General features: G+C 39.9%; 2 protein-coding genes and 1 long non-coding RNA gene across 7 annotated transcripts; 2 read left to right on the top strand and 1 right to left on the bottom strand.

Moving 5' to 3' along the window:
- Nucleotides 1-66,560: 66,560 nt before the first annotated feature.
- Nucleotides 66,561-82,429, top strand: API5 (apoptosis inhibitor 5). 2 transcript variants are annotated; one of them, XM_017809644.1, is made up of 14 exons: nucleotides 66,561-66,578; nucleotides 70,422-70,583; nucleotides 71,375-71,468; nucleotides 72,447-72,512; nucleotides 72,901-73,052; nucleotides 73,780-73,986; nucleotides 74,520-74,624; nucleotides 75,320-75,409; nucleotides 76,000-76,181; nucleotides 77,270-77,363; nucleotides 77,871-77,927; nucleotides 80,268-80,344; nucleotides 80,672-80,808; nucleotides 81,556-82,429. In XM_017809644.1, exons 1-14 carry the CDS (start codon nucleotides 66,576-66,578, stop codon nucleotides 81,633-81,635), a joined length of 1,506 nt encoding a protein of 501 aa, XP_017665133.1. In that variant the 5' UTR covers nucleotides 66,561-66,575; the 3' UTR covers nucleotides 81,636-82,429. The 2 variants fall into 2 exon arrangements, with proteins under 2 accessions (XP_017665133.1, XP_017665125.1); XM_017809636.1 differs by lacking the exon at nucleotides 66,561-66,578 and adding an exon at nucleotides 66,727-66,924.
- A 579-nt stretch (nucleotides 82,430-83,008) lies between these two features.
- LOC108494788 lies at nucleotides 83,009-85,016 on the bottom strand. Its single transcript, XR_001873959.1, has 2 exons — nucleotides 84,600-85,016; nucleotides 83,009-84,476 (listed from the first exon to the last, which is right to left on the bottom strand). It is a non-coding gene; the product is annotated as an uncharacterized LOC108494788 (long non-coding RNA).
- Nucleotides 84,344-141,387, top strand: TTC17 (tetratricopeptide repeat domain 17). 4 transcript variants are annotated; one of them, XM_017809606.1, is made up of 26 exons: nucleotides 85,087-85,258; nucleotides 99,177-99,266; nucleotides 100,717-100,886; nucleotides 101,873-101,984; nucleotides 103,066-103,197; nucleotides 103,881-103,990; nucleotides 104,269-104,413; nucleotides 104,790-104,929; nucleotides 105,163-105,323; nucleotides 105,641-105,753; nucleotides 106,666-106,806; nucleotides 107,235-107,350; nucleotides 107,572-107,746; nucleotides 108,309-108,386; nucleotides 110,578-110,802; nucleotides 112,834-113,020; nucleotides 129,989-130,159; nucleotides 130,513-130,763; nucleotides 131,360-131,525; nucleotides 133,874-133,994; nucleotides 134,323-134,482; nucleotides 134,970-135,053; nucleotides 136,695-136,814; nucleotides 138,842-138,985; nucleotides 140,312-140,337; nucleotides 141,164-141,387. In XM_017809606.1, exons 1-26 carry the CDS (start codon nucleotides 85,100-85,102, stop codon nucleotides 141,261-141,263), a joined length of 3,597 nt encoding a protein of 1,198 aa, XP_017665095.1. In that variant the 5' UTR covers nucleotides 85,087-85,099; the 3' UTR covers nucleotides 141,264-141,387. The 4 variants fall into 4 exon arrangements, with proteins under 4 accessions (XP_017665102.1, XP_017665086.1, XP_017665095.1 ...); XM_017809613.1 differs by lacking the exon at nucleotides 85,087-85,258 and adding an exon at nucleotides 84,344-84,362 and having other exon boundaries at nucleotides 140,312-141,387; XM_017809597.1 differs by having other exon boundaries at nucleotides 85,043-85,258; nucleotides 140,312-141,387.
- The last annotated feature ends 2,792 nt before the right edge of the window (nucleotides 141,388-144,179 follow it).

The following is a 144,179-nucleotide window of genomic DNA, read 5'->3' as shown; positions in this document are numbered from 1 at the left end:
AACGGTGGAAGGGAAAGTCTCATGAGCAAATCTGTCCATGGATTGTAATCATGGCCTGCAGTAAGATGAAACAACTTTCAGCTACAAAGCTCCCTTGGCTCCATCACCTATAGGTGTGTAACCGTCCCTTTATTTCATGAGCCTTTTACTGTCATCTTTACAGGAATCCAAAAACTGTACAAACCAAAAAAAATCTTCTGAAATTTGATTTCTGTATTAAAAAAAATTTAAAAACTACATTACTAACATTCAAGCAGAAAGTCTCTAAATTGTCTCAGTGGCAAAACAGGATTCCTTCAAGTGTCATCAGCTTTAGTGCACAGCAGGTCTTACTTAAGTCACAAGAAGGAAATTCAGTCTCTGTGTACATTCAGTTCTTGACTCAAAAGCTGAACCTGGTAAGTACAGTACAATTTTTCTTCATATTAAGAGATGTGAGTGTCCATAAAAATAATTTCAAATGGTACCAAACAGTCATAATACAATAACACAGTTGATCACTATTAGTCTTGGATGAAGCTAAAACAGCATTAATGAGGAGGAACACTGTTTTACTGCACTGTGTTTAAGACACCCAGACACATAATTTTATTCCCTGTAAAAATTGAAGTTTAAGAAAGAAATCTTTATTCCTCTATGTATCATAAATCATTGTGCAGGGTTTTCTGTTCGGAACAACTAGTATTTAAGGCCTTGAACATGTAGAGTGATTTAAAGCTAGTGCTTTCCTTCACATTTTTATATATACTTGAATCTGAACAGGATGAAAAGCACTGGGCATATGCAGATCTTACATTGTCAACATGTTAACACATTGCATACAGGCAATTTGCTGGTGCTGCTATCTCAGGCATCACACTCTTTAGTTCAAACAATTGTTACCAGAGGCAGCCTGAAATGAGAACCAGGCAGGAGGAATGGTCTGTTCCTCTCAAATCTTACGTGCTGCCTAGAACTGTTACAAAGAAGCCATAATTTTAATATATGCACAATTCTGTTTTAAAATACACTATCTCAGGCCAAAGGGGTAAAGCTACAGAGTCTGTCTGAAGGGAGGTCCAAATTTAATGGAAAACCAGAAAACTTCACTCTACTAGAACTGTTTCCTAGCTCAGATAAACTGAATTCTCCTGGTGGAACTGGGAACGTGGAGACAGAGGAGGAGGACCTAGCCCCAGTGGCTGCATATAGCTGTACATATGGATATAATATTTATATCACAGTATTAGACTTAAAATACATTGTCTAGATTATGCTGATATGCTCTAAACCAATCATCCTGTTTAAAAATTAGCTAAATTCTTTAGTAGTTGCAATCACATAAATGCGGCTGTTTGAGTGTCACTCCACGTTGAAAATATAAGCATTTGTATTCATTAGGTTCAGAAAAAATTGCAAAACTCAAAAAATAAGGGACTTCTGCTAGGTGTTGATGTAGCCAAATATGCACCAATCCAGCAAGTCAATACATGCCAGTTTTACTTATCTCTCAGACAGAGATGACCTCCACTTAACTGTGAAAACGTTAAAACCCTTTCTCATTGATTTGTTTGTTTAGTTTGAATTTGTCCTATTAACAGATTCTCTGTCAGTCTCATAATGGAACAAGGCACTCACTAAGAGAACCAGTAGAGAATTTCTCTATGAATTTTCAGGGCAATGCAAAGTGTAGTATTGCATGAAAGCGCTGTTTTTCAATGGTAAGAGAGGACAGCACATGCTTCCTTATGCACAACTCTCATGAGCAAAGGCAATGGTGTTTTGTAAGGAGATCAGTAAAGAAGCTTGCAGCACAGAACAAAGAATGCAATGGAGACCTCATTGTCCATCAGGTTTTGCCCACCTTGAGTGACAGAATGCCACTCCATTCAGATACATTCATGTCAGGGTAACAAGCCAGTGTTACATCTTTGTATCTCGATGGCACATTATTACAAATAAACACGTCATAAATGTGAATACTACAAAGCTGAGGTTCCGCCACTACCATAGAGATGGGGCTAGGAAAATATGGGCATCAGAGTAGAAACCCAGAGATGCATTGTTCACGGCTCAGTGAGTGAATGAATATCCCCATTCTTTGAAGCATCCAGTGTTGGATTTTGCCTGGTACAAGCTTACCTGAAACTGTAGGCTTTACAAAGGTTACTCTCCTATCTGTAAAGAGCTATACAGCAGGTGCTCACATGCTGCATGATGCTCAGCTCTGCAGTCCTCTACTTTAATCAGAAGTCTCTGTGTGTGTTAGGAAGAAAACATGAGGGACAGATGCCTAAATGGACAAGGCATTGTCCTACTTCAACCTCTTTTAGTGCAGAATCTCTTGAATAACTAGTTAGCCCCAATATTTGCCCTTATTATGAAAACTCTAATGAAGATTCTTCAGGAAAATATCTATATACAAGGATAATATTAAAGCTTCAAATCAGTTGTTCTTGTGTACGGGAACAGACTCATGAGGTCTATTTTGCAATCCAAAGGGTTCTACAATTACAAATCTTCTCTAGTCTTATTTGATCTGTATATGGATTTACATTCCTTCCATATTTTCCCCTAGATTAATTCTGTGCAGCTGGAAGCTTATCTATCCAACTGTTTTGGTAAACACAGAATTAACATAATGGCCAGAAAGTGCCAAACACTGCATATTTAGTGCAAAGATAATGGAAGACACACTAATGCTTCCACTGTCCACTCTGGATATTCAACTGCCAAAATTCTTCTATCGTTTGTCATGTTGTCTCCCACATACTTACAATTGTGATGTTCCTACTTGCTGCACGGCAAGAGCTCTGAATCTATCTTTAGCCATTATGGGCATGTCCAGCATAATATTGGTACCTTGGCTGACTTTTTACGTTGCTGTGTTGCAGCACTTTACAGTTCACCACTTCTGCGTATTCAGACAAACAGTCTGTCATATCTCTAGATTCCAGATATTTCTGTACCAGCACTATTTCCTTGTCATCATGGCCAGGCTTCGCGAATTAAGATCTGGGAAGGGCTCTACCCACATTTGTCACAAGTGTGCTGGTGACTAAAAAGGCCAATACGAGATAGGCATGTCCGGTTGCGAAAGGCACAGCAGAAAGACTCCTTAGGTGGTATATTCTGCAAAACACAATTCTTTCTGCGTTGCCTTTTCTCCTCAAGAGTGATCCTGCATGCTTTCTCAAAGGCATTAGCAGCATTATAGATGGTGTGTCTCCAGGCCTTCCAATTGGAGGCCAGAGTAGACCAGTTATGTTGATCAGTATGGCCAAGGCTGAGATGTTGTTTCAGGGAGTCCTTGTGTCTCCTCTTTGGGGCTCCTCTCATGCGGCAGCAGGTGGCAAGTTCACCATAAAGCAAGATCTTAGGGAGGTGGTGGTCCTTCATCCTTGTATCTTCATCCTAATGGTTGGATTGGCATTTTAGAAGAGTGCTGTATGATATCTGTGTCCAGACAATGGACCGTGTTGGAATACACCAAAGAGGCTTCCCAGCTTTTCTGTGTGTTTTCCTGCAAGGAAACAAGAGCCCATGAGTGAGCTGGAGTACCCATGTCCTCTCCTGGCAGACAGGTGCAATGCACACCAGGACCAGATCAGGCCAAGCTGCAGAGAGCATCACAGTGTAGGTAATGTCTTCCTGTACCATTGAGGCACATATTCAACTCGCTGCATGCCTTAGAGGTAGCTCAGTCTTTCCTCGTACCTATGCCTCCTGCTGGACCCTTACAGAGTATCTCTCCAAGATTTTGCTGTCCCTTTTCTATCACAGTCCTCTTACCACGTGTTCGGTCCTGCAAATGCAAACCTAGTTGAGCGGTGAGGACATGCAAGTTGTTCTGATCATCTTTTCAGCCTCACTTCTGTGAAGAGTTGAAGAGCTGAATTTTGTTTGCTTTGTTAGCAGCTTATATTTTTCCAAATATAGGAATCCTTTCATGAATGAAAATTTGTGAAAATCTGCAGAAGCATAAAAAATTATTGTTCTGGGTAACTCACAGAAGATAGAAACCATATCATATAAGTCAGCCAACCAGTCAGGCAAAGGAAATTGTGAGCTCTCTGTGGTGATTACTCTAAGGAATGGTTGTTATGAACAAGCTAAGCAGTCCACTAGCAAAATTATGTCCATTAAGACAACTCCTCCTCAAAAAAAAACCAGCTGGGAAAAAAAAATAAAAAAAAAATAAATAAAAAAAAGCCAATGAATGGAGGGGGAAAAAAAAAAAAAAAACCAACTAGCAGGCTGATCTTCCCTGACTAGAACATTTTGCCAGCCAAGCATGTTCAAAGCACAGATAACAGACTTCATTCCCTGAGCCTTCACTTGCTGATTTGAGCTGCAGTTTGCAGAAAGTATTCATACAATATATGTAAATAAAGAAGCATTACTATAATTATTATTATTATCATTACTATTGGCTTTGGTGGTGTTGTTATAATCATCATCGTTATCATTATTATCACTATTAGCAGCAATATCATTGCTATTCAACAAGCTGCTATTTACTTCTATCTCCATAGTTTTTAAGAACTACAGCCGTGGTTTAAGACTACACAATACTTACTACCTTTATCCAGTCAAGTGATGTCCATAGTGATAACCTCCTTAGTTTATGGTCTTTTTTACACCTGTGCTCAGCTCTGCAAGAGAAGGATGTTAGAGGATGTCTGACTTCCACACTTGGTTCCCTGCAGAAACAATGATTTTGTATTTGACCTAAAAGTCAAAGGGTCTGCAAATATTGGTGAATAGATCAAAAATGATTTTCACATTAAAATCTCACTGTAAATACTTCACAGTGATGAACAGACCAGTATTTTAAAATGTCTGCTCTAAGAACAACCCTTAATAAATTACAAAATAGCTGAACTACCCAAAGCTACCACTACTAATCTGCGCACTTACAGCAGAAGTGTTTTATTGAAAGACAAATGCTTATGTGGTTATATTTATGCAAGAGACCATGACAGTTTGTAAGTAAATCACCATGTCTATACCAGTCCCTTCTCCATCCTCCCTGAAAAGACAGCACCAAGCACAGAGTCAGCCCCTGTCAAACTAAGAAGTGTTTGAGGTTACCCAGCACTAAAGCAGAGTGAGTCACATTATATGAGGAAGCTCTGAAGATGAAGCCTCTTCCAGGAGGTCCTTCCCCTTGTGCCATCAGCTGTATTCTAGGCCCAAGCATGAATCTTTCTCTGGGGTCTAAAGCTTCACTGTGAAACCAGGGCTCTAGTTCACATACCCCTTGGTGGACTATATTTTCACACCTGATGATTGCCCAGCAAACAGACACTGATGAACCTAGGAAGCTATCCTTCAATTTCTTTGTGATTACAGTGGCTTTTCCTGTTGCAAATGCCACGTCCTAGGGATCAACAAATTAAAATATGAGTTTGGTTGTTCATGTGTCCTGAATTTGCCTTAGCTATTCTGCTCAGTTTTACACCAAAGGACATGAGAAAATGAAGCAGTTGGCACACAACACGTTGTGATATAGACCTATGGTTAGTAATACACTAAATGGTAAGCAACTTCAAAGTACTTCACATCTACTTCAAGCTTAGACATACATGTGAATAGTCTGGGAAGAAAGCTTACAAGCTCCTGTAATTGTGAACCTGTGTCATAGAAATATAGACTGATAGGGTAGTTCAGGTTGGAAGGGACCTCTGGAGGCCTCCAGTCCAACCGACTGCTCAAAAGAGGGTTAGCTATAGACTTGGACCAGAGTGCTCAGTCAGGTCTCAAAAAGCTCAAAAATTTTTCCCATATTATATGTCGCTATGCAATTCTGCTACTACCATGAGGCTGCATATTGACAGCATGTGGAAAAGATCTACAGTCAAAGAAATTGAGAGTATCAATCAATAGAGGTAGAACATTATTCTTCTCATCCTGAATCCTGTCACAAAGTGGGATGGTAAATATAAATGGAGGCACACTCAGCATATTCTTATTCAGAGCAAGAAAATTAAAGTAATTGGGAAATTTATGACTGTCGTGAATGAGTGGTTTAGGTCATTTAAAGAATCACCATCAAAGATATTAGCAAAAGCATGTTTAATACAAATTTAAGAAAGTGTGACTTAAAGTTCTGTGGTAAGGTTCACTGGGTTACTATATGAATGAAACATACAAAGGAAAAACAAGAGTACAATCAACTTAGAATGATTTACACAGAGACTACAGATGCAAAGGTAATGATGCAAACAGGTAAGGGAGACCCTTCCTTTGAGACATAAGGTTCAGAATAGATCCCCTTGCTTTCTAAACTCCCACTGGAGATTAGGTGTGACTAGATTTAATTTTAGTCTCAGACTTGGACAGCTGTGTATATCTAAAGGATTTAGCAGCACTTAATCATTGACTAATTTAACATTTCCAAAATTATTCAATAGAATTTACTACAGTTACAACAGTGACTCAATTATAGCTCAAGATAGCAACATACATAGTATACTTTCCATGGGGTATTTAAATTTATTCACACCCAAACACAAAAATACACAAAGATGCACATATGTGAATGTACTAATGTATACCTTGATGGTTCCCCTCAAGTTCAGAGAAGTACTCATACTGAATGCCTTTGAATTTCTCAATGTGCAAGATTTGAGCCTCCAGGAGGGGGGGTGTCAGCCCAGGCCCCAATGTCAGCTTCTGGTGTGTTCTGAGTATTGCCAAACTGAGAGTTTGCAAGCTTTAAGAGGTGTCCCACTGAGAGAGAGAGAGGTTGGTGCAGCCTATTGTGGTCCAGGAGAACACAAAGGGCCTCACTTAGAACCACTGTTTATAGGGTCACAAGATGATTGGTTTTAGTCACCTGTCAATCTCCACCCTGGTCCTAATGCAAAATGGTAATTACTGTAGACTTTTGAAAAGACCAGTAACAATTATATCATTCCACTTGGGCTATGATTCAGGCAAGTAATGTTTCAGGGCTGTCAGGGGATGACTTGTCACTCTCCTTGGTCAGGGAGCTGAAGTTCCTGGTACAGATGATGTCGCCCCCTGCTTAGTCATGCAAGAGTTTCTGATAAGGTTAAGGAGCACTTCAGGAACTATCAGTGCATGGCCCCATGACCACCCTGAGCCTCACTTGCCTCCGATATATCATCATCCTGACACTTTACTACTTCATGTCTTAAGTCATAATAAATGCTTATTGTGTTTGTAGCCTTAAATGCATTACTACTGATAAACTTTGGGGCAAAGACAGATTTCATTATAAAATAATAACACGGCTATAACATCAAGAAAAATCTGAAAGAAAGCAGAGAGAGAAACAGACACATTCTTCTATCTTGGTACGCTGGCCTGTCTTCATTTGCAAGCCACATAAGTTAGCAGGTGTGTACTTGACTCCACTTTATAGAATACACGCTAGCAACAAAATAATTTTCTTTATTAAATGGTAAGAATTTATGTTTCTATACAAAATGCAGCTCAGAGAATATGTGATCAGGATATATAACACCCTTCCCTTTTGTCTTTACAATAACTTTAAGTCTCTCTCCTGCAGCTCTTAATAAAGTAGAAAAAGCCCATATTGTTTTCAACTAATTTCTTTAGCATTTCTCAGTGGGTATTTATTTATGGGAGGCATATTCAAAACATACTAAAGGTTTCCAGCACAAGAGAGAAACAGCCAGTGTATACAGAACAAAAATTTTTCTTTCTCTTTTGTCTGTGTTCAGATTACCAGGCAAGGGGTCAGCCTGATATGCATCTTATATAACCAACTGGGCAGCAGTGAGTAATTCTCAACTAGTGATAAGGTACAGATGTGAAATCACTTACTTTATTCAAGAAAATCTACCCTTGAGAAGACATTTCATTTCATTCTTTTCAGTGTCCTGCTGGACATTTTCATTTATCAGTGTTTTAGTTTTTATGATGTCCTTCATTCCAAAAGATCTTCAAAGGCACATCCAGCTACATAAATACTTTCATCCTGATATGAGGTTCTGCAACTATTACATGTACTAATTACATGACTGCTCGAGGCAGGAAGTGGTATTCTGTAACAATTACTATCAGAATTTGATCAGACAGTTAAATTTTTCTTCAAAAGTTTAGATATTCTCTTTCCGGTGTCTTCAAAACAAGCTTTTGACTGTTGCCTTATTAGTAGAGTAACCTATCAAACTCCTTCTGACTTTAACAGGTTTGAAATAGCCTCTAGAAGGACAGTAAACATGGATGTGAGTCTTTTTACTAATGTATATTTCTTTAACCCAGTTGAACAGATGATCAGACAAAAATGAATCGTGTTCAGTATTTATGAAATCATACAGGCTTCTCTTGTAGGAGAGTACAGTGTCTGTCTGGATCTCAATTCAGGGGCCTCAATGACTCTCCAACCAGGTGGATCAGACAGCTCAGAGTGTCCGAAGGATAGCTAATAAACACTTTCAGCACCTGTGAGATATGTCAACAGCATGTCTTATCATATTATTTGTCTATGTGATCAAGTTTATACTGTCGCTTGTGATGTACCATCTTTTTCTAGTAACTAGGTAATGAAGCATTTTGCCCAGATAATATCTTCTGATTGTATGTACATATGTATTTTATGTGTTTGTTAAAATCATATTTGTTAAAATTGTGGTGATCCTAAAAATCACAGGTAGCCCTCCTGTACATCTTTAGTTGACTAAAGACACTTAAATGGCTGGATACCAGCACACTGAGATACCACAAACAGGTAGAAAGGATCTAACAGTGTTCCTAAAACTTATTCCACATTGCATTTTTAGACTTAAATTTTTATAACGACATTTCCATAATTATTTAAATGCTATGGTGAATATTCATTATGTTCAAATTAAGATAGTCATCATTTGCATTAGAGTTCTACATTTCTGACGTGGATATGCATCATTTTACTGATTTTGCAAACTGAGGCTATTTGTTTCAGTTTATCCTTGATAATCATGCAGGACTTTCAGGTGTGTGAGGAAACTAGCACATAGATCATCAATAATACTGCTGTACTCAAAAAGTCTAATTTTTCTGGTTAGTAGCATGCAGGCAAGCTGCAGCTTCACAGATTTAGGACTTAGTTTTAAAGCAAAATATTTTCTGTATTTGTCAGGTGAGCAGGTTTAATTTGGAAATACACAAAGGCAATAAATACAGAACTCCGGGATATTTTATGACATTTTTTCAGAAATGTACGTTGAAAGAGAATATTTTCCAAGCATCCGATATGTCATTATATTTCTTATTTTACTGACCTAAAGAAACAGCAAACATTTTACTCTTTAGAAAAGTATTAGACCTGATCATCCCTAGCAACTTTTTCTTCATTCAATCTAAACAGACTTTCTACACTCAGAATGTCATGCATAGGTTTTGCAATTCCCAAAACAATAAGAAAAACAGAGCCAGAAATACCAAATGTTACACTGTGAACCCACAGGTCATTGGTTATCATTCAAGGGACTCAAAAGTATAATTTTTCTATTCTGTTAGGGAATATGAGGAAAAGGAATAAGCCTGCAATGGGGGCCAGAAGTCTTTGCAATAGGGTCCCCGAAACACGGATGATTGTGTTAGGAACATAATTATTCTCTTAAAGGTTATAGTAATTACATCTCTAATTCACTCTGCTAAGATCTATGAGAAGAGAGAGATCCCTGGAGTTTGTTAAGAGCTGTTTGAAGAATTTTAATTGCAAAAAGGTTATGTGGAAATGTTTCTTCCTACAGAATAAATAAACTAATGAAATGTTACTAGAAATTTCCATGTATTTAGAAGGATATAAATTGTTTGCCACAAGAGAGTCACTTTGGTGTGTATAAATGAAAAAAAGATACAAGTTTTTCTGAGTAGGTTGTACTGGATTCACGGAAAGCCAAAAATACTAGTTTCAAATAACCTAATAAACAAGATGGACATATTGGGAAAAAAAAAAAAAGAAAGAATATTTTCATTAGAAGCACAACCAAAAAACACATGCTTCAGAAATTAAAATGATAATTCATATTAGGCAGTCCCATCTTTAAATTGACTATAATCCATACTTACCAGTTGTCTCAGTATTTCAGTAAATCAGAATAAATATTTTATCATAGATACATCTCTCTCTATGAATGAAGTCTATAACACTTGACTATGAAAAGTAAAAAGAAAATTTTAAAAAATAATATTTTTTTCCAGCGACACAGTTAACCTCCAGAGTACTTTTTAAGCATTTACACGGAGCCAGAAAATATTGTAAGAAGAAAAAGTTAGTTAGCAAGTCTTTAATTTCCTAAATTAAACAAATGGTTTTCTTTCTTAAATTAATCTGGGAAATCCTCTGAAAGAGAAATCAGACACTTTGAAACAGCACATTTTTAAAGACATGAGCTATTTCAAGACCAGTGTGTTGCAAATAATCAGTACATACAGTACAGGTTGAACAGCAAAATAATTTCCAAACCCGATACAGAATATTGACTTGTGATGGGTGAAGTGAGAGAAATTTTGTCCATTGATTTATTTAGTTAGTTGCTTTTTCCTTGTCCTTTTTTCTAGTGTCCTGTTAGGACAATGATCACACAACATTATTCTTGTTCTGGACAAGGTGAGAATGACAGGTCTTTTCTGTTATATAAAAAGAAAATGGTTTCCCTCTGCAGTGGCAAGTACCTTCCTTCCCTCTTTTAAAAAAATAAAAAGAGTTGACCAGGATACAATTCCTGTATGCATGAGGTTGTATAAAAAAGAAATCACTATTTCTAAAGTGTTTCAAGTAGTTCTGCAGATATCCAAGAAACAAAAAAGATGCTCAATCTGCTCATAACCCCATTCTAATTGGGTATCTAATTTTCAACACTAGAGTTGCACAAAACATGTATAAATAAAACAGCAATTAACCTTTAGTCCTCAGCATTTTTTTCTTCTACCCAACATGGGTCAGTTACCATAGAGATTATACCTACATGATGTGCAGATGTGACTCAAAACCAGCTGGAGTCTTCATCTCAGCCACATCTCAGTATGACACTAGGATAATTAAAAATGTGCTGAAAAAGAAATGAAAGTTCATCTGAAACACCAAAGTAAAAAAAAAAAAGAAACCACAACAAAACATTTAAAAGGAAAATTGCTGGGGGGGAAAGGACTTTGAAACACTGGCAAAAAAAGTGTTTTTTCATCAAGACAAAATATCCTGGCCAGACACCCAGAGTCTCTTCTGGAGGTCAATGAGCTGTAACTTCTGGTGCCTCGTGTGGTTCAGAGCTCAGCACAGAACAGGGCCTGGTCCATTCACCAGCCGAACTCAAAAGATTTCAGTTCTCTACAGCTGAATCCCACACCAAGGCCATAACCTTATTCCATGCAGTAATTGATTCCAACTGCCTCTGTGTAGAGCTCTCTGTCCAAGGAGTACACTGAAACCCTAAATTAACTGTTCTAGTTAATGCTTGGCAGGAATGATCATCCTGTCCTGATGAGATTTTCTCAAGGGCTTTCCTGCAGTTTCCATAAAAGGGTTTTTATAATCCTACTAATTTTAGGTAGGATTGCATTTTGGTTACCCTTCCAAAATTATCTATATAAGCATTCATATGATACACTTGCCAGAGAATTTGTACAAAATCTTCAAATGGAATAGCTTTGTGCACAGTTTCTTTTAAGCATCATCTGAGAGGCTTTGATAAAAGTTCTTTCTGCAATGCATTCAAAAGGAAATTTGGCTGCACAGTGTTCACCTTTATGACATGAGTATTTCACTGAGATAAGAAACGTGGGTTTCAGAAAGAGTGAAGAGTGCACAAAGTGCTTGGAAAACAAACGTGGTCTTTTCCACTGAAAAAGAAAGGAAATGAAAAGTAGTGTCTGTATCCCACAGACTGGATCATATAGTGATCTTTACTGGAATCATCATCATAAACTTCATGTAGCATCATTCATGTTAATGTATCACAAAAAGCTTTATAGACTGAAGAACATCTAGAGAATTAAACAAATTGTGCTTACAATATCAGAAGAAAGTCAATCAAATATGTATGGAGCCATATAGAAGAGCTGTATGAGTGCATAATGGTACTCTGTGTGTACAGTGTCTTTTAGGTGAAAATTGCAACTTTGAATGGTCTGGGAAACTGAGGTAGGGACACCTTAGTCCTTTCATCTCAAAATAACTCAGTCAGAAATACAATCCCCAGTACCTGTTACAGCCAGTGCTTCCAACCAATGTACTGCATAACCTTGAAGTTAAAGCAGAAGAAAGGAGAAAAAAAGACCTGGAGCCATAAAAGTGTAGAAAAAGCAGGGGATTTTTATCTGAAATGTGAACAAAGTTATTGATTGGGTAGAAGCAGAAATCTTGGAGAAAAACACTGATGAATTTTACTTTCTTGAGGAGAGGATATGAAAAGAGTGCACCAGAATCCCAGAACTCCAGAAGTGTTAATTGGTGTCTGGGGGAGCAGGAGTCAGTGGGGTACCCCTGCAACAACCTGGAATTTGGGTGATTTGCTTTGAACAAGTACTTGCAGCCACCTAGAAAGCAGTATGGAAAGGACTGGTTACATGGAGCCTAATGCATCCTTCCTGGGTTTTATTACAAATTATTATGAATTACTGTTTGTACAGTACTTGGGCAATGTAAATTACTGTTTCTTTATAAGTCCCATGCATTATTAATGGTATCATCCTCATGAAACCAAACATCTTTATTTTACTGAGTAAAGTGTGTAGAAATTAATAACCAAAACAGAGCAGCATTTCTGTAACAGAACAATTCCATTCCTCTCCTTGAAATGAGGCCAGGTAGTAATCCCAGATGGAGCTGAAGTACATGACACGGGAGGTTGAATATCGCTTATGCCACCATGCTATGTCTGTGCGCAAGAGAGACAGAAAGTGCCATTACCTCCACTTGTGAATGAAATCATATTCAGAATGTTTCAGTGAAATGGATAGGAAGGGCTAGCCTGCCACCTGGGATGGCTTAATGAACACTGTAATTAGCAGCACCAATTAACTAATTGTTAACCTGACAGGAGATAGTGCAGAAGCAGCCAGCCTCCCTACCTCTCTTGTCCTGAACACTATTTTAAAGCCAGGAATCTTGCAGCATATTAGGACTATTCCTCATGGTTAGAAACTGATGGCTAGGTATTTTGCCTAAATAGAGTGCCACCACTGCCTTGAAATATTTCCAACAGAGCAATCAGAAATTAGCAGTTTGCCAACATTGACAACACTTCTGATCCAGGCAGAATTTTTTCTTTCTATCTCCTCGGGGAAAAATACAAAAATAAACATAAAATAAAATAAAATAACAAAAATACAACAACTTGAAGGAAATTGAGATCCTAAGGGTCAAAGTTTTAGATGAGGAGGCAATTTTAGAAATTGCCTGACCAGGCCAGGCAGAGGTCCAGCATCCTAAAAGTTATTCTGGCTTTTAAGAACAATAGAATGAAAGACAGTTCCAGACCATGAAACCAGCTGGTATGAAATTAGAATCCTGCTCTAAGTTCACAGAAGGAAGTGTTGATCCACAGGTCACCATGGAAAAGCCTGTGGTCTCTGACCCTGCCACTAACAAACTAACTGCAGGATAGCACTGAGCTCCCACTGCTGCCCCATCACTGAGCCCAGCCTGCTTCTGAGAACCTGCTCCTAGGCCCTCTAATCTTTGATGCTTCTTAGACTAAAGTCCAAATTTTATAAACGCATTGTAAATTTAAATGCTTGACAGTATTCTTGCAACAGATGGGTTTACTTTAACTACGGCTAAACACAAGCAAATTTCACAGTAGCAACTGCCATAATATGTAGTAATCTGGACCTTTGTCATAAAGGAATTAAAGGAAACAGCACTTTATGAGAAGATCATTGGGGCTTTCACCTTACTTCCTTCAGATTTTTAGCAAAATTCAGATGTATTTCTGAATTAATAAATCAAAAAATGCTGGTTGAAATAAGGAGGCACAGTAAAATTAACTAGAATTAAATACTTTCTCATTTCTCTTAAGTCCCTAAGCATTTCTTCCTTACATTTTACTCAGGCACACACTAGTCAATCAATGAGCAGAACTGTGCTCCTCCACAACTTGTCTTCTTAGTTCACAGCCACCCTCCACTGTTCTACTAATCTCTTCACAGCAGCCTCCCATGTTCCAAGCACCACATCCCTCCCAGAGTGCTGCCAGCTTTAGCAGTTCGGATGTGTCAGGCTGAAAGTATTGTGTTTCTTAATAAGCCAATAGACCTCATGCACTTCTGTGAGGTATTCCAGTGGTTTTGGAATCCGTGTATTCATGTCACACCAAAAATGCAACTTCTCTCCAAAACCACTCACCAGTAGGAAGATGCATAACATTGAAAAGCAAAGAAAATTCAAAATTCAGTCTGTATAATGTTAATTAACGTCTCTCACCCAGCTTAGATTATTTCTGACTTGCTAACATTATGCAATGGAATCGTCTAACACTAAGTTTAAATTTGGCAGACATTCAGTGGTACGAAGGACTGAAATCGCCATCCCAGAATGTTCAATATATTTTAATATTTTGAATCTAGTTCTAATTACATGACAGGGATTACATGACATTTGTAATCTGCAGAATTCAGTGTAGCATACAAAAACCTGACCTGGATTAAAAAAACTACCCTAGGTACCAAAAATAGCTTAGCTATGGCAACAGAGGTCTCCATTTAGGTTAATTTACACTTTACCCAGGCAATCTTTGCTGCATTAGGATCATTCCTTCTGATGCAGCACTTACAGAAAAACCTTGACATTTGCAGTCCCAGGAAATAGGTCCAGGGAGAGCTAGAACAAAATGCACATTGAAGAGTCCTGACTAGGCAGGATTTTACATCTAAACTGATGGACGCATCAGTGGTAGGGAATTGCTCATTCATCCTCTACAGCAGCCACCACCTACAGCCCAGCTCCCACAGTGGCAGCTGTCTAGGGCTCTTTGCCTTTGCAAAGTAAGGCAATAATGGGACATGGCCTATGCCACAGCCCCTCTTGATCATCTTACCTTCTGATTCCTGATCCACCTCCTGCATCCATTTAAAACCATTCCAGGCTTTTTGTATTACATCACAGTCTGACCATCATGTAGTCTTATCTGTTTGACTTGGTGTGCTTCTTGATTGGTTGATTGGTTGATTCAGGAGCAGATATTCCTGTTCTTGCTGTCAACAAGCCTCATTCTGAACATATATGATATTTGCCTTGAATCATCAAAAAAGCTGACAATAGCCAATTCCCTTGGTGGCAGTTACATTGGACATTTCTGCTTCTGAAGGGCCATATGGCATGAGTAGCCCATGTCTTTCAGCAGAGGCTCTTTAGGCACCCTGGCAGGCTACTTCCTCTGTTTGCTTCGAGCTCCACTGTACCTGAACTGATAAACCGAGAGTCTGAGTCTTCAAGGATATCAAAAAAAGCTAGCACCTTCAACTGACATCAAATTTTCTCAAAGTTCTATAAATAGATGCCTTTTGTTTGACTTGTTCTTAGGGGTAATATAACATCAATGAGTTCTACAGAGTTTAGAATTCTCTTATCTACCCTTCAGTATCACTATATGTCCTATATTAGAAATTTCTATTAGGGAATACACATTGTGATGTTATCTGATTTTTACCCAACAATAACAATAAAACAAAAATCCAGACCACCTAACTGTGCGCCAAGAGCTCATCACTACTTATCTTTTCTATTTTACCGTGTAAGACTGAGATTCTTTCATTGCCTAAAGTACTTTTTACAGCTTATCTAGCTTCAAATGTGCTTTGAAATACAAACCTACAGCTTTGCAATAATGACACTTTCACATCTTCTGATCACTTTGGGGATATCAAAACTGAAAAGCATATTTGAATGACAACTTTAGGTCATGTGCTCATGCAGTGGAATCCTTAGCTAGGTCTTCAGAATGTTAAAAGGCACAACAAAGACAGAGAAACTGCTCAATTTTGTAAGATGTACTTGGAGAAAAAAAAGTTGGAAATGGCATAACACAGTTATTCAAGGATAAATTGTTATATAAGAAAGAGGTTTTAGGAAGTAGAAGCAGCAAAGTTTAATAAAAAAGCTTAGGAAGGGATATAAATTTTTGGAAGTTTTTCTTTGCATTCTGAGCATCTCAGATCAACAGGTCACAAGGTATCTCAGACAATGGAGATTTTTATTATGCATTCATAGTCAGAAAAGGCAAGCAGACACATTTTGTTTGTCCAGGACTGCACAACTAATGACAAAGACAGAAGAAGAACCTATCAAAGAACCTGTAATGTGAGAGAGCTAGGGGTAGATTTTCCTGACTCCAAATCTGGTCTTGCACTTCACTAGGTCTCTCTCCATTTGTTCCAAAAACTTCTGATTTTTTCCAAAACATCACCAGCCGGGCAAGGGATGTGATTGTCCCACTCTACTCTGCACTGGTGCAGTCTCGCCTTGAATATCGTGTGTAGTTTTGGGCACCAAAATATAGGAAAGATATTAAGCTCTTAGCGTCCAAAGGAGGGCAACGAAGATGGTGAAGGGCTTGAGGGGAAGCCGTATGAGGAGCAGCTGAGGTCACTTGGTCTGTTCAACCTGGAGAAGAGGAGACTGAGGGGAGACCTCACTGCAGTCTACAACTTCCTTGTGAGAGGAAGAGAAGGGGCAGGCACTGATCTCTTCTCTGTGGTAACCAGTGACAGGACTCGAGGGAATGGTCAGAAGTTGGGTCAGGGGAGGTTTAGGTTGGATATTAGGAAAAGGTTCTTCACCCAGAGGATGGTTGGGCACTGGAACAGGCTCCCCAGGGAAGTGGTCACAGCACCAAGCCTGATAGAGTTTAAGAAGCATTTGAATGATAATGATACACCATGATACAAGAGTCATAGTGTGACTCTTGGGGATGGTCCTGTGCAGGGCTAAGGGCTGGACTTGATGATCCTTATGGGTCCCTTCCAACTCAGCATATTCTGTGATTCTGTGATTCTGTGATTTAAACCGAGATTCTTCTGAAAGTATTTCCACATGTTCTAAGTGCAAGTTGCCAAATCTAAGACAATAGATGATGAATGTTGGTTAAATTAAATAGATATGTAAATATTGAACAACTTCAGGTAACCAGCCTTTAAACTTCCATTCATGGCTTGAATGCAAAGAAAAAGAAATTGCATTTTTAAGTGGAAAAATGAATGGCACCCTTTGTAACTAACTTCCTCATTAAGTCTTCCTCATTATTCCTTTGGGCTTCCCAGTTCACTAGTTTACACTAAGTTAAGCTTACAGTGCAGCATAGTTCAACAGTCTGTATTTTCATCATCCTCCCTGGGAACTCTCAAGGTCAATCTACTAATCAGTTCATTTTTCTCAGAGATCCACAAGGGTTGATTACCCCAAGGGCATCCCTAATTAATATTCAGGTTTGAAATAGAAGACAGTTAAGTTTGATGCTAATTAAAGCTGGAGACTTCCATACCCAGAAGCCCACAATGAAATCAGTTTTAGTGTTAGAATGTGTTTTGCACCATTTATATTTTTCCCTTTTACCATTTCAGAAATTCCTTCTGGAATCAAATGTGCCAGACTTCTCTGTCCAGTTTAATGGTCTGAGACATATTTGTTTAGCTTTAAAAATCTCTGCTATTATTTCAAAGGTCATCAGACACTTTATACATCTTCATGCAATCTTGAGGGACACTTGTGAACATCAAGTAATTTCCACACCTTAAATCATTCACGACACACACAGTCTGCTTCTTCTTGCAGCTCTGCCCTTCCCAGAAGACGGCATAGTGGGCATGAAGGAGTTTGGAGGATGAGAGACCTTGGTTTTGGCCTCACCCAAGCAAAGCTGTTTATGATATCCCTGATACATATACAAAATTCACTGAAGACCTCTTCTAAACCCCGTAAAATAATTAGAAGACTGCCACCTATTTAAAGGGACTTCAGCTCACATCTTACAAAGAAATGAAACTTGAAGTTTTATGTATTGCTAATGCATATTCGTATTTTTAGATATCTTTACCTTATGGAGTTTCTGCCATTCTTCATTTACCCCCACATACATAGAGTAATTAGTCTTGATACACTTCAGGAAATATCAGTAGCCTATTAACTTGTCATTTCCAGATCTATACACAGGGCACTGCATCACTTGCAGTGTCACTGACATTTGATATCATGTTATTTTCTTTTCTTGACAGGGCCAGGGTCTCTGAGGGACAAAGGATTGGAAGTAATGTGCTGCACCCATTAAAATTAATTGCATGCAAACATTAGAAGCCAGACATCCATTTCAGTCATGAAATATGGATAAGGATTTGCAGAAAGCCATTTATATTAAATTACGTTTATGACAATATTTAACTTTTTGGTATTAAACATTTAGTGCCCTTTTGCTTTCCCAATGTGATGCACCCTTAAGCTTCCGTATTTTTGACAGAATTGCAGAAAGTGGCTCACTATTACCTTTAGTGCTCATCTTTGAACTAGAGACGGACAAAGAAGTCAGAGCTATGATCACCTGTATGATGCAGCATTGGTCTAGGTGACAACCAGTTGTGGCCAAACCTGTGGCCAAATACAGAACATAAAACTTCAGAGACCATCTCCAGCCTCATTTTCATGTTACAGCCAAGAAGAAGCCAAAATAAAGCTTGGTGCCACAATAGAAGCACCATTTATCTCAACTGGGAGCTCTTACAATAATAGAGTCAGAATTGCTCCCTGCCCCATCCCTTACAAAAAAAAAGCCCTTTCCCTTATTGCTTTTTCCCTTTATGTTCCACAGTAATTCAAAGGGGAAAAAAAAAATCCCACATCAAAAGCAACTGTGTATCTTGACTCCGCTTCTCTTTCCGATTCAAGCAAACTTGGTATTGACTTGAACTTCCCGGGCAGTTAACAGGGGATCTCTCTCTGTGAACCAGCTGCCTCTGCTAATATGATGATCAAAACCAATAGCTCAGCTTATGTTTCACTAACAGCACAAGATCTGCTTCAGCTGCTCATAAGAGGAAGACTAGTGTGGGATCAGCATTTATGGTGTTGAAATATTGGCCCCTGAACAGCCTGGAGTGACAATGTGATACATAGTAAAGCACCCAGCTGCTGGTTGTGAACAAAGTCTCAAGTGAAAGACCCTGCAAATAAACCACAGCTTATCACTGGCATTGTCAAAGATTATAGAAAGCACATTCACTGTGCTATACAAAGCTGCTCAGTCCTGGGGATGAAGAGAAGTTAACCACAGAATATTAACTGACCAAGGAAGCTGACAGTCCTTGCTCTCTTGCTAAAGAAGTGTATTTGACCAGGTGGCTGAAAAGTTGGCCAGGGCGGTTTAATCATGCCTGTTTAATCATGCAAATATTTCATATAATTTATAGGCATCTATACTTAGTTCATGTTTAATTTCACTTAAATGTGAAAATACTGTACAGTGTTGAAATACTGAATTTGTTCCTCCCCCATTCACTCACACTGAAATGAGCTGTCAAATTTTTTCCTCTTCTCCAAAGATGAGGAAAAAAAGCTGGGTACAGCTCTAATGAGCACTGCAGTACCTTTTCGGAAGTATCCATCACATTTCATTTGCTCAAGTGCTTCAAGGAGAGTTTAGACTACACATAAAGATCAGTCATCAACAGCAACAATCAGAGGAGCAGCTCTGTTTCTTTTTGCCATATTCAAATAAAGTTCATGGATGAAAAACAGGTGCTTGAAGTGGAATTCAAGCAAGTTAGGCCAACTGGCAGAGTGCACTGCCCATGGAGTTGGCAGTTATGGTGCAGGTACCTTAGGCTACTGATATAGAAGCCCATTTGGTCAATACTGTGCATAGATAGGGTTCCTCAGTCTTCAATGGCAAACTCGTGCACTGTTTCATAGGAAAATCCAGCCAGTGAAGAAAGGTACAGTACATTAGTTCAGCTACAGGGGTTATGGCAAATGCATCTACCAGTCTTCAGCTTTACACATGAGCTTTCCTGAGGATGTGAAATTAAGTTCTCAGTCTTGGTCTCTATCCTCGACATGTTCAATGGCTTGAGGCCAAAATAAGCTAAAAGCTAGGCACCCAGAAAATGAGAAACACACACATGCTGTGTTTGAAAAAAAAATGCTTTAAATTACTTGCCAACTTCCTAGTAGAAATGTCCTACAAAGTTTTTTTCACAATAGATGAAGAAAAGGAGAAGCAAGCATAACATCTACATCTGTAGTATGTCAGGGAGCTGCCAACTCACAAGAGCTTCCTTTTCTTCCTGACGCTTCTTGTCTTATTGGTTGCACATTGTTTAACATCTCCAACACACAACAAAGGCATCTCACATGAAATGATTTCACGCCCTGTGTAAGTCTGACTTAGTCCAAAAGCAGGGCCCACGCCGTGCTGTGAATGAGGCTCCATAAGAAAGGGCGCACCACTGCATCATCAAAGACTATACTGTGAGGCATAAAAGGACAGTTAAGATTTCAAGGACAAGTCTGGTCACACCTACATTTCCTCCTGGGGCTAAGATCCCATTATCCAAGCTGTCTTACTTATATTGCCAGATGGTGTAATGACCTAGAGTGAAAAGGTGAGCAAACACAACACAGCATGGAAATCCACTAGTTCGGGCCTGAGTGCCACCTAGGCCCCTGAGCTAGTATAAAAGCATAACCTTTCTTAATACATCATTTATTGTTCTTTGATTAGGAGAATTTGCACTCTTAGTGTTGTTCTTGTTTTGCGTAAAGCTTTTCTCAAAAGCTGCTACCCAAGAGTGTGAGCTGAAAACCAAATTCTCACTGATTTCTACAGAGGCAAGGCCAGATCTCCTGTGAGACTGATGATCCATCAAGCCAACCTACTCCTTAGGACCTTGACCCAATCCATAAAATCATTACTCTCTTCTCCTGCTTGAAGAAGTAGCTCTTCAAACATCGCTTTGCAAAGCATAGAGTGCTGTAAAAACTCATTTTGACTGAATTGTTTAAGAATTAGCTTTGAGGGTACAAACTCTGAATGCTGCTGCTGGACAGGATCACAGGCCTCTGTTCCTCCTGTCCTCCATTCCCTGTGTTTTCCTTTGTACCCTCTCTGTGGTGTGTCAGTGTGTTCATAAAGCACCGAGCACAAAATGGCCTGGAGGCTTAGAAGTCTACAAATTCTTATCACAGAAATAGCAGGTAATAATTGTACCTCTGAACACATTGGGGCAACTGAGTCCAGGGGTATTTATCCATAGAGGAAAAGGTTAGTACCTTGCCTGGTCATGTAATGAGTTTTGTGTTATACTGACAGCACATTAAAAATAATGAGGAGAGGCTGTTTGTACAAAATTGGAATATATCATGAGCATCTTCTTCCCATCCAGTAGTGTGGATCTAGGTGTTGAGCTACCTTTCAGCCTGCTGCAGGTAAGACACAACAATCCTCATGCCCTAGGCCTCATCCTCAGAACCTTCATGTTATGGCCAGCTGTTCTGACCAGTCTCTGCCAGATCCTAGAAGCTTTTTAACTTTGCTACTGCATATTATTTCCTCACTGGATGAGTGGAAGGGTGCTGCAATTCCCCAGTCCTAGGCTGCTAGTAACCAATGTCAGGCTGAGAGCGAAAAATCCAGTGTATGCCCAGCACCTGCGAAAGCACAACCTGTGCTTGTAAGGTAGCAAGTAACTTTGGCTGTAAGTGGCACATCTTGGCAATGTAAACTCCAGTGATTGGAGGCTGGTGACATTTTGCCTGCTGCTATCTACAGATGCTCACTTATTACGAGTACGTGTTGCACTTGTCTCGCACTTTGTAGCAATCAGCCCTTTTCTTGGATTTAGGTGAAATGGTTTGAAAAGGGATAAAGGTTCATGATGTGGGAGCAGCAGTTTAAGAACTGGTTTTGATGCCTGCCCAAACAGCCATTAGAGGCAGAAGAAATGCCAGTCCAGAGCTGGCAGAGTGTTTCAAGGGTTTGGAGTGCACAAAACTGTGTGATAGATGTGGTAATCAGATGATGCCCCAACCATCTTTTCTCACTGTAGAAAGCTTAAATGCACAGTCATTCTCTAGGACATAAAACTGGTCTAGGAAAAAGGTTTTGTTTGAGGGCTGGACAAGTCAAAACATATTCTAAAGAAATTGTTCATAGCCAGTGTTTGTATAAGAATTTTCCAGGGGAAAATGAAGCACATCAGGAAGGTGGAAGCCATTAAAAGTATAGGCATGACTTTAAATACTGGGAAAATAGAACAAATTTTTGAAGAGTTTCATACCTGACATAATTCCATCTTTTCATGAAAACCAACCCCTAAGTCATTGGTTATCTCAGTCTCCAGAAATGGATGAGAAGGAAATAATTTTAATTCCCAAAATAAAATTATACTTTCTTATCAGCCTACAAAAATTTCAGACCCTAATATTTTGAATATTACCATTTTATTGTTTCTAAAACAACTCATAATTTGACTTTATTATCCTGAAGGACTATTTATTGAGACAGTCTCATCAAACAAGGTCCTTCCAAAACTATTTCTGTTGTTCTGTTGACTCTGGCAAGGTGTTCCTGAAACTGCTGGCTTCTCCACCAAGCTCATCCAGTTTTCACTGTGGGGCCCTCTCCCATGAATGGCAAAGGAATAGATGCCCATACACATCCTTTGTCTATGTTGCTATGGCACAGCTGTGGATGGAGCACACAGCAGGGATGGGCATGTTCTGACTTAATTTAATACTGCATTTTTATGGGCAGAAAAATATCCCAGTGTAAAAATGTCTTTGGCAAAACCTTACTCTGTAATGCCGGTACTCTTTTTCATATCCCAGCATCTCAGACAGCTGTGGTGCTTGCTCCAGAGTTACTTTAATGCCAAAAACCTTTGTTCATATCAGAGAGATTTTAGAGATACAAGTGTGTGCGTGTGTGTGTGTGCGCGCGCGTGTGTGTGTATGCACATAATGATCTCCTCCACTGTCAGTGGAAAGGCACCAACAAGGAAAGGATTCAGAATGTCTGCAACAACTGGTGAATTAAACCACCTTTAAAGAAAAAAGTACCTGCTGGAAATTCTCATCTTTAACATTCCACAGACTTCTCCTTGCCATCCCATGTCACCAAAATATGCTTAATGGATCACACTGAAACTTTGCAGAATAGCAGGTGTGCGTTTTACGGATTTAATTAATTAAAAACCAGATCCAATGGGCTATGGATCTGTTAGTGCCAGATATGAATTGCTGCAAAAGCACATGTTAGATATGGGCTGTTCTGTGATCACTGTTTTCCCAGAATACAGGCCAAGAACTCAAGTTAACTGGCCGACCATGGCAGTAGTGAAATAAGAGTGTGTCAAAATCAGCAGAGATTGAGCTGAGCTCAAGAAAATATATTTCATGGTTCCAAGCAATAGCCCAGTTTAGGGGAAAAATAAGTCTGCATTTATTCAGCAAAGGACTTGTATCATTACTAGTAAATTTAAAAAAAACAAACATCATAGAACTGCTTGAGCCTCTCTAGTTATCCACTGTTGAACTGGGTTCTTAATCATAAATCAAGGCAAAGTATTAATGATCTTGGTCCAAGGAAGCACTCAATCACTTTCCCAACTTTGGTTTTATAACTAGTCCCATTGGAATCTAATCCATAGATCAAATGTTTAAAGGTACACACAGGTCTAAGTACTTTCCTGCCTAAATTTTTCAAATGAGGGGCTAATATTTATAAACAGGAGACAACTCAATAAAAACATAAAGTGATCCAGGCCAGGCAAAAATGGAGACCAGTAAATGCAATTGCAAAATGTTTTTAATTAAGGAAGAAGGTAGAGCAACACTAAAGCGATGCAAGATGAAGCTCTATGTGCAAACATTAGAGATGTTGTACATGAACTGTAATACTGAGCAACAATGCAGCAAAAAGGCAGCTTTCCCCAAAAGCTTGGACACAATATTGCCACTGAGGAAATTAATTTCATTAGATTAAAAAGAATATGAAAGTCCCTTTGCAAACGTAACTATTCACATACACACAAATGCAATTATTTTGTGTTTAATTGACAGGGGAAATTTGCGTGTGAAGTTAGCAAAAAGAACTATTGCAAAGCAAACAAATAGCACGGAAAAGAGCTAACTGCACAGTCAATGCGGCAAAGATCCTGTGTTCTGTCTATGACTCAAGGAATGAAATAAAAAAGTTAAGAGCTCACACCATGAGCTCCCAGCAGCATGACTGTTTATGTGCAACAAAAGGACTAAACAAATACAAGGAAATGGGGAGAAAAAAGTTCCATCAGCAATTTTTAACCATATGTTTTCTAAAGAAATAAACTCTCATGGAGCTTTAGCTCCACTTACTGGCTGTAAATTAAAGTCCTCGTATATTCTCAAAGGACAGCTCTCCAATAATTTTTACTGCCTTCAATCTGATCTCCCTTAACGGCCAACTGAGCTACCCTGACTGACCTTGATGCAGCATAAATCTGAGGCACAACACTCAGTAGAAGTCCGCAAGGTCTGCATGACTGGCCTCACCAGCGTTCACCGCATTCACCATAGGCTGTCTGACTGCTACAAAGTGGGTCCAGACTTGGTAAGGCTAAAGGGGATACCCGGATATGGAACATAGCAAAGGCAAGGCAGAGTGAATGCAACCATGATTCACGAAGCAGACAGATCATGCACAAGTCCTCATACAGTTGCAAGACATGAGCATCTGCATGAAGCAGTGGCTCTGCCACCTCAGCACCACAAATGCTTTTTTAAATGTACTACAAAGGGTGCATGCCTCATATCACAGAGCAATAGAGAGTGCTGTGCTTATCTGGATTGGCTCCTCCTCGGCATCTGGATTTGCAGATTGAGTTACTTTAATCCTCCTCAGTCTTATCATGGAGCGCCTGTGGAGTATGTCAGCACATACACTTAGGAAGAACAAGAAATGCCAAGCGTAAGATAAGCTACAGTGGCCAAATGCGGCTAAGGAAACAACTGGAATTCCTTGAGTTACCCATGCACTAAGGCCAATGTCAGACTTGATAGGAACAGGTACAGAAGTACCTATAGATAGCTGATCAGAGAAGACCAGAGCAACCTGAACTTATACCAGCAACATTCAAGGGATCCCAGCAGTTACCCATTCAGGCATGGGGAATCACATATGATCCAAAGAGCTAAAAAGGACCTCACTAGCAGAAAGTAGAAAAATTCCTTCCAAACTAGGGAGAACAGGATATGCTGTCAGTGGTCCAGGTAAGGGCATTGCAGTACCTCTAATTAAGTCTGAACAGCAAATGGTAAAAATTTACAGAGCCAGAAAGCAACAAAAAGTGGACTCAGAAAGCCATGAGACTACTGTTTGCCCAAAAAAACACACATCCATAACACCTTTAATATCAGACAATACTCAATGTGGTCAGTCAACCCCCTATTCTTTAGTACTTTATACTCTGGACATGTAAATAGTTCGCAGCTGCCGATTTTCACAGACTTTTTATGACCTTCAGCAGGGTGAAACAGGCTGGGAATTTCCCTGTGTATTTCCTAGCCATGCCCCAATTCTCCTGGAAGGAATCCTACAAGTGTGAATTAACCACCTGCTGTTATTCTTGCTCACAGTCACGTTCTTCACCCAAGCGCCTGACACCCATCACAATCTGACAGACTGTGGCAGTACATGCAGTTAGAGGGTAAGGCAGAAGCACAGGTGGTTGAAAACAGTGTTGCTGTGATCACTCTGAGTCTGCAGGGAGTCAAGGCTACCCCCTTGACCTGCTCATTTGAGGCATAAAACGTTGCAGCACAACTATACTAGCAAAGCACTCATCTTTAGGTCAGAGTTAACTGAACCCAACACGACCTTACTTCAGTTCATTTTTCTAGTGTAGAAAAGCCCAAAGGCATAATGCAAAATAACACATGTTAAGAGGGACTACCTTAGAAAGGTTACCTCTTCATTTAATCATACATTTCATTTATTGCTCGATTAACATTCCTCATGCATTTTCATCCATCTATTACAGCTGCAGTATCTCTAGACCTGGAGCTGTACAGTTTTCTATGAGGCATTTACTGTTATCTGCTCAGATAGGTAAATCATTTTCTTTAGTACAGACTGTCAGCATCTATCCTTTCAAAGCAAAGGATGGTTTCTGTGGTCTTTTATAAGTGTGCCAGGTATGTAACACAGTAAAAACACCCTTTTTTCTCTCCTCAGTTCCCTACCTGCACTAAGGTTGGAGATATACCAGGTTGTGTGCAGGTTCAGGACCCAAGATAACAGCACAGATCCCCATCTCTGAAGTCTCCTGCTCATCAAGATCTTTGGTCTTTATATACCAGGTAGCACCTAACTTGTCTGTTACGTCCATGAGTCAGAAATCCAATACACCACTGTAGAAATTCAGAAAGAATGATCAGGAATTTCATAAGCGGACTGTCTCTATAATAGATCAAATCCTCTCTGAGCACAGGGTGAAAAATTTTATTCATTCATACAACATCTTCTTTTCGTGACCGTATTGCACCATACATCATGGTATCTTTGCACATACAAAGAGCTCCCCAGGCAGCACAGTCCAGCTCAGGTCCAGAGACAATTGGCTACAACTTGTACAGAGCTTCTTGCTAAGATGATCGTGCTGCTTTCAGGCCAAAAACTAGTATCTCCGGGGAGAGGTACTGCCCTACCCATATGTAACAGCCTACTTAGTGGGCATGAAGAGACCTCAGTCCCATGTTCCAGTGCAAGGTACTTGAGCCTTCTGCTGCTTATGATTTCAATGAGAAGCATTTGTAAGCATGGCAAGTGAGTCACTGTTTTTGTCCAAAGTGTAACTCTGGAATGTAGACTGGTTTTAGTGCCTCCATCTTTTGCCTCTCCAGATGAAGGCCACCTGTCATTTCACAGTCTTTACTGGTTCACACACAGTACAACTGCTGCCTTCACTGTCACTGCGAGTGTCTGAATCTTAAAAGCAGTGTTGCAGAAAAGATGAACTGGTTTCAAAACAGGAATACTGTGTGTTCATCCATTCAGGACATGAGCTTCTATATATACATATCTGTCATTTCTTTCTTCCATATCTAAGAAACTGCATATTAAGTAATGAATGAACACACAAAAGCTACTTTGCACAAAGAATCATTCCCAAAAACAGCCAGGAGGAAAAACAGTCACAAAAGCCCTTCAAATTGAAACACATTGCCATAAAGAACAAGGAGAAAAAAACTTTGAAACTGAAGAAAATTTTGTTTGCCCAGAAATGTTTATCCATCCAGTATAAAGCCTCTGGAAGGCAATGCAATAATCTACAATATTATCACCAAACTGCTGTACTATCTAAAATATACGTTAAAAAGTCACCTTGTTGTGGGACAAAATATCATTAACTTCCTGATCTTTGGAGCAGCCAAGTCCTTTAAGGGATATTTAATATCAAAGCATGCCATACCTTCTTTCAGCTGAGATGGCTCTGTACAAAATAAAAAATTGAAAAAAAATATAGAAAATTAAAAAAACCTCACCCAGGTCTTCTATTAGGCATGAAAGCCAAAGACTACAAATGAAATTTTTTATCTTTCCATACCTCTGAAATGGAATAATTACACAGAAAGATAAAAACTTCATCAAGAAATTGTCCATCAGTTTTCAGGTGGAGTGTGATTTTTGTTTTTGCTTTTTTCTCTTACTTCTCTATGCATTAATTCTGGTGTTTCAGATAAAGTTAACAGTCATGAAAATGTACCTGCTAGCCAGAAAAGCCTCAGGAATAAATGGATACCCATATCCATTTATTCCCAGAAGAACATGACTGGAATAGACTGTAGGATACATAGTTCACAACTTGTGTGTAATTATTTAGAGTGGGATTTGTCCTGTTCGGAAATTGAACTCGATATATCTTTATTGCTTAAGTCTTAGAAACAGTATTAAAATGGTGGTCTTGTATCAAAGCAATATTAAAGGAAGCCTCAAGCTGACCAAGAGTATAGTTGTTCATTCTAAGTAGTGAGCCTTGTCTAAAACCAAATGACCCATTAGACTTATGCCAAATTCATATGAGATTGGTAAATATTTAGGGATTAAAAATCAATATAACATTTAATTGTGGATTTGAAAATAATTCATCCTAGGGCCCAAATCTGATATGCTTGAAAGACAGTGGGGCAATAGCAGGTAGACTATCAAGAATCACAATCCATTTCTACTGGCTGAGTGTGGAAAGAAAAACGTCTACAGCAAAAAAGTGGCAGCAGTATTGGAATATCTCTTCTAGAACAGGTAAAGATCAAAAGATCATGGGAGAAGACCTACATTTCATCTTTGATCAAAATATATATTCTCCTGCAGTAAAGGTAACAGATTTCTGAGACCACTTTTTTCATGGGATTTATCACCTGCTCCCCCAACACAGCATTATCAATAGCACCACTTCTTTACCCACCACACACACTTTTTCCATGAAACAAGGTGCCACACATAATTAGAAGGGAAGAAAAAGAACTTAGTATGAATTTGGGGGTCACTGTTGCATGAAGATTTCTCAAAAATATAATGATTTATGGAAGTTTCCTGTGTTTGTCTTCATTATTATTTCTAATGTAGAAAAGATAGTGAGATGTAAAGAAAATTACCCAGAACAGGAAAAGAAATCTGGGCATGTATCTGCACTATTCCTTTAAAAAAGGTCTTTAAAAACTCTAGCTATTTAGACAGTTTAGACTTCTGTAAAATTAAATGCCAATATAAGGTGCAGTTGCACGCTGGCCCATTTGAAGTTATAGGTACCTGTAAATGTCCCCTTGTGTATAAGGAAGCTTAACTAACACAATATATAGACACATAAGAGGTCTATAGATCAAAAGCATATAAAATAATCCCATAGCATGGATGTCAGATGGTCCTTGTTATGAACTGACTGAAACTTTAGATCAAATTTGCCAACATACTGTTTTCACAGACTTCTCTTCCCCATCATGATATGGTGATATGCATTAAAGCTGGTGATGCAGTTGAAGTAAAGGGAATAATGCACAGGTAGTTCAAAAGGAGGACTCAAATAGCTCAGAAACTGGCATAAAGCACAAAGGGACTGCCCTTGTATGCCACGTGACAATGCAGTTTGCAGCACTCCTGTCACAGCCATGCTGCAGCACCAGTGCTGTCAACTAAATGTGAAAGCTCTTTTCTTTGTCAATTCTTAGTCATACTTAAAGTTATTGTGTAGCTCTCACTCCTACAGCCAAAGTAGGGCTATTGAATGAATCTCACTTTTCTCTCTGCTTAGGTCTCAGCTAATTCTTCTGCTACGTCAATGGGACTTGAGTGGCTCTCTGCAAAATAAATTACACTCTTTGGTACTGTATACTTTTGCAGTGACTGAATTTACCATTCATCCAAGAAATCTGTAACAGAAATACTAACACTGGAAATAATAATATTGGTATTAATGAGATATGAATGGAAATGTGGGTATATGAAAGCACCGGAAAAAAAAATGTCAGAGCGAGAGTCAAAGGACCAGTGAGCAACAATTGCTATGGAACACCATGTCTCTGTTTTTATACAAATGACCAAAGAAAGGAAGAAAAAACTCAAATATAAGCTGATGGTGGAGAACAGTGTTGGAGCCATAAAATACTCAGATACAGAAAAAGTAAAATTCATGAGTTTCATGGGGACAAGAAAAATATGAGGCAATGGGTACAAATACCCAGAACCTTACCTAAAGGCATGCATATTTCTTAAATTCCTTATTTTTAACTACGATAATCTACCACTGCAGAAAGATTCCAGAATGAGTCTGTATATATTTCCTCCCTTCCTCATAAATAAGTCATTTTGTTCATCCCATTATTATCTGATCTCATCCTAGTTCACCAGCATCCTTTCTTTCTGGGATGTCAAACAGTGAAAGAAATATTTCCAGAGTTCCTTCTGTTCACACCCTCTGCAAAAATTGGACCTTTTGATCCACGTGCATTGTTGCTTCTTGTTGTGTGAGTTTTATAGCAAGCACATAAGCAGTTTGCAGCACATAGAGCAGTGGCCTTTGTTTGCAGGTCTGATATTTCTTTTTAGAAACAGTGTCAAAAGAAGAGTCAATATGTCCTTGCAGCTGCTTAAAGCATATTGTATAGCCTCAGAGGTGATGAGCATTTCTTCACTAGGAATATTTCAACACTAGAGACAGACCTAGGGCCTCTACTGCTCTTTGCAGCATTTGCTCAACAGCAGTAACAGGAGACTTTGTCTCCTGTTCCAGGAGGATTTATGGATGCTATTTCTATCCCTGCCACAACTCACTGTGAGGTTTTAGGTGAGCTGCTGACACAATCAAAGCATGGAGTAGACACCTGTCCTGAGAATTGACTCTGATAACCAGACTGCAGTGCCTGCAATAACCTTGTCAGAATAAAATGTGCAATGTACATCCTCTACCAGTAGGAAGTTTGGAATTACCACTGTTGGTGCAAGGACAGTGAGTCTTCCTTTCATTCACACAGCAGAATATATGGTCTAAATCCAAGTTACAGCCAAGTGAAAGAGGAAGAACTACACACAAAAGGTAGGTGATGTTGACTAGCTGGCAGGGACAGTTTGTTATCACGCTCTTGTGACACTAGTAACAAGAAACAGGTCATTCTCGCTTCAGTCTCATCTCATCAACAGACTAGCAGCCAGCTGCCAAGAAGGTGAAGGCAGGAGAAGCACTCTGTTTCCCAGCCGCATCTTCACTCGGAGAAGAAACAGCTGAAGTACATTTCCCTGGGCAAATGGAGAAGCGCACATAACCCAACAACTGGGAACTGTTCTGTCACCAACTGCACAGGCTAAGGGCACTTGTCCTACCTGACCTTCAAGGCAGAATGGTGGACACTTGTCTGAGAATAAAGGCTGCAGCTCCTGCTAGGGGAGTCTGAACCATGTACCCGTACAGTGACTGATGCCTCCATCCAGACAGAGCTGCTGAAGGCAGAGGCTGCAGTGCAGACCTCAGGCTGCAGGAAGTGCTGAGACCTTTCTTCTCGGGCAGGGGCAGGCAGCGGACCTACCTGCAAAATGTGTGCCCAGGTGGAGGACCTCAGGTGGCAAATGGCTGCGAGAAGGCTGCATAGCATCAGGGAGGCTGAGAAGAAGCTGGATAGGTGGTTCCAAGCACAGTCTGCAGTGGACTCACAGCCTACAGCCAAACAGCCAAAAACTCACCCACCAGCACACACAGAAGGGAGGACACCTAATAATGTCAAAGAATGGAACCTTGCAACAGCAAGGACCTGTAGGAGGAAAAGACTTCTCGCAGTCTGAGGTGCCCTTGCAGAAGCATTTGATGGCTCTGCAGACTGAAAGGGAAAGACCCATCACACTGGAGACACTCTGGAGCTAAATAAGTGCAATCTGCTCCACATGTAACAACCAGCACAACCAAGAAAAGGCAAGGGATGGTAGAAGTGGGCAACTGTCCTCTGAGAGCTATGGAGGCACCCATTTGCTGACCTGACATGCTCCCTAAAGAGGTATGCTGCTTACCAGAGGCTAGCGCTGAGAAACTACAGAGCTTCATACGGTCCAGACTATTAACCACTGCTCTTGTTTCACGTGGGTGCCAGTGCTACAGCCAGGAGCAGTCTGAGGTGTATCAAGATGGATTACAGAGCCCTTGGAATGGTAGTAAATGTCAGGTAGTTTTTTCATCAGTCCCTCCAGTCAAAGGAAAGGAGTTTGAAAGGGTCAGTCAAATCTAGAGATTCGACAGTTATGGGACTGGTGCAACAGCCAGGGATTTGGCTACTGACACCATGGGAATTTCTTTGAGAAACCTGATCTACTGGAGGGGGCTGATGGGGTCCACCTGTCACAGAAAGGGAAAACCATCTTAATTTGTAGGCTTGCCAAGTTGGTTGAAGAGGGCTTTAAACAAATTTTGATGTGAGAGGGGAATCTCAATCCATCACCCTCCTACCAGTTTGATGCCAGGGCCAGCTAGAGACGCCTAGATGCTGGGGAGTCTATGTAGGTCAGCAGGAAAGCACTTGAAGAGCAGCACAAAGGAATTCCAGTGACTCCATCCAGTAAGTTGGCTTCATCAGGAGTCCAACTCAAACGCCTCTATGTAAATGTATGTAGCATGGGCAATAAACAAGAGGAGTGAGAGACATGCACACACCTGCAGGGCTATTATCATATTGGCATCACAGAGACAGGGTGGGATGAATCCTTTGTCTGGAGTGTTGAAATGGAAAGACACGGGTTCTTTAGGAAGGACAGGCAGAGCAGACAAGGAGATGGTGTCACCCTCTATGTCAATGTCCAGCTGCAGTGCATGGAGCTGTGCCTGGGCATGGATGAGGAGCTCACTGAGAGCTTATGGTTCAGGACTAAAGGAGGGCAGGGATAAGGTGATACTATAGCAGGGGTTTGCTACAGGCTGCCTGACCAGCACGACCAGCACAGGAGATGAGGCTCTCTACAGACAGACAGGAGTATCCTCTTGTTCACAAGCCCTGGTCCTCAGGGGGACTTTTCCATGGAGAAAAAAATGCAGACAACACAGCGGGGCATAAACCATAAAGGAAGTTCCTGGAATGTGTTGATGATAACTTCCTTCTCCAAATGATAGAGAATCCAACAACGAGATGTGTTATGCTGGACCTTGTTCTTACCATCAAGGAGGAGCTGGTGGGGAAAGTGAAGCTGAAGGGCAGCCTGGGCTGCAGTGACCATGAAATGGTGGAGTTTGAGATACTTCAGGCAGCAAGGAGGTCATACAGCAAGCTCACTGCCATGGACTTCAGGAAAGCAGATTCTGGCTTCTTCAGCAATCTGCCTGCTGAGTATTATGAGATAAAACCCTGCATGGAAGAGGGGCCCAAGAAACCTGCTGATATTCAAGGATCATCTCCCCCAAGCTCAGGAGTGATGCATCCCAACAAAGAGGAATTTGGGCAAAAATGCCAGGAGGGCTGCGTGGATGAACAAGATGCTCCTGGACAAACTTAAACACAAAAAATGAAACCTACAGAAGGTAGAAGCAAGGACTTGGGAGGAATAGAGAGGCATTTTCTGAACTAGGGATTCGGTTATGAATGATAAAGCTCCGATAGAATTGAATTTGGCCAGGGACATAAAGGGCAAAAACAAAAGCTTCTATAGTTATGTCAGTGATAAAAGAAAGACTAGGAAAAATGTGAGCCCTCTCTGGAAGGTAATTGGAGACCTGGTTACCCAGGACATGGAGGAGGCTGAGGTATGCAGAAAAATTTTTTCCTCAATCTTCTGAGGTGGTACTCAGTGCTCCAGCTACACTGCTGAAGTTGCAGAAGACAAAGGAAGGAACTGAAAGAATGAAGAAATAAGCCACTGTAGGAGAATATAATGTTCAAGAGCATCCAAGAAAGGTGAAGGTGCACAAGTTCGTGGGATGCAACAATATCATCCAGGGGTCCTGTGGGAACGGGTGGAGGAAGTGGTTAAGCCACTATCCATCACATTTAAGAAGTCATGGCAGTCCAGTGAAGTTTCTGTTTACTGAAACATAAGCCCATTTTCAGAAAGGGAAATAAGGAAGACCCAGGGAACTACCTGAGAGAATTACCTGATGACCTGATGATCAGTTTCATATCTGTGCCCAGCAAGATCATGGAGCATATTGTTCTGGAAACTATGCTAAGACAGAGGGAAAATAAGGAAAATTGGTAACAGCCAACATGGTTTCACTAAGGGCAAGCAGGGGCCAGAGAAGCAGATGGGGACAGGCGGCCTGTTCCTCACTAGTCCTGGTACACTCTTCACAACATCATTTCCTGTGCTTTGCCTTATGCTGTTAAAGTTCCTACGGATAAGGGAGAGAGGATGGCTTGTAACATAAGTACAGCATGTGAGCTGTGACTTTTGCCTTTATTTCTAGTCCAGGTCTTTGAATCATAGAATATGCGTTGATTTCCAAAGGAAGAAGATATTCTTCAACTGCTTCAATAGTCACATTTTTAAAAAATAAATCTTCTTTTTCTTCCATCAGCTCACAAAACCATTTTCTCTTTAGATTTTTGTGTATTATTGTCATTATTGTTTAAATCAAGGCAGCAGATTTACTGGCACCATAAACTGGAAGACTGACAGAGAGACTCGCACAGAGTGTGCATTTTATATGTCCAGCCATGCCTGGGCTAGACTGACTGCATTCTCTCAGAAGTAAGAACTGTTTTGCTTTCCTTTGTCAGACCTTTTTCAGTGCAAGGTTATACAAAGTTATACACACCACCTCGCTGGAGCAGCTCTCATGAGGAAAGCCCCTACTGTACCATGGCACACTTTCTGCAGCAATAACCCTGCCAGTGTTGTTTCCACATCTCTGCAGATTTTTGGTGATCATAACAGAAGGGTAAATCAAATAGAACTACCTTCATTTCTGATGCATTAGGAATATGGTCACTGTGCAGCCTAAGCTCCCTCTTTTTTATACACTTGAAGACAGCTTCTTCAATTTTATTCTGGGATATACAACAGAAGGGAGAACACCAGATGAATTGCCAAATGGAGAGGAATTAAACTATGCCAAGTGCTATCTGGAGTTTACTCACAGACACATACGCCCCTATCACAAACTGTCTTGCTGCAATATTTTTCCACTAAAACTAAAAGCAGTGCAAGATACATTATCGTGCATCTCCTCATGAATGACGAGCTTCCTATGTACTCCAGCACCTCTGTATTTGTAATATATGCCCTGCTATTTCTGACATACATGTTGGTATATCTGAACCTGTCTATCTGTCAGCAGTGAAAGTGGTAATGCATTAGATACAATTAAGCTTCATAAAAAATAGTAACCCCATCAACTAAGTCTTATTCCTTAGGAGGCAAATAACATTTTCTTATTGTTTTGACTAAAGTCCTCTGAGTTCTCTTACAGTTCTGCTGATCTTTTACACTTCACCCCAGACCCAGCTGCTCACATGCAGTGGGCATCCCTGTGTCCTGCAAAAGAAGAGCATTTGCAGGTCTGTAAGTATATTAGAAGTAGCTGGGCTTTCAAAGCTGGGCTTGTTGAAATACATAGTCCATCTTGTAATTGACTGTCAGCTTGATTTACAATGGCAGTTGTGATGGGTTTGGAGATTTCAGTCTAGAAGTCTCTCTGAAATAAATGAGGGGAAGAGTCAATCCAGTGAGGCAACTCGATTTGTTAATATCATAAAAGAACAGGGAATGGTTTAGGCAACACAGCAACCCAAAACAAAATGCACTCAGGACAGAAGTAGCCCAGACAGAGGCAGTTTATAAAACAAATCACAACTGCTGTAGAAACTCTAGGAGCAGATAGAGGAATGAAAGTCATCAAGGGGAAATATAAAAATCAGTCAATTCAAAAGAAAAGCAAGGAATGCAAAAGCATATTTAAGTTCAAAATATTTCGACCCATCAGATGCTTTATATAATTGACAGGATAAGCTTCATAAGAATGTAAATCACATGGTTTGGGCCTGAATTGGTGGCACTATGAATCTTCTAGTCAACCATGGTTTGCTTCAGAAACATCGCGCCTGATCGTCTAATTTTTGTAAAATCCTGAAAGTCTGGTTAAACTAGGAAAGCATGTAAAGGGGAAGGAAAGAAGATGCTGACAGAGATACCCATGTTCCTTGGTTGCTCTCTGGAACAACAGACCTCATCTTCACTCCTGAGGCTCTGAACACCTTGCATTTTGCAGGTACTGCCTCTCCATTTTTAAAGTGAATAGAAACACTCCAGACAAAGTACGGCTAACCAGAACTGAGAGGACTGAGGGAAAACCTATTTTTCACCTATTGCAAGAACTTGTTAGCAGGGGGACAATATTAACACCTTGTTTTCTATCCAAAATTTTGTCAAGTTTGACTCTTGTGTTTAAGCTAAATTTCTTTGCTTAGACTAATACACCTGAGTTCTTCACTGAACTAGAATCATTCATTGACTTTGTCTGGATATAATAAACAGCAATAAAAAGCAAAGCAAGGCTGACTACAAAATATATCACATATTTTATACAGAAACTTATATATGAAAATAGAACAGTTTTTGAAAGAGACTCAACAGATTAAGATGTGAGTTATGACCTTGATTCTTCATGTAGACCCAACTGACTGATTTGGATAAGTCATTATTTTGCCACCAGGATCCTTCCATCTCCTACTTTTGATTTCTGTGCGTTGCTGTAAGCAAACAATTTGTTAGTCAAACAGCCATGTCAGCAAGTACCTGTTTGGTAACAATACTTTATCAATGCCAGTATGGAACTTGACATTGCTGTGGTCTGTCTCTAAGTGTACCAAACCTGTTGATCACACAGATTAACCCCTTTGGTAACTAAAGCATGCATAGACATTTGGTTCAAAACCTAAAGTTTCTCCAAAGTGAACTACGGAAAAAGTCTTGATTCATTAGCAATGTAACAAAGTCCCCTCCGTCCTCATGCCACTGATTTTTGAATGCTTGTTTCCAATCAGCAAGGGAGCCAAATACCTATGCCCAACATCCAGTCCAAAGTCCCATTCTTAGTGCTCCAATTCCTTTCTTCCCTAAGGCACTCTGTTTCACTCATTGAGAACGTTTAATAATTTCTGGATTTCAAACCATTTTCCTCTGTTGGGAAATTATATCCATGTTGTTTTTTAGTGACAATGTGTACAAAAAGTTGGTTTTTTTCAGCTAAAAAGGAGTATATTTTTAAAGAATATCATCCTGTTCCAATTTCTGTTGAAAAATATTTTACCTTGGAAAATCTAATGAAAACATAAACTGAAATCTAAGGGAAAATATCTGTTTCAAATAAACCAACATACAAAAAACCCAGATGATTCTTTTCATCAACCTTAATTCTTCTTTACATCAACTTCACCCGTTTCCCTCATCTTCAGACCTTAATGAAAGTTTGTTCAAGACACATCTTCATTCTTCTTCCATTACTTCCTATCTTCTTGACCTCATAATTGAAAAGCCTCTTACCTTTCCATTCACATATATTTCCTAATCTCATATTGACTTTCCTGTTTCCTACTACTGCCAGAATGCCTTTCCATCCAGATGCAAAGCAATGTTCTATCTTTAAGCCTCTACCACAGTTTCTCCACATATATCAGCTATGCTCCATGTTACAAAAAGTCAGATCTATTAATCAGACATTTTCTTATGATTCCCTTGACTTAATTCATTGAATTTTATCTCTGAATATTATCACTTACCTGGATAAAAACCTATGGGAGCTCATTAAAATTGCTTTCTTTTGCCCTTCTCCCAGAAGAGAATGTAGGACAACCATATTAATTAAAATAGAGATATATCCCAAAGTTTCAAGAACATTCCCCATGAGTAACATCCTCACAAAATTCCATCCATTCACATTCCCCAAAATGTGGGTTTATATTTTGGCTGTCTGTAGTCCTCTTGGGATTGTTGGCTTGGGACTCTGTCTGGGGAAAGGAAGAAAGTGCTGCAGCTGCATAATGCTACTGAGATAAATCATTTACCACATTTCCATATGTGAATTGCTTTATTAAAGTCACTTTAATAGGGCCAGACATGTTGAAGTTCAAAATCTCCAGAGAGTTTAAAAATAAAACCAAGATGAATATGGGATTTGACAACAATGGTCTTCAGGGCACTGTTAGAGAAAGGGACAACACAAAGGAGATTCAAATATGGCATTTGGGGATGATAGAGAACCAATAGAAATGAAGTACAAAAGAAAAGAGTAGGAAAGAAGATATGAAAGATATGGCTGAAACATAAGTTTCTCAACATATTGGAGGTCTTTGAAAACAAAATAAAATTACCATAACCAAACATGGTATCACTAGTGTGTTATGATCAGGGAATTGACTTAAACTAGACTAAAACATAAAGAAGTAGATGTTTCCTCCAAAGTAGTTGTACTTTGAAGTAACAAAACAAAACAAAACAAAAGACTGAGAAAGGATAAAACATAAAATACCTAGAGTTCCCTGAAAGATGAGATGCAGCAAGAGGAAGCCTGTCTGGGAGAGCTTTCTTTCCAGATTTCTGAAGAGTCATTGCTTTTCAACACAGAACTCTACTCACCAGGAAACTCCACTCCTCAGGACTGCCAAACCCCCAGCCCAGCAAGTAAAGGACAGTTGCTTGGAAAGTAAGTTTCACTTTGATACTAAAAGAAGAAGCAGCAATTGATTCTACTTTGTCTATGCTCTGTTCAAAAATGCAAAGACAATGTCTTAAACTGAGAAAAGCTCCTGTGAAACAGTGAAGGATTTCAAAGGATGGCAAAGGAATAAAATGTAAGAAGGAAGAGATGACCAAAGCCAGCTTTCTGCAGAATACTGGAAGCCTTTGAAATAAACTTGGAAAGGACATTCACCAAGTTCAGTAACATTCATATGCTGAGATCTATATAGATAAAATCATCCTTTGCATTCTACATCTTCATTGGGTCCATCTGTTTCTCAGCTACTACTTCTAAGTTCTGCTTTGAGTCTGGTATTTTACATGTTAAAAGAAAGATGAAAAGAGACATACAAACTAATGCATACTCTCAGAGAAGATTCCTGTGAACATAAAAGAAGGAGGACAGAGAGATGGAGAACAGAACAAATCCAAAATTATGCCATTGGCATCAGAATTCCTATTCCAGTTTTTGCTGCTGTAACTGAGAGCAGAATCCAGCTTTATTTAGCACTGGTCAAAATTTCTTCATTATAAATGTGTGTGCCTATTCTGTGTGATCGAGCATCTACAGAGAGAGACTCTACCTGCACTGTGGGACTCCTGTTCTTGGGATGCAAAACTAAAAATAATCTGAGGTTTCTGAAGCATCAACATTCATATGCTACCCCTCTACAGTAGTCATTGCTCTCCAGCTGAGGTCAGACTTCCTCTTCTCACAAATAAATGTGAGCCAGCATCCTGTTTTCTCACCTTCTGCTCAACCTTCCCTCTCGTAGTCTGTGTAAAGTACAGTAGAAAATACAAAATGAGAGGGCAATGCTAGAAACAGACTAACAAAGCAAAGTTCCCCCGTGGGGGCTTTGAAAATAAGTAAAAGAAACTGGACAAGTAATAAATATTACAAGGTTCTGTCTTTAGCATGGGAAGGAACATGGCCAGAATGCACTGGATATGCACTGCAGAATGCACTCCAGAGCCTGATTGTCTCTAAAATGCCTGAGAGAATTTGCAGTTGCAGAGCAGCCACAGTGTTCCCCAGACAAATATCCTTTATTAAAGCCCTCACCCAGTCAGTCTGTTTGTGCTGTTCTGCTACCCCATTGTCTACCATGGGACGATTTCTGTAACATATGGGAGCTCCACTACTGCAGCATCTCTCCTGTTGGAGAGAACAGGGGAAAGACGCCTTCATCTGCCACTCAGAAAAAATATACTGGGTGCATGCTTGATTTCAGAGCTACCAGATATTTTTTTTTTTTTCTTTTTTTTTTTTCTTCTTGTTGAAACCTTCCTTTTTCCAAGGGGGGGGGGGTTTTTTTCGGTTTTGCAAAAGTCCATTGGCTGACATTAGAGATAAATTTGCCCCTGGGGACTCCAAAGTAAGCAGTCAGAGAATTTTGGCATGCAAAGAATCTTTCCTACTCCTAAAATCCTTCCTGGGGCAGGACATATTCTTCTCACCCACGCAATGAGCAAGCTCTGCAGAGTAGGAAGCGGAACAATATCTTTGCATCTTCTCCCTCTCACTTTGCTTTCTTCCAACCACTACCTCACATAACTGTGTGGGAGCTGCCTGTCGAGTGCTGCTTAGTTCTTTATCAGACATGGAATACATGAACACAATCTCCTGTTCTTCCCACCCCATGCTTCACCCAACCCTGGTATCTTGCCTGAACACTGCCAGATTCAAGCTTAGCACCAGACTATAAAACCACAGAGGTCCTCCCATCTGACGAGAGCTGTGGAAACATAACATCAATCTTAATGGCCTCCTGTTGGCAGTATCTGGGATCATCCTTGCTTGCCCAAAAGCATTTATTGAGGTCAGTAAAACCACTCTGACATTTATGTGTTGTTTGCAGAAGGAAAGGAGTGGGTAAAGACTTACACTGGAGGCTGTCCCCATTTTATCAGAAGCTATTTGAAGAGTGCTATTTGAAGAGTCAAACTAGATTTAGCGAGGTGGTTCAGGAAGGATCAATGGAGCTTTATTTCATATAGTCTCAACTTGAGAGGCAGGATTCCTTTACCTGAAATTGCTGTCAAGCCATTTCTCAGCAGAATACATGTGGGTTTTATGCAACTTTCCATCATCTCTCCTTAAAATCTTTTATCTGACACCTGAAAATTTCAGCCCTTGAGGATACATTATTTGACTTTTACAAAATGACCTCTGATTCATCAGGATACACAGAAAAACCTGATAGTTACAACATTAACTAACAACATTAAAGAACAACATTAAGCAAGCTCAAAAGCCAGGATTCTCTTTGATGTATAAATAAAAACGGCAAAATTTCCAGGAAGAAATTCCCCTTTAATTTGTCTATCAAGCAGTCCAGGCAATGGTAGCCTTTATCAAGTTGTCAATACTCAAAAAAACACTGTAATTTGGACCATCACTGCAGAGTAGTGCAATCAGGTCAGCAGAAAAGAGCATCTGGTTCCACCATGGCAGGAGCAGCAGCTCAGCCAGGCTGCTTTGCAGCTCATCAAGGCCAAAGCACCTCACAAAATAAGCCCTCTCCAGACTTTTCTGTTTGTCCTTTTGAACATCTCAGAGTAGCTATGTCAAGTCAGCCCAGCCTCCTCTCAGCATTGGTGAGGTTCAGTAGCTTTTCTTAGCCCAAAAGAAGGAAAAGGAGACAAACCGGGTCACCATAGATAAATAGCATTTTCTTTGTCACTCCTCCCAAAAGCCTCAGAGTGCAGAAACTGGGATCTAAGACCTAGGTCCTCTCCTCTGGTGATTACAAGTTCTCTGAAAATAACAGCTGGATTTTTACCAAAGACCTGTAAAAGTCCTTTTAACTAACATGAGGCTTAAAATATTAACTCATAGCTGAGACTAGACTGTGATTTTCCTGATTCAGCAGTACTCACTCAATGTGTCTGAAAATGCTTATAAATTTAATCACTCAGAGCCCGGGTGGATGACAGATGGAGATAGACAAAGTGGTGATGGCAGGGATGAAGGGTTCAGTATTTTATTTCCTCTTTTGTTCCTTAGTCAAACATGGCAGTCAAATAATACCCTCCAAATTTCCCTGTCTCTGCAAGTTAATGGTAGCTACAGGACTTAAAAATGGTATGCAACGTAACTCAAGGCTCAGTTGGGATTTTTCATGTGGAATGAGGCAAGAAAATATAATTGGAAGGCTTGGTGGCTGCATGATGCCTGTTTCTTATTTCTCTCATTGTACCTGACAGTTAAGTGTGAAATCTGGTATTAAAAAAAAATATTATATTATACTTGAAACCCAATAAACCTGACTATGGATCTTTTAAAGAACTAGAAAGCAATGAACTGTTCATTGCCTATAGGAGTATTTCAAGTAGTCCTTTTACTTAGCTCTTATTCTTGACCACTTTTTCAAATAAATTAATTTTGTACTGATAAAAAATATCAGAACAAGACTCTTGGAACCTAATGTCTGTCCTCTAAACAAGGAATAACTGTAGCATATGAAGCAGCAACACAGTCTCTCTATCTTTCATCAACATTACTATCCTCTTTCGCTTGGTACCAAAGAAGCAAAGCAACCTATATCTTCCTTTGAGTCATATATATCTCCAACCAGGTCTTTTGGTGTGGAACAAGAAATGCCAGGCTTGCTCCTAGGTAACCTCTCTTTAATGCACTGGTTTTTATCCATGGTCAAGTTTTGCTGGCCTGTTGTTCATATTGTCTTTATTCTCCCTGTCAAAAACACTTGCTGTAGGTGTCTAAAATAACTCTATATGCTTTTTCCTATTCTTCTTGATTCTTACATTCTTCTAGTTTCTTCCTCTGTATCTACACATTTATTATCATTGACCCTGTCATTTTCTACATTTCATTCGCTGTGAATACATCCATCATACAGTTATGGCAATTGTGTCTCTTCATATCCAACAGCTGCATCTCACCCCAAGCAATGCCTGATTGCTTTGCAATCTATGTCTATGAAAATTTAATAGTAATGGACTACAGTAAAAATTCTTTTGCTGCCCATAGTGGTTCTCATTTTTTGTCCTTTGACTGGTTTTCTGCTCCCAAAGAAATTATTTTCTTTGCTAACCTGGAAGCTAAATCTTTGCTATTTTTTACAGTGGGTTTTTTTTTTTTTGCTTAGTTCAGTAATGGTCTGTTGTTATTGTCCAGACAGGAGCCCCAGGTGGGATCTAGGCCTCAGACATCAGCTGTTTAAACAAGTGGAACAGCTGTCATTAATCTCTGCTTCTGGAGCTCATAACAGAAAAATGGAGCAAGCAGGGAATTGGTTCTCAATAAAAGAAGCGTCCTTCAGCCTTGCACTGTTTCATGTCCATCCACTAATCAATATATATTGTTCCCATAGATCACAGTAGTGGCAGGTGAGAAATTGCTTGGACTAGAGGCTTGTGTAGAGTGGACATGTGAGGATTTCCCATGCACACTACAGACAAATCAATCTTCTAGAATAAGACTTGAAAGAAGTATCAGGAAAAGGCAAGAAATAATACCAAAGATATTTGGGAGCATATCCTTTGTGGGGAATATTTAAGACAGTAAGAAAGCCTGGTTCTTGTCAAAAGGGGTTTTTTTGTACTTCAGAGATCAATACAAACATGTTAGAAGATATATCTTTGCAAAAATATTGGTAGCTGAGAGCTAACTGTGAAGTGTCACCTGCCTGCACAGCAGGCTTTAAATTGTCTTCCAGTACCTAAAGGGGGCCACAAGAAAGCCAAAGAGGTACTTTTTACAAGGGCATGTGGTGACATGACAAGAGGAAATGGCTTCAAACTGGCAGAGGGTAAGTTTACATGACACATTAGGAAGAAATTCTTCACTGTGAGGGTGGTGAGAGAGACAGTGGAATAGGTTGCTCAGAACATCTGTGAATGTCCCATCCCTGGAAGTGTTCAAGGCAAGGTTGGATAGAGGTCTGAGCAATCTGGTCTAGTGGAAGGTGTCCCTGCCGATGTCTGGGAGGTTGAAACTAGGTGATCTTTAAGGTCCCTTCCAATCCAAACCATTCTGTGGTTCTATGTTTCTAATGCCTCATTCCCACTAGCGTCTTAAACATCTGCATCCTCTGGTTCACACAAGCCATATTTCTCTATATTGCTTCTGTGATCTGATTGCCTTATTCCTTCTTGCACTTTCTCCTCTCTCCACCAAATCTCTCTTTGCCACACCAAAGCTATACTCATAAAGAAAAAGTTATTCTGCTTACTTATGCAGGAAAATTCCCGAGTGCTATAAGCCAATCCAGCCTCCCCTTTTCACTCTTGAACGAGCAAAGTAGTTGTTATGAATATAACTTAGATCAGTCCACGCAAGCAGCCCCAAGATGCAAGATGCCAATATGACTTAGACATAGGAATGTAACCTTCAGATTACTGCTGAGTCCACAGAGCTGAGTTCATATTGGCTGAGGCACAATATTGAAGTTTGACCGCAAATCAGTTGTTCTTGTCCTGCATCTGGTTCTTTGCTAACAGTAACCAAAAGTCTGAAGCTTCAGAATTACATTTCTTACCAGAGGCTGTACTTACAAGAAAATCGGAAACAGAGTAAAAAAATCAGCAAAATTTAAGTGGTGTGGTGTTCCAACTCTGTGCAAAGGCTGCTGTTTCATGGCTCATCACAATCTTCTCTTTTCACTGCTGGACAGTAGGGTAGGCTAGTTCTGGCATCCACTTGATTGAACATCTCTGAAGGAATGCTTTAATGGGTCCAACAGCTGTCTTTTCTGTTAAGATCAGAGGGTACCTTAAAGTGGGCCACGATGGAGAATAGAAAGGATCTAATGGCTGGGACTTTGCTCAGTGTGTAATAGAGCCCCTATGTTTTCAGCTGCTATGTAGGTTAGAGAGAGAGTCATTTCAATTCCCAGAAGGAAGAAAACACTTCTGGTTATATTACCAAGACAAATAGTGCAGTGAAATCAGTTCTGAGAGACAAGAATTGGTCCCAAAAGATTGACTGAGTAAATTTTCAATACAATTCAATTCATACGCTCCAACGTTCTATTTTTTCCTCATAAGCAGGTGGTAGGCAGTACAGAATGTGGCAAGTTCTCTAATATTATCAATATTTTAGACTCTTCAATTAAAAGCATGTTTGCAGGCTTGAGGAAATCTTTGGGATGAGGCAGAAGGGAGAGCTCTGTGTGTGAGAAGAAGAAAGCCTTATTTTCTCTATTAGCACCTGTGTACCTGTTTAAATTCTGTCATTATTTGACCAAGAGGACAAGGCACCACAGCACATTGCTGTTGGGTGGAAGTGTGATATGAAGCTCCATTCCAGAACAGCGTCCCCAGCACCCTGCCAAGGACACGGAGAAATTGAGCATGAGTTGGAAGTTTTGCCGCCGCTTAGTGAGATGGTGCCATTGTGACACAAGGACTGAACAAGCTGTTGTTCTTGATGACTTCTGTCATCCATCTTACCATTCTCCAAAGGCCTGGCTACAGATGGATAAACTCAGGGAAGCTGTATGTTACTACAGATATGAGTATTTTAAAAAACGTGGAAAAAAAAAAATCTCTGCTCTGGAACATTATCATTCAGTTTCCTTTCCCTCCTTGAGAAGACTGGAAATGTCCGCCGGTGTTGCACCTCTTCTTCCAAGCTGAGGAATGCCCTGCTGCAGTTTGGCAGATCTGGGGTCACAGTCCACCCACCGAGTCTCTGATGACTGCCAGGGTTGTGCATGGACTGAGCATATGCTGATGGGCTGCTTCTGTTCACTGGGGCTTCACCCACATGCTGGCTTGTTTTTACAGACTTTCTAATGAGCACTGAGACCAGACACCTTGGATTGCTCTGCTGCCTGGCTCCTGACAGATGTTCTGAAAAGAACATTTCACCTTTTTTTGCTGCATGAAAATGATTCATTGAGGATGACATGCAGTGAATATTCAGACTCCCCGCAATTCTTGAGATAATATGAACTTTCTTATCCTATAAATGGTAGCCTATAAGATGTCCTTAGCAAAAGTTGTTTTATGGGATTCAGTATCTTTGGTACTCAGATACTTCTTTTGCCACCTAAGAAACAAGATTTTGATTGATTTGTTTTATAAAAGGTCTTTTATTACGGTCATGACTGCTGAAAGTGATCACAAGCAAGTTTTTTCTTTTGTTTTCACTAATTTATTGCAAATTACATGAAGAAGTATCCCATCAAATGGCTCATACCTTCACTGTCTAACTGTCCTGTGATGAAAAATGCCTATTGTCTGCTGGCAGAGAGAAAAGCAGACTTTTGTGACCATGTTGCCATTAGCTGTATTTTGAGCTGGGAGTTCACTGACAGTTGTTTGCAAGGTACTGAACCAACATTGCAAATTGGCTTGGCTCCAGCTGTTCTTTCGAAGGAGTGTGTAAATAGTGTACGTCATTCAAACCCACCACATTTCAGATGTGCTTTTGTTGCAAATTTGGGATACAGAACCACATTACTGCAACAATATCACTTCCAGACTACAAAGTAGTTGTCATGTTCTGTTAATCTATGGGATGTTACTACAAAACCACCTCTCACTAGCTAAATCTGAGTTATCCTCTGGAAGTGCATCTCTTTATTTCCCTTGATTACAGTTATCTTTGTACTTTGATCCCCAGTGGAAGTACTTAACTTAATCCAGACTAGATGGAATGAAGCCAGTTGTGTGCATCCCCTCTGAGAGCCATGGAAACTGTTAAAATCCTGACATGGTCAGAAATATAAAGACTGTATAATTTTTAGCAAGATTGCTAAAGCAGGTAGTACATATCAGGCTGGATCTACAATTTGTGATGCTGAAAATATTCTCATTGGAACAAACATTGTAGCCAGATCAGAGGTGGCCTGGCCTGCCTGTGTTAACTTTAAACATATTTAAAGAACAAATTAGGTGAGAAGTCCTTTGTATGGACTTCTGTGGTGTTTTGAGCAAGAGGGCATTTTAATCAATAGAAGTTCTCAGGGAGTATAAGAGACATTGTTCTACAATCTCCCCCAACTCCCAGCCCCTTGCAGGCTGACAGAAAGAGGTTTTTGTGGCCAGAGACTGTGTTGTGGGGCAATAAGCCTGGCCTTTCCCCTTTCCAATGTCTTCACTGACTTATGTTTGAAATGTACATGCCCAAACCTCACCTGAGTTACCCTTTTTGGCAACAGAGGTAAAACCTAAGACATGCAGCAAGGATGTAGCATTAAATTATTTTGGCAGAGCTAAGATTACTTGCCCAGTGTGTCAGTCAGGAGAAAGCAAGAAGACAGCAAGAGAAGATCACTGATAAGGCAGCTGAAACTGGAGTCCAGAGAAGAGTCTTTTGAGGCAGAAACGCAGCAGCCTGGGCATAGAGCATTATAGAAGAGGCAGACCTGGTAGCATGTGCAATTCTATGCCTTGAATACTGCAAGACTGTGAAAACCCCTGCCATTTGAACGTCTATGGTTGTTGAAGATAAGCTGGACATGAGAGATGGTAATTAGCATCTCCCTATCTTTTGTGTACAGTCACTCAATTCCTAGCGCCATGGTAAAAACACCCTAAAACATTACTGGTTAAGAATGACTAAATCAACTTTTATCTGAATTTCCACGTTTCTTATAAATATTCATGTATTTATTTTCACAACATCGTTATTTCTCCTTCAGAACAGAGGTTTAAGCACCTGAATGACGTAAACTGCCAGCACAAAAGGGACAGACTCTGATTCTCTGAAGATACAAGCTAATGCCCCAAAAACTCACCCTACATGACAGTCTACACCAATTCAGAAACATGTGCAGTATGGAGGAGGGGGTTTTCATGATCTTCACTTCTTGTGGCCTTTCTTAGCCAGAAGATCATCCTTTCTCTGTATTGTTGTCCTAGCACAAACTACGAGACTGTATCTTACTTTGTCTAAGTGGAAATAATTCTTAAAGGAGTGTAATGAAGTACCAAGTAAAAAAGTTCTACTTATGTATGGTTTGAGTTTTACCTGCATAACTTCATTAAATCTTTTCCAAAAAAATTGGGATGTGGGACAGATATTTAGGGTTTTATACAAACAACCTCACTAAGCAGAGGATCTTTACTGCAGCCTGCCAAATTTCTAACTGCTCACAACACTCCTCATAACTTCAGGCACAGCATCTTAGCCAGCCATGGCTTCTGACCGTTCACTTGTAAAATCTGTGTTAAGCCTTCAGTGCCTTGAGGATCCATACTTTCTTTGTCCTTCTCTGGATGGATGAAGATGTGAAACTAGGGCTATGAATATTTTTCAGCTGTTCTTGAAGTTAGAATTCCAGTTCATAGCATTGCCACTAGAATAATTGCTTTTTAGATTTGTCATTAATTCTAGTTCTTTTTAATGCATTAGGATAGAGGCTGTAAGAACCAAGGGAATGGAAACATTGGAAGCTACTTCTCACACATCAGTGAAATAATAAAACACTATAAACTGAAAGTGGAACATGAGCTTAAAAGAACAAAATTGCATCTGGAAATTTTATTTATGTATCAAAACTAATTATTGCAAGTTCCACCTCGGTAATACTTGAGGATTTCATTACAAGATCTAATTGGACTTATATGTGCTGTAAAAAATTTTTCTCTTTTAATTGGTAGCAGAGATCAAAGTAAAGAGAATGAGAGACAAACTTGGTATTTGTTTCATAAATTCATCTTTTGACTTCATTTGCATTTACATGGTTCCTTGGAGCAGCTCATAGCACAGGCTTGTATTAACATGCCAAAAGAGAATCTGCTCCTGTTTTTTCAGTTCAGTGCTTCAGAAATTCGTCAGAGTCATTCAGCCAGTCAGATCTTAATTACTAAAGGATGCTAGTTCAAATCAGTCTTGTATATCCTGCCTCTCCTTATGCCTCTCTCAAACAAGTTTGGAAAAAAGACAAGTAGGAGCTGTTGTGCCATTTTACTGCACTGCCCATTGTGGAACCGCAAGCCTTCTTTCTCAAGGGTGATTCCTTGGAATACCTCATCTGAATTAAGTTTATGGGGCTGGACCATAGCCCTTTTAAACTTTACCCAGCCTGGTAGCACAAATATTTTTGGCTGATTCTGTCTCAAATATAGCCAAGCTGAAACAGCTTCTTCAGAGCCCAGTGCTGTTTTGTACAGTGACCACCACCAATCCCGACCAAGCTGGCACCAAAACCTGAAGCGCTATAGCTGTTCTATCTTATTGACATAAGTTTAAAATGAAATATATAGAAAAATTAAAAGCCTGTAAGAACCTCATCCCCACTACCGCTTTTCACAGCACCATCCAAGAGTTACTGGAGCTGAACCACTATGAAAGACGGTAAGTGAAATATCTCTTGAACTGATGGGGAGACACTTCTAGAGTCAGTGATGAAGAAGGGACCTTGAGGTGCTTGAGAGGTGGACTGATGCAAACCCCTGAAGTTCAATAAAGCAAAGTGCAAGGTCTTATAGCTGCGTCGCAGCAATCGCAGGCACGCCTACAGGTTGGGCAGAGAAGTGATAAAGAGCAGCCCTGTGAAGGACTTGGGGGTGACGGTTGATGAAAAACTCAACATGAGGTGGCAGTGTGCGCTTGCAGCCCAGAAACCAATGGAATCCTGGGCTGCATCCAAAGGAATGGGGCCACTTGGTCAAAGGAGGTGATTCTCCCCCTGTTCTCTCTGTTCTTGTGAGACTCCAGCTGGAGTACTGCAAACAGTTCTGGTGCCCCCATCATAAAAAGGACATGCAACTGTTGGAGCAAGTCCAGAGGAGGTCCACAAGGTTGATAAGAGGACTGGAGCATCTTCCTTATGAAGACGGGCTGAGAAAGTTGGGGCTGTTGAGCCTGGAGAAGAAAACGTTGTGTGGAGACCTCATAACAACCTTCAAGTACCTAAAATGGCCCTACAGGGAAGTCAAAGAGGGACTCTTCACTAGGAACTGTAGTGATAGAACAAAGTAATGGGTATAAACTGAAAGAGAGGAAATTTAGGTTAGGTATTAGGAAGAAATTCTTTACTGTAGGGATGGTGAGATACTGGAGCGGGTTGCTCAGGGAGATTGTGGATGCCCCAACCCTGGCAGTATTCAGTGACAGATTGGACAAGGCCATGAGTAACCTGGTCTAGTGAGAGGTGTCCTTGCCCATGGCAGGGCGGTTGGGAATAGATGATCTTTAAGGTCATTTTCAACCCTCAACATTCTATGATTCTATGATTCTACGTGGATTCTTTCAGTCCGGTGAATCAATAATAGCTGAATTCATTAATTCTGAGGCAGCAGTAGCAGCAACAGGGAGCTTTATCTGCCACCATCTTAGGACTGTGGTGTGGAAAAGCTGGCTAGATGCTAGTGCTGCAGGCAAAGAGTGGACGGAGGTGCCCTACATGGTAACAGCTCAAAGACTACAGGTCGTAATAAAATGATGAGGGGCTTTAGGGCCTCACTGGTGAGACCACCAAAAGAATATGCATTGGTGACATCAAAATATCTCTTTATAAAAGCCAGGCAGCATTTGTCATCTGAGCTCAAGGTGAATTAACCCAGGTGCATCCCTGTACCTTATATTATAATATCTGATATCAAGCTGCAAGTGGACACAGCAGCAGACACAGGAAAAGGGGTATAAACAGGCCTCTTAAACGTTAAGTATTTATGCTGCCAAGTTAGGAGGCAGAACGAGCAACAACTGCCAAAGAAACTGAAGAGTTTGCATTATATTTATCATTCACATGTTCTTGACTTGATTTGTTGTGTTTTGCCAAAGATTAGTTGTGTCCTTTTGTCAGTTACACTTTTACTTTATAAGCAAACTCAATGTTTTTGAGGGCAGTATTGCCTCTCAAAGCTGGTATTTAATCTTCCCAATTTTCTCTGTGTTTCAGCTATGTGTGTTACATCTGTAAGAGGCATCTGTCCCAGTTCTGGCCCCCCATCCTGAGAGAAAGGTTTCACATGTCAGAAGTATACCATCTCCCAGCCTCTTTGCTTGAAACTGTGAAAGTTACCAGCCCAAATTTCTGGTTCTGCAACAAAAACAAGGTAGATTTTTTCCTAAATTTGAAAATACAAATAACTGGCAAACTGCATTCACATCACAGACAGAAGAAGAGAAGGTAGAGGAACATTGTGTTCAAAGGCTCTTGACCTCCTTGCTGTCACCTTGCTCTGTCACTTTCCAGTGCTCGACTTTGCCAGGTAGAAAAAGGAAACCACAACATTTACATATAGATTTCCAGAGGGCAGAAGGCCAAACTGTCATTTTTCAGTTGCTTTGGAGAAAGGACTCAGAAAAGGCAAAACATGATGCTGATTCAAATGACACCATCATTTTCTCTCTAGGTCGGTCCTGGGACTTCTTCTCCACTGAAAAAATATCCTGTTTCCTATAGTGTTTGGACATAAAATGAGTATTAAGGAGGAATATTTTCAGGAAGCTACTTAATTTCTTTTTCTCCAGCTCATTCTAACTCTCACCCTCTCCTTGAGATGGCCCAAGGGATTCAATAGCTAATTCTTCCCTTTCTTTTCCAGATATTAATTAAACAGCTCAATTCTCAATGCATTTATTATAATAAAATAGCCATGCAGTGCAAAGCACTCTGATTTTCTCTACTCCACACAGGCCAACAAGATACCCACTTTGGAGACTTAATAAAATGAAAGAGCTGCAGAGTTATTTAGAGCCAAGCTGAAGATTCACATGTTTGAGCGGATCATGGGTACTTTATTATACACTCATCATTACAAAAACAATTCTTATTCTATGATGAGACAGAAAGCAGTCAGAGGCACTTGTAGGAGCAGCCAACATCTCACAGAAAGTATGTGTAGTCATGTCTCTAAATTATTAGTTGCTCACAGCTGAACAGCTGTAAAGCTGGATGTGGCCCATGATACAGATGGGCTACAGAGCAACACATTTTTTCCTAAATCTAGTGGTACTGCACTGTACTAGGCCCTATAAAGGGAAGGATGGGAGGAAAGGCTACAGCTTCTTTCTGATGGTTAGTATGCCCTAGTGGCAATGCTGGGAAGTAAATTTTGCTCTTACCTGGTGTTTTTCCTATTTGAGAAAATGAAGATTTTTGAGATATGATAATCCTTACTCAGCAGCAGAGAGTTCACATGAAGAAAGCTGTTCGAAATGCCTCACCTGTAGTGTGTACATTACCAGGTACTAGAGAATACAACCACAATATACAAAACCATAGGAAATCAGACTTCATTAGTTCTTTTGGTCTCAGAATTACATGTTTATATATGATGGTAGTTCTCTTGTAAAGAAGCTTTTTATTGCATGAAAGTTCTCCTGCATTCATAATCCTCTTCCTGGAACATCCTAATCCTCTGTTTGCACAGGTGTGTCTATATTTTGAAGTGTTAAATCATTGAAAGAGGACACTTCACAGACCAACAGTCAAAAAATGGTTTTTGATCTTTGGTATATCAAAATATACATTGGGGACTGATCTCCCCCTGCCTAGGTAATCATTTTACATCTGTGTAAAATGAACTTCAAGCTTTTCCACTCTGATTCAATTGAGTTCTGACATGCTTTATGGGTTAGTTTAAATGACAGCATAAGCAGCAAGACAACAGAAAATCAAGAGCTGTGATGTGGGAACGCCAGCTCAAAATGGATAAAGCAAAAATAAAAAAGATTAGCATTGTGGCTTTCATGCCAGCAGTCCTAATATCATTTACATATTCTACAGGAATCCCAGGAAAATAGGGATATAGGATTGGCAAGGACTGCCTGGGTCATCGAGTCTGGTTCTCTGCTACCATTGGCAACAATATCATCTAATCCCTTTCATAAATCCTGTGACTTGACAGTGAAATACAGGAAACACAGGAGAGAATACTGGAGCTGTTTAGAAAAGCCCACAGTCTGTTTACAATTAAAAATGCAATTGAAGTTATACAGGCTTTTAATAGGGATGAACTAAAAAGTTTGGGTTACTTCAGCTCTGACTCCAACATTTTCTGGCGTGCAGGCGGGAGAGGGTTACATGTGAATATCTAATGCAAGAGATTCACATACCTCTTTCACATATAAAGAGATACTTTGAGATCTGAGATTTGATTTGAGCACAAGCATGGTCAAAAAGTTCCCAGGGATCTTGAATAATCAAGACTGGTTCAAAATCCCCCTTTATAAATCACTTGAGGTATATTCAAGATTATATTTAAATAGTAGGTTGCCTGTTGGCTCTAGAAAAGGCCAAAGAGAGAGAACAGCCTAGCTTAATTCCTGTTTTGCACAGGATATCAGAGTCATTCATCTATGACATGGAGAGTTCTGACAAAACAACAGGTGTTTCCAAGATACTTTTAAGTCTCTGATCCATTTGTAATTCAGACATTTAATTTTGTCTTGCTGCTTTGCAAGTTTCACATAAATAACCCATTGCTAGTTGAGTTGGCTGCCAAAAGGGAAAAATTCAATGGCAAGAGAAAGGGATTAGCTGGAATGGCTTACTGGGACCAAGAAAACTAATGTGGAAACAATCCATATTGTAACCTTCTATAGAGCATGTGTCAAGAAGTTTAACCTTTTGCTGTTTCCTTGTCAGTGGCTGATATTTCTGTCTGTATCTTAGTAGGGGAATCATAAGTGTCTCTTTCAGAGCTCTTCATGCTCCAGACTGTATTATTAGCCAAACTATAAGCAGTAAATAATCAAGAGATTTGAATCCATGCCAGAAGCAGAAGTCCAGATTGTCTCTTAAGCTAAACAAGGCTGTTTCCTGCTTGTCCCCTATGGGAGACAGTTCTCAGTGCTGAATCAAACAAAAGAGGAAGAAATCCATAGCTGTAGAGGATCTTCTTATCAAGCTTGTTCAATTTGGACTGCAAAATGGCTGTTTTGGGCAGCAATAGGTCAAAGCTAAGGTGTTTCAGTGGTTTCTTGTCGTCAGAAACTCAGAGTGGAAAGAGGAGTGAGTTGATAAGGGAAAAAGTTTAGCCAGTACACAAACTTTGCCACAAATTCTGCTGACCCTTACATATCTTCACTAGTCACTGTTTCACACCTTTTGAAAAAATACAAACTAAGGTCAAGCTTGTGCCTCTTCCAAACTGTGGGGAGATTACATGATGTTTGTAACAATGTTCTAAAGTGATTTTTTTTTCACCTTTTCTATATATTATACTCAGCTTTCCACAGTCTGTGTAAAATTTTAGTGTAACTGCAGATTTCCATCATGAAAGGATATAATTATACTAGATAACCCTTTGCTAGGGATTCACTAAAGGATGCAGAGATGAAAGAGGCACTAAATCAAGGATCTGATGGTCATTTGGAATATATTGCAAATGAAATGTTGGGGGAAAGAGGAAAATGGCCAGTTCATAGAGCTGAGATACCATTCTGACAAGATGTTAAAGATAACAAGGCAGTGTACATAATGAGAACCTCTGGTTTCAGAGCCTTGGGAAAGAGATGACAGAAACAAAGAAGAAATGTGAGAATGCCATAGTTTAATCCTAGTGGGCAACTAGGAACACACCCACACATTCACTGCCCACTGTGGGATGGAGGAGAGAATCTGAAGGCTAAACTGAGGAAAGCCGTGGTTTGAGATAAAGACAGTTTAATAGGTAAAGCAAGAGCTGTACACTCAAGGAAAGCAAAACAAGGAATTCATTCAGTACTTCCCGTGGGCAGGCAGATGTTCAGCCATCTGCAGTAAGGTAGGGCTCCATCCCATCTAATGGTTAGTTGGGTAAAAAAATACAATCACTCTGAACATCTCTCCCCTTCATGCATCTTCTTCCCCCAGTTTTATGTGTTAAGTGTATTGTCATATGGTTTGGAATCTCCCTTTGGTTGGCTGGAGTCAGCTGTCCAAGCTGTGTCCCTGCCCAACTCCTTGTGCTCCCCCAGCCTCATCGCTGCTAGGGTGGCACAAGAAGTAGAAAAGCCCTTGACTCTGTGTAAGCAGTGCTCAGAAGTAACAAAAACATCCGTGTTATCAACATTCTTTCCAATACAAACCCAAAACACAGCCACATGCTACCTATTATGAAGAAAATTAACTGTGCCAGACAAAATCAACATAGAGAAGTTAATTAAGAGTTAAAACACTGGCAGAAAATTATAAGTGAACAACTTCTAGCCTAGTTCCAGCGGTCCTTACAGGGCTGATATGCCAAGGAAAATGATGGAACTGAAAATCAAAGGGAATAAAATAAAAAAGAAAAGTGAAGTTTAGTGCTAAATTTACCTGAAGTGTTCCAGTAATGGCCTAACTTACCATCAAATCCCTCTTATAATCACTTTGCTCAACACACAATGTTGATATTTCTGGGTATGTGTATGACAATAATTTCTTTATATTTATGCTCAGCACACTATCCTTTCTGCAACATTCCTATCTACTTCTGAATGTTAAATTTTATTTTCACATAGGAATGAACTAGACAGATCTGTAACAGTTCTCTTGAAGGTTTCTACAACCCACACAAAACTGACCCAAATCGTTGACCCAAAACTAAGTCATGCACAGAGAGCATATGCTTTTAAGCAAGGTCAAAAAGTATAGAGGTGAAGAGCACACAGGTAAATATTTCTAAAGCAAAATAGCCTAGTTTTTTTTCAAACTGACTGAAGAAAGAATACCTGAGTGCAAATGCACATGGAAAATTTAGGACAGGCTTTGCCAGCAGTCATGCCTATTAGATATTCACATTTCTTAAAGAAACCCTCAAAATACATCTTTATGTCCTTTTTCAAAAGTTTTATAAAGTTTTAAAAACTTAAAAGTACTTTCTTAGACACTTTTTATTGTGAGGTTCACTTTTTCCCACTTCCACTGTTAAAATTTAAGGCATCCCCTTGTCTTCACTGAAGTATATTCATCACATACCCCAAAGAAGTCCTTTCACTCCCTGATAAACATTATATGTATATTCCCTGTCACTTGCTTAGGTCCGTATTTTAATTAGTTCTTTCCCTTTGAAAAAGCAAGGAAACTCAGCTATGTAGAGAGTTCATAACAGTGTAACAAAATCTTCACACTTTCACCACAGCAGGTGCAACTAGTAGAGTGTCCTAGAACTCGTGCCCTGACAGAAAACCCTACAAATACCAGATGCTACTGGCCTTTGCTTTGATAAAGGAATTTTTAGATTCATTATTCCAGTAGGTGCTGTTCTCATTCTCCTGATTGTTACAGATAGCATCAATATCTCAATCCCTGCTGGCAGAATGGAAAATGAAGGTGAGGCAATAAGTGCTACGGACCTGAGGCAGCACTGCTCATCCCAGGGTCAGGCTGTGGTGAGGTGAGCAGGGACTGAGCAGCTGGTCAGGTGATAATTTGAGAGACACTAGTCCGACCTGTGGTCCCAGAGATACACAGACAAATATGAAAGAGCGTGTCAAGCATAGTGCCTTGAAATGCAAGAAAGAAGGCAGAAAATCTACACAGCACGTACAAATGAACACAGGGATGGGCTGCTCCATACATGGGGCAAGATAACATGGAACAGCCATGCCAAGACGTGGCAAGGATGATATTTCCTGAGACTGAAGGTAAGAAAAGGGTAATTTCTAACAAGAGCAACAGTAAGAAACAAAAGAAGATGAGAAGGGAAAGAAAATGAGATAAGGCAAGGAGGTCTTCTACAGAAGGTTCAAGTCAAAGTAATGAAAGCAAACCAAAGCAGGAAGAAAAGGACCAGGTACATTCACCCTTATGCAAAAAAATAGGAAAATGTTCAATGCTGCCACATGTTGGAGAATAAGGAGAATAAAATTAATAAGAGGCACAAGAAAGAATAGCTAATTGTGCTGTACTTCATATGTCTCTTCTAATAGTTAGCAACTGCAGCAGCAACTCACCTGCTTCTCTTCCTCTGGAAAGAGGAATACTGGCAAAATGCACTCAGATAGTGAAGGGTCCCCAGTGCCTTTCCTTCAGACTAGCACTCTCTATCCTTTGAAAAAAACACCTCCCACATCAGTTTTACCAAAGACACATTGAGTTGAGTTGTTCTGGAGGGAATGAGATGTCACTTTGGTCTCTGGCCATTCAGTCATCCGTTTCCCTGTTCAGTGCTCTCACATATGCACTGGTGAATAGGAATGGATATGGACTGAGGAGAGAAATTACTTATTACCCAGCTTTAAGCCTGTGCAGCAAAGCTCAGCTGTGTACATGTCGCCTAAACGCAGTCTGCTGATGGTTGTCTCAAGTCTACCTCTTGCTGGGCAGAGCTCATTTCTATCTGAAGCACAAGAGCAGAGTGACTACGGAAAAGTCACAAAATTACAGCAAGGTATTTGCAAGGGAAATTAAACATACTAGCCAGCAAGTGTTTTCAAAGCATGTTAACAAATCCAGCTTATCTCACATGCCAGCTCTCCTCCACCCCGTTCTCATTCCCATTGAATGGACACTAATTGAAAATTATGTTTTCAATGTGAAGCCTTTTTCTAATTCGGTCTTGTTTAGAAGCATTTAGGAATCCTATGGTTTGTTGTATTTCAAAGCAATTTGCATGAACTCCCCTAGGAAGCCAACAAAGGGCACTACTAACATTTTGCTGGCAGACAGCAAGGGTTCCTATTCAGCACAGAATATTCATGTGCTCCAAGAAACACAGATTCTTGAGGTAAAGGAGATAGCTGAAGAGCCCCAGTGTAAAACATCTAGGAAATTGTTGTAATATCTATTCCTCTTCTGCATTTTTTGCAATCCTTTAGCAATCCTAAATTCCTTGGGGTATGCACAAAACACTATTGAATATTTAAATAATTTAAAAATATTTTTCATGCAAAAGATAGAATTGCCTATGCAGTATAGTTAGACATGCTCACAAAGATGCTTTCCAGGCTTTAAGTCTCATGTACACAACACACTGCATCTAAAATATTTTCATTTAATTCTATACACTTCCACACATTTATGACAGATGAGTATACAAAGTATAAAGCATTTTGTATTTACACAACAAAATATGTAATCATGCACTCAGGCATGCACTACACACATGCCTATATATCTGACATGTGCATGATACCAGACATTTTGTATATGCACATATGTGTCCATTATGTTATATGAGTGTCTTTGCAGATCACACAAAGCTCAGGAACAGCCTGCACCTTACACTACACAGTTGCAGGACCTGCACACAGCCAGCCATACCAATAAAGTTCAGATTACTTATATATGTGTGCACTCAAAAAACCTGTGTTTACTACATCTTCCAATTTGTATGTATGCAATACATGCCTGTACATTCATTTAATTAATACAGTATGCTATGGAAGAGAAAAAAAATACTAAGAAGTACAGTGAAGTCTTCAAAAGACAATTTATTAAACAGAAAGCCCAGTTCCTAATATTATGAGAGTTCAGATTCATGTAAGACCTCGTCTGCATGGAAAAGCTTAGTTGGCACAGCTATGTTCAGAACATAAAAAACAACCCCATTAATTGACATCCCCATGACAACAAAAGTCTTAGAACTATGCCAGAAAAAACCTCTTTGGCAGTCTAATTTCTCTAGTTCATGAGATGGGAGAAAGGAAAAGAATATTTTACTTCCTTTTTAGTGTAATCAGAGATTGAACTTGCCATCAAATTTTTTCAGTGTAACAAAGGCCTGAATCTACTTAGGATGATTTGGAATGGCTCAAAAGTTCTAGAGGAATACTATTTAATTCCAGTCTAGTCAAGGTCCAAGTCAAAAGGAATCAGCTACTCAGAGATCCTAATTCAAACTACGATTTGGAGAACAAGTGCTGCAGACTGTGGTTTCCATAGCCGTGTTTACACAACCTGCTAAAGCTCACAGTATTTCATCCAGGTGTCAGAGACCTTTCATTATTATATGCAATTTGAACACATATTCCCAGTATTCCAGGTATTTCACCCACACTGCTGGTATTCTTCTGAAGTATGTCTGGATAACATTGCCAGAACCAGCTAAAAAATTCTTCTTTTCCTTTTGTCACCGTCTAGCTCCTTCTGCATAGCCAGTGTCATTTTCACACTCTTATCATCCAGAACAGACAAAAACAGTGCTCCATGCCATTGCAAATGCCACTGCAAATACACAGAAGCTGTGGAGAAGTTTTCACAGCTTGCTGCCATGTGGCTTTAGCATTTCCAATCTGTCACTGTGCTGCAGAGCAGCTCTCACGTGTTTTCAGAAGCAGTGGCAACAGCTGTGTCACCAGCAGCAGCCTCAGGAGCAGTGGAAGGCACAGGACATCAAGCTGCTCAGTTTGGGAGCTGGGTCAGCACCCATGGCTGAAATGTTAGTTCTGAATTTATCAAGCAAGAGGCAAGTGACGGGGAAGGTCATAAAATCATAGAATCATAGAATGGGTCGGGTTTGAAGGAGAGGAAGATCATTTAGTTCTAAAGACCCATCCAAGCTGGGATCCCCTCCAGGGATGGGGCATCCACAATTTCCCTGGGCAACTTGTTCCAGTACCTCACCACCACCATAATAAAGATTTTTTTCCCAATATCTAATCTAAACCTATTGTCTTTCAATTTGAACCCATTTCCCTTTGTCCTGTCACTACATGCTCTTGTAAAGTCCTGTTTCACCTTTCCTGTAAGTTCCCTTCAGATACTGGAAGGTCACAATCAGGTCACCCTGAAGCCTTCTCTTTTCCAGGCTGAACAATGTGAATTCTGCCAGCCTTTCCTCATAGGAGAGACGCTCCATCTCTGATCAATTTGGTGACCTGTCGCTGGGTATCTGTCGAAATGGTCCCGGTCCTGTGGGGGAAGAAAGACGCGACACACACACTAGGATGAAGAGACACACTAGGATGAAGAGCCAGAGAGATGTCTGCCTGTTCAACACAGCAGGCAGCTTTTTTTTATTCAGTTCTCCCACCTCTACTTTCCCATACACAACACAAACATATTCTTACAACAACATCCAGGAATGCGGCACCTGCACTCAGCCACACAGCTCAAGGCTGTGTCCATGGGAACTATCTAATAGCTCCACTGTTCTCATGGGAAATGGCCTAACACTCTGCAACACTCCAAATCCTTCAAACTTCATTTGTGGGGCTGTGACTTCACCCCACAGTGACCCTTGTCTGGACTCATTCCAACAGGTCAATGTCCTTCCTGTGTTGAGGACCCCATGGCTGGTTGCAGTTTTCAAGGTGGGGTCTCACCAGAGAAAGAAGAGGGAAAGAATCACCTCCCTCAACCACTGACCATGCTACTTTTGGTGCAACCCAGGATATGATTGGCTTTCTGGGCTGCAAGTGCACATTGCCAGCTCACGTCCAGCCTCTCATCCACCAGCACACCCAAGTTCTTCTTGGCATGGCTGCTTTCAATCTGTTTATCTCCCAGTCTGTACTGGTACAGGTTGCCCTAAGCCAGGTGCAGCACCTTGCACTTGGTCATCTTAAACCACAAAAGATCCCCATGCACCTACTTATTGAGCCTGTCTAGGTCCCTCTGGATGGCATCCCGTCCTTCAGGTGTCTCATCACCACCACTCAGCTTAGTGTCATCTGCAAATTTGCTGAGAGTGCATTCAATCCCTCTCACTATGTCATTAATGAAGATATGAAATAATACTGGTCCCAGTACGGACCCCTGAGGGACACCACTCATCACAGATGCCCATTGGGACTCTGAGCCATTGACCACTACCCTCTGGATACGACTATCCAACCAACTCCTAATCTACTTAATAGTCCACCCGTTGAATCCATCACTCTCCAACTTGGAGAGAAGGGTGTTGTGGGGGACTATGTCAAAGGTTTTCCAAAATCCAGATATATTACATCTGTAGCTCTTCCCTTATCCACTGGTGTAGTTACCCCATCACAGAAAGCCAGTAGGTTCTTCAGACAGGATTTTTCCTAGTGAAGCCTTACTGGCTGTCTTGAATCAGCTCCGTGTGCCTTAGCAGAGCTTCTAGGAGGATCTGTTCCATGATCTTCCTAGGCACAGAGGTAAGGCTGACAGTTCGGTAGTTCCCAGGGTTTTTCTTTCTTCCCTCTTTAAAGATGAGTACTAGTCCCCTTTCTTCAGTAACTTGAATCTTCCCCTTACTGCCATGACTTTTTGAATATCATGGAGAGTGGCTTGGCAGCTATATCAGCCAATTCCTTCAGGATTCTGGGATGCATCTCACCAGGTCCCACAGACTTGTGTATATTCAAGTTCATCAGGTGGTCATGAACTTGATCTTCACTTACAGTGGGAGTGACTTTGCTCTCCCAGTTCCCATCCTGCTGTCCATCCACTCGAGAGGTGTGAGAAGAGAGGTTGCCATTGAAGACTGAAGCAAAAATATTAAATACCTCAGCCTTCTTCTCATCCATTGTTACCTGTTTGCCAGCATTGTTTATCAACAGGGTACACCTTCTTTGACCTTCTTTTTCTGATTAATGTTACCCGTAGAAGCCCTTTCTGTTATTCTTTGCGTCCCTTGCCAGGTGCAGCTCCAGTTTTGCCTCGCCTTCCTCACCCCCTCCCTATACAGTAGTACATCTACTCTATACTCTTCCCAGGTTATTTGTCCCAGTTTCCACTGCCTATGCATTTGTTTCTTGCCCTATAGTTTGACCAGCAGTTCCCTACTCAGCCATGCCAGTCTCTTGCCTTCTTGACTGATTTCTTGCTCCTGGGGATTGCTAGGTCTTGGATGCTATGGAAGACTTCTTTAAATTTCTGCCAACTTTCTTCTGCTTCCTTGTCCCCAACAGCAGTCTCCTAGGGGATCCCACTGACAATCTCCCTGAAGAGCTGGAAATCTGTCTTCTTAAAGTTCAGGAGCCTGACTTTACTCCTTAGCTGACCTATATTCCTCAAGACTGCAAACTCCACTGATTGCATGATTGCCGCAATCTAGGCTACCTCAAATCTTGACATCCCTGATTAGCTCCCTTACATTGGTGACCATCAAATCTAGTACCAGGTTCCCTCTGGTAGGCCTCTCTATCAACTGGTTTAAGTTAATCCCAATGCATTCCAGAAGTCTCCCGAATTGCCTACAGTTTGCCATGCTACGTTTCCAGCAGATGTCAGGGTGGTTGGTGCTGTGTAGGCCATACCATTGTCAAAAAAACCAAAATTATAGTGGTGACACCAGCTATGAAGCCATGTATTACTAGACTCAGCCAATCTGTTTCTTTCAAAATCACTGCTTTCAATAGGAAGTATGAAAGAGAAAATAACTTGTGCCCCCAAATCCCTTACTAAACATCCCAAAGCCCTGAAATCTTTTTAAATCACTCACAGACTACACGTTGCCATTTCCTTGCCCCCTACATGGAAGATCAGTAATGAGTAGTAGTTCATGGGCTGCACCAGGCTTGGAAGTTTCCTGGTCACATCCTTCACCCAGGCCCTAGGGAGGCAGCAGACCTGCCTATGGGTTGGGCCCGGTTTGATGAACAGGGCCTCTGTTCCCCTTAGAAGGGAATCTCCTACAACTAAAACCTGTCTTTTCTTCCTTTCGGAAGTGGTTGTAATAGAGTGGGTTGACCTTACTGATTGTGATTGTGGCAGCACCTCTGGTGTGATCAGACCTTTATCCACTTTGTCCTTAAGCTGGTCTTCCACATACAACATCTCATACCTATTGGGCAGAGGCACCTGGGGGGACTGAGTTGGGCAAAGAAACATTTCACTTGCCCCTCGGAGTATGGACTACCCTCCAACCTCTTCTTGCTTCAGAGCTGGTACCTACTCCTTGCTGGGGAATGGATAGAGTATCAGCTTGATTTTTATCATTACCGATGGCTGTTCCTATCTTACTTCAGAAGTCAGAGCATGGTCCTACCAGTCTAACTCCCTCTCTGATTCTCTGATGCTACTCAGCTTTTCTACTTCAACTCATAACTCTGGTACCAGACTGATTAGGTCATCCACCTGGTCACATATGATGCAGCTGCCATCACTACAATCCACTTAGAGATTTAGGCATTCCCTACAGCCTGAAGCCTGGATGGCAACACATTTTTTTTGCATGTTTTGCATGGGTTTTTTGTGACCACTATCAGGATCGCTGCATCTTTTTTAACGAGTTTAGAGGACTTGGCCCTGTGCTGGGTGGACACCATATCTGCACTCTCTTACCAAGTGTATGACCAGCAGCTCAGCTAACAGCCTGTCGAGCCACACCCCAGTGTCCTTCCCACTCATCTGCCTGCACAAACTGCCGCACACGTGGCTGCACCGCGTCCTTCTGACACATCACATTCTGTTTGATCACTCCGTTCAACGCACTCCTGCTCGCTTGTGCCCCCTAGAGCTGTTTAAATACCAGACTCCCTCTCGGATAGATGATAAGACTCCTTCCTTCTCCTCTATGATTCTAAATACTCTACCACTTCTATGATGCCAGACTCCTGTCTTTCTGTATGACCCCACACAATTTCCTGGCTCTGTGATGCCAGACTCCCTCTTATCTCTATGATGAGACTCCTTCCTTCCTCTTTTTCCTCTTTATTTCTCTAATTCCACTTTATTTCTCTAATCTCTTTTTTTGCCTAAATTTCTGGATATGACTTGGAACAAACGAGGCGTAAGGGTTTTTTTTCAGAGAGCCATGCGTCACGGCCCCGAATACTGCAGAGCGATCCCTTCCCAAAGGCCCGGCGCTGTCCTGTTTGCGGGAGCACGTCCCCCTGGACTCGCAGCGGCTCCTCTGCGGGCAGGGGCGCGCGGCCGCGGGGCCAGAGCGCCGCTTGCTGGCACGCTTGGGATGCGCGTCCACGGGATTGCCGTTCCCGTGGGAAAAGAAGCGCATAGCCTTGCCGGGGAGAAATTCTGCGAGAAAATCCGATTACATCAGAAGGAATCTGTAGGAAATCTCTGCTCTCTGAAGACAGCAGTCAGCATCTTGCAACCATGCAGGATGTCTTTAATGTGTGCCAATAAAAGGCTTTACAGCTGGGAACACTGTTATGCACTCACTATATTACCTTGTGATACCTGGACACCATTTTCTGAAAAATACTTAACAAATCTTGAAGATGGATGGGGGAATAATTGCTATATCCCTTCATTTGTAAAACTATGCTCTGTTTAAAACTTAAGCCCATTTCTAAAAAGTGAGATTAGAAGAATTCAGAATCAATTGCTCATTTAGGATAAACCAAAAAATGGACCTTATTTCAGCCACTTTATTATCCACTGGGTATCTGGCCCACAGAAACCTTTCAGGTTGGGTACATGGGGATTCATGTGATTAAACCATTGTTCCAGTGTGAAGTCTTCTTTAAGCATGTCTTCTCCTTCTGTCATAATAGACATTATGCTCCATCTATGGCTTTGCCCCATCTATGGCTTTGCCTGAAGTCTGTCCTCCACCAAAGACCAGGGCAATTGCGGGACAGGAATAGTAATTTTTTTTCCTTTGAGGAAAAAAGAAAATCTTATTGATTTCATAAGTAAATTATTTTTCTTCTGGAGAACCTGCAATGATTCTAGGATACTTGGTTTATGGGCAGTGCACAGGAATGGGAGTCAAATGTATGATACCACTTCATCATCAAATGAGTCTGTAACTTACTGTAGGGTTATCTACATGTGCATGGGCATGAGAAGATTGAGAATAAAGAAGAGATGAAAATCTTGAGTGATGGCCAAACTAATCATATTTTGTAAAACTAGGGGACTTGCACTGAAGAGTCTGGCTGTTGACTCAGTCATTGAGAATGACCACGTGTCATTCTCAAATGTGCATTTCAAGCTTTTGAGTTTCTAAAGATAGATTTTCAAAAATATCCCAACATTAACAAACAGAGAGATCCCTGACAAACAATATCTCCTAATATGTAACACCATCAGTTCTTCATTCATGTTCCGTCCATATAAATGCTAAAGAAAAATTGTGATTAATTTTAAACAGGTTCATTATAAAAAATATGTCATAAGCGAAAACTAGAGATGGAAAAATGGAAATTGTTGTAAGGAGAGAAAAAAATTAAAAGAATTATGTGAAGCAACAAGGAAGTAGTTGAGGGAAAAAAATACTAGCATCAAAGGGTGGAAATGGAATGAACCTCAGAGAAAACATTTTCTTAATGTGGGTCTGAATACCCCTTTTATTTTTATGTGTTCTCTGTTAGAAAGATGATGAGCACAGCTGAATGTCTCACTGCCAGAGAAGATAAAAAGTATAATTCCAAGATATATAATATATGTTATGATACAATATACAAAAATGTGATTAAAATAGTTAGATATAACAAAATATATGTTATTATTGTACATTTGAGACTGCTTACCATCCCACCCCACCTAACAATCTCTCTGTAGCGCAGCCAAAGTCCAGCATTTGAGTTCATCTTAATTTCCCATCACTCTCCGGTATCTCAAGCACCCCTTCTGCTCTGCCATGGAATACAGAGCCAGCCTTTCCAAGAAGGTACACAACTCCTCTCACACTCATCTTCATTCGTGCCTATTTTTCTTCCCACAACTGTCATGCATACAACAATGTATAAATGCTATTTATTTATCAATATTTGCTACAGAACGTAATCACAGTTCAATAACGTGTTGTTGAGGAAAAAAAAAGCAAGAAAAGGAGATAACGAGGCAGCTCAATTGTTACAACCTGCCCCAGGAAAAGGGGAGAGGAGGTAACTCAGGTTTTTATCAATAATTCCTTTGGGGTGGATTAAAGCGAAACGACACTAAATAACCGGTGTCTGAAAACATATACTGGCAAGGTTTATTTTAACAATTCTGTATCAATAGGCATGCTAGCAGTTTGGGTGCTGTCATACAACAATGTGACACAGAGATAGCCTTTGGGGGGGGAAGAAAATGCATAGGGGAGAGAAAGGCAGGATAAGAGCAAGGGAGAGTAAAGGAAAGAAAAGCTGAGAGTGGACAGATGTATATAGTCACTGCCCACGGGGTCCAGCGATGAAACTTGGTGGTTGCAGCTTCCATGTCTGTCAGTTGAACTGGTGGCCTTGATCTGCTGGGGGTGAAGGAGGGAAGCCCCCACACTCCAAGAAGTTATGAATTATCATATCCATGGTCAGTGTCACGGGCCATACCTCGAGCCTCCAACCTCTCCCTGGGCCCTGCGCAAGAGCTGCTGTGTCTGGCCTGGTTCCCACCCTTTTCCCGACAGGCAGGGGGTGGGTATGGGCTCCTATGGGCCATCAGAGGTACAGTGCAACAGTCAAAAGCCTGCAAGCTCAGCTCTTCCCGCCTTTTTGGGGCTTGACATCTTCTGCGCTGGAGGAGGGGGGATGGGCCCAGGTGCCCATCAAAAAGTCAAAAGCTTGCAAAAGTCTCCTAGAATGCATAAATCATCAAACATTTCAGTCTCTGACACTCGATCTACATAAACACTTTGGGGGAGGAGTAAAACGCAGTTAAATGAGATGTTCCTCTTTATTCCTTTCAGACCAAGTTGTAAAAGTTTGCCATGGTAGTGGCAATAAAGATGATTATAGTTTTAAAATCTGCATTCAGATGTAATACTGTCTGGAAGATGCTGGAGGACAAGAGATTGACATCTCTTAATAGCCACCAGGCTGTATTAAAAATATTTTTTCTCTCATGTTATATTTTGTTCCCACTACTAAGATTAGCATATTCTTTTGAGATTACTCTGGGTAAATGTGATGGTCACCAGCACAAGAAGGGTCAGGATGTGGTTAAAGCTGTCTTGGATCTGACAGAAGCCACAAGCTTCCACACCCTCAGACCCCATCACAGCCTGCAAGAATGACATGGATCCACCTGTGGACAGGTAAAGGTACCGGACCTCTGTTCAAAGAGGGGGAGAAAGGTGACTGATGCTGTCACTGCTGCCACTTGCTGAAACACTGTGAGAGTAGAAGAAAAACAAAAGGAAGGTAAATGATTGATGCTGCTGTACATCCCTGCTGTGTGTGGTCTGCCTGCATGTACTCTGGAAACAGATTAGGGCTTCGAATGCCTCCAACAGCACCCTTCATCCTGCTGGGAAGGATATTTAAGACAGGTCCAGCACTTTGCTTAGCTCAGCCTCAGATTGACATAAGAGAAATCCTCTTCCATTTTAAGCACCTGTGAAACTTCCAGAATGATAAAGCACCTTGAGATATGAGGAGAAGGCACTGCTACAGCCTTATAACTTTTGCCACACTTCATATTTGGTCCTTTGAGCCTAATGTACATGTGCTGCCTCCATTGACACTACTTACAGGTACTTCCATTTCTATAGGCCAGAATTAGATAGCATTTTTCTCTGCAGGAAAAGATGAAAGTCGGCAAATCACAGGAAAGCAGTCTCTTTCCCGTACCAGGAACTCAGCATGCAACAGGCACTTCTCGAGCACCTTTCATCGTATTTGTATAGGAGAGACAAAAACAGGGGCGCTGGAGGAAGGCAGTGATAAGGGAAAGAAGGAGGAGGAGTGTGAAGAAAAGTCCGGGGGGGGGAGAAGGAAGGCTGCAAAAGGTAAAGGCCATGGCACATTCCTAAGCAGACGAACGCACCCCGTACCAGGGCCCCGGGTCGGGACTGGGGCCGGGCGGATAAAACCAGCTGATGGTGAGCTGTCCCTCGAGAGGGCGGTGTCTTTGGGCGTCATTCGAGGCCGCTCCCCGCTGGAAGCGGCCGCCGCGCGGGGGCGCGCAGGGGTTCCGGGCCCTGCAGTTCCACCGCCCGCCGTGCGGGGGCGCCGCGCCGGCGGCTTGGCGCGGCCGCTCTGGGCCCGCCGTCTCGCTGGTGCTGACGGCGCGGCCCGAGCGGGAGCGGCGGCCGGAGCGGCGGCGGCGTTAGCGGCGGGCTCGGTGTCACGGCGGTTCTGCCCCTTCCCCGCCGCGCCATGCCCACCGTGGAGGAGCTCTACCGCAACTACGGCATCCTGGCGGACGCCACCGAGACGGCGGGCCAGGTGCGGCGTGGTTGCGGCCTGCAAGGCCTCGCTAGGCCTCGGGCTTGCGTAGCGCCGCTGCGGGGAGGTCCGGGCCGAGACGGGGTGGGCAGGGGCGGGTCAGGGTGCCGCCGGAGGGACTGCGAGACGCCCGCACGGCCGGCAAGCCCGCGGGGCTGTGCGCGGGGTGGGTTTGCTCACGACCCGCGGCGGCGCGGGGCGGGTGGAGCTGAGCATCGCGCCTGCGGATCCGCAAGGACGGCGCCAGCTCCCGGTGCTTCTGCAGCACTCGCGTGGTGTCGGCGGCTCTGCTTTTAAGTGTGGCGTCGCGAGTATTAACTAGTTCTTACCTAGTCAGGTGGGGAGTTTCGCCTGGCGAAGTTAGGTCTTTAAAGAAGACAGCGGTAGCTATGCAGATCTGATCCAGCGCAAGTGCAGATCCGGAAAGCCTCTGGCAGGCTGTCTTGCTAAGAGGCTTGTTGTGGAGTCTACTGTGAAGTCTATCATGATTCGATAACCGCCTGTAGCCCTTTTTTTTTTCTTCCTTAAGGCAAGAATGAAAGATCGACCCTCGCGGCTGAAGATTTTATTTTCTGTAAAATCCTGGCAAGGCCTGCCATTTGTTTATACAGTTACAAAATTATTCAAAAAAAGAGGATGACTTTGTACCTTACCAATATAAAATATTATGGCTAGTTAGCACTAGTTTTTGGAGTTTCATTAGGCCCTTATTTTACTAAATGTCCACCTGAAAAAGCAGCAGGTACTTTTTTTCCATGTGTTTTTCTTTTTTTTTTTGTCATAATATCCACAGGTAGGAAAGTAGCCTTGCACATATCTAGCCATGGATTTTAAACTAGATGCTACTATACATAGTCACTTGAAAAGTTCTTTGAGAGAACAAATCATATGGTGGTTGTTTGGGAGAGGGTGAAGTTTTTTTCAGTTTAGTTCAAAAACATTCACTTTGCTTGTGTAATTATGCCCTAGTGAAACAAAACTTCCTCGTAGACAGTCCAACAAAAACATAACGTCAGAAACAAAACCAAAGTGCAAATAAAATGTTGGGAACTACAGGGAGAGATGCAGAGTAAAACTGTGCTGTTACCATGCTGTTACCATGCTGTTTTACAAGTACTTGGTCCATCATCCTTTTGGCTGTTGTGAGTAGCTTTTGTGAGGTAGGAGTGGCCATGTTAAGTAGACAAACTCCAGCATTGTTAAGAAATACAGCCTTTGATAGGGGAGCAGATATGTAAGAACCTCCGAGGGTAAGTACAGAATGATGATCCCTAAAGCGTTCTCCCAGCTTTGCCCCTTTCCAGTTTGTAGGCTTCCAGAGCCAGAGACATCATCTCTGTAATGAGTGTAGCTTGCTAGATTGTTCTTCAGTGAACTTTTCTGATGCTTTGTTTAACGGATTATATTTCTGGCCTATCAATGTGTGGTAAAATGTTCCATTACTTTATCAACCTTTGTGAAGGAGTTACCTCCTTTGAACTTGTCATTTCATAATCTTATTTGATGTCTCCAATTTTTGCATTCTGAGAAGCCATGAGTAATTGTTCCTCGCTCATCAATTTTATGCCACTTACTGCTTTATTATCTCTTCAACAACCATATGAACGTGAAATCTCACTACAAAAAGTCACAGTCAAAGAAATGTTGAACATGAGCATGGGGACCACCAGAAGTATTAGGTGGAGTTGTTTAAAAGACTGGAAGTATTGAGCTTGTAAAAGAGTGTTTCAGTTGAGAAAGGGGCTTAGGTATGAGGAGTCCACTTTATGAGTGGAATGAAGGTGAGAAGCTGAGAAAAAACTATTAGGAAGCAGTCTCAGAGAGGAAGATGAACATTTCTCAATAACACGTGAAACTTGTCACAGGGCATTTTAGGGTATGAATTGATACAGGAACTAACCTAGAGAAGTTAAAGGATGATAGGGCAATTGACAGTTACTAAAAAAGGAAGGTCTGGACATTCTCCAGCGTAGACGTTTCTGTGTTACAGACTGGGAGGAAATGTGCAAAACTGAAGGATCATGCTGCTTCTGTAGTTGCCTGTGGTTTTTCTTGAGCATTCCATGCTGCCAGGTACAGGGTAAAACAAACTCTTTCCTGAACTGTATTTTGCCAGAATGGTAGGAGGAGTTAGCCTGCAGGAATACAAATTCATGGAACACAGGCTACTCTCTTGCATTGTTGTATAAATGCTTTTTCATATGTATTAAGTAATGTGTTCCACAAAAACAGTGTTCTTAATGTGCAATCTGAGAACCTGTGTCTGTAATGATGTGTTTCATTGCTAGTCTGTGCTGGCGTATTCCTGTCTTTGCTGTTGAGTGTACTCTGTGGGCACAGCTACAGAGTAAACTGGATGGGGAGGTGGATCAGCTGAAAGGCAACCAGTTTTTTCATGGGTTATTTTTCATGCAGATCTGTATCCTATCCCAGTTCAGAATCTGTCAACACAGAGAGCTATCAACTAGCTGAAGGGAGTGCTTAAGGAACATTGGCACTAAGTGTTAAAATGCAGCTTGCTTTGAAGGGCATTAATGCAGTGTACTGCTTTGTAAATTAGTATCTGTAATTGCTATGGAAAAACTTCCACGAGGAATAGGGATGATGATATATGTGGCTCTGGGAAATTTAATGTAAATAAAGCAAAGAAAATGTCCTGTGCTGTCAATGTTGCCATTCAAAGTAGGATAAACTGTCTAAAGCATTCTGTTCACAACCATGAGGAAAATTAGATGATTCTGATTTTTGCTGGTATGCTAATAATGCTGACTTCTGTTTCACAAACACATAACTAACCACAACAAAGACTTCAATTATTTTAAAGTTTCAGTCCTGCAGGCACAAAATTGGAAACACCTATGTGATTCTAGATGGAGCAGCTAGAGGATGTTCTGCTGTTGCTGAAGTGTTTATTTCTGTGCTTCAGCCAGGGGTTTCTGGGGTATTTTTTGTATCTATTTTCTGTTAACAGTTCTTTCAAGCACTGTGTTTCATCTCAGATTAAGTTAACTAGTTGAATAGGTGTCAGAGATGCTGTAGCATCTCTGACTAGCAATTGTTCATTAACAATCATTTGTGATCCGTTTCAGCGGTACAATTGTTGGGAAAGATAACCTCTACTTAAGAGACAAAAAGAGAGGAGACAAAAGGCATAAACTCCTTGAAAAACTGCCCAAGTTCAGTTGATCATATAATTTCTTGCACTAATCTAATCACAGGTGGTGTGTAAGAGCTGTCAGCCTTAAGGCCAGCAGTTGGAACAGTGAGCACTTGAATAGACAGGAACCGGAATAACAGTAAAAGCCAGGCAACAGAGGCAAATTTTATGAAATTGGCACAGTTATATCAGTCTGAGAGAACAATCTATTCCTTTGTAAGAAGCTTGTATAATATAGTTCACTTAAATAGTTGCAGAGATTGGGAGAGAAAAAGTCTTCTGTTGTCTTGAGAATAACCCAAGATTTTTCCATTTATATACTCTGGTTTTCCTCTTTCAGCATAAGGATGCATACCAAGTGATCTTGGATGGTGTGAAAGGAGGTGCCAAGGAGAAGAGACTTGCAGCTCAGTTTATTCCTAAGTTCTTCAAGCATTTTCCTGAGCTAGCTGACTCAGCTATCAATGCCCAGTTGGACCTCTGTGAGGATGAAGATGTTTCTGTAAGAATAATAACCTTGTAGCAAGTTGATACATTGAATTTATATTTTGCTATTATTTTCTCCTTTTTTTTAGCGGGCTGTGTCTTTAGGGAGAGGAGAGTTGGTCTTTTGACAACTAAACATAGTTGTATTCCTGCAGTTAAAGAATTCACTTTGGAATGATGCATCACTTTTCATTTGTCTTTTTCGCTCCCATCATTGATCAAAGGAATAGCTCTGTAGGAAGAAATTTACAGATTATTTGAATAGCATTTACATGTTTGCCTATCAAAAAGCACTCAGTGGTAATTGGTTCTGATAAATCCTGCTGGGAGGCAAGAAAATCTTGTTTGCACCTGAGAACCATGGGGATGTGATTCTGACTGTATTATTCTTGCAGAAGTTTGAGATGCTTCATACTGCTTCTGTGATATTGGTAGAAGCTGTACCTTTGAAGATCTTTGTTTATCTGGTCTTAAACAATTTGGAGAGATCATTCAAGGATTTTTGTCAGTGCTGGGAACTGTAAACCGTAGAGTTTATTCCTGCCATATGCACAACTGTGGACCTATCCTTGCTGTTAGCAAATAAAACTCTGTAATAACACACATTCCATGCTTTATTTTGTTGATCATATGAATAATTTTGTGAACAAAGGTAGTTTGAATTTGATTTTTCTCCAGAGCTGCTTATGTCTAAGAAAAATATATTACTTTCTTCATAAATATGTCAAAATAGTTGTTTGGGGTTTTTTATGTAATTCCTGACATTTTAAAATTTTTGTATTTCTACTATACTGACAATTTTGGCAGATTCGACGACAAGCAATCAAGGAATTGCCTCAGTTTGCCACTGGAGATAACCTTCCTCGGGTAGCAGACATACTGACCCAGCTTCTACAATCAGGTAGGAGACAATCTCCTCGTGGCACACCTAAAAATATATGCCATTTTGGTTCTGTAAAACATTGATTCATAATTTATCCCAGGACCATTCATGTCCTTCTTCTGTTCTTTTTTGCCCACTAATTGCTGTGCAGTTAGGCTGCTCCTTCTGCTGAAAGGCCACTAATCATCCTAATCTAAACTCAAAATCTTTCTTTTAAATAAAACAATTTTTTTTATTCAAGCTCTCTGAAAGCATCTATAGAAAAAGGCAAGGCACGGGGGGAACCTTACAGTTATGGACTGCAGCAAATTGCCTTCTGAGAAAAGAGTTGTTGGATTTCTAATCCAGGTTCTGGAACTTGAAAAATCCTAAAGGCGTTTTCTTTCATAGAGTGCATTTTTGGTGCAAAATAAATATTTCTAGAGTGCAAAATCAGATTTTAATACACTTTTAATCCAATTAGTTATAGAGTGCTAAATTTAGGTGTTTAAACTTCTATTAAAAATGCCTGGTTAAGTCTCTAGGATTCTCAGAAGATAAATTTTGGATTGGTTTGGGTTTTTTGAGACTTAGGCATTTCTCCATTTAGTTCAAGAGGAAAATTGTTTCTGCCACCTAGAAGAGTTAAAAAAGAAGTTACTTTATTTGACGTTAATTTAGTGAAGGTCAGCTTGTTAATACAATTGTTCCTTAAAATAACTCAGTGTACTGATTAGTAACTTCCCTTCAGGTTTTCAGTCCTATTAAGTTTATAATGTTAAAGTTTTGGCAGGGAGGCTAAAGTGGCAAATAGCTTTGTGTTTTGCTTCCATCTTTCATAATCGTGACTTTCAGCTTCCTCAGTCTAGTAGCTGTTAAAAATACAGGTTATGTTGTTTATCACTAAATGCTGAGGACGGAATACTTACTGTGTAATTACACATCAGTGATCTTTATTTTTCTGCTCTTACCTTTTCATTTCAAGTATATGCATATCAGATTTTTTTCTCTCTCCAGATGATTCTGCAGAATTCAATTTGGTGAACAATGCTCTGCTCAGTATATTTAAGATGGATGCTAAAGGTAAAGGACACATTTTTCTGTGTATGTCTTTTATTAATACTTCCCAGTCTCTAGTAGGATGAGAACAGGACTCAATTTTTTATCTTAGTACAATGCAAAACTGAGAAACACACATAACTGTTTGGTTTTGCAAACAATACTGAACTTAATAATCATGGATCTGAATTATACAGACCAGTAAAAGAGTGAGGATTCTGTCAAGATACAGGTAAATCGTGTTTTTTCTGTCAAGATACAGGTAAATTGTGTTTTTTCTGAAAAGTTAGTATAGCAGTTATTTTAAAATGTGTCATGGAGTCTTAAAGGAGTGAACTTCTTTCTTCTGCATAGAATGTTGAGCTCATAACTTTTAAAATAATTCTCATTACCTGATTTATTCTCCATTCAGGAACTTTGGGAGGCTTATTCAGTCAAATTCTTCAGGGAGAGGATATTGTGAGAGAGAGAGCCATTAAGTTCCTCTCTACAAAACTGAAAACGTTGCCTGAGGAGGTGATGACAAAGGAGGTGGAAGAGTTCATATTGACTGAATCAAAGAAGGTGACTGTCTTATTTCAGTACAAACTTAAGTATTATGAAACCATCCCTTATCATTAGTGTTGCTTTGGAGTTCATTTAAACCACATGTATAGCTGAGCATTGTAAAAATATGATCTTGTACTTACCCTATTCTGTTACACTCCGAAATTTGCAACAATTTTTTGTGGGAATGTTAAAACCATGCTAGGCTCTTCTCATTTTGTAAGAGCAACTTTTATTAGAATCACAGAATCATTCAAATTGGAAAGGGTCCTTGGGAGACTGATCAGCTCAGTGGATCATGCTCAGCTGAATTCTGCTCAGCTGAATTCAGATCAGACTTCTAGGTGCTTTTTCCAGTTGGATTTTGAAAATCTCTAAGGAAGCAAAGTTCCTATACTCTCTGGGCAACCAGCTTTAATGTTTAATTGTCCTCTAGAGAATTTATTTTTTTCCCTTTATCCAGTTGGAACCTTCCATTTTAGTTTTGTATCATTGTCTCATTCTCACCGTGTCCACCTCAGCAAAGAACCTGACTCCTATGTTTGGTGACTTGCTCTGAAGTATTAAAGGTTTAGTGTTAGTTTGCCACACCCACATACAGCTCTCTCACTTTAGACTGGAAAAGCCCAGTTGCTTTAGGTTCTCCGTACAGGTCATGTGCTCTAGATACTGATCACTTTGTTGGTTTGACTTGTAGGTTTGCAAATTACCCCCATAGAACTGTGTTTTCTGTTTTTCTGCTAAGGTTCTGGAAGATGTGACAGGCGAGGAATTTAATCTGTTCATGAAAATATTGTCTGGATTAAAAAGCTTACAGACAGTAAGTGGGAGGCAACAGCTAGTGGAGCTGGTAGCCGAACAAGCTGACCTGGAACAAACATTCAATCCATCTGATCCAGATTGTGTGGACAGACTTCAGCAGTGTACTCGGCAGGCAGTGCCACTCTTCTCAGTATGTATTTGTTTGCTTTGCATGAGGGGTATTGTAGAAAGTTAATGGCTATGACTTGTCTTTGGTGTTCTGAACGATTATGTTAGAATGACCACATATCAGTACTTCTCCACCTTCAACTTCTGCTGTATTCAAATGCTGGAAAACATCCTTAAAGCCTCCAAATACAAAGATATTTTTGTGTTACTCTCTTCTTTTTTCAAATTTAGGATGTTACACTGAATTATGACAAGATTCTCACATTAGGTTGTATGAGTTTATTTCAAGTTTAGTGCCAGGCAATTGCAGCACTAAAAAGCCTATTCTTGGGTTGCAAGCAATCTTTTCAGCTGCTGTTGCGGACAGCCTCAGTTTAAGCTATGTGCAAGGGGGTCTGTGTTTTAGGAGTTAGAGGGAAGTTTAATAAAGCTTTAAAGCATAGCTGTGTGGTAGGCATTTAAAAGGGTGGCAGAGAGATGGGGGAAAAATATTTAGGTCATTCAAACTCAGAGTAGCATGAATAATATGCAGTGGTTTGTTTGGGTTTTTTTCAGAAAAATGTTCATTCCACAAAATTTGTTACTTACTTCTGTGAGCATGTTCTGCCAAACCTCAGTTCTTTGACTACTTCAGTGGAGGGTCTCGATATCCAATTAGAGGTAAGCCAAAGCTAAAATGTCTTTCAGGATTAATAAATAATAAAAAATCAGCACATTAGATGAAGACATCTATTTTTAAAATTGAAAACTCCTTTCTTGAATAGTTTTCATTTTGTGGCTTATAGAAAAAGTAGCTACACTAGGAAAAGAGATTGCACTATTGAGGCATGACTGAGCATTGCCTTTTAAAGCATGTGTCATTTGTCCTGTGCTTTTGAGGCAAGGTACAATAAGTAGATTGGTGTAATCATTTTTATATTACTATCAATTTTTTTTAAGCACGTAGCATTTACCAAAATGATGGTTGCACAGCTCATGCTAATTTAATCTCCTAAGGCAGTGGCTCAATGTCTGTAATTTTGCTTACATTAATCAGTGCTACAGCTTCAGTTAGATCTCTGTGGCTCTCACTGAAGGTGAGCTGTGCTGCAGCTGTGGGAGATGAAGGTTTGTTTACTTGTTAACTAATGCTTGTTGGGATTAGACACACAAACCTGTATTTCTGTTTGAGGACATGAAAAACAGATTAGGTATGTTCTTCCTTTTATTCCTTCCTGATGTTTGGGAGGGGTTTAATTGTAATAGCTGACCTCTACTGTACTAGCCGTAGTGATGTGATAATTGATTTTGGGTTGAAAGTTAAGCCTATGTACTTTTCAGTTAGCAAACAAAAACCCTGCTCTTGTTACATGTAGGTTTTAAAGCTTCTTGCTGAAATGAGCTCTTTTTGTGGCGATATGGAAAAGCTTGAATCAAATTTGAAGAAGCTGTTTGACAAACTGCTGGTAAGACTAATTCATTTCTTATTCATGTAAAACACTTTAAAAAATTAAGTTTTCATCGAAACAGTTATTTTTATGTATTCATCTCTTTATCCTTTTTCTAAAGTGGCTGTTTCAGAGGTAGCTCTATCCATAGTAGAAGGTCAAACATCATTTTGCAGTTTAAAGCCTTTGTAGATACACAGAGCTGTTACCTGAATAATGTTTTTAATCCAGTAGATTTATGTGGATTTCTTCTTTTTAAGTTTTGTAATCATGAGAGACTCATGTTGATCTCAGTAAAGACTGTATCTGCACTGACAGTTTTAAGCAAGTTCAGCACTATTTCAAAACCATTGGTGCAGTACATTGTTGCTTCCTGTGGTAGCAGTGCCACGGTAGTATTTCCGCTGAGTCTGAGGTATCAAGCCACATAAGTGTAGGCAAACCACCTGCACTAGGACTTCATTCAGCAGTTCATCACATTGGTATAGAGATGGGGGATTCTTCTTAAATTATCAGCATAAATACACCATCCAGTTCAAACCCTGCAAAAGAGCTGTCAGTCTGTATAAATGTGTCTCATGCATTTGTTTTTCCTTTCTGTTCTTTAGGAGTATATGCCTCTTCCTCCAGAGGAAGCAGAGAACGGGGAAAATGCTGGCAATGAAGAGCCCAAGTTGCAATTCAGTCATGTGGAGTGTTTATTGTATAGTTTCCATCAGCTAGGTCGTAAACTCCCAGACTTCCTCACAGCCAAGCTGAATGCAGAGAAATTGAAAGACTTTAAAATCAGGTAATCATTTAGAGGCAACTGTTAGCGTTCTGTTAGAAAGTGTGTGTTAGAAAATGTTAGTGGAGTTCCCCGGGGCTCAGTACTGGGACCTGTCCTGTTTAACATCTTTCCAGTGATTTGGCAGAGGAGTTTGACTGCATCCTCAGTAAGTTCATGGGCGACACTACCTTGGGGGGGAATGTTGATCTGCTGGAGGATAGGCAGGCTCTGCAGAGGGATCTGGACAGACTGGATTGATGAGCTGAGGACAACTGTATGGGATTCAGTAAGGCAAAGTGCCAGGTCCTGCACTTGGGTCACAGCAACCCCAGGCAATGCTGGGGGAGGAGTGGCCTGAAAGCTGCTCAGCAGAAAGGGACTTGGGGGTGCTGGCTGACAGCAGCCGAACATGAGCCAGCAGTGTGCCCAGGTGGCCAAGGAGACCAGTGGCATCTTGGGCTGTAACAAGAATAGTGTGGCCAGCAGGATTTGCGAAGTCCACCTGTACTCAGTACTGGTGAGGCCACACCTTTAGTACTCTGTTCAGTTTTGGGCTTCTCTCTTCATAAAGGACATGGAGGTGCTGGAGCATGTCCAGAGAAGGACAACAAAGCTGATAAAGGGTCTGAAGCAGAAGTTGTAAGAGGAGCAGCTTAAGGAGCTGGGGGTGTTTTGTCTGGAGACAAGGCTCGGGGGGAACCTCATTGCCTGCCCTAACTACCTGAAAGGAGGTTGTAGTGAGGTGGGGGTCAGTCTCTCCTGGCATGCCTCAAATGAAAGGGCGAGAGGAAATGGACTTACGTTGCACCAGGAGAGGTTCAGATTAGATATTAGATATATGGTTTAGGGGTGATTACAGTGGTGCTGGGTTGACGGTTGGACTACATGATCGTCAAGGTCTCTTCCAACCTTGATGATTCTGTGACTATGAAAGTGTGAATTATTATTGTCTGGATGCTAAAGAAGCACAAATCAGATTGATGGATGACTTATTTTGAACATTTTTCCTAAAGTGAAAAAAAAACCAAAATTACAGTTTCCCTTTGCTTATGCTTTTATTTTTATGGGACTATGTAAATTTTACTAACAGATTGCTTTTAATTTTTTAGGCTACAATATTTTGCTCGAGGGTTGCAGGTTTATATTCGGCAGCTTCGTCTGGCACTTCAAGGAAAAACAGGAGAAGCCTTGAAAACAGAGGAGGTAAGTATTGTTTGGGAATTCTGATTTTTCTAATTGAACCTACTGAAATAACGATTGGCACATATTGAGAGGCTGCAGTCAGTTGTAAGTATGCAAATAGATTAAGGGAATAATACTGCTAGCATTATTGCAAATGCATCTTACTTGATACTGCATTTTGCCAGCAAAGATGCTCTTTTAGTTTCTACTGCTAACTGCTCTCTACATCCACATATATAATTGGTTTAATTGTGCTCTGTGCTTTGTTTTGAAGGGGAAATTTTCATATGTTGTGCGAAAAAACACCAGTGAGAAGTATACTGGGATATTAAAAGCAACTAGTTAGTGTAAAACTGCAAGATGTGATCACAGTTGTGATGAAAACTCAGAAGTGTATACACCTTTCACTGTTACTATTTCTATAACAATTCACTAGGAAGAGCAGCCAGTTTAATGTAACATCATCAAATGCAGTTGGCATAAAACTACTAGAATAGGTGTTCAGTGATGTTTTGCTTCTTTTTACAGAACAAGATTAAAGTGGTTGCCCTGAAAATAACCAATAACATTAATGTTTTAATCAAGGTAAGTCCTCATATCATGAAGGAGTAAATTCTCACAGCAGAGTAACCTATGCAGCAGAAAGGAATAGATTTGAACGAAGTTGTATTGTGTTACTTTGTGTATTGTGTTAGTTGGTGTTAGCTAGCTCAGAGTTGCCATGCTTTACTGTTTCTGAAGAGAGGTGGATCTTGCTGACTATGCAAGCAACAGCTTTTGCTGCTACTGCTGCTCTTGGTCCTTTTGTGCAGCACTGATTGCCCCCAGAAGAGACCACCTTGCTTTAGGGGTCTCTGGATTCTGGCTGAGCCTTTTTTCTTGTAATTTGCCCCTTTCCTGCAGTGGCATTGAGGGGTAAGGAATAGTTTAAACAGGTGCAAGGATATGTAAAGGAGGGAGGAGGCAAAGCAGGTACTATACAAAACTTTTGTCTCCAAAGAGTCTAGAAGAGATGGGCTGCAGAAAGAGACTTCTGTCTGGAGCCCATGAAACCATTCTGATTTCTTCTAACCACCTTTTCCTCTATTTCTTCACTCTCACACAATAAACCAAAAACTTTGCCCATGGTATTGCAAAGCCTATCCTGTACCATCATAGGGATATTGTAGGGATATCAGATGTCTCCCTGCAGGAGCCATTGTAGTTCGTTTTAAGATGCTTGGTGTTCATAGTGTCACGTGAAAAGGGGAAGAAATGCAGAGATTTCTTGTCCCACCTGTGTTAATACATTTTTTTATTGGCTATCAGTGTCCCCAGAATACCAAAGCCTTTTAAGGCCCAAAACAGTCTGTCCACACTTCACCTAAAGAGACCCTTCACTAGACAGATTCACTGTGATGGACAGGACTTTTGATGGGGACAGCTCTTAATAGCAATGGAGAACCTTCTCAGCAAGGTTCTCCTACAAGTTACGAGGCTGCCAGCACCAGAAACAAACTGGACTAACTAGCAGCTCACAAAATAACTTTTATTAATACCAGTATGTTACAAACTACTGTAGGGTTGGCGTCGCCGGTGATAATGTTTAACTGCACGATTGCACTTAACTAATAAAAAACCCAAAAACCAGAAGCACGCTCTACAAAACAACACAACTACCTAAGCCTTAGTACAAAACTCAAGCAACCGCCCTCCATGAGAGACCAGTTTACAAAGACTAGAACAAAATCTAAACACACTGGTTAACATAAAGCAAAAAAGAAAGAATATAGCCACTTCCCACTAACACACATTTTAACTCACTGAGATAAGGAAATGCACACCTTAAAGCAAACCATGAATGAGTTGGCAATAAAGTACAATATAGGACAAGAAAAAGAATAATATAAAGTAAGATATATACCTGGTAAGTTACAAAGTGTAGGGCAAGGTAAAATTAGTATCTATAAAGCAAAGTACAATTAGGAAATAAGCTATCTATGGGGTAAAGGTGAAAGAGGGTAATCTATAAGGTATAAAGCAAGGTCAGGGTAAAGAAAGCAGAGTAAATGGTTGCTCATCCCTACGGTGTCCAAAGGAGTGGAAGGAGACAGGGCAGCTCTTTAGTTACCCCCGCAGAGATGATGGAACTTCTTCCCGATTTTGCTCATGTCCGATCTCTTCTTATACTTTTTTTTTCTCAGGCAGTTTGAGTGACAATAGTCAATACTAATTTTGGGGGTGCTAGACGGATGACATAGGCCTAAGGGTTGGCTTCCTGTGTTCCAGTAGGATGTTGCAAAGAAAGGCCATGCTATTTCCATAACACTCCATCCTTTGTTAATCCTATGAGTATGTTGCTGGGAAGTCTCCCCATTTTGTTGAGGACTTTCGGGAAGCCATCTTTGTCCCTTTTTGTGTAACCCACTATCATCTGACATTGGGTTTCTGGGAATGCCCTCTCCAGATGCTGAGGTGTTTCCTGTAACCGATCAGGGATCAGGACGGTCATCATGGCCTTAAATTGGTCTATCACACTACACATTGGGAGGGAGAGAAGGCTTGTGCTTTCTCTATAGATGCTCCATTCCTTGAAACATTTAAGGTTGGATTGGATGGGGGCCTGAGCACCCTGATCTAGTTGAAGATGTCCCTGCTTATTGCAGGGTGGTTGAACCAGATGGTATTTAAAGGCCCCTTCCAACCCAAACTATTACATGATTCTATATTTGGTCAGTACAAGACACTATTTTGTTAATTCAAATCACATTTGAATTTCCTAGTAAGGCAGTAAGCACATGCCTTCTCCCTCTGCCATGGGACTTCAAAAAGGATTTAAAATTGTTGGAAATTAATGGTTAGCTACTTAACTGAGACTACAGAATAAAGTTTTTAAGTGCAATCAACATGAATTTAACGGTAAACTGTCCAATTTTGCCTTCATAGGATCTCTTCCACATTCCTCCTTCTTACAAAAGTACAATTACACTGTCCTGGAAACCAGTACAGAAGGCAGATGCAAGGTAAGAGTTCTTAATTTTAAAAAAAAGTGGTGTTTGTTTTGTAAACAGTAAAAATTAACTTCCAAGCTGTGTATATTATATATACACAGCACATGAGATGAAAGTTTCACATCTTGTGGCTGTGGAAACATTATCTTAGTCTTGCTTAGAGATACAATAGACTGAATCAACTGGAGACTAGCCTACTTCCTCTTCTGAGATATTATTATTCAGGGCATCTTCATTAGCTGCTGCTGGCTTCCAGTGGTTAATCCTTGCGGCTAAACTACTATTCCTGTACTTGTCACCACAAGGGTGTAATGACATGTTTTTGTTTTCTTCTGTCAGTCAAAAAAGAGCAAGTGAAGATACAACCTCAAGTTCACCCCCAAAGAAAGTTTCAGCAGGACCAAAAAGGGATGCCAGGCAAATATATAATCCTCCTAGTGGAAAATACAGCAGTAATCTGGGTAGTTTTTCTTACGGTAAGTTAGGCAGTTTGGAAAAACTTTGTCTAGTGACAGTTGTATCTCAGGGTGGGGGGGAACAAATACCACATTCTTGGAAGATCAAATTGTACTGTCACAAATTTTTGTGTATAGTGGTCTTTTCTTAGCTGTTGATCTATTGCAGTGTTTGAGTGTTACCAGCCTATAAACAATGTCATTTGCAAGTTACTTTTAGTAATGTTTTAATACCTAGAGTTAGTAATTGAACTGTTGTGTTCTCTATTATGACACACAGCACTTGCACCAATTTCCCATTGGACAGGCCAGTTGCTGCAAGTGGCAGAGCTGGGTCACCTCCTGTCATACGACTGGACCTGTGCTGCATTCCTATTACAGCCACTGCTGATGTTGCAGACCTGATCCAGAAGTTCTGGGAATTGCCAGGTTCACTGTGCATCCACAGTTATGTCCTCGTGCTCCCAGTCACACTGATTCTGTCTCTCTGCGAGTTGTATTTTTGGGTGAAGCACAAGAGCAGTTGCAGACTGGATGAGTAAGCCCAGCAATGGCAGCAGCCCATTCCTGTCTTCCCTGTAGGTCCATTGATCCTCCTTCTGGCAAGTAAAGAGGCTGGTATGACAAATTATCACCCACGCTCATAGGTTGAAAAACTGATACAAAGCACTGTCAGATATATAAAACTAATACCTCCAGATATTGCTATTCCGTTTTAATCTGTATTCAGCATAAAACCTGCATGAAAAGTTTCAACTCTTATTTCAGAGCAAAGAGGTGGTTTCCGGGGTGGACGAGGAAGAGGCTGGGGAGGACGTGGCAATCGTAGCCGAGGAAGAATCTACTGAGAAGACTGCTAAATCTTCCATGCCCCTGAAGGGCTGAAGTGAGAGTGCTACTCAGCAAGTGTTTGCTTGGAGCATTGTTTTCTTCAAGGACTGCCTTCCACTAAGACTGAATTAAATGTTCTTTATACCTTTGTATGTATGATCTACTTTTCTAACGGACTACAACTTGTCCATAGTGAAACTACAGCTGTATTTTTGGATGCTTACAGTCAGCAGTTTTGGGTTCTTAATTTTGAAGTGTCTTCAGGATTCAAAATTGGAAAAGAGCGTAGATGTTTCATCAAAAGCTGCATCTTGACAGTTTGTATATTAACCTAAAAGTCAGCTACTGCGTAACTGAAACTATATAATTGAGTTTATGTATTAAGTAATGGACAGGAAAGGCATGGCAACAGAGATACGTGTCAGATTAGCTTAGCAGCTGAAGTAATCCTTTCCTCATTTGTAACTGTATTTTGCAATATGTGGAGAAGAGTACCATTGTTAAATTTGCTTTGATTTGCATTTTTAATTAAATTGAATGAGATACATGCTGGTTTTTTAAAGTTTGCAATGTGGCTAGAAATCTGTTTTGCTTGTAGCATGATGCAGTCCTCTTACTTAGAGATGTGGAGAAAGTGGTGTTTTTTGGTTTGCACATCTTACTCTTCTCCGTGCATTGTAATACAAAAGTGATGTTTTGCAAATTAATTTTTAATGTTTAATATGAATATGTGCTTATAGTTATGCTGTGAAAGCTCAGTAAATGAACAGCAAAAAAACAAAACAATAAACGACTAGAATTATTCCAGGAATGGGTAAAGACTGATGCAGTGATTAAGCTTCATAGGCTGGAGCTGGACCATAGCAGTACCTGGCTCTTTTCTGTGTTTTGCAGATTTCTGGATTAGTTGGCACTGGAGGGTGGGGGTTGGTTGATTGGGGGGTTTTTTCTTGTTTGGTGATTTTATTTTTTTTGTGTGTGTGTGTTAATTTTTTCTTTGGGGGTTTTTTGTTTGGTTGTTTTTTTAACCAATAGTTGCATTTAAAAATATATAAATAAAATTGTATTTTGGGTAACACTGAAAAATTCCAGCTATGTAGTTCAATTCAGATGGAAGAGTTAAAAATTCCATGCTATTTTTTTCCATAGGAACTTGGGATTCTTATTTACTGGTGTACACCCAGAAAATACAAAGTAAAAGCACAAAGCTTTTTTTTTTTTTAATTCTCGCCACTCAAAGTTTTTAATTCTCAGGTCATTCAACATTGTAAAGAAATTAGCATACAGTAAAAAGAAGTTTGGACAGAGGAAAAGAATTTTAATTAAGTGTTCCAGGGCGTGTTGGTGTAAAATACCTTAGGCTTTAGAAGAATAAATAATACTACTTATCCTGCCTTTTTTTTTTTTTTTGTTCAGCCACTTGATATCTACAGAAGGTGATGTCTCCCCACTCTGGTTCTATTTGTATTTGCTTGTGAATCTGACTCAGGTGTTTTCATTAACACTGATATTTATCACTACAGTCAGATGGCCAAAATACCAAATTGTCAAAGTGAGAGACATTGTTGATGCTAAATTAGAAGTCTGGTTTTGCTTAACTCTGGAACACTAGGCAGCAAATTTTGGACATTCCAGGACATGTGAGCTGACTGTATTAATGATTACCTGCCAGCTGCTCAAATTTGATTTGTCACAAAACCCATAAAACTTGGCAAAAAGCTTTCAAGGACAAATTTGTGAGACCAAAATGTCACTCTGAAAATAGGCACTAGATGTGTAATAAGCTTCCATTGGAGGAAAAAAGGAGGAAAAAAAAAGACATTTTGCACTTGTGACTATAATCGGTGTTTTGAGGGGATTTAAAAATGTAATCTCAAAGCCTAAACATAGCTTGTATTTAGACTAGTAGCTAGGTGCTAGCAGCTTATTTTCTCACTGAATTTTGAGTGAGTTTTCTTTACATGAGTCCTGTATTTCAGAAGTGATGTGCAAAGTTCTTGTGGCCTCAGTAGTTATTTTTCCCCAGTTTCACATCTAATTTTAATGCAGTGAGTTCTTGTGGAAACACCTTTTTACCATCTTGTTGAATTGTACATGTTCATGTTCCCTTACAGCTTTGGAATAAATTCATTTTGTAATTTTGTTCGACTCATCGTTTCACAGTTACTCTGCAACATTTTGTGTTGGCTTAGTAAAAGGGTTCTGTGGTACCTTTTGGTCATAGTTCCCTTACTCCTTAGATTGCTATAGATGTCTAAAGCTTTTTGCCATTAAGGAATATATTGGAGCAAGACTGTGTTAGCTGTTTCAACTTTTAAGTAATTCACCTTTAAATGCAAAGTTTTGCCTAGGAATTTAAATATTCAGCAAAAGCTGCATATCATACATCTTATTTGGAACCGGGTGAAAAGGAGTCAGTCATTGTCTTATGCAACCTCCTAGATGTTGACAGTGTGATACAATTCGTTGGTATCTTATGATAGAGGAAGACTGACTTGGAGTGGCAGCCTGGGGTTTTTTTGTGGAATCTGTAATATGCCTGATGTGTAAACTCTGGCAGTGGTAAGGAACTATCATACTTTTGCGGATATTTTCTCTAGGCTGACAGAAACTGAATCCCTTGCATTGGTTTAACCACTGACACCATCTGGAAACTTGTTTCCACTTAATGGGTTTTGAGTTACCGCTGAATTTTACTGTTTAACAGGCTCCAGGAAGTTTGGTGTCCCCAAGAAGCAGGACTGGTAGGTAACACAGACCTTTCGGTCAAACAGAACAAAATTTGAATGTGGCAGCTTTTAGATCTCACTCAGGACTGGAAAACAGGCTCTCACTCCTGGGTTGGTATTTACTCTTAACTGCAATGGGAAAGGAAAAGTTCAGATGTTTCTGTGTAACTGAAAAGCATTAGAAGGGAAAAGGAGCGATGTGACTTTCAGAACTCCCTTCACCCAGCTCCTCCGGGGGCTGTGGATAAAAACCTGTGGATAGCTGCAGGTACGGTTCGGTTTGCGATGGGCATACGGTCGTTTCCTCAAGCTCAAGCCGTGGCGAATGTCCGAGTGTGCACTAGACAGAAATTACATCCTTTAAATTACAGCGTTCAGCGCGGCGCCACACGCCGCTTGTTGGCACTTAACGCCGGCCTGGAGTTCCGGGCGGCGGCTCCGCCGTTACCCGCGGCTGCCACAGCTCCAGGAAGGCCCCGCTGGCCAGACCCGGCTCCCCGCGAGGGAGAAGTCGCTTCGCGGAGCCCCTGCCGCGCCTCCGCTCCTGTGCCTCCGCCCAGGGGCTGCGCCGGTGCTGCCGTGGGGTCAGGAGAGCGCTCGGGCCGGGGCTCCTGACGCGGCCCGAAAGGACGCCCCGCGGCCACCCTGGGCCCGGCCGCACCGCCCCGCAGCGCGAGGCACCGCCCGCTCCCAAAATGGCGGCGGCGGCCGTTCCGGTTCCGGAGGGTGCGAGCAGGCCGGGATTGGGGAAGATGGCGGCGGCTGGCGCGTCCGGGCGGGGTGGGCTGGGGCGGGCGTGGGTCTTCTCCGGCTGGGCCCTGGGTCTGTGCTCGCTGCTGGCCTCGGGGACTCGGCCCGCCGCTGCTACCACCCACTGGGTGGTCACCGAGGATGGGAAGATCCAGCAGCAGGTGAGCGGCCCGGGGGGCGCGGGGCGCTGCCCACCCGCTGCGGAGGCACGGAGAGCCCCTGCCCGTGCCACCGCTCACCCGCAGCCCCGGCCTGCCCCGAGCGGTGCGGCGCAGGGGGACGATGGCCCTCGGCCTGGAACGAAGCCCTGCCTGTCCCGCAGCCGCTGCAGCAGCCGGGAGACAGTGCTGGACGCTCCCGGCGGCCCGGCACGGGGTCTCCCGTGGCAAGCCGGCGTCGCTCGCGAAACATGGCTTGAATCCGCCGGAGCCGCGGGGGGAGGCGGCGGGGAGGGGCGGCCGCTGAGTCCAGGCGAGCCGAGAATGGATTTCAGCTGGAATAGTGTTTGGAGCAGCGGTGTTTCGTGCTTAGAGGCCGTCTCCCGGAGCTCCTCCGGCACGAGGCGGGTCCCGCTTCGGTGGCGAAAGCGGCGAGACCGCGACCCCAGCCCACAGCCGTGACCCCCCGCGGGGCCGGGAGCGCTCCCGGCGCGGCCCCTGCCCCAGGCACTCCCGGGCTTCTCGCCGCTGCCGGCGCAGCCCCAGGTATCAGTGAGTCTGCGATTTTTTACATCCCGCCGCTCCCGACCCGGCCGCATTCCCTTCCTGCTGAAAGTGGGAAAGAAACGGTGGCGTGTGTGCTCGGTGCAGAAGCACACGCGCGCCCTGTTATGCGGTAGTCTTGTGGGTTTAGCCAAAATGTCATATTTTGATAGCGGGCTGCGCCTCATGTTCACTGAGCGGCTTGAAAGAGTCGATAAGCGTTTCATGTTTGGGCTTTTTCTTAGTTGCTTGGCTCCCTCTTTGTTGGAAGGGGAATAGCAGCAGAAATTCACTTTCATGTCAGATCTGATCGGTTTCCCTCTGGAGCGGAAGAGTTAGTAGCTGTAGCAGGCAGTGTGGCCTTCCCCCCGTGAAAAAGTGTGGAGAATTGAGCGTCCATTAATATCACCTTCCTTGGCGAGGATTTTTAGTTGAGTCTCCTAACAAAATGCATTATGGTCCTCGGACAGGTGGAACAGACTTTCTCTGCAGGAAGCTTTTGTGTGTTTATGATTCCGGGGCACTTCGGCCATCTGTGTAGATTCAGGCATTCACACGCCCTAGTTAATCATAAATTAATGAATGACAACACTCCAGTGCTCTCTCATCTCCTTTCCCCACTTAATGCAGTGGGGGAGTGGTGCGAGTATGTGATAATGGCCTGGAAGCATCTGTATGTATGTACTGATTGTATGTTATAAAATTTGGGTCAAGTGTTGATTTTGATTATTGCATGAAAAGCAGCTGTGGCTTGAAAAAATATAATTAGATAAAATGGCTTGGAAATCTGATTAGCTAAATTCAGTACTGATTTTAAGAAATGACATTTTATGGTGTCAGCTAACTGATGGTACAGGTAGGAGCTTTCGCTGTACCATTCCCATGCAGTAGGCTTTTCTGTTACAGATCCAAATGTTTTCTAAGCGCGAGCATTCCCATGTTCCCTGTATAAAGTTTTCAAGGCCTGTTGTTGACGTGATAAAACAATATCTGTGGAATAATTTCTCTTACCTGCATGGTCAAAATTAATCCACCCATTTCAAGCAAGGAAACTTGAATTATAAATATGGTATTACTTGGAATATCAGGAACTGGCTTCTTCAGTAGCTGGAACATAGTGCAGCTGGAACATAATGCTGCTAAGTGTCCAGTGAGTTTTTTGTAATAAGATGTGTTTTGGCATCTATTAATTTCATCTCCCTGGCTCTTATACTTAAATTTGTGAATAAGAAAATTAGACTTAAATTTGTGGTTATTGCCATTGCCAGCCCTACGTGGTACATTTGAGTTTCATTTTTTCCACTTAGTTGTGTTTTGGGGAATGAGAGGACAAGTTTTACAGTGAACTTGAATGTTGTTTTAAATGCCAAAATATAGTAGTGGTTCAATAGTTAGCAACAAAAATGGCAGATAATCTCCACTGTCCAGCAATAGGAAAGAATTGTCATTGTCCCACTCTACACTACTGTACGCTCGTGCAGTCATACCTTGAGTTCTGGGTGCCTGTTTTGGGTGCCTCAGTGTAAGGTCATCAAACTATTAGACTGTGTCTGGAGGAAGGCAACCAATAAGGTGGAAGGTCTCAAAGGTAAGACTTAGGAGAAGCAGCTGAGGTCATTTGCCTTGTTCAGCTTAGAGAAGTCTAGGGAGACCTCATCACAGCCTAAAACTCCCTTAAGGGTGGCAGTGCTTGAGGAGGTGCTGATCTCCTCTCTCTGACGATCAGTGAGAGAACACGAGGAAACGGAATGAAGCTGTGCCACGGGAAGTTCATACTGGACTTTAGGAAAAGGTTCTTCACAGAGAGGGTGGTCAGTCATTGGAACAGGCTCCCCAGGGAAGTGGTCAAAACCTGCCAGAGTTGAAGCGGCATCTGGGCAGCACTGGAAGGATTCATAATTGATTTAACAGTTAATTGGTAGAACCTCAGTATTCCAAAATATATGAGCTATCCTTCTCCTAATACCAAGACTTTATTAACAAGACACAAACCTAGAACATCCCTGCAGAGTATCCCTGAGTATCCCTTTGCTTTAATTTTTCAGAATATTCTTAATTAATTTGTTATTTATCATGAGAACTCATTGGTCCGTTCCCACTTGAGATACTCTAGGATTCATTGGCAAAGGGAGCCTCTGCATGTTACGTGCTCCAGGGCACTCACCACCTCGAATGGGCTTTGCTGGCCTTGAAACCAAGGACAGAAAGCTAAAGTACCTCCCTCCACATGGGTGCCTGGTGGAGGGGGATAATTGCACCCCTCGCCCTGTTGGCTCCAGCCTTGCTGCTGCAGCCCTGGATGCAGTTGGCTGCCTCAGCTGCAAGGGCACACTGCTGGCTCACCACCAGCTTTTTCCCCACCAGAACCTAAACACTATTTCTGGAAAGCTGTTTTCCATTCAGCCCCAGCCTTTCCTGCTGCATGGGGCTATATCACCCTATGAGTTTGTTCTTGACGTTGTTGACTTCATAAGGTCATCATGGCGAGGCTTCGCGAACGAAGATTTGGGAAGGCTCTATCCACATTTGCTACAGGCACGCTGGTGGCTTATGAGGCCAATACGAGACAGACATATCCAATTGCAAAAGACACAACAGAAAGACTCCTTAGATGGTGTATTCTGCAATACATGGTTCTTTCTGCGTTGCCTTTTTTCCTCGAGAGTGATCCTGCGTGTGTTCTCGAAGGAGACAGCTGCGTTATAGATGGCGTGTCTCCAGGCCTCCTGATTGGAGGCCAGAGTAGACCAGTTATGGTGATCAATATGGCCAAGGCTGAGATGTTGTTTCAGGGAGTCCTTGTATCTTTTACTTCATAAGGTAGGTCCTTGTCAACCCGTTTCTCCATCCCTTTCTCTAACTGCAGCCCCTCCTTCCACCATGGCCACCCCACATTTGCAGAGGACACCAAGCTTGTTGAGGTTCCTTTTATTTAGTGTCATTAGCAAAGAGGGTTTTTTCACTGTCATTAGTGAAGGCCTGTCTCAGTAAAGACTGGTATTGATCCCCAAAGGATGCTGCTGGTGGTCAGCCGCTGTTGGACTTTGCACTGCCGATCACAGTGCTTCCAGCACAGCAGTCTCTGACTGCAACTGGCTACTGGTAGCGAAGAGTGGTGGTATTAATTATTCAGTTTTGGAAATACTGGCATTCTCAAAGTCTGAAACACATTTTTAAAGATTGTCAACTTTTTACAGAGGTACAGGCTTAGTTTTCACTTGGACTCCCACAGTTTATCTGAACGAAGAGGTAGGAAAAACTTAATGGATTGTAAGACCCAGACATTCCCACTGCTAAAGGAGCCACTAGCTATGGATATGCAGATAAACACAAGTGATAACTGACTTCCCTGTAGCTTCTGGTTTGGTTTACTGTGTTTTGTTTTCTGTGTTACCAAAGTGCACTATGGATGAGGAGCTGAAAGGAGGAGTTACAGATCCTGACCTATATACAATATATAATATCTGGAATATGTTTGAGGGAAGAAGGGTGAGAATATTTTATGTTATTGACCTAAAATCTCTCTCAGGTGTTTTTCCTTATAGTACAGCAAGGGTGCAGGCATTTAGTGTGAGATTACATTCAAGTGAGATTGACTTTTTTATGACATAAGATCTCTTGCAGTACCTGGGCTGAGACTTGAGTTCCTGGTGTTACAACAACCTGGCAGCAGTAGCAAAGTTAACACGGATTGAACAATTTTCCATCTATCAGCAAGCTTCCATCTAGTAAACAGGAGTGCTTGCTAAGTAGGCACTGCTGTTCCAGTTTCTACTGAGCATTTCTGAACGATGAAACAAATTAATTCTTAGCAGTACATGTAACACTTCAAAGTCTCAGCCATCAAGAGAAAAGCCATCAAGCTGTATCTGTTACTCTAGTAGCTGGTTTTCAGATCAAAGACATAATTCTCTGGATCAGTTCATATTCTTCTTTTACTCTGAGTCCACCTTCAAATGTATGTTCCTGCAGACAGGGGCTGAGTAATCGTCTCTCTTTAATGAGATTATAGCTACTCAGTGCACGTGTTTATAAGCCTTTTCATTTCACAACTCACAGTATAAAGTTCAGGCTAATATATAACTGATTTTAGACAGTGCTTATCTGCCAGTAGGGAAACTCGTCTCTACAGAAATACTAGTGTACTTAAAGAGAAGAGAGAAACTTGGCATAAAGAGGACAGACAGTTGACAGATTAAATGCAGTGCAGGATACAGTTTCAGTGGTCATTCATGGCTTTAATGGTGGGGACCACCTGCTACCATGACTCAGAGACCTGGCATACCAGAGCTGAGGTAGGATCTTTCTAGAGATCCCTTGAGGCAGGCGATTGAAGCTGAGCAAGCTCGCGGAGACTCAAAGGACTGCCTTTGTGTGGACTACTGTAAACACTGAAAGCATTACTTCAGCAAAATTAAACTAAAGCTGAGAAACCTTCCAGGCAGATGGTCCAAAGCAGGACTGGGAAAGTGTTCTGGCAGATTCTGGCAAGAAATCTGAGTTGACAAAAGGTTGTTTTGGTTTTAATGTGTTGTCATGTGTTTTGAAGTCCATTAGAGACGATCTGGAGAGGAGAGTGAACGAGCAATGCTGGTTAGCCTGCTGGGGGTTGGGACAACCGGACGCTCAGTACATGCAACATCTGAATTTCCTGCAGTAGTGGCTTAGTGCAGTAGAGAGGGGGGGCAGTACCTAACAGTTGTTCGTGTGGTTGCGGATTTGAATGCCAGTGGACCTCAAGTAGGAGAAAGGCAAATTGATTCATGGATGGCTTTAGAGTTGGTTAATGCATTAATCTGCCGTCTCAGTGCACCAGATTGAGATGAGAACAGTGGTCCACATAATCAAGAATATAGGAAAAGCAACCATCCAAATCCAAGGAAAGCTGAAAATCCAGTGAAGCTGAAAATCTAGTGCAGCCAAATAAAAATCTATTTACTGCTTACAAAAGCATTTTCTGTGGTATATTAAGCAGTCACTCAGTCCTGTCTTGAAAATGAAAGGTGGATGTTTGCTTTGCCCTTTCTATAAAAGGTTAGTTTGCTTGGCTGTATGACCTCTTTCTTGACTGAATTTCTTATACTTCCAAGTCTGTTGTGTGCTAAGCAAAAGAAAAAAAACAAACCAAAACAAAACCCAACAAAAAACCCAAAACCCTGTTTATTTTTACTGAAGTGTGTCAGGTAGCATGCCTTGCTCAAAACAGACCTAGGTTGGAGGTTGGTTTGAGTGTTCTGTAGTTCATCAGATGTCATCCAACCCTGGGGTGATGAGCTGAAGCAGGATAGTTTTGAGACATAGGTCAGCTTATCCTCAGGAAAAGGGAAACTTTTTCTGATTTAGTGCTTCTCTTGATCACCAAAGGACTGTAGGACTTAGGCCTCCATCTAGTGTGAAAAATAGTAATTTAAATTAAAAAAACCCAAACCTCCTCACTTTAAATTTTCTGCCTTTTCATAAGTGCGTAAGAAAATTTTGAACCTGAACGTTTTGGATGTTGAATGGCTGAGATGTTTAACGTCCTTGTCCCAAATGGGGACCTAGAGCTGCACTTCACCAGTGCTGCTTGCTCACAGGGGAACACAGCCTACATATTTCTGTGTCACTGTGAGCGTCACGACTAGATCTGAATTTGATAAAAATAGGCCTTGTGGTAGCCTGAATGTGGTGTGAAGTCAGATATGCAAATTTTTCATTTGTTGGGGCAGTGGTGGAGAAGAAGTAGCTTTCACTGTTCTCAACTCAGCAGTGAAAGATTTGCATCTGAGGTGGAAGAGCAAAGAGGTAGATCCAAAGGGCTGCTGAAATACAGCTGTTGGTGTCCATGCCCCTCACACCTGCTGCAATCTAGCAGGTAATCTTATGCCAGGTTTGACTGCTGACAGAAAAGCTTTAGTCCAAAAACATCTGTATTTAGGCCAGCATAGTCATATGTGGGGCCTCTGGTGGTCTAGTGGTTAAGGTGCAGGACTCTCACCACTGCGACCCGGGTTCAATTCCCGGCCCCCCGGGCAGATGGAGCTCGTCAGCCCTGTAAGGCAATCCATCTAAGAGAAGGTCACTCTAAACAAACCTACGTTCTGAGGACCTCACTGCCACTGTCCAAGCTTGCTCGGCCCCGGCAGATGAACCTCAGGATTAAAGGTGGGCTCAGTTCAGCGCACGCTGGGTCTCACCTAAAAAATCCACTGCGCAGGCTCGAAGGGTCAATGACCTTTCCCAAATCTTCGCTCGCGAAGACTGGCCATTATTATTATTATTATTATAGTCATATGTGCCAAGGTGGTTCAATTTTTAAGTCCGGAATGCCCTAGTGGTGGCTCTGACCTTGTGTAGGCATGTCATGCTCATTCCTCCACTCTTGATGTTTTCTTGCAGCCTTGTCCTCCAGGCACAGTGTGCTCCCAGGTTCTATTTCTTTTAGCATCCTCACACTTTGATTTCCTGGCCTCTCATCCTGTTTTATGTTGCTTTTAAAATAAGGGTAGGACAAACTGACTAGATGATATGAATCAACTGTTCAAAACTGATTATTCTGTGGTGAAAGTGTTCATGGTGCCTGGCATGCCTTTGTCATATTGTGAGCTTCACAGCTAAAGGGTAGCCTAGAAGTGGCCCAATCACATGTCTGTATGAAGATGCCGTCAAAGCCCAAAGGAGCAAAGTCAGCAAGACTGTGAAATCCACTGTTATTTCATGTAGCTGCTTGCTTTAAAAATACGTCTCTGAATAAAGTAAATTCCCTCAAAGTTTAACCAAAGAAAAAATTAATGGGTTTTCTGTTGTTCATTTGTTGAATTTGTTGTGTAAGTCTAACTACTAGTTTGCCTGTCTGTATTTTCAACGTTAGAACATTTAATAATTTTAGGATTTGGCAGTGAGCAAGCATCAAGAACCAGTCTGCCTTTATGAAAAAAATGTACTTGTTCATTACAGTTGTATATGAGTATAATCTCTCCATCTCTTGATTTGATTCAACTGAGTGTATGGCTGGCATCTGGTTTGCTGCTGAAGAATATAAACCTTACCTAGAATATACAAGTTGGAAACTTGTACCCTTAAGTATGACCAACAACACGTTGCAGACGTGGTGTTACAAGTAAAGTCCTGTTTTCCTTTGATGTGTTTAGATCTGTTCTCTACGATATTCATAGCTGGCGTGATCTCAGTTGAATAGAGTTATTCAATAATACTGCAACTTTGTTAGGTTTTTTTATGTTTGAAGTGGCCCAAGTGTTTAAAATTTCTGGGTTTTTTCTGTAGCACAGCTAGTATTAATAATATCAAAACACCTAGTGGTGTTTGTTAACAGGTTCTGCAGCTCCAAGCTTTTAAGTGGCTGAATACTTATCATAAAAACTCATTTCAACGTCATTTTTCTGTGTGAATTTTTCAGTGACATCCCTTGGAAGAAGTATCTTTTGACTCTGCCTACTCATCATTTGAATGAGTCAAAGAACTTCTTTTCCAGTTTCGTAGCTTGTCTCGCACTGAAACCCATACAGATTTTTTTGCGGCTTCCTCAGAAATGCCATGAAGTATCGTGTTGGAGTGCCAAGTATCAAGACAGCAAGAATATACCAAAAGACAAGCACTGGTTTTCAGATCGTTTGCTCATACTCGAAATTGCAAGGAGTTGCAGCCTGTTGGAGTGGGAATTGCCTTCATTTCCTACAGTGACAAAAGATCCACTGACTATAAAACAAGCCTATAAAACAAATATGGGGAGTGCACTTTTCTGTACGCCATCATTTGATGTAGTGTGTTTTTCAGCTTCTTTCTGTAGTAATCTACCTTCTGCATGCAGCATAAAGCTTTTAGGATGTGAAGAGGTACTAACAGCTCTTCCGATTTTGGTGTGCCTGTACCTCAGTTAACAGGGGGATTTCCACAGTACTTTAAAAAAAAGCCTTACCTAAAAATGGTTGACTGAAGCATCCTTTGACCCTCATTTTAAAAATTTAATTCCTGTTGCAATATAACTGGATTGTCAAGAAAAATGTACTGGAAGATTTGACTAAACTTACAAGTCTAACTATTCAGAGATTTTGATATATGCAAGTAACAGGAGACTATAAAACTTCAAGGTTTGATTCAACTCTGATGTCTTTTCTTGTTACATAAATTCTATGTGTTTCTTGCTGAATCAGATTCTTGGTGTACTTTGTGACTGAATAAATTTGAACTGTGCTTTATAGAGAAACTTTCACCTTTGGGCAAAGTGGAACAGAGAACACTTATTCTGAAAGTGTTTTACTGGCAGGCTTTCTGCAGTGTAGCTACAGTAGCCATCAAAGGTTCAAAGAAAGCTTTTCAGCACTATTTTTTTTCCTTGTTTACTGTGTTTGAATTGAAGTCAGATTCTTACATTTCAGGCGCTTCATCTTGAATGTCACAGTTTCAGCACTTTGGAGGAAGAATAAATGAATGTGGTGCTTTGCCATCAGTCTAACACACTTTGAGTTAAAAACGATTTCAGCACACCATGCTTCCCGCTTATCTTCACCACTGTTGCTGCCCTTACCTTTGCTGTGCAGGTTACGTGGATGTTATACTGTTGTTTGCTACCTACTTGCTGTGCTAAATTCTTCATGAGGTATCATTATTGCCCTCAATGGCAAACACAGTATTGGTGCTCTTCACAATTGAGTACATCAACCTTGCCTTTTTCCTGCTGTAGAAATGTCTGGCAGTGTAAAGAAAACGTGTTTGATCTAGAAAGGGATGTTGTATAAGTCTTAACAGTATTGCTGGCTGGGTCCGAGAGGAATAAGTTTCAGTTCAAAAGCCATCTGTCTATCACTACAGAGAGTGGGATGATGAAGTGCTCACCTGAGGCCAGCTCAGACTAGCCTACTGATCTGGCTGAAAACTTACTGTTTAATCTTTTATTTTTCAGCTGCATTAGTTGGCCTCTTTCTCAGTAGAGCTATAAGATTACAGATAGCAAGAAAAGGGAGGATTCGCCTACTTGGCAGCAGGCTGATTTTTTTGGATCAATCTAAACAGATCAGAAATTTTTGGTTTAAATTTTATGATATTCTTAATTTGAGCACCCTCATCCTCCACCCAATGCCTCTTGAAGGCCAGTTGGCATTGTTTTCCTCATTTGCAGGCATGATATCATAAGATCTCCTGCGTTTTTTTATTAAGAATCTGTTTTCCTTTGTGTCATATAGTATTTTTTTGTAGATCTGAATGCTTTTTATTTCCTTAGTTACTGTTTTGTAGTGCCTTCATACTGTAAATGTATAAACTGAAAAGTATAAGAACTAATAGAGTATTTTCGGTTCACTTTTACAAGCTGCCATCAGTACTCTGAATACATTGGATGTGCTGGCTCAAATTGCCTCTGCAAACCTTGCATTATTGTCTGGTGTAGCTGCTTAGTTTTTTCATTCAAATTATTTTTTCCAAAATTATTGCACATAAAATGCATTTTTATTTGTAGGAGCTAATAATAGTCTTTGATAATTTCTTGAAGTGGTCTTGAACTTTCACACTCAGAAATGATCAAATGGAATTAAATGTAAGGTTGGATTTACTACTGTGGTGGGTTGACCTTGGCTGGATGCTGAGTGCCCATCAAAGTTGCTCTGTCACTCCCCTCCTCAGCTGTACAGAGGAGAGAAAAATGTAACAGAAGGCTCAAGGATTTAGATAAGGACAGGGAGAGATCACTCACCAGTTACCATCACAGGCAGAACAGACTCAACTTTGGGGAAATTAGTTTAATTTATTACAAATCATATCAGAGTAGCGTATCAAGAAATCCAACCAAGTTTTAAAAACACCTTCTCCCAACCCATCCCCTCTTCCCAGACTTAACCTTATTTCTGATTCTCTACCTCCTCCCCTCAATGGCACAGTGGGATGGGGAATGGGGTTGTGGTCTGTTCATCACACATTGGTTTTACCACTATTTCCTCCTCGGGGGGAGAACTCCTTCCCCTGCTCCAGTGTCATGTCCCTCCCACAGGAGACTGTCCTCCATGCACTTCTTCAATGTGGTTCCTTCCCACAGGCTATTACAAACTGCTCCAGTGTGGTGTCCCTCCCACAAGATGCAGTCCTTCCGGAACAGGCTTCTCCAGTGTGGGTTCCCTTTGGGTCACAGATCCTGCCAGCAACCCTGATACACTGTGGACTTTTCGTGGGTTCACAGCCTCCTTTGGGCATCGACCTGCTCTGGTGTGAGGTCCACCATAGGCTGCTGATATATCTCTGCTCCATGATGTGCTGCAGGGGTACGGCCTGCCTCACCATGATCTTTGCAACAGGTTGCGGGGGAATCTCTGCTCCGGTGCCTGGAGCGCCTTCTCCTACTCCTTCTCCACTGACCTTTGTATCTACAGAGCTGTTTCTCTCACATATTCTCAGTTTTCTTTTTTCCTGGCTGCAGTTACTTCTGTAGAATAACTTTTTTTCCTTCTTGACTATGTTGCCCCGGAGATGCTACCACAGGCGCTGATGGGCTCGGCCTTGGCCAGCAGCAGGTCCGTCTTGGTGCTGGCTGGAGTTGGCTCTGTCTGACATAGGGGAGGCTTTGGCAGCTTCTCACAGAAGTGACTCCTGTAGCCCCTGGTATGAAGACCTTGCCATACCAACCCAATACAACTACTAAAGTTCTGGGTTAAGAGCTTTGTGTTTTCACATTGGTAAAGTTAACTTTCTACAAGGTTGAAGGGTTTTATGCTATTATTAGAAAGTGCTTATTTACTGGTGACAAACTGAGGTCTGATCTGGAAGTGAAAATATGAAGCCTAAATTAAAATACTCTTAACTTGAGATGAGTGGATTGACATAACTTTATGAATTAATTTGAAATTGTATTGCTTCTTGATTGTTGCTACCACTTTGATTTCTGCTGCCAGGTAATAGTTGATGGGAGTGTATGATACTTGTTGCATTCTTTTCTGTCAACCCATACACACTGAGTTGGTAACATATCTCTCCAAATTCCCGCATGCTAAATTCAGACCTAACTCTCATGAGACTGTCTTATCAAAAGTTAAAAACAGAAGCTGTCCCTGAATATCATTCTGTTTCTGACTGAATTATAAGCCAAGATCCTTAATCTTTCAGAGTAAAGCTCTCTAATTGGTGATACCTGCATAACATTCTGCAAAAAATGCTCCCCAGGTGCAGTTTGTCACTGAAAGTGGAGCTGATAATTGACTTTACTCTCAGTGACTGTGTAGTATCATGCAAGCAGCCTTTAGATGTCAGATGTACAGTGGTGTTTTGGAATGGGTGATGAAGTGCTTTAAACACAGTAAAACTTTCCCTTATTTTCTTTGCAAATTCGTCTCTTATTCATTTGCACATAGCACAGTAGTTTCTCTAGCAAATGAGGCATGGACAAGTGCTACACTCAGTGCACAACTGTTTTTGTGTGCAGCCAGTTCAAAGTGAGGTGGGGCTCATAGGAGGAAATATGAAATACGACTATAAATAAAATGTTGTAGATTTTGATACTTCAGCTAAGAAAATCATTAGATTTTTTTTTATATGGTATTTTCTGTGCCTCTCTGGATCATAGCAGATACTTGGTCATCCTTTATTGGCAACAGTTGAATCCATGATTTCCAAAGTGTAAAAATGGACTGGTGTCACTAGCACCTATTATTTTCTATTCATCTGGTGATATAAGAGAATTAATTTGCTAAGGCAGAAAATTAGTTAAATGTAAGTATTTGGACTGTGTAGGTAGCCCCTGCCAAAATGGCTCCATAATAAAAGAAGCACTGAGGCTTCTTTTGACTTGGAAAGGAATACTTCGCCAAATTTAGCCAAAACCACCCTTAGGGTTTAATAAAAGGAACAAGTGTTTATGTCTCAGAGGACAAGGCCCTTACTCAGTCAGGAGTTGAACATAGACTTTTATAGTCAGTAATCCAAAGAAAGTAGATATGAGCTTACCTGACCCACAAGTGAGAGAATACAGCCCAAGGCTTAATCTGTTGACAGGACACATTACAATGACCATGAAATTTGCTGTGTCCTGCTGGAGATGCAGTTTTCTGCAATAAGAGAGAGTCACAGAAGTGTGTCCAAGTTGTTTGGAAAGTTGACAAAAAATGAAGAGCTGGACATCAGAAGGTTCTCCTGCATATGTATGTATGGCAAACTTTTCCATTACATTGCAATGTCACCGGGTTTTCACAGATGTCGTGGGGATGGACAGCCCATGTAGTTGTATCAGTGCTAACATACAGGTAAGTGTCTACATCTGTATGCAGTAGCTAGTTCTGTATCCTGAAAGGTTGAATGGAAACTGAGCAAATCCAGGAACATCCTGGTGTAGATCATCTTACCATAACAGTCATGTTAAAAATGTGAGATCTTGCTGTCTTTGTCAGCTTGTCATCTTTTCATCCTGTCGCCACATTCTCTTGTCCATTTCCTTATTTCTGTTCTCATGCTCATTGAGCTTTCCTGAACTAATTTAATTTACTCATTCAGATAAAGCAACCAAAAGGGAGTTATGTGCTGTTCAGCTCCTGAGTTTGGGTTAGCTCACAGCAGAGCCTGGCGGGCACCAGAGCTGGTGTGCAGCCAGTGTCCTGGTATCACACTGACAGATTGAAGGAAACGGGGCTGGAAGCATGGAAGTGAGCCTTTGGTCTTTGATGAGCCTTTGCATCGGCTCAGCTGCTCATCCACCTTCTCGACTGTAGTGACTTTCCCCCGCCCGGTCACACAGCAGGATTGATTTGGCATGAGGACAAGGCTGGGCTGTTTGGAGTGAAGTGTTGTGGCTTATTGAGCCCAGCTAGGCCTCAGAGTGAGCCTGATGTGTGACTGCTCTTGTCTGGGACGTACCTCTAATGCTGCTCTATTGAGCTGCGAACTCCGTGCAAAGCTCTGGAAGTGCAGCACGGTCTTCTGTAGCAGAGCATTCAGTCTTCTCCTGATTCCCTATTGATTTTGTTCCTTTACTTATTAATTCTGAAGGCAATAGAACTTAATGTAGACTGGTGTGTTAAATTAGTTGCGCAGAGGAGTTGAAGCTGAAGTACTTTATGCCTATTGAGGCACACAGTAGAGGAATTTTAGAGTTATAAAAGAAAACTTTTTGTGATTGCAGTCTAAGGTATCTAGTATTTCAGCAGTAATGTTTGTTGTGAGAAATTTACTTGCCTCTTATGCTTAGAACTTGTGTGTCTGAATAAACTAAAATTAAAGCATGGTTTGAATTGGATTCTCAAATAACTGTTTTTTGAAGTACAGATTTTAATTATGGACATATGAATGCTGACTGGACAGAAAACCTTTGAACAGACAAACTAATTGAATGAACATAACTGCCTACCTTTTAAAATCACTCTTAATTAGGAGAATGTTTTACATGATGGACTGTTAAAATTTCTTGCAGGTGGATTCACCAATGAACTTGAGAAATCCTCATGATTTGGTAATACTAATGAGACAAGAAACAACAGTTAACTACCTCAAAGAACTGGAGGTAAAGCACAATATTAAGTACTAACTAATTTCTGAAAATACAGATTTTTTTTCCCACAATCTTTATAGTGATAGTTTTAGATGGGGAAAAGAATTCACTATTGGCAAAATTCTGCTTCAATGAAAGGATGAAGAATTCTTCAGAGATCAAGAATTTTTTGCCCCGAGTCTGCTTAACTGGTCTCCAGTTGCATCATTCTCTGTTGTTAGCCATAAATCCTAACATTTTTAAGGAAAGTCATTCAGATACTAGATTCTGTTGTACTATATTTCAGAAGAGTACAGAGCAGGTCACCTCTGGTTTAATTGGGGCTCATTTATTATTGAAAAAGGGCCTTAATGAACTTTGAGCTGATAAACTGAAGTTTAAATATAAAAGGGGTTAGGCAAGCAAACAGCTTACAGCCCTTCAGGCCATGCACCCCTTTCTCTCTTGTGCCAGCTTTGGTTTTGTCAAAATAGCATAACAAGCTAACTGGAAAGTTAGATGAGCACCAGAGGTAGCTTTAGGTGAATGGAAAAAGTGGAAGGGAGCAATAGAAGCAGGACTGCCCCTTGTCTGACTGTATTCAGCCAGTCTTTCTCATCAAGGTATACTCTTTTTTTGTGGTAATGAACATTAGCTGTGGGGCATGGGTTGGGGATTTGGAAGTTGCTAACGTCCAACTTGCGCATACAAATGACTTTCAGCAGAAGTTATATATTGTAAGTTCTTGTACAAGTTTCTATTACTTCTAGTTTATATCTGTATTGTTGCATAGTAGCATGCAATCAAATGTGTATGGCTAAAACTGATTTTTTTTCTATTATTATTTCATATGTATAGACTCTTATGATATTTAATGTGTTTTCAGTTTGTACATCTAGGTGAGAATTAAATGCAGCTTACTGTACTGGACCAGATCATTAATCTGTGTGATCTATACCTGTGAGCTTTATGGGGCAAAAGGTAGCACCCAAGGCACAGCATAAACTGATGTATGGAAATTAGTCTCAATTCTTGCATTTGCCTGCCACCTGAGTTGTACTTAGCACACTGAATGCTTAAGATGATGATTTTGTTTGCAATCTCTAGTATTAGTTCCATGAGGTCTTACAGTGAAGGAAAAGGGTCCAAATATTTAAAAGTTGACATACTGTTAGCTATTTCTTCTTTTCCTAAACGGACTACCATAAGCTTGGAATGTTATTAGCCCTCCTTTTAGGTACAACAGAAGAAATTATTATAGTTGTATTATCTCTAACGAAAGTATTTACATTCCATCCAAATCCAAAAATACGCTATAGATGTTTTAAAAGATAAGAAAATATTCCCAAAATTTAATGAGTTTTTTAGATTTTTTTCACATGAACTTTGTTGTAAGGAAAAAATTGTACTGTTGAACTCCTAGCAACTGTAGAGTTTGATTTCATCAGTATATATTCTTCTGTTTCCTTCTCTTTCCCTACAGAAACAGTTAGTTGCTCAAAAGATTCATATAGAGGAAAATGAGGACAGAGACACAGGGCTGGAACAAAGGCATAACAAAGAGGATCCAGACTGCATTAAAGCAAAGGTGCCCCTGGGGGATCTAGATCTGTATGATGGCACATACATCACCTTAGAGAGCAAAGATATCCGGTAATAAGACGCTTTATATTCTAAGATTTTTACTGAATTAAAAAAAATACCTCTAAATGAAAGTAAAAAGAACAATACTAACACAGACTGATTTTTAGATGACAGTTTAAATTTTTTTTGTGTTACTGTGGAATAAAATTGAAACAACATCTGCTACTAGTTGTGAACAGTTACAACAGTTTCCCTCAAACAGTCCATGTTAGCCTTACCCTGAAACCTTTCCTTTCTCTTCTGAGTTCTACCACTGTTACTCTGTACTGACGTGTCCAGGCATGTAAATTAAAGTGAAATGCATCATGTAGAAGGGGGTTGAATTTACTTGAGTGTGCTTTCAGTGTTTGAGCTAGACACACTTATTTTAGTGGGAACTGTCTTGACTTAAATTTGAATGAAATTCAGTTGATTACTGAGCTGTTGAACCTTCTGGTTATATTTTGTCCCCTGTGTTTAGAAAGTAAAGGATGAGCAGACAGTCTCCTTGACATTTGACATCATTGGTAGTTCATCTGCAGGGCTCACTGTTTTGGTTTTGTAGTTTCATTTTTATAACATAGTCATATGAATACTTGAAGTTGGGAAAGGTCAGTTTTATCCTCATATACCTTCATTTGGACTTCTCACCAATATTTGGGATTGGTTTGTTTGTTTCAATGGAAGAGTCTTCTAATCTGCATGCAGTGCCATTGGCCTGGCAGATAGATCATTAATCATAGCAGTGATACACTAGGTTGACGCTTAGACATTTTGGAGGCTATCCAAATGTTGATGTTTTCTCTAAAGCCAACAAATTTATTTACTTTATCCTATAGTGATGACGTCCTGGTACAACTGAAATCTGGGAAGACATCAGAAATAGTCTGATGTGCTCAAACAGGGGATTTTTGTAATGATTAAATCAGAGTACTCTTTCTGTCAACTGCAATACTGTTTCTTACGAACTTCAGCAATATTTCAATCTGGAGTCTGTTATGTTATTATGTCTTTAGCCCTGAAGACTATATAGACACAAAGTCCCCAGTGCCTCCAGACCTGCAGCAGCCAGACTGTACAAAAGTTCTAGATCTTCCATACAGTATTCATGCTTTTCAGCACTTACGGGTAAGTGAGCAAATGCAAATATGTGTATTTCCCCATTAGGAAGAGGAATAGAAAACCCTTACTGGTAGTTCTCAGTCAAGATTACAAGGCATTGTAATCTTTCAAGACTATTTCACATTTTTTTTAAACTACAGTTGTGCCTTGATTAAAGTACCTGCTTATAGGAGGACAATTCTATCAGATTTATACAGTTTCTCTTTTATTATTGTTTACTGTACTTTAGAGGACATTTTTTGGAAAATGGAGTATTTTGTGTTCATAACACATTTCATCAGCAAATTGGTAGCACTCGTTGGAACTACTACTAGCTTGTGAATTGTTCCTCCAGTTGAAAATTGGAGTGTGGTGAACAGGGTTGTTTAAATGTATGACAATTCAGGATCAGAAAATGGTTTGCAGGTTTGTCAGTAGCTCCTAACATACTTGACCATCTGTTTGGTATCTGAATGCCAAGCCCTAACCCAGAGGGTGAGATAACTGTTCTTTCAGCTGCTTTAGGAAAGCTACAGTGGAAGAGTGGTGCAAAAACTGGGTTTGTGAACAGCATGATATGAGCAAATTTTCTAATGCAGCTTTAGCAGTTATATCTTGATATTTATTTCATTACAAGTCTTTTCATCTACAAATAAGGATTTTCTTACAGAAAAAACAGGAAGTGAAGTCTTATTATCTCTGTTCTTGGGTCTGAATGTATTTTTGAAAGAAGGACATTTGTTCATGGGGAGGGAAGAAAGAGAAGTGCAGGGATACTTTCATTGTGTGCATGTAACCTGATAAACATGATTTAAGTGCTTCAGTGGAAATCAGTAGCTGCCGGATACACAGTACTACCAGAAGTGAATATTTCTTCTGTAGCACTCACAAGCAGCGACTGCTTTTGGCTGCTTCTAATATTTGCTTATCTGAGATACACATAATCTGTCAGAGGTGAAATTATTCTTTCAATTGCCAAAGATCCTGAAAGGATGATAAGATCATAAATAACCAAGCTGTACATTTTCCTGAGTGTCGTGCTTTTGTTTGTATTTCTCTACTCTTAGTTAAAGTGTCAGCAAATACCTGTATTTAATTTTTATTTTAGGGTGTCCAAGAAAGAGTTAATCTTTCTGCACCCCTTTTACCTAAAGAAGATCCAATCTTCACATACTTATCACGGAGGCTTGGAAGAAGTATAGAGGAAATAGGTCATCGTATTTATGACGGGCTAATGAAGGTATGAAACTGAAATCTTACTGTATGCACAAAAAGAATGCTAGAAAAGTCTCAGAAGATTAGATACACCTAATACATGCAATCAGATCCAGTACTAGTTTTGTATGTATATTTTTGGTTTACATTTCAGTTTCAAAAGGGAGACTAAAACCATTTTCTGCTAGGCAAGCAGAGATAGGAGAAAGCATCAGCAAAACAAGTAAATAAATACTTATTGTCACCTTTATTGACTTATGTAGTTATGTTATCTGGCAAGCCACATTCATTATCTCTGTCAAGATAATAAGAGCTTTTAAACAAAAATACAGGTACTTAAAAGAACAAAGAAGAAACAACAGTAATGAAATGTGTATGTTTTTATTAAATGCCTTCCTGCAAAATCTAGGAATTCTCATTGAACCCCATTAAATTGCTGATGCTCAAACTACTGTCACCTCTCATTTCATCTCATTTCAAATTTTTACCTGCCTGAAAGGCAGAAGTTGTGTTTCTTTAATCCATTTGTATGCCAGTTCATTCTTCCCAAACAGTCACAACTGTTGCCAAATGGCAGCTTTCCAGTGGAAGAGGATAACTTAGAGCAGCTGAGCACCAGCTTTTAATCCCATAGTAATTAAAGCCTGATTAACCTTTTAGTTCATGTTTTAGTAGTTAGTACAGTTCATGTGTTTCTCTTTACTGCAGAACTCTTCTTCCTGGGTACTCTATAATATGGCTTCTTTTTACTGGCGAATAAAGAATGAACCATACCAAGTAGTAGAATGTGCCATGCGTGCCCTTCATTTTTCTTCAAGGTAAGGATTGCTAATAAGGATTTCTTCTCAGATTGCTTTTCTAGTTATCCTAATTAATAAACAGGTTTTGGTTTCTAAGACTATATACTAATGAGTAATCCATGTTACTTGTTCTTGGTCTCTGTGTGCTGTACTAGGCATATATATAGTTGAGATGTTTTTCTTAAATGATATATTTTAATGCGTGACTGACAACTGACTGTGTCCTTATGCACGATTCTTTTACAGTTTGACCCTCCTTTAATGTCCACTTTTGCTTCTTTTTTGTATTCTTTTAGGCAAAATAAAGATATTGCACTGGTAAATTTGGCAAATATTCTGCACCGGGCTCACTTCTCTGCAGATGCAGCTATTGTGGTTCATGCAGCTCTGGATTACAGTGACTTCTTTACCAGCTATTACACTTTGGGAAATATATACGCAGTAAATACAATCTTTATTTTCCAAGACTTGAAGAAAATTGAATATTACTTAATTTTTTTGGCTTGACTCTTTTACAGTGTGTCTTGAGTTCCACGTGATTTCATGCTTAATGTTTGAGATTCTGTCAAGAGACTTTCATCCAAAAGTCTGTCTTTCAGCAAATTTTTTTTCCTGGAAATAAATTCCATAAAAATTCTACTGCAGCCTTTCTTTAACAGATATAGTGGCTTGAGTGCCAGAAATGACAGGCTGCTTGTTACCATAAATTAAAATTCAAGTTAAAAGCCTTCTTTAAAAATTTTCTTTTAAAGTTGACTATTTTTAATTAAATATTACTGAACAGTGGCTAATTCTCTTCTTCTCGGTCATTCTTCAGATGCTTGGAGAGTACAACCACTCAGTCCTGTGCTACGATCATGCTCTACAGGCCAAACCAGGGTTTGAGCAAGCGGTAAAAAGGAAGCATGCTGTCTTATGTCAGCAAAAACTTGAGCAAAAATTGGAAGCCCAGCATAGGTAACTAAAGCAGTATCCCAGTGGCAATGCATACAATCCAACTTCTGTTGCAGCAACCATGTGCATTTCAAGAAGGATAATGATTTTCAACTCGCTATAATTCTTTGACTATGCAGTAGAATTAAGCATAAGAATACTTAAGGGAACACAATGTTGAAAATATGCAACAAGGTAGGAAAAGGTGATATTCTAGAAAGCATTCAAATAAATTTTTCTATTGTTTAATTTTTAAGATCGCTTCAGCGAACATTAAATGAATTAAAGGAATATCAGAAGCAGCATGACCATTACCTTAGGCAGCAAGATGTTTTAGACAAGTACAAGCTCATCCAAGAGGAACAAATCTTGAGGAACATCATTCACGAGACACAGATGGCAAAAGAAGCTCAACTAGGTACAACTTTTTAGTGTTCATGCTCATTAAAGCAATGAAGTATTGCACATATTCAAATTATGTCAGGACATAACTTCCGTATATATTAAGATGGCCCTGAGTAGCTGCTGTGTTTTGCTTATTAAAGCAAGAGATTGCAGCATGTTCTTGAACAGGGACTTTTTTTCGGTGTTTTGAAGCTGTAGGTTCCTCTGGGCTGATGAAGTCAATAAAAAGGGATTGACTGAACTGGGGGCAGAGGGGTTGACTGTATGCTGTCATTGTCTCCTCAGAAACCACATTTAATGTAATATAAAAAAATGTTTTGTCCTCTGCAGGGAACCATCAGATTTGTAGACTGGGCAACCAGCAGCATAGCTTGCACTGCCAGTGGGACCAGCCTGTTCGTTATCATCGCGGAGACATTTTTGAAAATGTGGAATATGTTCAGGTTTGTCTGTGAATTGATACCACTGCTTTAAGTTGTATCCCATTTGCCTTATTAGCAAAATAATTCTATTTTTTTCAGACTTGACAAAAAGGGTACGTTTTGGGTGTGGTAATTATAGTGAGAAATCATTTAGTCTCTTTTCCAGAGTGTTGTTTAAAGTATTTTAATGCTAGTTTCTTTTGTAATTAACACAAGCTGAGATTGACTGTGAATTGTAGAACTAGACAGAAATATAGATTTATTGTACAAGGCTTTGTTTTTCTTAGAAAAGAGAGCTATTAGAATTATTTGAATTGAAAAACTTCATTTTAGTCCAAAGTCTTAGTTTCCTGTGATCACACAAAGGAAATTTGATACAAGAGTACTGAGAAGTTTTGGAAGCAAGGTGTAATAGTGAAAATCCAGAATGACAGCCACCCAAGCAACACCTCTGCTGTATTAGAACTACAGATAAAGATTATGGTTTCAGTTATTTTGCAATATGGAATATGTTCTGGAGTTTCCCCTTAACTAGTTTAAGAAACAGGAATAATTATTTTTAATTATGTTGTTTTCTTCCTACTATAGTAATTATAGAATCAGATTATCGAGATAATTCTGAAAGCCATGAGTCTTAGTTACTCTGACTTGAACTCAAGCTATGCAACCTAGATACGTAGATTTTGGTTGTGTTCTGTTTGCACTAGTGTTTTCATTGTTGACTTATTTACAACAGGAATATTGTAAATATTCCATGGTGTGAGTAGATCGAGAGACTTAGATTTCTTCTTTTTTTTTTCTGCTACCCAAGTTTCAGCTCATCAGTGAGGCTTAACTACATAAATAGTGGGGGAAAAAAATAATATGAAGAAATTCAGCCAGTAATGTACCATCTCTTTTCTTTATTAAATTTTGTTTTTCTATTGTTTCTAGTTTGGTGAAGACTCCTCAACTTCTAGTATGACATCTGTGAATTTGGATCTTCATGCAAACCAAAGCATTCACAGCCAGTCCTTGCAGTCTTCCCCTGTTGCTCGTTCTGTTGTTTCAGTGTGGAGTGTAGAATCCAACAGAGTAAGTGAAGAGTAGATAGGCTTTGCCCTTTCAAAGAGGAGTGGTGAAAGTGAAATTTCTCCTTGTTTATGAAACTTCTTAGCATTTAGGCTGCAGTTTTGATGTGTGGCAGCACTGGAGAATGTAACATTCTGAATTTCATCAACATATAAGCATCTATCTAGTTTCTATGTACTAGTTTCCCATCCTTTGAAACTCTACTACAGCACAGAGGGAGTTATTCTGTAAACATCTGCTGTAAGTAAAGCTGTACAGCTAAGTAAAAATAGAAATTTGAACTGCTGATATACAAAAAAAGATGGAAAAATAATAGTTCTAAAAATCTCTTTTTTTTTCTTCAGACTGTTCCTTGTGTTCTTATTAGCTTGTTAATTAGAATATTAAAAATGTTGAGAAAAATTATAAAAAATAATTCCTTTTCCCCTTAGGACAAACAGCATATTCTGTGGCCTCAGCGATCAGAATGCATTAAATCTTTCCCCAAAATTCCTGACCCAGAAGAACTGCCAACTTATTTCTTGCCTCCAGAAAATAGGGGATTCAGGCAAGTGCTGACTTTTAAAAACTGTATTTGTAAATTTTCACACTAATACCTTAATGAGTATTTTCTTTCTGGAGAGGATGGATGCAATTAATAATCATCATCACAGATGTGTTCAGACTTCTTTCTGGCGGTTCCACAGAAGGAAGGCATTTTCCTTGATTGTTGTCTTTCGTTACAGGCAGCACATGCTGTTAATTTGTCTTATTTCTCCTTATTGCTAGGATCCATCCAATTCTGAGTACCCCGAGAGATACTGTTGAGCATGGAGAAACACAGGCACCAGATTGTTCTTCCATTACCGATGCTCGTAACAATGAATCTCTAAACATACTGGTCAAGGAACTAGACACTAATCTAGATTTGAAATTCAGGATGCCAGATGATCGAGCAAGACAAGTAAGAGATGTTATCTTGTTGATTCTCTGCTGTTACAAAATTCTCCTCTTTATTGCCTTAAAAATCTTACACAGAACATAAATATCAGAATTTAAAGTATCTTTAAATATCTGATATTTAAAGGATTTCTTGGTATCATAAGGTAATCAGTATTTCCAAAAAAGGTGAGCAAGTGCTTTCTAATGGGAATGGAGAAAGGGAGAACTTGTCTGACTTTTTCAAATACTGACGAAAAGCACACAAAATAGGAAATATAATTTACTATTTGAAATTTTTAAATCTTCTAACAGTTGGTTGATGTGATTCATCTTCTTGGGGTTTCTAAGAACTGTATTGTACCAAGTTGGTAACTTGAGGCTGGAGTGAGTCCTTCATATTGCATTATGAAGACTGGCTCCTTGAAGTGTTATGTGTTCACATTCTGTTTGAAACAGTATCCTTTTCTTCCCTTTGCTAAAGGAAAGACTTAAAGAAGCAAGACTTGAATGGCCCTTGTTTATGTAGACTGTAAGGTTTATTCAGTTGTTTGGAGGGGAAAAAAACCACTATATTTGTATTTCAGGTTTTGCATTCTCGTATCAACAATGAATCTATTACACAGGCGAAGATAGGAGTGTTTCTAGATCATGCCATGAGAAAGGTATGTCAAGCTGTTGAACGAGATAAATTCAGAATTCTTACTTGAGGCTTGTTTCTATACTTCTAAAGTAGTCGGTCAGTCAGTGACATACGAGGAATAAGTTTATTTGTTGCCTAAAACTGAGATGAAACTAGCTTAAAAATCCATGTTTACAAGTAAGGCGCAAAAGTATAGAGAAGTATCTAAATTAGCTTAATGTAGACCAAACAGCCCTGTAGTTACTTGTTCTTGTTACAACTGCAGGACACAGAACGGCAATTCTGTGCTAGTTCTATTAGCTAATTCTGGCAGACATTTGCTTAATTGAGAGAACTTGGAACTACTCCTCATGTCACCCCTCCCTTCTAGCCTGCCTTTTGCTCTTCCTCCTCCTTCCCACTACCCTTCTTTCCCCCCTGCTCTCCCTCCAAAGAAACCAACCCTCTGTCAATCTTCTGTCAGGATAATTAGCACTCTGGAGCAAAGAATGTACATCTGTATAACACCCTGTGGAGTGCCACCTCCGTCTTGCGTGGGGCCTTTGAGAGTCATCACAAGTCAAATGACAAGGAAGCATTAAGATATAGACGTTGACTCTTTTTGACTTGTCAAGCTGATATTTCTCAATTTAACTTTCTTGTAGAAGTTGTGTCAAGGCAATATATATATGTATATTTTTTTATTCTGAAATCAGTACTTTTTACTATGTGCTTCTGTCTTACCCAGAAGAAAAATTATCAGTATGAGTTGATTCCTATTATTATGTTGTTCAGAACAGCCCTATAAGTGTTGTCTTATGGTGCAGTGCATGGTTATTTTGGTTTTAACTGTAGTATTCTGTTGCTGTCATGCTAAGAGCCTGAATTCCTCGGTCATTTAGATGCTGATGTAAGAACAGTGTTGTGTCACGCCTGTTCTGCTAATGATCAACTCCTCAGAGCAGGAAGGCCACAGTTGGTATCTTTGTATTGGGAAAGACAAAATGCTAATAACTTGCTGAGGATTTAGTTTAAGAGAGGACATTGAGACTTGTGTATGGAGTGTAATGCAGTGAGAAGTTTGGAATGAGTAACGTGTAAGTAATGTTATGGATGTGCATTGCAAAATAGAGATCATAAATACTCTTAAAATTATAGATTATGTAAGGTACTCAAAGAATAATATTTCCTATTGATATCTTCCAGTTCATCTAGAACCAAATAGTTGGAACCCTCCTGTGTGAGGGTTTTAAAACCTGGAACAAAATCTTCTTACTGATTAACTTTTCAACACAGTATTACTATTATGCCAGCTGCATTGCATTGATATAATACTACTGTAAAGATCCTTATCTGCTTTGCTTCCTTAATTCTAGCTGCACGTTTCCTATTCATTTGGGCTTCAGACATGTAGGTTGGACTGGACATTAATTTCAGTTGTTGCTTTTATGCTGTAAACTCTTTGTACAGAATTGGGTAATACATAATGCTGAAAATATTAAAAACTAGAACATGTTTCTAAGTAATTTGAAAGTGCATCTGAAAGCGGATGTTTTACCTACCTCTGTCCACCTGCCAGGATTTTAAAATTTTGCTATTTCTCCTCTAGGGTGTTTGTTTTTTCTGTTGTAGGTGAAAGAGGAGGAAGGGGCACTCAGAGGTGTATTTGACACTTCTTCCGTTCTTCCACCTGCCCTCTTATTGCTTCCTATTTTATAGTCTTTCAGTAGTATCTAATGCATGTCAGTTGTCAACTTTGATAAGACAAATAGATAACTAAGTGTAAGAAAAATACAACTCTGAAACCTTAAATTGTCAGGGAAAGGTCAGGATATGCCTGACCTTCAAATTGTAACATTTTAACATAGATTTGTGTTAGTATAATTTTAAGACTCTGAAGTGGCTCACAAATATTCCTTCCTGAAGTGAACTGACTATTATCACTTGTATATTTGAAGGGATTTTGTGGTCAATATATAAGGCAGTCATATGAGTAGAGTATGAGCAACAACTGCTACTAAATTGCAGTTCAGATTGTAAATGGTGTCAATTTGAGTAGAATAGATCAGATTGAATAATCTGCTAGCAAACAGAACAAAGTCTAATTTGTATCTAGTTAATAAGATAGTATGCAAGCGTGAGTTCTGTTTTCTTCTTACTAAATAGCAGGCAATTCTGTCTTTCTGAGACACCTTTCTGTGGCTGTTTTTATCCTTTTCCTGACTCTCCTTTAGCCAGAAGACCCTCTATGGCTTGTGCTTAATGAAGCTGGATTGTACTGGCGTGCAGTTGGAAATAGCACCTTTGCTATCACCTGTTTGCAAAAAGCATATAATTTGGCTCCGCATGAGTATCAGGACATCCCTCTGGTCAACCTTGCCAACCTCTTGTTTCATTATGGTCTTCATTCGGAGGCCAGCAGACTCCTGCTGAAGGCTTTGGCCATCAATGCCTCTGAGGTAAGATGATGGGGTTTGTGTTTGTTCAGCAGTGAATGTGTTTTTCTTCATTATTTTCTAAATATATGTTGTGCTTACTTACCTGTGCATGCATTTCAACTTCCAGCTTGTGATTTGCAACAGATATTAATTTTCATTTAAATTCTTGATCGCATCGGGGTGATGCTGATAGCTGAGAGTATAAACATCTAGAGAAGTTCTTATAAATCAGTGACAGACTTTTAGCCTCCCAAAACCTGTATTATCAGCAGTGCCTCCAAGGGATTTAATCCTGGTGTCTGGTAACATTTTTGTCTAAAACAGAGATCCGTAATGCTGTCAGCATTCTTAAAATCCTTAAAGTAGCATATATGTCACCAGGATCTTTGACTGTGTAGACATCTTTCTGTGACACTTGACTTTTTATCTCTACTGTTTTATTTGTCCACAGATTTTGTCGTAGAGGGAAACCTGTGTTCTAGTTGTTTGGTGGCTTTATTTCCAACCATAGGTTCAAACCAGGTTTTTGTAACATTATAAACATTTTGTACATTGTCACCTATGTCATATAGACAGTTTCTATATAAACTCTTTGAACTACTGGACTGGCCACAACAATTGTGAGAAGGAAGGGGAGGGGGCATGGCATAGTGGGAGACAGCTTTCCTCTAGCAGGCGGTCTTGGTCTTAGATTTGAGATGCTTCAGTAAGAAGCTCAAGTGACTTCTTCCTGTGCTCTGTAGTTAGATTAACAGAGCTTAAACCTGCTAGGCCACCAGTCGCCTAGCACATAAAAAAGCTAAAAACAGAAAAAGCATTTTCAACATAGCATTCAGAAAGAAGTTTTCAAATGTTGGAAAGGAATCTAGCCCATTTAGGTGGTGGGTAAGAGTGCAAAAAGGAAGTATAGAGAGAACTATGCTTGAATGATGTGCCTTAAGAAAGCACAGCCTTGGAGGGGAGGAGCCTAGAGATCGTTAGGACCATGCTGTCTAAGTAGGGCTTTCATTCAAAAATAAAAGTGAATCCTACCTCATTACAGTAATGTCTGCTCCTGTTTTTTTCAGATGTACTCAGTCCTGTAATACCTATTGTACCAAAAAAATTAGCAGGAGACTTTATACTTGAATAGTATTTCCTGGAATATAGTGTAAAGTAAATACAAATTAAAATTAATTACAGCCACAGGGAGTAAAGAATGTGCTATATAAGCAAAAGCTGTAAAAAAAAGGTCCTGTTGCTCAGCTTGCACTGTTTTCTGAATGCTGTTTAATAATATAAACTAAGATGAGTTTGAAAAATCTTAAGTTACTGATCAGACTCCACATCGTTAGACAATGAACATAAAACTATTTCAGTGGGAAAAATGACTGCTAAATTACAATACTGTAGTTCATTATTCTAGCATTATACTGCTAATTGCAGCAAATTACTTCATGCAAGGAAAAGACTTTTCAGTCAACAAACAAAATGTAGTGCTTTACTGTGTGCCTGTATTAAAGTGGTAATTAAGTTCTACCCAGTGAAAAAGGTGTTTATACTCTTTACTTTTTAAAAAAATACATACTTTAGGGAGACTGCCCAAAAGCAGTGGGCAAAAATACCGCTTTTTAAAGAATTGAAAGGCATGAATGTGTACCACTAAGCTAGTGTGACATTGGTGTTTGCAGTAACCTAGTTCTGCTCAGGTAAATCTGAACACTCTTGACAAGTGAAATGTGTCTGTCCTGCTAGAACACTAGAAAAAAATTTTGCTGATGGTTATAAGTATTTAATGCTTCATTTCAGTTTGTGTGTATTTAACAGATGGTTTTTATTGTAGGAAGACAGAATTCTTAACATAACCCTATGTCAAAACAACTTTTGTTTAGCACCAATGCATCAAGCTGTTAGTTCTCCATTTGAAGAACAGGTAGTCCCAGTTTAAGAAGTTTTCTGAACTCTTTGTAGCCAAGTTTGGGAGGGTGTGGATTGACAAGGGTTTTTCCTGTCTCTTATCAGTCTTAAACAGTGAACATACTTATGCTGGGTGCGTTGCTTTTCTCTTTTCAGCCCCTGACTTTTTTGAGCCTAGGAAACACATACCTGGCTCTGAACAACATAAGTGGAGCCCTGCAGGCCTTCAGACATGCACTGAATTTGACAACCAAGTGTTTGGAGTGCGAAAGCAGCCTGAAGATGATCCGTTGTTTGCAGTTTTATCCTTTTCTGTACAACATCACCTCGACTGTGTGCAGTGGTAAGCAACTGCTGAAAGATGGACCACAAGTCAAATAATGTCTATTTGCTTTGGGTGTTGCACCCTTTTTTCCAAGAATCCATCCTTTTGCTTTACAGTGCTTTCTATCTTTAAGGATCAAGGTTGAGAAACTGCTTTTAATGGAAAAGTTACAGTCCATTGAATAATTGCTTGAGGATGACTTCTTAAATATCCAGAGGGCTTCCACTGAATGCAAATTACTTTCTGAGTGTGTCAGTAATACCTTAACAGCCTCATCAATTTCTTACTGGTAAACCAGGAATGCTGGATTCAGTATTTATGGAAATGCACAACTTCTATTGCTAAGCTACTCAACAACCCCTTTGTACATCCCTTCAAAATTTACAGACAGCTGGATTTGTTTTCTTAAAGCTGAAGAATTTGGTGAAGAGTGGTTTAGTTTAATTCATATTCTTTCAGTGTGTTCAGTACTTTGCCTGTCATTTTCTAGTGTTCAGTCTTTAAGGAATAGGCTATATTGTGTCAACATTATTTTGTTGATATGAGACCTGTGGTCACTGCTCTTAACCCTCCAAAAATCTGTAAGAAGAAGGACTGAATCCAGTCTCACTTTTAAAATATTTGAGATCGAATGCTTTATTGTCATTAGTGGCTACTTGTATTTAAAAAAAAAATAGCTTTTGGAGGTGGATTCTTTTATTTTAGTCAATCCCACTGAATATTTTCAGTGTTTTGTGTATGCTTGCATATGGCTAATATGCTGCTCTTGAGCAATCTTGAAGAACATCTATTAATATATTTTATAAACCTCTCTCTCTCAAATTGTTACTAAGGTATCTTTCTGTCTAATCTTTTCCTTATTTTTAAATGAAAACTTCAGCAGATAAATGCTTTTGATTTTTGGTATTGCTAGAACTTCCTCTGAGGTGTTTTTTTTAATTCTATCTCCAGTGAAAAGACATGGAGAAACCTCCTCTGATTTAACATGTAGAACTGTGTAGTCTAAACGTAGTCTAAACTTCACGTCTGCTGGTACAGTATGGATGATGCCATTGTAGGTGAAATTTCAGGACTATGCCATTAGAATAATACTCTTTTTATAGCCTTATGCATTTTGCTGTGATTGACAGTACATCACTTGTGTTAGAAATGAATGCTGTTTGGATAAATGTACTGTAGTAAGTGGTGTTACGGCCCAACTGATGGGGCTCTTGCTAATGCTCATAATGTCAGCTCCTCCATATGCTGGTGCTTCGCAATGAATCTCTTAACTTCAGATTGCCCTTCTTATAAAAATCCTAGTAGATACTGTAAGCAGTAATGGAACTTGCACATTTCATCACAAGAGACACTTCACTGTTCTAGAAAAAAAAAATCAATATTTGTTTACTTTTAATTAAGATCTTCTTTAAAATGTCTGAAACTCAAAAGTTTAGTTGTTCCAGTGATAGCTACTTTATTTTGAAGGTAAGCAGAAAATGATTTAAAAGTATATTCACAGAACCGAGATGGTAAACAAGCAGTGTCTGTATCTGAACTCCAAAGTGATCTTTGACATCTTTCTTTTGTCTTGTATGCTTTTCTTTCTTAAAGTTGTCATAGTCTGTTTTGGTTGATTCTTGGCCTCTGTTAGCATTGATTCCTGTTCTAGGATGTTCATTTTGAGGTCAGCTGTTGCTGCATATGCTGTTTAGGAAGTTTCTGTTTCTTGAATGTGAGGGAGAACCCCTGTCAAAAGTGCTTCTGAGAAAAGTGTTATCTTTCCTTTCTTTGCTTCTGAGAAAAGTGTTATCTTTGCTCCTTTTGCTACCTTGGCCACAGGTTAACAAAGTGAGCACAAATATATTCATCTGGTACATTGACATTTGGTTTTGTTTGTTAATGAATCTGTGACGATGCTACATCAAGAGGGAGCTGAATATGCCTTAGCTTGTTAATTTGCCTATTAAATTTCAGTATTCCACTAGTTAAGTATTTTACTCTATTTTTTTTTTTTTACCTTTTTCCGGGACTCTTCTTAATATTTCTTTTTCATTTTTATTTATACTATTCTTTAGGTCATCTTTTGTCTGAGTGCAAGAAACCTGAAAGTGCAAACCTGACAGATAGTGTAAATGTTCTTTGTACATTCTTGTGCAGAGTGTAAAATAAACATACTGGTTAATTCAACCTTGATGATGATTTGTGGTTTAAGTCAAAACTCAAAATTAAAAAATGGAGAGATAGATGTGCCTATCTTATTTTCATAAGGTTTGGGGAAATATTTTTTTTTTCCCCCACTGTAAACTTCAACTGACTCAAGAGGAACCTTGACAGGCTGTATGAAAGTGAGGTTAAGTCTCCAAAGCCAGAATTATTTCAAGAATGCATACTCAGAAATCACACTTCGCACTTACAAGTATCCTGAAATATTGGAAATCTTCTGTTCATCCTTCAGTCCAAAGAAAACAATTGAAAAGAGATTGTAAGTTTGAATTTTGACTTTCCATTCTAATACAATAATATATACAATTATTCAGCCACTATAGGGAACCTAAAAAATGCAAACTGTTTAGATGCTAATATTTGACACTACTTGTTGCATTTACAACATTTTTTAAAATGTTAATGTCACATAGACTTAGAAGATTCATAAAGCAACATAATCTGTTATTGTTTAACACCATGACAGACTGGAAGGTACATTTTGATGACAAGGTGCAAACTGAACACTACTTTCACACATGTTTCTGAATAGGATAGAGCTAATGAAGCACATTCATAAATACATGGATCAAATGTATGCTTGACAATCACAGTATCACTGGATTGTTACTTCAGGAGTTTCTCACAGCCTTTCAGGTGATGTGTTTCTGCTTGGGGACATCTGATATTGAATTTAGTTTGTCCTCTTGTTATTAGGTACTTGATGGCGTGTCGTAACTATTTATATCCTTTGAGGTGGATATGTTATGCTAAAAAGTTTACAAAGAAATTGGAATATCACGTTTTCTCTGGTTTAATATTTTGTTTTGATAAGCATTGATTCAGTATTTCTGAAAGTAACAGCAATAGGGTTGCCTGTGCTTTGGGTTGTAGGCCCATGTGATAGCTGTGTTTTTGCTTCGCCTGTCAAAAGCCTCTGTTCATGAGAACTGAACTAACTAGCGAGACACGGAATTCCTTGCTCTGCTGCCGTGAGCCATTGGCAGAATCCAGCAAATGGTCAGTGGGAATTATATGCTAGCATGGGATGGAATGTGGGGTCAAGAATCTGAACTTATGGTATGATTTTTGATTACAGTATATGCTTGGTGTTTTTTTCAAATAGGTGAAATAGACATTTTCTCAAGCATGTTGGGATGTTTGCTGTTAGCCCAGAACTTTGAAAGTGTGACACACTAATGCTGACTTGTTGGATGCTTGCTTGTATGCTCCTGTCTGTACTGCTGCCTGGTACTTTTTTTTAGTAATTTATCTCCATTCTAGGTAAAAATTTATATTTCAAACACAAATCACTTCATGCATGTGAGAACAGGAATTAAAAACCTCATACCAACATTTTTCTTTTTAACTTTTGCCTTCTATATTCAAGTTTATACAAATGTTTGTTTTCATTGTAAAAGAATTTCTAAATCTACGGAGGTTTTTGGTAGGGTTTTTTCTTATGGAGTAGGTGTGTGAAGTGTCAAAAATTATTGCAGCACTATCAGCTGTGACATGTATTTTAGACAATTGCAGGAGTTCAGTCAGTTGCATCTAATGTAGATGCTGTACAGCAGCGGGCCACATACTGTCTTATTCCCAAATACCTGAGAAAATGGTTCGAAGACGTCATTCTTACGGGATTATCCTGTGGTGGTCCTTCTAGAGGTGATTTGGCAGTGTTAAGGGTGTTGCTACATCAACTGTTAGTTACTGGCAAGTCAGTTCCTGAAGCATGTTAAGTATCAGAAACTTTGTGTTGCTTGACAAATAAATTGAGCAGCCATATCTGACACACAAGTAACAGGACCAAGAGACTTGCATAAGCTTAATGTGAAAAGCATGGTCACCTCTGAGGTGCAGAAATGAAATATTTGTGCTGCTTATTAAGCTAGTAGAGAAAGCCAACGTCATTTTTGTGTGATACTAAAATGATGCATTGCTGAGATTCGTCTTGCACACTTTTGTGGCTTAAAATATTGCAAGTAGCTTTTGTCGTGTGATAAGGTCTGTAGAGGACTGTCCAACTACAGAATTGTTCCTGTGGCACTTCACTGGCTGATGTGAACATTCTGATATTGTCAAGCCTTATTAAAAAGGTTACAGAAGACTAGAACCATATTTTTAGTGTGATGATCAGCTGGCTGTTGAAAAATGATGATTTATTAGTTGCTGTTGTATAAGACTTTTCCTTGTTTGTGTAAACAGAATTGTTGCCTGGGCAATTTGTACTCAAAACATTTTTATCAGACTGTAAGCATCTACCTCTGACTAACAGTTCTGATTTTGTTATGAGCTCATGCACTTCACATTCTTTTAGACAAGACTAAAATTTAAAATCTTATTAATAGACCAATGGCATTCAAAACGTGAAGCACAACTTGTTTCAAGCTTCGGGTCTCACCATCTTTCATCCTTGGCAGGGTAGTGCTTTTACAAAAAGCTTTGTGCTGCTCTGTTGGAAGTAGAGGGAGTGTGAGTACGTTATGAATGTATGTGCATGCCATCAAGAAACCCGAATCCTTTTATGTACGGGGTGTGTGTGTTTGTGAAAGCAGTTGCATCATCCTTCTTACTCTGAGTTCAGTGATGTGTGCGGTGGCAGCGTAAGGATCCGCTTTAGGTGTGGCTTTAGTGCCCTCTTGTGGTAAAAATACTCTGTACCACATGAAGTCAGTAGTCTTGGTTCATTTCGTGTACTTCCTCTTAAAATGAATCATGAGGTTCTTACAAGTTAGAGTTAATAAGCTGAGACCTTAAAGCAAATTAACAGGAGTTTTGACCTGGAAGGAGAATCTCTGCTTGAAACTCTAATAGTAAGCTTATGGACAGATTAAATAACTTCCTGAAATCAACATCACATCAATCAACAAGCCTCTGACTGTATTTTGACAGCTGCAATCACCTCAAGTTCCCTATAGTGATTTCAGATACACAAACACTAAGGAAAAGCATCGTGTAATTTTCTTTACAATAGTGTGTCAAAGCACAGGGATGTGAAATACTTTGCATTTTTAAATGTACCTTTCACTTACTCAGTTATTCCCTACAAGTTATGACTGACTTGATAGTCCCGGCAACAGTCTGCTAAATTTTTGGTTTATTTCCTGTAGCATGAGGTTCTCTTAGACATTTTTATCATAATAGTAGTTTCCTTCTTCTCAAACTGCTGTATCTCATTCGTCCAGGAAGTGCTCATCACTTACAGTGTGCATAGGTGGAAAGAGGAGATATTTACTCTTGGGGAAAAGGGTATCTAGCTTAACTCAGAATTTAATCTTATTTTAGTTGAAACAAAAGGCTTGAATCTATACCAATTATATGGGATTCTGAACTGAATACTGCTGTATGTTTAAAATTCAGATTTTTCTTTCCTTGATTTCCATATCATGTAAAGGCAGAACTCATGAGCGCTCCTGAAAACTAGTAAGAATACCAGTAAGAATATGTTCGTACTCTTATTTATCTGATCATATTCATGAAAGGAAAAGGATCTGTGACCATTTGTTTCTCTTGTTGCTTTTGCTCTCTCTGTCGCCTTATCAGAAGTTTCATCTGTATAAACAGAATAGTCAAAGCCAGTAGAATTTTTAAACAAGCAGAATTCTATGAAGTCTGTGAACAACTTGCCAGAGCTCTCAGAAACGCATCATGGCAATAGTTTGCATTGTCATTTAATAGTAGCATAAAGTAGGTGTTGTCTTAAACAGTGGTAGTTCTAAAATCAGTGTTAACCTTTGAAGTTAAATACTCAATTGCTTATTGCTACCCCATACATGCACATGAGTGCACCCATGTACCTGCTGTTCACCCTGCAAGTTCTACCAGGAATCTGAAAATCAAGCTGGATTCTTTCTCCCTCTGGCAGTCAAGCAACTCTGGCAGTGGAGGTCATATAGTGTTAGTCCATCTAAGACATATGGTGGGTGCCCCACAAGTGGAATCTAGGTCACCATATTTGGGCTCTGCAGTGCTAAAGGAGTAAGAGGAGGTTAAATTACTCTAGTGTAGAATGAAAACATCTTGCTGAATGCAGGTGGGTGGGAGATAATGGAGAATGAGGACTTCTTTTTGTCCTGGTGGAGGCCAACATCCCTAGGGAGTGGGGGCGTCAGGAAATGTTAGATGTGCCTCTGACTGGGAGATCTTGGAGAAATCCATGTGAGAATGTGCTCTGTGGGAATAATGTGACCCAATTATTCTTTCGATCTTGTGCTACTCTTTCTGAACCACTAGCCCAGTAAGAGAAGCAGCAGTTCCTACAGTCCACCTTAGCTCAAGTAATCTTAGAATATTAGTGACGTGATCTGGAACATAGTTGACCAGATGCAGGCTTTTTGATACTTTTGACTCCTTGGTGCCTGCTTTATAAATCGTATCTTTCCCTGCAAAGTCTCTGTCTAGTGTCTCTTGGGTGACTGAAGAAGTTGAAGGACCTTGCCCTGATACCACTATGCCAAGCTCATATTGAAACCTGTCTTTCCTTTCCAAGCCCCGTATATTTTTCTTCTCAAAACTATACAAAGATGTATAGATTAAGATTCTTAAATTTAAAAATGAAAGAATGTGGTACTCTGTTAAACATGGCATTTTTAGCTACACCAGTATGCAAAGGCTGTATACCCGCTGCTTGTGCACATTGCTTCCAAGCTGCTGCTTGCTGGAAAGCCATTATGAATCTTAAAGGTTTCTGTAAGAAATGTGTGCTTTCTTAAGTATACCTCTGTTGCTCAAATGTCATTCTCTTCTGCATGTGTTAAATATGCTAGTGGGGGAATTTGGTCTGCAGCTTCTTTCGTCATGCAAAGTCTGTCTTGCTAGCTTATGTGCTTAGTCTGCTTATTTTCTGCATGGCAGTGTACCTAACAGCTTCTCCCAACAGTCATCAGCCTCACTTTGCATCATTCTCTGTTAAGAATGGTATGCCTGCAATATTTAGTGTTCTGTATCCATTCTGTCTTTTCCCAGGATCAGGCTAGCAGACGAGGAAGGAGAAAATTATGGCCTCAGCTGCAGGAGTAACTGAGGAAATGGGAATTGCACTGTGGAAGGGGATTTAGAATTGTAGGGGAATTCAGTGAGGTTACTGATGCAAAACTATGCAGTATGAAGAAAAAGCAGTACAGTATTAAAGTAAACATAATATGACATTTCCCATTTTTATCTGCCTTTACAGTGCAAAAGATTCATCCTCATATGTTATCTTGAGCCTTCAGTTACTTGAGCAATAGCTACATGTTCATATAGGAGGAGGGAATGGTCAGGAGTTGAGTGGAAAGGAAAAGGTTCTTCCCAACTAAATATTTCGAAACTTGATACATTCTGTTATCAGATGTATTAACATTTCTCTACAGTCTTTTTGGTGCTTTTTTGTGACAAGAATATAGAGAAAATGAGACATATTTTTGACTCCCTGTGTCCTTCTCTGTTTAGGAGGCTGCATTTGCCAGCAGCAGTTACTTGCACATAGCTGCTAAAAATTCTTACTGAACCTTAATAGTCTGCTCTGCCTAGAGCTGGACCTATTTAAAAAGGTCCAACAAAAGCATATGTTCAACAGCCTTTTTAGGAGGAATAGTAATTCCCAGTTACATCTCCAGGAAGATGTAGTTTCACAAACATCTTCATAGTTGAACTGTATTAATGAGTTGGTTAAAACATGTTTGGAAGAGAAAAGAACATGTGGTCCCCACATATGGGAGAACTGACAATGCATAGTTTAGTGTCACTGTGCAACTTGCCAAAACCTCGAAGCCTGTATTTACTTGGCTTAAATCTGAGGACCTGTAAAGTGGTGATGTGTAGCCTCAGCCTGTAATGAGTCATGTTGAGATTGTCTCAAAGCAGCATGCAATGCCATGTGCTCAGATTGAAATAAGCACTGCACGCTGAGCCATAGAGTGCCAGGCACTTAACTTCCCCAATCTGTCTGCTTTATTGATTTGTTTTTTCCTTTTAAGGTTGGTTGCTTGGTTCATGTGAGTTTGTGTTGTGCTCTGACTGTCCTGAAAGCTTTAAATCTATCATCTCTGGTTACTAATGTCTGAAACTAGGACAGTTCAGAGTTTCCTAGAGGAATAGATTGAAGCTTCTTGAATGCAGCAGTTTTGGGGAGCAGGGACATTCTTCCAAAAATTTCTAGTCTTTCTGCAGTCATTGTTCTATAGCTTTGTACTGTTCTGGCAGTATGAGGAGAGTGTTTTCATGTTGAATTCTAATCTAGAGTGGTTGGCAGTATTCTTGTCAAACATAACCTTTTGCAGGTATTCCTTACTCAGGAAAAGACTAATCCTGTTCTTGATCATCACTTCATCAAAAGTAGGATTTTTTTTTTTTTAGATCTTATTTACAACAACTATTCTGCTGCTTAATGGTATTGCATAGAACGTATGACAAACTGCCAAGCACTTAAAAGCTATCTTAGATTAATAAGGGACATGCCTACCTGACCAGTTAACACGTTAGTTTTCTTTTTGAATGTGTCAGTATCTCTGGTTTGATGGCCAATTAGGATGAAGACTGCATGGATATCTATCCCAAACAAATCTATAAATTGTCATGGATCAAGTCTGACTATATATCTGCTCTTGCTGAGCAGTATAACCTAGTAAAGAGAAACACATAAACATAAATACCGCCTATCAAAATACTTCCTCAAAATAAATATGGAATCAGGTCCCTGTGGTAGACTGTTTGAATTCCAGTATATGGTGTAAATCTTACAAGCAGAGTGGTAATCAAGACACACACACATGAGGCCTTTACTTGGCTTTACAGTGTCAGCCCCATACAAGTGGAAAGCTAATCGTAAACCACTGTGGAGTTACTTTCCTGTCGTAGAGTTCAACTACAGATGCTATTTCTCGTGAGTAGGGTTACTGTTTTACTTAAAGTCCTTTTTGAACTTGAGTTCATAGGTACTGAAGGCTCTAACAGGATCTACAAAACATATGATGTTTAGAATAAGAGATATGTGGAAAAGAGGAAAGATTAGAAAGAGAGAAAAAAGGCCACTGTTGCCTTTGCATATGCTAGTGATCCTTAAACTAAGAATTTCCTTGGCTTAATCATAAACAGATTTCAGAAGTGTGTTGTGTACAGAGTACTAAATATTGATCATTCAATATTCATAGTATATGATATACTGTGATGTACTGTGGGTGTGTGTTTATTGTTAAGAAATTTATAAGTAACTATTATCTACAGTAAAAAAAATCTGCCACATAGGAGAGGTCACTGAAGACAAGCATTTCCTTTCAGAACTTATCTATGCTTGTTTCTCTTCCTTTCTTTCCCTCTTTTCCCAAAATAAACAAAAAAATTCATTACCTTGAGGCACAGGCTGAAATTCAGACTGGAGGGCTACTTACCTTCCTTCTCTATATATAGCAACGGGATCCTCTGAAAGAGGCATTTTCTAGTCTTCTTTTAAACACTCACAGGATTGGAGGGTTTAAATTTAAATGTTTAGGTCTTTCTATGTTTTAGCCCTATTCCCCAGGCATCATAGAGCAAGTTACTGCTTCTACAATTTGCATCATGAAAAAACCAAGCTCCTTTTTTAGTGACTGGTGAGGAAGGAGGAGAGTGAAGGCTTTAGGTAGTCAACCTCTTTGAGGTTCCCCTCCCTGTTGTTGGGGGGGAGGGTTGACATTTTTTACTCTTATAAAGTAGCCTACTGAATTCTTCAAGATGTTTTGCATGCATGTCCCTTATTTAACTGCATTGTGATCTAATTTAAATAGGTTTGTCTTTCTCTTTTAATTTTTTCCCATGTTTTATTTATCACGTCTTCGTATATCATTAGGAGAATTTTTGTGTCCTTCAGGGACTAGTCTGTTACTCAGTGGTGAGGTATTTTTCTCAATATGATCAAGAAATCTGGTTATGTATTTGTTGGCATTTGTATGTTTTGAAAGGTTTAATCAGAACTACTGTAATGAGACAAATAGATAACTTTTAAATCTATAGTTAAGCCAATTTAGAGGCATCTATTGGCTACAAATCAGATTTTAAAACTCCCTATGAGTGAGAACAGTTTTACCTTATAATCCTCTTAATTGAAAAACTATTGTTGGAATAAATAATAAAAAAGCAAGAAATTTGTAGGCTTCATTTTGTGTACTTCAGTCTAAATTTTTACAACATAGATTATCATCCTATGATAATCCTGATGCTATGCATCAGACTGAAGCTTGTTTTGTACTGCTTTTCTGACTACTCTGTTTGGAGCATGCACCTCATGATCTTTGAAGAAGGGCCACTGACCATCTAGGGGAGGATTTGTGGAAATCAGATTTTTAAATACTTCATTTTGCTTTTCATTATTTGTTTTCTATACTTAACTTTTTCAATTGCAGTTTGTCCTGTTCTTTGAAAATGTTTATTTTTGTCCTGTAACTTTCAGTTTTTCAAAGGAGGGTTTATATTAAAGGAAGAAGCTAAAAATGAAAAGTGTTTCTGTGTGAGGAGAACCACACCAAAAGCATAATCTAAATTTAGGCACTACACTTCTCATTCTTTGTCTGTACCCATACTGATACTTAACTTGACCAGAGAGGGAATTTAGTACAATCTGTCTTTTGTTATTCCAGAATAGAAGCTATAACGATATGTGGATAGTAGATACATCCTTTTAGCTATTTATCCAGTATGTTACAACTGTAAAAGACACTGAAGGTGCACTCACATTACTGTGATGGAGCCTTGTCATGCCTTGTTGAAAGCAGCGGTGATACTTTGGGGTTCAGAGAGAGTAAAACTGACCACTGGGTGGGTTGGTTGACTTTTCAAGTCCACTGCAAGGCTTTGAACTGTTTTATGCTTCTGCAGGTGTGGGTTGCCCATCTGCTTTGTATCCTCCCTGGGTCCTGTAGTGCACAGTGAATATGTAGTAGAACTTGTGTATTTCTCTTGAGCTAAATACAGACCTGTCAACCATTCACAGGTCAGGTAATTGTAATTAAGAACTTGTAGTTTTCTTTTCCTTTTACTTTTCTGCTCTATTTGTCACTTTGTTGATCATTTTCCCCTAAAAATGAAGTGAGAATTCTTTAGTTGTATTTTGTTATGCTTGTGTGTGGAAAGCAGATGATTTCCTTTGGTATTGCTTCTGGAATGCAGTGCTGTCTTGCTGTTGAGCAGTTACGGTTTGTGACGTTTCTGTAACATTTTTGATGGCAATCCTGTTCATTGTAAGTGTCCTCTAGTTTATGCTTTCAGAGCTCAATCATGAGATTCATTTTGAAGTATAAATATGTCTTTTTTCAGGAAAACAGAAAAGGAATGCATTAATTTTAGAGCAAAATCTTAATAATACCACGTTAATTTATGATAAAGGTAAGCAGAGCAGCAATAGCTGCTAAAGATAGATCTCTAGTTACTTCTCATCCTGTTGCTTTTAAAACTCATCTCAAAATAAGTGGCATAGATTTTTTTTTTCCCTTAGCAAATGTTTTGCAATCAAATATCTGTTCATATGTGATTGGAATAACATGGTTGCTGTTAATATCTCAGAAGATCTTTAGGAAATTATCATGTTCACCTTGAAAGATCAAGGTAATTAGAGTATGCAGTGTGTTAATCACCAGTGTTAACATTGCCATGAAAGTCAAAGCTCATGTTTTATGTGCTGTCTAAAGGGTGGTCTCCCAAACAGCACTTCCCTGTAACACTACCCAAGCTTGTTAATGTCATATTGCAGTGAAGTCACTATGGTGCAGAAAGTAAGACAGTTCTTCAGGTGCTAGTTTAGCCCAAATTTTGATGATTGAGATCCCAGTAGTTTTAAATGCACAAAAAGGTTGTGGTAGGTGATTTCACTCATTCTAGATTATTTTTGTAAATTCTGCTAAATTTTATTGCCTGTCACGTGAAGCACTGAACCAGGACTTGTCCTATAAAAGTGATGGGTGACAATGTGCTTGTTTTGTTTGCTTTCTACAATAAATATATTTTAGCCTCACTGTAAATATGCAGTGTTACCCAAGCAGTGAGCACACCTAAATTTTTCACATGACCTGTGAGCAGCATTAATTGTTATGCATTTTCCTGTGTAAAGTGGTAGTATACCACCTGCTTTGACTTGTGTGTCTATGCATCTGTGTAACCAGTGACTAGCAAAAGTAAAAAGGCAGCTGCTTATTGATACACTGCTTCAGAGGTGTCTGTAGATGAGACTATTCGTCTCCATGCAGGGATTGAAACTTATTTCCATTGAGATCAGTGATATGTAATTCCTGCTTTAAAAAAAAAATACCTACCTTTGCACCTTTACTGAATTTCAGTGTGGGGAATACTAGTTTAAAGCATGCGTAAAAAAAATATGGAGTTAATAACTCCTGTTAGCAGCTTGCTTTCAGTTTGTTCTGTACTCTGACAACTCAGGTATTAGGCTGACTTACATCTGTACTAAGTACAGTTCTCTCTTTGCTGTGTTTAACTGTAAAGAGGCAAATCATTTAAGTGACACGTATCTCCGGATAACTTGCGTTTTGCCTAACCTAATGCAAGTCAATGACTACCGCAATAGTCCTTGACTCTTGTAACCATTCAGGAGGTAATCCAGCTCTGCTTATTCCAAGTGGTATGAAAAAAAAATCAGTATCTAAATTTAAAATTACTGAAGCATTATTCTGCCACTGTAATCTCTAAATATGTACCAAAAAAATTTTTAAGGGAATTAGTCTGCGTATCATAAGAAGTTAGAAGCCAATAATTTTCATAAACCTGCTATGTTGGAACATAGATGGTGGAGTTAGGAATGTCCTATTTTGCAAGCTCTGCACTGACAAAGAACAAAATGTCACTAAAAACTCTGTCCAAAGACACTTGGAGATAATTTTGTTCTTATTTTCAGTACTATCGATGACACCAAATCATCTGTCTTAAGTTGATATATAAGAATCGAACAGTGAAAATATTTAGTGATGCCTCATTCTCTCTGCCAGATGTACCACAAGAGCCAAACACCTACAGTGGCAGTTAATTTGGATTTTTAAAACAGTCAATGCCCACTTTAATGGTGAGGTTTGATTACTTTCAAGAGCTTACTCAGAGTTCAGCACTTCCACGTGATACACTGGGGGTGTTGTTTGTTCATCTTTCCTCTTTTCCATACTTCTCACATTTCTTTCCTTGCTTAAGGTAAGTGGCTTTCAGTCTGAGGATCTAAATTAACAGAAGTTTGCTCTTCAAACAAAAAAACCTAGCACCAGAAAAGTTCATGTGTAATAAGGGTACTTCCTAATTGTTTCCAAGTGTGACTTAATGTGGCAACATTAAGTACGGTTCAGAATAAGTATTTGTTATCCATTCACAGATGGCACAAGTCTTCACCATCAGTTACTGCATCACTTCTCCTTCCTAATATTTCTCCTTCCTTGTGACAGATGAGAACACTCTGGGTGCTTCTCTCTTTATGCTAAGTGGCTTTCAACTTGAGCTTTTGGAATGATCATGTTCCTAAAGAAGAACTTAAGCCTGACTTTCTGTTTAGGGTTTTTTAGCCCTACCAGCTGCAGTAGGTACCACAGCTTCAGTGGACATTCAAGAGGGGTTCTCAAAATCACAGAGGTGGTTGATATTAGATGGGATGGATGATGTAGCAGATCTTTTCTACATTTAAAATTTATTCTGTGCTAATGGTGTACAAGTGCGTTCACATTGGCCCCAAAAAATTACAGCTTACAACACTATGGGAAATAGAGTCCTTTAGTATGTAATAGTGTGTTCTGCTTTTGATCTCCAGGGACTCAATGCTTCAGAGTTTGTATTTGCTTGTTTTCTCCAAAAGATTTGCCTTCTAAGTTAGGAACTGCTTTATGGGGTTTTTTTCTGCCAATTTCTGTATTAGCCTGGCACAGTCAGACTATTTGTGTTATTTCCATCACTTAAATAAAGGCCTGGACACTTGTTTTGTATCATCACTATATCATTTTTGTTTCACTTCCTGGAACACGGTAACCAGGTCTCATAATACTAAAGGTAGGACAGACTCTGATCCACTTCCCTCTGAGCTTTCTTACCTCTGCAGAATCAATAGGAAAAGTGGCAACAGCTGCTCTCAGAAAAATAAATGAGCAAGAAAGCAATCCTTCTCCAGTAAATTTTCAGGATAGAGTAAGCTGAATTGATCAAGTACTATGTAAAAGTTTTAGACTTCAAATTTTTGTGGCTGCAGTATCATTGTGTCAGGACTTTACACCTAAAATTCACATGTGCAGATTCAGACAACCAGAATATGTGTGAAATACTAATAATATATGGCTGAGCATTTGTAGGTCAGCAGTCACGTTTGTCTTTCGCATGGCTGAGGTGCTGTAAGTATTGGAGTGATACAACTAATGCTCTGCAGACAGTGAATGTGCCTCGAGTTTGGGGCTATGTTGTTCCCTTGCTGGTCTCACACTCCTGCCTGGTGGTCTTCCCTGTTGGGCTTCAGGCATCTGGCTGATACAAGCTGTGAAGTTCTGACTTGCAGTTTTTCAGTACCAACAGCTTCATGGTACAGTCATCAGAGATCTTCAAGTTCCATTGGTTTTTCAGCTAGCATTTTTTTTCTTCAGCAACACCAGACAACTGAAAGCAGCAATTTGAAAAAATTAGGTCACTCAAGTTTCTATATATAGCAGCTCTCAGATCCCAAGAAAGCCAGTACAGCCATCTAGTCTGTTTTTAGCCATCAGTGTTTGTAAATTAATACTAACAGAGTTGGTGTTAAGTAGAATTGTAAGTGCCATTATTTTTTCCTTCTGCTTGTAATTTCCAGCTTTTTTTTTCCTTTTTGACATTTTTATTTCAATTTAAAATAGTTGTCTGGTTTTCAGCCCCTTTGCTTTTTTCTTTATACTAATGATGAGCAGACCTTCAGCAAAGGGAATTGTGGTCATCACATTACTGAGAAGCACCTGACTTGCATTAAAATCAGGCTGGTGTGATGTCAGGCAGGGGAACTAGTTTCAGCTTTAGAGTTCTGTGCACACCATTTCGCATAAACTAAACATGAGGATCTCCATATATTGAAGTGATTGTTTTATTTTTTTAATGAAAGCAATTAATTTTTTACTGACAGAATGGGAGAGGTGGTGAGGGGATTGAAGAAAGAATTAATGACTGATAGAGTAGGAAAGGCTGAGTATAACTGCATGTCAGATGTTAGAAGAGTTTTATATATTTACTCATAACATTGTTTGACTTTTGACATACAGCAGAAAAGGTAGGACAAGAAATAGTTTTCCCAGAGGGTTTATGAATATAGTTTTATTTTTTTTATTTTGGTCACATGCGCATCCCCCATGTCAGGAGAAACTGGTCTGTTTCTCCTCCAGAGATGCCTCCTGAGTGTTCCCAGATGCAAAAGCAGAGAGCAAACAGCTAAAAGCTGTTTCACTTTGCAGAGAAGCGGTGGAACAGGTTGTTACCCTTACATGAGAGTTAGAACCATCCTGTCATCCCTCTGGCCTGATAAAAAAGTGAGACTAAAATGGGATTGTAATGTGAAGTGGAAAGGAGTCACTGATCTACTTTATTCACATTCCTGATAGTTTATGCTGCTTGTTAAAAAAAAATCCTTTCCATATGCATGGAGCAATACCATTTGCATTCAGGAGGGTAGAATAGAGAACATACTTGAGAATCTTGCATTTAAGTTTTCTTTTTTTCGCTGTGCGCTTCTTAATTCATTTATATATCTATGCTATTTTCACTCACAAGTGATTGAAATAAAGGAAGGGGGGTGTTTGAGAGTAGTAGCTTTGTACGTGAATTATATTTTTCTCAGTGGTGACAAGCTTCCCTTGTGATAAGAGGTAGGTGCCCTGATCTGCGTCTCAGCCCCATAGTTGTGCTGTGGGGTTTGGGGCAGCTCCCAGCTTCTCAAGTGTGTGGAGAATCATGTCATTAGCTCTGCAGGCAGGCTGGGGGAGCAGCTCCCTAAACACCTCTTGCCCTGGAAGACTGGCAAGTAGTTATTATTAGAAAACTGAGATCTGTAGTTAAAATGTATTTAATATCAAAAATATTGCTACAAAGTTTCAGGTGGTCACCCTCTGAAGGCTTAAGAGTGTGGCACTGAAGGATGCTCAAAGGCTAATGTTGCAAGTTTGCACTTTTTTCCTGTTTCTGCTCATTACTGACTCTACCTTTGGATTTTTTCCAATGTTATTCCTAGATCTTTGCATTTGGTGGAATGTGAGCTTGTATGCTGACCACAGAATTATAGAGCTTAAATTTTTGGCTGAATAAACTTCTGATTTTTAGCACATATTAATACTCATAGCTTTTGTCTGCCTGTTTAATGAGCTAGTCGTGCCAACATACTGTGTTGCTGGCATTGAAGGTCAGTCTGGCAATCCCAGACCAGTCCACCTTCACCGTTTTCCTCTTGCATGTAAGCATGGTGAGCATTGTGGTGTCTTAAGTTCATATGGCCAGCAATCCCCACATATGGGGCATTGTCACTAGAAATATACCTTGGGAGTGCTCATTGGACTGGCTTCCAGCACACAGTAATTTCTGACGTACTGTGCAACCTTCCCTTGAAAGATAGCTGATTTTTCCTTCATTGGTAGTTCACAGCATATACCTAATAATTTAGTTTCCTGTAACTGTTTTACATGATCTTCCTTATCAATAAGCAGATCAACTTTTTAACCACTGAATTAAGTTTTTGATACCTTGTAGAATTATTCTTTCAATCCATATGTAGAAAACTAGAAGACAGTAGCTTCCACTGTACAGCTTCTGCGCTTGTATCCAGGAGGAGCATTCATGCATGGTTTATCAGTAATTTTTCTCTTTCAGACCACTGTCATGAGAAAAATACAGATGGCAGTTATGGCAAGGAGAAATACTTTGATGACCACTATGAGTCAGTTACAGCAGTGACAGAAGGACACTCTGAGGGAGGTACAGAAGATCTGCAAGTCCTTACTCAGAGTTCAGCAAGGGATCCCTCCTTCTTGAGACTGGAAAGTAAGTTCAGCCTTACAAAATCAGTGCTGGCAAATTAATTGGTTTCCAGATTTTTCAGAAATCTTCTTGTCTTCCTCCAAGAAGCTATGTTTTCCTCCCTCTACCCATACAGTAACAAGTAACCCATAAACTGGTTTTCTTCTGTTCATTGTTCTTCTCCCTGCATAACATGGATGCTTATTTGCAGTGGGGAAGTCTGCATTCTCTAGTTCTGTTTGCAGTGTGCAGTGAATAGTCAGTGTTACTTGGTTTGTGCAAGTGGAAAAGTCAGGCGGCAGAAAAAAGATTATTTTTATACAATTTGTGAAAGCACAAGGAAAATAACTTTTAATTTTTGTGATATTCTCTCTTAGATGCAGTAACAGCAGAAAGCAATGGTTCAGAAGGAGTGGAGAGTTTAGATGATGATCAGATGTCTGAAGAGATGCTGGCTTTGGTGGATGAGTTTGAAAATTCTTGGCCTCAGGAAGCTTTTGAAGGAGCACTGGAGGTAAAAGGTCGTCGGATGGACTTGCAGGGAATCCGGGTCCTGAAGAAGGGATCTCAGGATGGACTGGCTAGCTCCTGTTTTGGGGACTGTGGTGATGATGATGAAGCTGAATGGGTAAGTTTGAATGAGTTTACGTAAGTCTTGTACTAACTAACTATTGCGGAGGAAAGATGAGGGCAGTTCAGGGAGTTTAACACTGGGAGATACATGAACTCTCCCTATGGGCCTAAAAGATATGGTTGATAGCTTGTGTAAAATGAACAAGTAGTTTTAATCCATCACCAACTGGCATCATATAAGTGCTGATAATCAGCAACAAGAGCTTAGGTATAGAATGATGCTGGATGCCTTCAACCTTCTTGCTCACAGTTGCAAAGGAAAAAAGATTCTAAGTAAAAGTTCTGGTTAGCATGAAAACAAGAAAATACCTGTTGTCATCATGTTACAAGTAAAATACATACTGAAAAATGCCTTTCGGTTCTCCAGCAGTTAAATTGGTTTTCTCTTATGTTAGAGGTAAGAATTTTTGTGTGCATGGCATGATACACTGTAAGAGATCAGACTTAGAGAATGATTTGACATGGGGAGGGAAGGAGAGAGACAAAAATCTCATCTGTAACATCTTTGGGCTAAAATAAGTAATGTATTGGAGCTGATAACATCCATGGTGTTTCTTACTGTTAACCTTGCTAATACTGTTCTTTTGATAGATCACTTTTCAGGTCAAACGTTTAAAGAAACCCAAAGCTGAAAGCCTGGATCTCCAGGAGCCAGCTGGGAGAACTGTGGAAGAAGGGACTAATGGAGAAAATGAAAACTTTTACCAAACTGCACTAGAGATCAGTGGACCAAAGATACCTTCTCCTGGACCAATAGGTAACCTGCTGCTTCTAGAGAAAGCGAATCATTTGCAGCTTTTGCATTACTATGGCTTATTTCCTTTGCAGCTTTTACATTACACTGATTTATTACTAAAAATAAGCATCACAAAGACTATGTAGTGAAATAAGAAATCTCCTCCCTCTGCACCTTCTTGATGAAGTGCAGCATAACTTCATTTATTGAATGAAAACTTTCTAGTTAATTCCCCAAAACTTCTGGGGGTCGAGTGGTAAGAGTGGAGAATGAAAGGGGTAAATATTATGAGTAGAAGTAGTAAAAGAGAGAGGGGGTTTTAATGATGATATCTTTCGATAAAACTGAATGAACAGAGAAGTTAGTTTATCAGGATGCAGAATAAGAGCTTGGACTCATTGTTGACTAAACATAAGACGTACAACTCAAAGACAAAGAGCAGAAAGCTTGGTCTAATAAAAATGAAATAAATAAATAAAAATAAGTGTTCTGCTGTAATTGTTTGGTGATATTATAAAAGAAAACTTAGAGACTGTCTTCCAGAATACTGGAGCTACAGAAAGGTAGAGTTTTGCACCAACATAGATGAGATTTGGAAAGAGAAGTGGAGTTTTTTCTCGCTGAGTAACAGGAATTGGAGACTAATCTATTAATGTGGTGCCAAAGAATAAAACCCAAGTAATTGGCCCCCATGCTTTTTGTCTTATCTTTCAATGGAACTAAAATCTTAATGTTGTAGGACTGTGTAAGGAAAAATATGTTCTACAGTACATCTTAGTCCTTGATGATTTGATGACCTGGAAAGTGGTTTCACATTTTGAAGGCTTTTACATGAAAACTTTAACAAGCTCCTTTTTTAGCAACTGACAAATGTAGGTTATTGAATTAAATATTTGAAGTAGCGGGAAGGATTACATGAAAACAGACTATCATCTGTGAGCACACACCTGTCCTTTCCTCAATATTTATCTTCTTTCCATCCGAGCTACTTTTGTGGATTTATTACACAGCATCCCTCTGTTGGAGAGTAGTTACCTTCCTAACATTCCTGTGAGGCAGGATCTGCTGACATCCTCTTTGCAAGAACTAAATCACCAACATTTAAGTAACATATTGAAGGTCACTTGGGGACTTCTTGGTAGAACAAGGAAATTATGGTATCTCTCCTGTGTTTGACTACCTCCCAGACTATTGACCTGTCTCTGCAGCGTTTCCGTACCGCTTGCTGAATTTTGCTATTCGTGCCAGTAAGAACTCACAGATAGTTCACAGTGGTGGTGATGAGAATGGATCATTTCTCTCTGAAGTTTCCTAGTGTATCTCAAAATTAATTTTCCTTCTATCACAATGCTTTACAAAATACATGGTATTACAAACATCTTTGTTATTTTGCAAAATTATGGTGAAGTGGCTTACTATAACTTGTATGAGAAATAGGATTTGCATCCAAATGGGCAAAATTTCGGGTAACTAGAAATAAGTACTGAAATAAGTACGCTTTCTGCGTAGCTGGTGCAATAGATTGGCACGGTGTTAAACTTGGCTTCCCACTGTGCAAATCTACTGCTACTGGGATTTATTTTTTTTTTATGTTCCAAATAGTTTGGATGTTTCTTATATGAGAGGATAATGTTTCCTAACATTTAACACAGGCTTGATTCCTTGGACTTGCTACAGTATCCACCAAATGGAAGGGAATGGGAGATTTCAGTAGGCTTTGGTTCAGATGTGAAGATCATGTTCTTCTTTCTCCTGGTGATCTGTTTGTTAACATAAAGCAAGTTATTTAACCTTTCTCTGCCTTGCTTAACTTTTCTGAAAAGTGGGAGGGCTAAGGTTTAATTGTTTAATAGTTTCAGAAATGTTGCTGTCTTGAGTGTAAGAATGCAGTAAAAGCCACTGACTCTCCTAAACAATACTCATTGAACAGAAAGGGCAGTGTCTTCCACCTGGGATTGTCAAAAGATAGACCAAACAACTTTTATTCATTTTAACAGTAACTGTAGAATATAAATGATGACGCAGTTATGAACTTTTTTTAAGGACATTTAAGTAGAGATAATACCTGTAACCAAGAAGTGGCAGTTGTTTTTAATCTGTGGTTTTGGAAAAGTGTAATGAAACAGGTTTTGAAACTCCATCTCCTAAGCTGTCTTGCGTACAATCTGGTTCTGTCTTTGCATCCTACAAGTTCCGTTCAGTCCATTTAGGTTCAGGAATGTTCTTAAAGAAATCTGACTGCAAGATGGTGACTTTTACAATGCAGGGAATGTATCCACTGGTATAAAGTATTTTATAAATCATTGTACTGAAGTATAATGTCTTCTGCTTCCAGAAAGTTTTTTCTGTTTTTGTTCTACTTTCTCAAGGAAAAAGGCGGGACTATCGTAGCCTTGGCTGGCCAAGTCCTGATGAATGCCTGAAGCTTCGCAGGGTAGAGCTTACAGCGGTAGCCAGCACATGGCTTGCTGTTTCTGCTAAAAACATTGAGTAAGTATCTTGTATATGAGCCTTAAATAAGTTACTTACACAAAGCAAGACAGTTACATGGCCTTCAGTGTGCATAAAGTGAAGATTTTGATAGTAAGAAAGAACTTTCAGGATTTCAAAGAAGTTTGAAAACATTATGTGGTATTTCATCAATAGACTTGCAAAGAAAAGTGCAAGTGCAGATGGAAGATCCACTTTCTCTTGCCTCTTGAGCTTCTCAAATGAGATTCTGCCCAGTTCTGAGCAGTTTACTTTCACCAGAGAACTTCATAATGACTATTCTGTTTTCTTCTCTTAACTAATTCAGCTTGTTTTATGACATTTGTAGCATTACAGAACACATTGATTTTGCCACACAGCTGCAAGAACCAGCCATGGAGCCCCTTTGTAACCCAAACCTACCAGCCAGTATGCATACTTTGGACCACCTGCAAGGTGTCTCTGGTCGGGCCAGCTTGCATTACACTGGAGAAAGTCAACTGAAAGAGGTATGCCAGAGTTGAAGGCTGACACACAAAAATGCTGCCACACCATGGCAGATTCAGGGCCCATTTAGTTCAGTGTCCTGTCTCCAGAGGTGACTTTCAGTGAATTAATGCCCAGATAAAACTGTAAGAGCAATAAACCAGCAATCAACAAATGTTACCAGAGTATTTTCCCAACCATCTATAGTCTGGTCTGAGGGAAATCCTAAAACACCATTAGTGTCTCTGTATTTATAGCTGTTGGTGGATAAATAAGTGAAAGAAAAGTCCAAGTCAGCATACTTAGAACTTCTAGCTTCTTAGTATTCAGTGCCATGGAATTATAACACTGTGTGATAATACAGATAGTATTAACTCAAGATAGACAATGATGTTTAGGTTAAAGCAGGTGACAGCATTTGTAAAAGGCTGGGTAAAAAAGCAACCAACAAACAAGAGACATCTCTTACTAGGTACCAGCATGTAAGCACTTGTATTTCCTCTTCCACAGGTGCTACAGAATCTTGGCAAAGACCAGTACTCACCCCAGTCACTAGAACAAGTTGGTACTCGAATAGCCAAAGCTTTGGAAAAGGTATGTGTAAACAACATAAATGAGAAGTCTGGGCTTACTGCTAATGATTGACATAGTGGTCAATCTGGTCTCAAATCATTCGTGTGAAATTAGTACTTGGACTAGAGATTTGTGTCTATTTAGCATCTGTAATGCCCTCACAGGTATTCTGTTGAGGTATATCCTGTGCTTACACCGGCAAGTGTCTTCCATATCTCTCTACTGAAAGTTAAGCTTGTCAGATTTTCCAGGCTTTCCTGCCCTGTAGTGAACAGCATTGCTGATTATTGGTATATTAAATTACTTCAACAGTTCTCAGCCCTTTTTTTTCTTTTTATGCTACATTGACTTGGAGCTTATGGAAAGTTGAGTTAAGCCATGTCTCACCTCTCCAGTGATGCTTCTGGCATTCAGCAGTCAGACAGCTTCCTGCTGTTTCAGCCTGCTTCTTTTACCTCGTCCAGTGTTGGGCTGAAGTGTCAGATGTGTTCAGGCAGAGGTGTGGTACCATGTGCAGGGCTGGACTTCCTGTTGTCCCCAGAGAAAACCAAGCTCTATGGCTAAAGGCTGCTGAGGACCTCAGTTGAGCACCTTAGGATGAGGTGATAAGGGATGTAATTTTTTTCCCAGGATCTACAAAGTAGATAGAGATGTAGGGATTGCTGTTCTGTGTTTACAACTAGTAGGGAGAATATCCCAGTCTACTGTAGAAAAGAAGTCTCAGTCAAACCAGTTTGGTGCCCCTAGCCTATTCTTCTGAAAACTGTCCAAGGACCAACCTTACTATGCTTTGAAACTGAGGCCAATATAGCTTTGTCCATTCCCAGAAAGTAAAGATGTTACTCTTGTCTTCATGTTACAAGACTTAGTCTCTTTTCACTTTAGATGTATGGTAGCTTTTTCTCTTAAGTGCTAGTTTCCCCTGCAGACAGCAAGCTTTATCCAAATAAGCTGAAAATTTAGTGCAGAGACTAGTAACAGAATTCTCAGTGTTGGCTGTGTTGGAAATAAAATGCAGTTCTTCTGTCTACCAATCTCATTCAGTATTCACAAGAGCTAATCAAACAAATCAAGATGGCTACTTATGTAATTGCATATGTGAGCATAAACATTCATTTACTGTGTCTGAGTCCACAGAATTCAAGCACGTAGTATTTTCCTTTGTAACACAGGGCAGGGGAGTCAGCTAGCTAGAGGCACCGAAGGTTACCCACTGAGCTTTGTCAGGCATCTGGTCTGAGCTGCATCCCAGCCAGGGCATCCTTTCTCTTTCCAATGATTGCAGGGAGCCTACAAGTCCAATCAGCTAATTTAACTAAGTTTTTTCCTTCATGTTGGCTAACGTGTATACACATCTAGATGCTCAGCATCAGACAGCTGGTTAGAAGCTGTTGTGGCTGCTGAGAGCTATTTAACTGGTATTCCTTTCCGAAGAAAATGACATTGCATTTAGAACTTGTGTTTCATTTGGCAGTCTCATTTACCTGGTTATTGCATATGTGTTGTCAGATAAGAAACCTTTTGCTGCTTTGGAATAGTTTAATGCCATTTTTAAGTGTAACACCCTCTACCTCAGTATAACAAATTAATTCAAAGAGTGAAAGATAAGACTATTCACTACAGGTGTTTACATGACAGTTTTTCATGTTGTTCTTTTGCCAGAATCAGACTTCATGGGTCCTCTCTAGCATGGCAGCTCTTTACTGGAGGGTGAAAGGCCAAGGAAAGAAGGCAATTGATTGTTTACGGCAAGCATTGCACTATGCACCCCATCACATGAAGGTGTGTATGCGTGTGGCCACTACTCAGATGAAATAATGTTTTGCTTGTCACAACAGAGCTTTCACAGATTATTTTTAAGACCAACAATTATAGACACTTTATCAACTGTCTATAAGGTATTAGGTATTATCTAGTTGAGGTGAAACCTCAAGACTTTCACCACCTGTTTGGTACAGACTGTCTCTTAAAAAAAAAAAACAAACAAGCAAAAACAAAAGATAACTGCAGAAAAGGTTCAGTAGTGTTTCCTACAGTTTAGTGGGTTTGACACCTCTCTGGTCATTCTGGGCTTGAACTTCCTCTTGCTACATAGGACTGTGAGTCTTAATCAGCCTTTGTCTAGACAAGTTTTCTAACCCAAGATATGGGGAGTATATTTTCTGGTTGTGCTTTTAAAGAGGGGAGTATGTCTTCTGGTTGTGCTTTTAAAGAGGATAGGAGGTGGTATCTAAAGGAATTACTTAAATGCTTAAATCTTAAGCGTTTAGAGTGTGAATCTCAACTAGACACTATTGCTTGACTTTGTGCAGCAGTTCTGTACTTCACTCAAAAAAAAAGGCAGTACTTTGGATATCATCTTCTGTTTAATGTTTCAGTTGGCTGAAGTGCTTTGTACTCTTCACCTTGCCATGTGCTGTGCTGAGCATTATAATGTCTATTCTTATACACCAAGCTCCCCCTTGCAAACTGATAAATGCACAGGCTCCTTACTATACATTGTAAATTTTCCTTTGGGACCTGAGCGACAAATTGTGCAGCACTGCAAAATGTATACTCCTTTTTGAATCTTGGTCTTCAACCCTTCTCTGAAAATTGGGAGTCAAAGTAATTTATGGTTTCAGGATATTATTAGGAGGAGTTAGCCATTTACAGTAGAAATGCCTCAACTAAGAAATGCACATCCCCACTGCATATCCTGTGTATGTCTCCTATAAGTCTCTGTCTTTGCATTGTCCTTTTAAAACAAGGTTGGAACCACATGATCTAACACATCAAACTTTTGCTTATTTTCCTGTCTTTCTTAGTAATGGGGAATGGTTCCTCAGGAGTGGAGCCCTTAGTTGTGTGATTTGTAAGGGTCAGACTATGGATTGGAAATTACAGCTTGGCAAGATTATGGTGTAGTAGTGCTGTTTTCTAGAAATATGATGTAAAGTTGCTTGAGACTGGATGACTCTCCTAATTTGTGCCTTGGTTTTGTCCTCCATCCTGAAGCTGCCTCCAGAGAAAAGTCTGGATTTTTGCAGATACAACTGCGCTTGTACTCAGAGTTAGCACTGAATTAAAAGCTATTTAATATTTTGTTTTATCCTCTTCTTTGCTTTTATGCACTCTAGCTACTTTCTCTTGACTTTTCTTATGTAAATGAAAGGTAATTAATTTTCCTGTGAACTTCTTTTGTGATTCTGACTTCCATAATATCTGCTTTGCAAACATGAATGACTTATCCACCAAAGGTACTCCTTGACATGTGGAGGTCAAGGAGGCAGGAATCACATCCAGAATGTTTTATTGTCTTGTTGAGGGCATTTAAGACTTGGTACTAAGCAGTATTTTGTCCTTTGAAGGTATGAAGCCCAGCTCCCAGAGTCTGCTATGGCTTCCAGGGCTCGACAGTTTTGTTAGTTAGACAAGGTCACAGTCTGGAAATACAGGAAATAAAAAACATACCATCAGTGATTAGCTGAGAAAATTTTATTTGTTGCTATTACTCAGCATCAGAATAATAATTCTGTGATGGAGGCAGGACAAAAAACATCCTAGGACACTTAAGTGAGCTAATTTTTGAGTTGTTTTTCTATCCAACAGTAGTGTTTATTACTATTGAGAGTAGTTGTGGGTGTGAGGGGTTTTTTGTTTATAACTTGGGCCCAAATGCCCTTTTAAAGTAAAACAGGTCTGGCTCATCACTTTTAATGTCACCAGAGAGGGAAGTGAGTAGGAACCAAGTGAGAGTGGCTGAGTAGTGGAGTCTTCTGACAGCTTCAATGGAAAGAACCTCACTGTTTGTTGCTCTTCTCTTTCAGGATGTGCCACTAATAAGTCTAGCAAACATCTTCCACAACGCAAAACTCTGGAATGATGCCATCATTGTGGCCACCATGGCAGTGGAAATAGCGCCACACTTTGTGGTTAATCATTTCACACTGGCAAATGTCTACGTAGCAATGGTGAGTGTGCTGTCACCCAGTTAGATCTGTCTTTGGTACAATATTTACGTGGATATAAAAATGGTATTCTCACAAATAATTCTGAAGGAACAGCATTCAAGAAATCGGGGTAGGATCATCAAGAAGGAATATCTTTTGTGGAAGGCAAAACTTCTATTATTCATTTTACTCCTATTACTCAGTACTTTAAGGCCAACATTTTTATAAGCTGGCTTAAGAATGCTGTCTGCAAAGCTTTGTTAAGCCAGTAGCAAACAATTGGTAATTTGTGTTGGCTGCTCATCTAAACACAAGATACTTTTCTGCTGGAAAATTAATGATAAATTGGGTCCTCATCCTGAAGAGCTAAGCTTAGAATAATAAGTAAAATCCAATTCACAGTTGTAGGGAAGAAACACAAGGGAAGTTCAGCTTCAATATCTGGATTATCAATGTCTAATGTAATTTACAGATTGAACTCAAATTTCTTCATACTGTCTATATATTCTATTAAAATGTACTTTTTAAAAAACCAAAACTTCACAACTCACCTTGATCTAGTTAGTGTTTATAAGATGGCTAGAAATTAGTATTATCTCTACTGTACAACTAAAGTTACTGAGAAAAGGAACTTAATAGAACAAAAACAGTATTGAAAGTGACTGAAAACCCTAGAATGTTTTGGGTCTTTTCCCCTCTCATTTTTCTTCTAATACATTATTGGATGTTGGCATGCTTTCCTAGTTAATAAAAAAGCAGAGTGGCATAGGTAATGAGATTTCAGCTATATAAAATTAGATGCTATTTCCACATAAATGTTTCTAACTACCAATCTGAGTCCAGCTTACCAATTGAAATTCTCTAGCTATTGTATGCTCTTTAAGTTTTTTTTTGTTGAGTTTTTACTCTCTACGTTGAGTGATCTTTTAAAAATAATTTCAGATTGTTTCTAAAAATGTTAGCTTTTCAGAAAAGTTGGTGGTTTTGCATTGTCCATGATTTTAAAGATTTTATCTGTATAAATTCTGACTGAAATCTGTTTTTAAAAGTTACTTTTACATCAAGAATGCTAAGATGTACTATTAAAAGGAAAAGACAAGAACATGGATCAATAATTCGCAACAGTAATTTGACTCCTTTCCATGGATTATGCAGAATTGAGTCATTAGCCCAAGAAAATAGCGGTTTATTTGGGGAAGAAGGGAAAAAAATCCTAAACCATGTGAATTGGTTCAGCTGCTTTTGCGCATATCACACTACACAACTACTTAGGATAGGAAAGGCATAGAAAATGTGTTTACTGCTTTTGGAATCTGACTCTTTGCACTCTTGTTTCTTTCTTTACAGGAAGAGTTTGAAAAGGCGATGAAATGGTATGAGTCAACACTAAAACTTCAGCCGGAGTTTGCCCCAGCAAAGAATCGAATCCGCACCATTCAGTGTCATTTACTTATGAAAAAAGAGCGACGGTCTCCTTAGAGACCAGCATCTTTCTCTTTTCTAAAAATGTCATTATTCTCTATTCTGCTTTTAAGCGTGTTAAGATAAATTGAGGAATCAAAATTTTTAACAAGACTTTTAAAGAGATGGGATTTGGATCAAGGGTTCTTTTATTATTTTTTTTTCTCAAATATAGGAGCATCTTTGGAAAATATATTTCACAGACCGTAATTTTAAAACATCCATGTAAATATTAAACCAAGAAACTTCCATAAGTCCATGACCACCTGTACCAGGAGCCAGGCACTGTTACTTTTTCCTTAATGCTCAGATTGGCATCAGCATCCAAAATAACTTGCTTCATGTCTTACAATCTAAGTCACTGGAAATGCAAAGCACATACCTGTACCAAATAGTAAGAAGAGATAATAAGCAATTCATCCATGTGAAACTCATGCTTCGTCCGGTCTTGTTCACTCCATACCACATTACCTGCTTTTTTGGAAGGAGAGGAACAGAATTCTAAAGGTTATAAAAAACATGAGAAACATCAAGTATTTTTGGAATTGTTTGTTTCTCTTGGGGGATAAGGAGGAGGGAACAGGAGGACCCTAAAGTCAAAGTAGTTTTTAATCTTACTTGCAGAAAAAGAAAATTGGTAAAAATCCCAATAAGGTGTTTTGTATTTGTCTGTATATTCATAGCCCTCTGCCTCCCTGAGTGGTTGATTTACTAATTCTTTGTTCACTATATTTCTAGCCGTTTCGGAATAAGGTGCAAGTTTATGCTCACTCTGAGCCATACTTTCAGCTGCCGAGGAGGAGGAGGGAGACGGTGTCAAGGTATCAACAGCAAATAAGTCAGGTGGAAGATTTCCAAATCAGTTCTGTCTTTGGTTGGTGGAGGACATGATTCTCCAGACATCACTGATGAATCAAAAAGGGCACATATTTGAAATAAAATAAATCGTTTATGAACAACTCTCAGCTTCTCCTCCAGTGTGTGTGTCATGCGCCATTTGCAAGAGTCTGGCTTAGTCTAGGGGAGCTGCAGCCTTTCCTTGGGAGCAGACAGAGCTGGGAGGCGGGAAAACCTTTAACACTCCTGATTAGACAATGATTTCACGTGCACCCTTGGAAAATTCCCCGCACCTCTGTGTCTGACTCTCTGTGGCAGAGTAAAATAAGGGAAAGTTAACTAAATCAGCTCTCATATAACCTCCCCTCCAGCTTTTAGTGTTAAATATGATTCTTAGTGATTCAGAACTAACAATGCTTATGAATTTACTTTCCCCTCCCTCCCCCCCATATTTTTCCTCTCTCATTAATGCAGATTAAGAGCAAGTATGGCAGTGGTGGAAACTGTGACATCAACATAATTTCTATAATACTGTAACATTGCTTCATAAAAGGATCTGTGAGTATTTTTATATATGACTGAAGATAAGCAGTTCTAATGCAAATTTTACCCCTGTTTTAGTGCAAGTAGTTTTCATTTATCTAGAAAGCCTGACAGAGGTATGAGCAAGTGCTACTGTTGGGTAGATTTGTATTAAAAGTGGGTGAATATGTTTAATTTTTATCAACAGAGTCAACAGCATGTCAAATTGTGTTCTCTTCCCAAGGCTACTGGAAGGCTGAATGTTTTGGGCTGGAGACAGGCATAGCTCTATCTATATGTAAACCAGTTTGGTTAACTGGTCTGCTTTACTTTTATAGTGCTTGATAAATACTTGGAAGTCACTTAAATATATTTAGTAAATATGTCATGTGCTAGTTTTAAAATGTAATGTGCAAAAACTTCCCTTGGTACAGAGGATGGACCTTACAACTTGGTTTCCTAATATATCACGTGGTCAAATCAAGTGGCTGCCACCTGCTGAACTCTTTTCTACTGCATCTGTCTCACTGATAATGGGGGATGCCAGGATTTAAGTGAAGAGTAAGGCTGGTCCTTAAGAACCCCAGGGGGGCAGTATGTGGAGCACAGATGGTCATCCATGGCTTTGACAATAGATGGAATTAAAATAGACCTTTTCTGGATCATCAAGGATTAGACAACACTGGTGGGCACTTAAAGTCAGCTATTAATACTCATGTCAGCTTACATCTTGCTTACTCCAGTGTTTATTAATTTTTTTCATTAAGAAATGCAGCAAGATGTACTGTATACAGGCATCATACAAAATGCAGGAAGACTAAGTTTTTTGTGTTTGACCATACTATAAATGGCCATCAAGGAGATAGCAGGATATGGCATTTCCAAAGAATTTGCACCTCATAAATGGTTTTTGAAAACTGCAATCATCTGACTTGAGGTATTTTTTCTGAATCTTGGTTCAAGTACTTTAATGTGTTCTGCCTTAGTCCCAAAAAATTTGTATGTACAGGTGTTCCGTTGCTACTTGTTTACTGTTTGCTCTCTCTGCCATACAACTGATTTCAAAATAGTCTCTGTCTCCCTCTTAACTGTACTTTCCAAAATTTTAGGTGATTCCTAAATCCCTTGTGCATAAGCAGTACATCGAACTGAAACCCAGAAGCAAAGAGATCTACTTGAGAGCATAAACTTGACCTAACGCTATAAAGATTTCACCCATTAGTGAATCTGCTGAGGAATGCTGGCATGTGCCCGTGGAGAAGGATAATGGAACACTCTCATCTCCATGCCTTCAACCCTCCTGTATAAATGCCAAGAGTGGTGGGTTTGAGTGGTTTGACTGTGTTCAAGTGTTAGTCAATTAAAACTAATTATGCTGATCGTACAAACAGCAAACAAGTTGGGCAGCATGCTGAAATGGAGGCCAATGCATATTATGGAGGAAAGGTGTGATTCTCTGTGGGATGAGCTGGCTATTTAAGGACTACATTCATCTCTTTGCATTTAAGCTATTTTAAAATAAGCTAAGATAGTTGTCTAGGCTCTGTTTTCGATAAATGGAAAAGATTATTATCTTGGAGGATGATCTACCCTCCCTGTTGTAGAGCGTGACAAATTGCATATTCGAACTGCCTGTTCCTTTCCATTGACTGTTGAGATACTTTGACAAACTGAACTTCAATATGATTTCTAATAATGAGGCTTGGTAACTCATTTCACATTGACTGGCTCTGCTAAACATATCACTGAAGTAGTGGAATTGAGGGATGACATAACCATAGGTAAATGGCAAAATCCTCTCTTCTCCAAAAAAAAAAAAAAAGGTTTTTTTTCCTCAGTTGTTTTCAGAGCATGTCCACAAATTAAGTATAGATGGGAAAAATGTCTCCATTTGTTCACAGATAACATCCTCAAAATCCTCAGCATCCTCACAGCCTCTAAAGCTCCTGACATCCAGGGGCTTTTGAGGGCAAATGCTACAGGAAAAGAATCAGATACTTATATCTATGAAGTCGTTGGTTTTGATTTACTGTCAGTGTCATAGTTGTACTGGTCAGGACTGCACTGATGCCACACAAAAAAAGGAAACCCCAAAGTATCGTGTTGCCATCCAGTGTGACCATAGGATCATGTTCAAGCAAGAGGTTTTACAATGCAATGGAGACAGATCACCTATGAACACCTTGGATCCCCTATGATGGCAAATTTTCATGACAAATGGAAAATGGTAATCAGAAAAGGTTTATGATGCAGCTTACAACCTTCTTTCCCTACTCTATAACCCTCCCTTCCTCTTACAGGAAAAAGATTAAAAACGAACAAATCCTTAACCTCTCCCTAAGCGTTGTATGATATAGCCAAAGATGCTAATTAGATTTGTTGCAGTATTGTGATG

This window comes from Lepidothrix coronata, unplaced genomic scaffold (assembly GCF_001604755.1).
Source record: "Lepidothrix coronata isolate B3197 unplaced genomic scaffold, Lepidothrix_coronata-1.0 Scaffold1, whole genome shotgun sequence".
NCBI lineage: Eukaryota > Metazoa > Chordata > Aves > Passeriformes > Pipridae > Lepidothrix > Lepidothrix coronata.
The sequence above is the reverse complement of the archived record's forward strand: the minus strand, read 5'-3'. Positions and strand labels throughout refer to the sequence as shown.

Excerpts from the sequence above, each read along its gene's own strand:
- API5 (XM_017809636.1), top strand. The coding sequence starts at position 66,856 with ATGCCCACCGTGGAGGAGCTCTACCGCAACTACGGCATCCTGGCGGAC. Across the intron at positions 70,584-71,374 it reads GTGAGGATGAAGATGTTTCT|ATTCGACGACAAGCAATCAA; the intron begins GTAAGAATAATA and ends CAATTTTGGCAG. Across the intron at positions 74,625-75,319 it reads GTCTCGATATCCAATTAGAG|GTTTTAAAGCTTCTTGCTGA; the intron begins GTAAGCCAAAGC and ends TGTTACATGTAG.
- TTC17 (XM_017809597.1), top strand. The coding sequence starts at position 85,043 with ATGGCGGCGGCGGCCGTTCCGGTTCCGGAGGGTGCGAGCAGGCCGGGA. Across the intron at positions 113,021-129,988 it reads CACCTCGACTGTGTGCAGTG|ACCACTGTCATGAGAAAAAT; the intron begins GTAAGCAACTGC and ends TTTCTCTTTCAG. Across the intron at positions 130,160-130,512 it reads CTCCTTCTTGAGACTGGAAA|ATGCAGTAACAGCAGAAAGC; the intron begins GTAAGTTCAGCC and ends ATTCTCTCTTAG.